Raw genomic sequence first — 125,024 nt, 5'->3', positions numbered from 1 at the left:
AAAGGGACAGTAATAACAGGGATTTTAATCTATATATAGATTGGAAAATACAAATGGGCAAAGGTATCCTAGATAAGAAGGTCGTAAAGTGTTCTTGAAATTGTTTCTCAGGAAGAGCCAAATAGAGAACAGGCTGTACCAGCCCTGGTATTGTGCAACAAGGTGCAATTAATCAACCATTTTGTGGCAAAGGTGTCTCTAGGCAGCAGCAATCATCATATGAGTGAATTTTCCTTCAATTTGAGGGAGAGAATTGGTCCAAGACAGTATTTTAAACAGAGTAAGGGCAATTCTGAGGGCAGAAAACCTTTTGAGAGTGAGCTAAAGTGAATTGGCAAAATAGGTTAAAGGATCAGACAAGTATGGCAACTGCTCTGCCCAGGACCGCAAGAAACCGCAGAGATTTGTGGACACAGCCCAGTGCATCACGGACACCAGCCTGCCCTCCTTGGACTCTGTCTTTACCTCTCACTGTCTTGGTGAAGCAGCCAGCATAATCAAAGACCCCACCCACCCAGGTCACTCTCTCTTCTCTCCTCTTCCATCAGGTAGAAGATACAGGAGCCTGAGGGCATGTACCACCAGACTTAAGGACAGCTTCTACCCCACTGTGATAAGACTAATGAATGGTTCCCTTATACAATGAGATGGACTATGACCTCATGATCTACCTTGTTGTGACGTTGCACCTTATTGCACTGCACTTTCTCTGTAGCTGTGACACTTTACTCTGTACTGTTATTCTTACATCAATGCACTCTGTACTAACCCAATGTAACCGCACTGTGTAATGAATTGACCTGTACGATCGGTATGCAAGACAAGTTTTTCACTGTACTTCAGTACAAGTGACAATAATAAACCAATACCAAATGATAAGCAGAGGCAAACATTTAAGGGAATTTTTCAGAATTCACAGAATAGATACATTACAATGAGAAAGAAAACAATTCAAGGGGATGACCTGTCCACCGTCCATGGTTGACTAAAACAGTGTCGGTCTTCATTATTGAGCATGCAAGTAACATCCCAGAAATGGTGTAAATCAGGAATTGGAAGGGAGGGAGGAACTCAGGAAAATTAAAATCACCAAGGAAGTGGTGCTGGGCAAATTGTTGGAGTTGCAAGTCTTTGAGTCCTGATGGAGTCCATCCTGGGGTCTTAAAAGTGAGTCGTGATAAATGATACGTTGATTCTAATTTTTCAAGAATTCCTTAAATTCAGGAAACTCTAGATTAGCAAATGTAACATTTATTCAAAAAGGAAGGAGATAGAAAGCAGGAAATACAGGTCAGTTATCACAGGAAAAAATGTGAGAAGCTACTGTGAAAGACATTAATGTAGGATACTTGAGAGAAATTCAAGATGATCAGGTGGTCAAAAATGGCTTTGTGAAGGGGCATGATATTGGACCAAATTATTGGAGTATTTTGAAGAAGGAACATACTGTAGATAAAGGGAAACAGTGGATGTACCATACATCGGTTTCTAAAAGGCATTTGATAAGGTGTCACATCAAAGGTTACTGTGGAGAATGAAAGTTCATGCTGCAGGAGGTAGCAAAACTGTGGTATGGAAAAAAGATTAGCTAGCTAACAGGAGACAGAGAGTAGGTATGAGTCTGTCCTTTTGGCGTTGGCAAGTAGAACAAGTGGTGTGCCACAGAAATCGGTGTGGGGCCTCAACTTTCTTTTTACAATTTATGTAATCGACTCGGATGAATACAACCGTTGTGTTTGCTCAATTTGGTGATGACACAAAGCTACATAGGAACATGAATAGTATTGAGGACATAAGGAGGTCACAGAGGGATCCAGAAGGGATAAGTGAGTGGGAAATGACCTGGCAAATGAAGTACAATGTGACAAATTTTTGGCAGGAAAAATAAAAATGAAGTATATAATTTAAACAGTGAGAGAGTGCAGAACCCTGAGAAGCAGAGGACCCTATAGTTGATATTCATGTTTTGCAAAATGCTAGCATGCATTTTCAGTAAGTAATTAGGAAAGCTAATAGATTATCATTTATTGCAAGGGAAATTGAATGTAAAAGTTGGGAGGTATGCCTCAGTTCTTTAGAGTTAATACAGTATGGAAACAGACACTTTGACCTAACTCCTCCATGCCGATCAAGGCATTGCTGATATCATGTTTAGAAAACTATGTACAGTACTGTATTAGAAGCAATTCAGAGAAACTTTTCTGGACTGATACCTGGAATTGGCAGGTTGCCATATTTGCCAGTTGCCACAATTGGCAGTTGGACAGGCTTGGTGTGTATCTACTGGAGCTTACAGGAGCAAGAGGTGACTTAATGGAAACATACAAGATCCCGAGGGCTCCTGATAGGGTCGATGTGGGGAGGATGTTTCTTCTTATGGGAAAAACTAGAATTAGGGGTTCATTGTTTATAAAATAAAGGGTCACCCACTTAAAACAGATGAGATTCATTTTTTTTCCCTCTGAGGGTAGAGTCTTTGAAACTTTGTTCCTCAAAGAATTTTGGAAGCAGAGTGTTCAAATATTTTAAGGCAGAGGTAGATAGATTTTTGGTAAGCAAGGGGCTGAAAGGTTACTGGAGCTGGGCAAGAATCTGGAGTTGAAGTTGTAATGTGGTCAGCCATCTTATTTAATGGTGGAATTGGCTTGAAGGACAGAGTGACCAACTCCTAACTTCATATGTTTGTAACCTTGTTGTAGTTAAATGTCCCAAGGTGTTTTGCACGAGTGCAGTTAGACAAAAAAGCCAAAGGAAGTGATAGTAAGGCAAATAACAAAGATTTGCTCAAAGAGGTAGGTTTTAAACTGCATTCTTTAGAAGGGCAAAGACACATAAAGTAAAAAGTTTTGAGTCTAAGATCTGAAATGCTGAAACAAACTGGTGGGTAAGAGTGGAGAAACACAAGTCACAGTTGGAGGAATGCAAAGGTGGTGGGTTGGGGAAGAAGTTTTGAGAGCTGGGGTTAAGGAGGGGTCTGATCCTTATAATCTTACATTCATCTTTGTACCCATCTATTCCATACATGTACCACCACATCTGATTTATTAAAAAAGGATTATTAACAAGATGAGAAAGTAAACCATAATTAAATAATATCTAGATGGTAATACATACAAATTATTTGCATTTGGTTATTTAAAATGTTCTAAAGGCTTAAATAAGTGCTTGCACTGATTATAAATAGCAGGCATTGGAAGATGAGATTATAGCTAACTTCTTATACCTGCTTTGTCGCCATATTCCTCTATAACTCAAAAAGCACCAAATCAAATGTTCCTAATTTCTACCAATCACTCCATGTGGAAATATTTCTTAACTTGACTCCCGAAAGCCCTGAAAATCTATTTTATTGTTATAGCACTTTCATGGATGTTCTGTCACTATCATTATCTCCTTTATTTTGAATACAGTAATGGTATTGGTAATAAGACAAAAAAGGTAGTGGTAAAATGGCACATCAAGGAATTTTATGTGGTAGTGTTACTCAGCATTTCCAAAAAGACTGTTGCAAATTCATAATCTGTAGTTTTTTTCTCATCTTTTCAATTGGTAATTTGCATTTTTTATTTCTGTTTTGACCCTAATTTTGTATTTTTATCTTCGTTTATTTCATTATTGTACACTAAGGGGCAACTTGCAGTCATAACCTACCAGCATGCATTTAGGGTGCGTGAGAAAACCTGAGCACTCAGTGGAAACCCACGTAGCCACAGGGAGAACATGCAAGCGCCACATGTAGACAGCACCAGAGATCAGGATTGAACCTAGGTCCTTGGAGCTGTGAGGCAGCAGCACTAAATAAAGTGCAGCTCAAATTCTTAAATTATAGTATGGAAAATTGAAACCGCAAGACACATTCTAACAGTGCCAATAACTTAAATAAAAATTTCCTTAGGAGGATTCATTAAAAAAATAATTTTAAACTGCATAGCAGCAAACAACAGCATTATGTAATGGGATTTCCTGCCATTTGAGGGTAATCCCTTTTTCTTTGTTCTTTTCAATTCTACCAAAACACAAATGGTCTCAAGGGTTCCGGGTGTCAGAGAAAGAGTGAACGTTCTAACCCTCACCCATTGCCAATGAGATTTCTAATCATATGGCAATAGTTTCCAATTTATTGCCATGATTTTTTGTGCATATTGTAAATAAAGTATTAGAGAAAGCTACAAGGCACTCTTCCAGCAATACTGCTGGCAAGCCCAGTATAGTATCCACAGTGCTGTGGGCTGCATCTCGTTGGCTTATGCTAAACTGAATCATTGGCATTTACTCATTTAAGTAGAATTGCCTCCCAGACTCAGAGTCTGGTTAGGTTGCCTTGTTTTTTTTAAATGGAAATTGCATGTCTGTGCATTCAGAGGCAAAGAAAAAGGTAAGTTAACTTTTAAAATGATTTTCCTTTAAGTTTAATGTTTTGAATTACTTATGTGTTTAAAGAATTTTAAAATAATTTTACATGTTTTTACATTTTAATTATTGACCCCAATTTTAATATTAAACTTGCAAAGCTGAGTCAGGGCTTTGCTACTGTAAAGGTGATCAAGGCTGTTTTGGAATCTGTGCTTCCTCACTGAGGTTCTGCAACATCTTGGCCATCGGAGATACCTCAGACCAGGAAATTAGGAACTCTGCAACTGGACCAAGTAAAAGAGGCATGAGGGGGACTGCAGGCAACGATTACAAATGGGAGGCCCAGGGCAGCTAGATCTAACCCAAAGGGTTAATGGGCATCTTTTTTTTAAAACCTTCTGGACTTTGCAATACAATCAGCTTATTCAATGCTTTCCATACCAGTAACAGAATATTCAAAAGACTGTTGTAAGAATTTCCCTTAATCCTATTTGCATTGGGAAGGTAAACCAGGGCAGGACTTAGACAGTAAATTACAAAACCCTGGAGAGTGCCGTAGAACAGAGAGACTTAGGGGTACAAGTCCATAGTTCTCTGAAAGTGGTGATACAGGTTAACAGGGTGAAGGCAGCATTTGGCACACTTGCCTTCATTTTGAATATAAGAGTTGGGACATCATGTTATAGCTGTGCAAGACGTTGGTGAGACTGCACCTGGAATATTGTGTGCAGTTCTGGTTGCCTAGTTATAGGAAGGATGTCATTATGCTGGAAAGGGTGCAAAAAAAAAGATTCATAGGTAGTGGGTATATGAAACAAGCTGTCAGTGTAAATGGTAGAGATGGGTACAATTACAACACTTAAAATACATTTAGACAGCTACATGGATAAGAAAGGTTTAGAGGGATATAGGCCAAATGCAGGCAAATGGGATTAGTTCAGGTAGGCAACTTGGTCAGGATGGATGAGTTGGGCCAAAGGGCCTGTTTTTGTGCTGAAAAACTCTATGACTTTATTTGTGGTAGATAATATAACATTAAATATAATAAGCCAGACCACTTGTTCTCTTACGTCATCACAAGTTAAACAATATTAGACCCATCTGACGCCACTATACCAAGAGATTAATTGAAAATGTCTAATAATGCTTGCTTTGATTTCTGGTAATGCTCAACTAGTTGATCTCAGCTAAGATAGCAGGAGTATTAGCTCTGTGTGTGCGTCTGTGTGCAAGCTGGGGGAAGGAGAACAGGTTAACTTGTTGTCATGTTTTCTCATTATCAATGTTCGCGCTTGAACATACGACACAGAGTCATAGAGAAATACAGCATGGAAACAGGTCTTTCAGTGAACCGAGTCCACGCTGACCATTCAGCGCCCACTTACACCAATCCTACTCCAGCCCATTTTATTCTCCCCACATTCCTATCAACTCCCACCTGCTCCAAATTCTACCACTTCCCTATGCCAGGGGCAATTTCCATTGGTTAATTAACTTACCAAGCTGCAATGACTTCAGGACGTGGGAGGAAACCAGAGCACCTGGGTAAGCCCACACAGTCACATGGAGAACGTATAAGCTCCATCCGACAGCACTGGAAGTCAGGATTGAACCCGCATCTCTGGCTCTGCAAGGTCATGACTCTTAACAGCTGCGCCATTGAGTTGCCACAGAGGTGCTTCACCTGCCGCAGAAGTGAGGTTATAGAAGATAGCTTGCATCTATAAATCACAAACCCAGCAAAGGAGAGAGTCAATGCCTTTAGGGGAGGATAAATTTGGCACAATGAGTATTTTTAAAATAGGCCTCCAAACTCCAATCATTCGGAAGCAGCAGACATTATTCCATGGCATATCAAGGAGGAAGAGTGCACGTTTTGGGGGCTCTAAACAGAACAAATGCAGAGTTATTTTCATTTCTTTCATGATTAACAACTCAAGTTTCTTCAATTATACAACAGGCTTAAATAATTTGATAGATTCTGAAACTTCAAGAACTCTTCAGAGATAAATCACCTCAAAGCATTTTGGTTTCTACTGCTAATCTATTTGGCTCAACCACATAATAAAATGCAATGATGCAAGGATTCTGATTTTAATCAAAAATCTGTGCATTTCCAGAATTTTCATTTGAAAAAGCCTTCACATTTCAACAGTAAAAATTCCCTGAAACTACTTGGAAGTTGTAGCTGTGGTATGACTGAATGGCATCGGGTTCCAAGGTAATTCCTTAAAGCACAGCGTGCAAGATGCTGAAGAGAACGTGGCTTGTTGGTCATTTGTATAATGGATTCATAGAAAGCCTCGTGTTTCTGGAAGAAAGCAAAAAAAATTGTATCATACCCAATTCAGTGAACCTTGAATGTTCAGCTAATTTGGGGATTTTGGAAACAATGGAATTATACAAAGGGAGGCGATTTAGCCCATTGTGCATGATCAGTGGTTTTGATTATCTGCAGTTTCTGTTTTAACTCCATTTACTGGTTTATACCTATGTTAATTTGTATTTTTTCTTTTCAAATATTTATCTAAATCCCTTTAAATGAGTAACACACAAGATGCTGGAGCAACTCAATGGGTCAGACAGCATCAATGGAGGGAAATGGACAGTCAATGTTTTGGGTTGAGACCCTTCATCTAGACTGAAGGAGTGTCTCGACCCAAAACATCAACTGTCCATTTTCCTCCATAGATGCTGCCTGACCCATTGAGTTGCTCCAGCGTCTTGTGTGTTCCTCCAGATTCCAGCATCTGCAGTCTCGTTTCTCCCTTTAAATGAGTTTCCCTCCAGTCATTTTAGCCAGTTGTGTTTAAAATAGTTCCAAGTTCTATTGTTTAAAAGCGAAAAAAACTGGAAATGCTGGAAATCTGAAATAAAAATGAAACTACTGGAAATATAAAGTCTCATACAAAAAATGTTCTTGATGCCTAAAAGGTACTCGAGGCAAGACTAGGATAATCAAACTCTTGTGCTACTCAGAAATTGACATCACACACAGCTTCCAAAAGAAGTTGAGAGATAAATTGAACACTTAATTCTTATGAAAGGTCTGAAAATCTCAACTTTCTCACTATCTAGATGCTGCCTGACTTGCTGCATATTCCCAGCATTTTCTGTTCTTATTCCAAATTCTATTAATCCTGCGGGTGTTGACATTATTTATAACCTCTGCTTTTGATTTCTAATAATTATCTTGCACCTACAGCCCAGAATTATGTATTTATTTTAGGGGCCTCTGGGGTGAAGTGCTTCCAAACTGAGGTTGGTGAACCTTGTGTTTGGTAGAAGCCTGTGGAGACGGGAGGATCAATTCTGTTTCTCCAGTGTACATATTTTGGGACCACTAGGTTTATCCACAAATTTGCTTGATTTTCCCCAAGTATCGACTGCTACAGTGCAAACAAATCCTTTAGTAGGATCCTCAAACATGTGCTAGGCACCTTATTTACACATGAAAAGGGCTAAAGCCTTAATCCTGGCATGGAGACTGAGCATCATTCTGTTTTAACTTTTGTCAATAAGAATGGCACACTGCTACCCATTTTTAGGACATACAAGACAATTTGACACCTGAAAAATGACCAGAATGCAGCTATAAGACCATAAGACATAGGAGCAGAATTAGGCCATTCAGCCCTTCAAGACTGTTCCACCAATCAATCGTGGCTGATTTATTTTTCCCTCTCAACCCCATTCTCCTGCCTTCTCCCCATAACCTTTGACACCCTTACTAATCAAGAACCTATCAACCTCTGCTTTTAATATACCCAGTGACTTGGTCTCCACAGCCATATGTGGCAATGATATCCACAGAATCATCACCCACTGGCTAAAGAAATTCTTCCTCATCTCTGTTCTAAAGAGATGTCCTTCTATTCTGAGGCTGTGCCCTCTGGTCCAAGACTCTCCCACCACTGGAAACACCCTCTCCACGTCCACTCTATCCAGGCCTTCCAATATTCAGTAAATTTCAATGAGATCCCCCCCCCTCATCCTTCTAAACTCCACCGAATACAGGCCCAGAACCATCAAATGCTCCTGATATGTTAACCCTTTCATTCCTGGGATCATTCTTATAAACCTCCTCTGGACAGTCTCCAATGCCAGCACACCCTTCCTTAGATACAGGGCCCAAAACTGCTCACAGTACTCCAAATGTGGTCTGACCAATGCCTTATAAAGCCTCAGCATTACATTCTTGCTTTTATATTCTGGTCCTCTTGAAAAGAATGCTAACATTGCATTTGCCTTCCTTACTACCAACTCAACCTGCAACTTAATCTGCATTCAGACTCCCAAGTCCCTTTGTACCTCCGATTTCTGAATTTGCTCCCCGTTCAGAAAATAATCTACGCCTTTATTCCTTCCACCAAAGTGCATGACCGTACACTTCCCTACACTGTATTCCATCTGCCATTTCTTTGCCCATTCTTCCAACCTGTCCAAGTCCTTCTGCAGACTCCCTGCTTCCTCAACACTACCTGCCCCTCTACCTATCTTTGTATCATCTGCAAACTTGTCTACAAAGCCCTCAATTTCGTCATCCAGATCATTAACGTGTAACGTGAAAAGTAACAGACCCAACACCAACCCCTGTGGAACACCACTAGTCACCAGCAGCCAACCAGAAAAAGCCCCCTTTATTCCCACTCTTTGCCTTCTGCCAGTCAGCCAATCTTCTATCCATTCTAGTACTTTTCCTGTAATACCATGGGCTCCTATCTTGTTCAGCAGCCTCATGTGCGGCACCTCAAAGGCCTTCTGAAAATCCAAGTAAACAACATCCACTGACTCTCCATTATCTATCCTGCCTGTTACTTCCTCAAAGAATTCCAACAGATTTGTCAGGCGAGATCTCCCCTTAAGGAAACCATGCTGACTTCAGCCTATTTTATCATGAGCTTCCAAGTACCCCAAAACCTCATCCTTAATAATGGACTGAAACATCTTACAAACTACTGAAGTCAGGCTAACTGGCCTATAATTTCCTACCTTTTGCCTCCCTCCCTTCTTAAAGAGTGGAGTGACATTTGCGATTTTCCAGTCCTCTGGAACCATTCCCGACTCTAGTGATTCTTGAATCTCCCCGTGTCTGCGTAGGTTTCCTCCAGGTGCTCCAGTTTCCTCCCACGTTCCAAAAAGATGTATGGGTTAGGAAGTTGTGGGCATGCTATGTTGGCGCCAGAAGCGTGGTGACACTTGCAGGCTGCCCTCAGAACACTACGCAAAAAGATGTATTTCACTGTGTGTTTCGATGTTCAGATCCCTGGGGTGTAGTCCATCTGGTCCAGGTGACTTATCCACCTTCAGACTTTTCAGCTTCCCAAGCACCTTCTCCTTAGTAATAGCGACTACACTCACTTCTGCCCCCAACTCTCTCAAATTTCTGGCACATTGCTGGTGTTTTCCACAGTGAAGACTGACGCAAAATACTTATTCAGTTCGTTCATCATTTCTTTGTTCCCCATTACTATCTCCAGCGTCATTTTCCAGCAGTCCGACATCCACTCTTGCCTCTCTTTTACTCTTTAAATATCGGAAAATCTTTTGGTATTCTCTTTTATATTATTGGCTAGCTTACCTTCATGTTTCATCTTTTCTCCCCTTATTGCCTTCTTAGTTGGTTCTGTTGGTTTTTAAAAGCTTCCCAACCCTCTAGCTTCCCACTAATTTTTGCAATATTTTATGCCCTCTCTTTTGCTTTTATGCTGTCTTTGACTTCCCTTAACAGCCACAGTTACCTCATCCTCCCTTTAGAATGCTCTAATTCTTTGGGATGAACTGATCCTGCATCTTCCGAATTACTCCCAGAAACTCCTGCCATTGCTGATCTACAGTCATCCCTGCTAGGGTCCCCTTCCAATCAACTCTGGCCAGATCCTCTCTCGTGCCTCTGTAGTTACTTTTACTCAACCGTAATACCAATATGTCTGATTTTAGCTTCTCCCTCTCAAACTGTGGGGTGAATTCTATCATATTATGATTACTGTCTCCTAAAGGTTCCTTTACCTTAAGCTCACTAATCAAATTTGGTTCATTGCACAACACCAAATCCAGAATTGCCTTTTCCCTAGTGGACTCAACCACAAGCTGCTCTAAAAAGCCATCTCGTAGGCATTCTACAAATTCCTCTTGGAATCCAGTACCAATCTGATTTTCCCAATCTACCTGCATATTGAAATCCCCCATGACCACCATAACATTGCACTTTCTACATGCCTTTTCTATCTCCTGTCTTTTTGATAGGATGTATATCCTTGGATGTTTAGCTCCCAACTGTGATTTTCTTTCAACCACGACTCTGTGATGCCCACAACATCATATCTGCCAAATTTCTAACTGCGCTTTGAGATCATATACCTTATTTCATATACTGCGTGCTTTCAAATACACCTTCAGTCCTGTATTCACCACCCTTCTTCTCAAATTTGTCTCCATGTTTCGTGAAGTTAAATTCTTATCCTTTTCTAAACTTTGTCCTATTCTTTATTCTGGAGACTTCAGTAACCTCTCCTGCACTCTCCTTCCCTTTTACTTTATCCATTCTTTTCCAATCTGTTGAACCCACCCCCTACTATTTAGTTTAAATCCCTATCTACAGCCCTAGTTATGAGATACGCCAGGACCCTGGTCCCAGCATGGTTCTGGTGGAGCCCATCCCATCAGAACAGCTCCCTCCTTCCCCAGTACTGGTGCCAATGTCCCACAAATTCAAGCCCACTTCTCCCACACCAATCTTTGAGTCATGCATTTAACTCTCTGATCTTATTTACCCTGTGCCAATTTGCATGTGGCTCAGGTAGCAATCCAGAGATTATTACCTTTTCTGGTTTTGCTTTTTAATTTAGTTCCTAGTTGCTCAAATTCCCTCAGCAGAACTTCTTTCCTTGTTCCAGCTATGTCATTGATACCCACATGGACCATGACAACTGGATCTTTCCCCTCCCATTCCAAATTCTTCTGCAGGTCAGATGAGATGTCCCAAACCTGGTAACCAGGCAGGAAACACAGCCTTTGGGGCTCTCGATCCTTGCGACAGAGAATTGTCTCTATTCCGCTGACTATACTATCCCCAATCACAACTACATTTCTCTGCCCCCTCTTGAATAGCTCCCTGAACCACAGTTCAGTTGCGCATCCTTCCTGCAGCCCCCACCTTCATCTGCACAGGGAGCAAGAATCTCAGACCTGTTCGGCAAGCTGAAGGGCTGACGCTCTTCCAGCACTACCTCCTGGATCCCCCTACCTGCCTCACTCACAGTCACAGCCTCTTATCCCTGACCACAGACAGAATTTGAAGTAGTTAATCTAATGGGTGTGACTGCCTCCTGAAACACAGCGTCCAGGTAACTCTTCCCCTCTCTGATGCGTCGCAGTGCTTGAAGATCATTTCCTAAGCCTTTCTGCTCTAGTTTGAAACCATTGTGCCAAACAGTTATCCTGAACTATCTCACCGAGTCCCAGGTTTTACCCCCAGTTCATGTGGAATTAGCTGATCTCAGTCAGAGCAATAACAGAGTTGTTGCAATTATGTTTAGGATGGCATATGGATGAGTTGTACATGGTTTATTGATAAATTGTAAGTTATGGATGAAATATGTATAACCTTATTGGGACTGACTGTATTGATAATTGTGGAAAGGCAATATGTAACACTAAATTAAGTGCAAATTAAACTCATCTTTATAAAAAAATATTAAAATGCATTACATGTGGTAACACCAGTGAGTTCAATCTGTTGAAAGGAAAAGTACTGAATCAACTAAGTATTGTATAATTGACTCTGTCCACTGATATCTCTCCATAAAGAAAGCAGAAATAAAAAATACTCCTTTATTCATCATTTAAAATATACTCATCCTAAAGGTGCAACAGAAGTCTTTAATACAGTGTTATTCAGAAACCAGAATCAATGATAGTCACCCATCTCTAATGTTGGGATACATTTTTAGTTGCCAAGATGAGACCATGTCTTCTATGTTGTGCATAGTATCAGAGTTATACACCATGAAAACATGCCTTTCGCCCACTGTCTATGCCGCCCATCAAGCCCCCATCTACGTGGCAAACCCATGTGATCAGAGAACTTAAACTCCACACTGAGGGAGCAGCTCTACCAGATATCCCACTGTGCCACCCTCACTGTGTTGCACTCCTACCAATTTTACTAGAGGCTAGAAACCTGAAATCCAATTGGTAAAAAAAGTGATAAGACTTTGGTTTGTGGTTTAGTATTGATGTACTGCCAGGCCCAGAAATATGGCCCTAATACCATTGCAGATTCAGAATTTCTGTATATTATATTAGCATGCACCAGGAAGAACCAAACATTTTCAGACATATGAAGTAGACCTGCACAAAGATGTCCCTTTATATTTGTGTTGGAAACACTGCTTTTTTCTTCAATAAAAGCATTAGCAAAGGACTGAATTGTTTGTTATAATGTTAGGCTCCATCTACTACTTATTAGGGAAAGACTAAATTAAGATTAATGCTGTTTTGGTATAATCACTTCAAACTCCCATTTTCAAACACAAGTGTGATGCATTAGTAGTACAGAATGAATTGCAAATTGAATTGACTGCTCTCAACATGAAACAAACCTATTATTATATAAGAAAATTAGCACTGTAAATTATGTGATATTTGATGTGGTATTTAGAACTTTCCAGTAAAGATCAGTGTTACGGTATTGGCAGTCCCCTGAACTGTCAAAGAAAATCAAGAATGATGCGGTGAGTTTACACAAGAATTTCACTGAAGTGCAATGATGTCTGCAGACACCTGCTGTCACCAGGAGTGAGAAGTACCTATCAGTTGACTTTAACATTGCTAGTTCATAAAAAAGTTTCAGATACATGGTGTTGCACATATGTTGATTTCTTGGAATACGCAGATTGTCACAGTGCTGCTGCCTCAACTCTAGGGACCTGTTTGTATCAGGACTGCCACTTTGGTCTGCCATCCCCCTCTTCTATTTTCTTTCATTTGTATATTCTGTCCCAGTAGGCCATACCATAAAACATTACCTAGAATTTACAACATTAGCAACATATTACATAGACAAGGGAGCTTAACTGCTCACTAAATTGCTACATTATTTCACCCTAACAGAGAAAATTCCTTTGTTTCACCCATTACCCTCCCCACCTTTTCTGTGACCCAGATGAAGTTGTTTTCTCGTTTTCTTGTTCTGATGAAGGGCCTCAGACCTATATTGTTAACTGTTATCTTTCCTTAGATGCTTCAAAGATTAGATTGTTTGTATGTTAATTAGCTGGACTAAATTCGTCCTGCTTTTGAGGACAGATAATAAATACCTCGGTGATTTTCCACATTGTCAAATAGATGCCAATATTGTAAATGTACCGGAGCAGTTCAGTTGAGGTGCACCTGTTTCTGGTATGTGTCTTTACTTTTTCCAAATGGCCCTATAGACTATGCTGTATCAATGTTCTCAGCCATTTCACAAGCTACATGGAGCGAATTGGACTGGCTTAAGCATGATTTCGGAATTGGTGGGAATTTTAGGAGGAAATTGAATTGAATCATTCGCCAGACTCTGGCTAAGTATTATTGCAAAAGCTTCATATCTATCTTTGGCACCTGCATGCTGAGGTCCACGATCATTGAGAATATTCTTGGATCTACAAACTCCTCTTATTAACTGTTTAATTGTTCACAAATGGACGGGGTAGGACTGCAGAGCTTTGATCTGATCTTTTGGTTGTGGGATCATTTAGTTGTCTATTTTGCTTTTATGGTTTAGTCTATATTGTAGCACATCCAGAGTTGGCCCTATTTTTAATATATCTGGTGCTGATCCTGACATGCCTTACTGCATTCTGGATTAAGGCAGGGTTGGCCTGATTGCAATGGATATGCCAGATCACATGGTTACAGACGGAGGTGGAATACTGTTCAGCTAATGCTGATGGTCCATGGGGCTTCAGTTTTGAGCTGCCAGATGTGTCTGGAATCTGTCCCACATAACATGATGGTAGTGCTACATAACACAATGGAGGGTTTCTCTTCATACCATGTTGCCACTGAATTTTAACCTTGTCCAAGTTTTTGATTGACTATTTAGCTGATTTCCTTGAATCTGATTACTTGCGTAAAGATTATCAGTAAAAAGACTTAGAAATTTTGTGAATCTGGCAGAATATCTATTTTGTTGAGATGGTTTTCTCCAACTACCGTTCTATAATTTTTATTTTAATATAATTTTGCAATTGATCATATTATGGTACAGGAGGCTGCTAGTCAGCCTTTCAACAGAACATTCTCACCCTCCATTCCCCCCAGTGATTCTGCAACTTACTCTCTCACATGCCCTTCAACTACAACAGTAAGGGTAATTTACAGGAGCCGATTCACCAACCAGCACATCCTTGGGACGTGGCAGGAAACCACAAGGGGACAGGGAGAAAGTGCAAGTTCCAAAAAAACAGCACCCAAGGTCAGGATCAAACCGGGTCTCCGGAGCTGTGAAGCAATGGCACTGGCCACCGTGCACCATCTGTTAAGATTTATTTGAATGCAATTATCCACAAATATAGGGCGTGGCTTTGAAAGAATTATTTAACATAACTTTTATATACTGCACATGTTGTATCAATTGGAATACCTATCTCTAGGATAAATTGGACCTCCAATTCTTTTTAGGAGTTTAACATGTAGAACAATTTAATGATTTGTTTTGAATTTATTAAAATGTTTCTCTTTGGTCATCCTTTACTTTCTAGGGATTGTATAGTGTACTATTCCCCTCCACATACCTGCCACACTTCCGGGGGAACTGCATCTATCCAAGAGTCACAAAATGGAATGCACTCATAAGTATTTAACACAACTTCCATTGTCTGTGGAGACATTGCACATTGCTTGAGTATCTGAAAGAGAGACAAACTTTGCAATAATCCATATTTTCCAAATTTGTTAAGCATGAATAATGAGCTGTATTGGATAATACACTTACATAATTGCTAGAGTGTTTTGTGTGAGGTCAAACTATTTAACTATTGTGGTCAGCACCTCTTAGAGTTATTCCTTGCACAGTACAATGGATTGGTCCAAAGAAAAAGATCCTCTAAAGACTAAACTTATTCAGTGAATAGCCAAACCACAAAGACCATGAAATACACAGATTGGTTCTCTGATTTGCTTGGAGGTAAATGAACACAGTCAGGGCACAGCCAGACTGTACCATTCCATTTGCTTATTTAAGAGAGAGGAAAAATCAGCGAGTGTTCTTTCCAGTACCTCTTACTGGAAATTTTTATGTCTGGCCAACAGGCAAGAACTGGCCTGGACTTGGCTGGGAGACTTTCATATCTTGGCAGGTTCAGACATCGCTAATAACAACTTTGTGAAGACACAATAATAATGGTGTGCATGTTACCACAGCTACCAAAAGAGCCTTTGGAAGAAAAGGTCATAAATAAAAGATTTGAAAGGGAAAATCTGCACTGTAGTGCATGACAATTACACCATCATTAAAAGCACCAGCCATACATACTAGGTAATTATGATTTAAGTTGCTTAGCAAAAAAAAAACCTTGGTATGAGGTGTATTGCCAGCTTCATATTTTGCTCATATTACTGTCCAACTACTTGAAGGCCACAAGTGAATGAGTGTAAAGTTAGTTTTGCACCCAATTTTGCCAATTTGGTGACAGCTGGATTAGGTTGAGATTTCTTTCCAGGTGGTGGAGGCGGATACAATAGGGTCTTTTAAGGGACTTTTGGATAGGTACATGCAGCTTAGAAAAATAGAGGGCTACGGGTAAGCCTAGTAATTTCTAAGGTAGGGACGTGCTCGGCATAACTTTGTGGGATGAAGGGCCTGTATATGCTGTTGGTTTTCTATGTTTCTATGTTGGTTCTCATTAGTCATTTTTTTTTTAAACAGCTCCATGACCCATTTCCATAATCACACATTGGCATCTATGTCAAATAATAATTGCAAAGTCTGAATACCTTGGGATCAATTGGAGCTGCTCCATGATTCAGTAGTGATGTGACAATTTGCTCTGGATGATATTCCAGGTGGTCTTCAACAGCCAGTAAAATGCAATCCATTGGTGTGTAGCCAGCACAGTTCTTAGCATTCACAGAAGCACCGTGCATTAGCAACAAATCCACAATGCCAGGATGAGCATTCCCACAGGCATTGTGGAGTGGGGTGTGGTTTTTCTTCCCAGCAGTTTTAACATCAGCTCCACTGTTGATCAGCATTTTACAGACTTTGTAATATCTACCAAAAGCCTCGCGTTTCTCCACATAAGAGCAGGCAGCATTGAGTGCAGTTTCTCCTTCACAATTCTTCTTGTGACTGTAGGCACAGTAGCTCAGGTAAAGGTCCACATGTTCGTCCAGACCATGCTTTGCAGCAACATGAAGTGGAGTGATCTGTCTGTCTCGGGTCTGCATATTAACTCTGGCATTATGTTCCAGCAAGAGTTTAGCACATCTGAAACAGCCATTAGAAGTAAAAGTAAGATGAGCCTTATCTAACATGTTTCCTCAATATCTGCCAACTACCAATGGTTGATATTTTTGTTAGTTCTGTCAGCCGAGAGGAACTGCTAGAGCACAGCAAGCTAATGCAATTCGTACAATAAATCTCCTGACTATTCACTGTTGGTACAGCATGTCATTTTATAGATGTATTTGGCAATTTAAATTCATTCACAGATAATCTAAAATTAGAACTATGATGTAGACCACTCAGAGTGAAATCTTAAATTTTCCTCAGCTGCCCAAGGTTTGAATGGGTCAGGCTGCATATCACGAGGCCAGGATTATACACGTTTCATTGATCAGGTATCATGTAGAGAATGGGATTACTGGTTTTCACTTGTGGCAATGTTACCATCCATTTTCACGCTTAAATTCAGATTTAGCTGACTGACTGCCAATGTCATCCTGGCTCAGCGCTAACTCCATTGCACCTTTAGTGGAGATTTACGGGGATGATTCCCGGAATGAAAGGGCTTACATATGATGAGCATTTGTCAGCTCTTGGACTGTACTCACTGGAGTACAGAAGAATGAGAGGGGACCTCGTAGAGACATTTAAAATGTTGAAAGGACTGGACAGAGTAGATGTGGTCAAGCTGTTTCCCTTGGTGGGTGAGTCCAGGACCAGAGGGAACAATCTTAGAATTAGAGGGTACAGGTTTAAAACAGAGATGAGGAGAAATTTCTTTAGCCAGAGGGTGGTGAATTTGTGGAATTCCTTGCCACGTACGGCAGTGGAGGCCAGATCATTGGAGGCATTTAAGGAAGAGATAGATAGATATCTAAATAGTCGGGGTATCAAGGGATATGGGGATAAGGCTGGAAATTGGGGTGAGAATAGTTTTTTTTTGTTCCCCCCCCCCCCAAATTTCTCATTCCTTTTTCTTTTTTCCCTTTTCTTTGGAGCAGACTCGATGGGCCAAATGGCCTACTTCTGCTCCCTTGTCTTGTGATCTTGGTGCAAGATTCACTACAGAACTCCTATGTATAATAATACCAAAGGTATATTGCATTATCGCTAATAGGTCCACCTACTGAAAATCCACCTGTCTTTGGATGAGAGGTCTATATCAAGACTGAAAAACTCTTCAATGAAAAGATGAGGAATTTTTTCCAGTGAAGTTGCCAACCCAACACCATCAAAACAGGTTCTGTGATTCTTTTCCTCATTTGTAAGCCCCCCCCCCCCTTTATATGAATTGGCTGATATATTTGAAAATCAAAAAAAACCACAGATGCTAGAAATCCAAAATAAAATCAGAAAATGATGGAAATGCTCTGTAGGTCAGGCAGCATCCGTGGAAAGAGAAACAGTTAACATTTGAGGATGCTTCATCAGAACTGTGAAAATGACAAGTTAGTTTTAAGTTGCAGAGAGGGCAGGGAAGCATTGAGTAGGGTTGAATATCACAAAAAGAATATCTTTGACAGCGCGAGGCCAAGTTTGCCAAGGTGATTCAAATGTTTACAAAGTCTACTGGTTAACAATTAAAGAGGGCAATTAGGAAAGAAAAAATAAAAAGGGACACATAAAATCTGTAAAATGCAGGTCAGAGCAATCATTGAACTAGAATCGAAAAGAATAATGCTGGAAATGCCCAGCATGTCAGACAGTGTCTGTGGAGAGACGCAAAAAATGAGCTAACATTACCTTACAGCAGAACTGGCCAGTTCCGATACAAAAGGAAAAAGTTATCTGAAAGTATTGAATCTGATATTGAATTCTAAATACTACCACCTGTCTAGATGAAAGCTGAGATGCTATTCCTCAAGCTTAAGTTGGACCTTGTTAGAACAGTGTAGGAGGTACTGTCATCTCAGAGTAGGAGTGGATGGAGAATTAAAGGGCCATCCCTGCAGGGTAAATGGAGATACTCCACAAAGCAGTAAGCCAATGTGCATTTGGTTTCTCCAAGGTAGAGGAGACCACATTGTGAGCACTGAGTGCAATATATTAGATTTGAGGATCATCAAGTGAACATGGCTTCAACTGGAAGGACTGTTTGGGTCCCTGGAAGGTACAAGGCAAAAGAGTAGATGTCGTACAGGATGACATTTATGGCTGATTTATTTGACCACTGAGTAAGGTCCACATTTCAAAATGCAACTTACTAGCTGTGAAGATATCCTTACAACGCAAGGCATAATTTTGGAAAGTAGTTTTTCTTCTTATTGGGTAGTTTTGGACATATATTGCAAAAGATGTGGTTGTACTGAAGTGGAGCATTTCAGTTATAAGGACAGATTAGATAGGCTTCTTTTTCCCTGGAGCAGAGGAAGCTGAAGGGTGAACTGATTGAGGTATACAAAATTATGAGGATAATAAGTAGGGTAGATATTAAGAATTTTTTCCCCATGGTGGAAGATTTAGAGGAGATCTTAGTGGGAATTTCTGGAATGTGATGCCTAAGGAGGTGGTGGAGGCAGATACTCTCAACATTCCAGAAGCATGTAGACAAGAACTTGAATCATTAAGGCATGGAAGGCTGTGGACCTAATATAGATACATGGCATTAGTATAGATAAGTGTAATGGTAGGCATGAACACAGTGGGCAGAAGAGCCCATTTCCGCACTCTGACAATAATTAAAAATAGCACAGATGACTTGCCCACCAGTGATCCCTCTCTCATTCTTTCCTGCCTAAAACTCAAGCTGCTCTGGTTAAAAGCAGAAAATGTGCTTCATTGGTAACAACAGTGTACCTCTGGTAATAATAACGAACCTTCTTGTAAATTACATTACTATTTTAATAACAAAAGCATGGACTTTTCTGTACATCAAGGTGCTAACAAAAATATAGTAATTAAAAGGTTAATAATGTGTCTACTATTTGGCTTATCAACAATGAATTGTATTTGTGTATAGCACATAATGCTGTGCATTTCCCTAAATTCCCTACTTGTAAGTTTATGTACTCAGTGAAAGAACAATTATTACGCTCAGGATAAGTGTAACATAACTGCACATAACCAAGAAATGAACTTACAAAATGGTCTGGGGGCTGGTGCACAGATGCAAGGGAGCATACCCTTCCTCAGAGATTGCATTGGGATCAGCTCCAATTCGAAGCAGAAGTTTGGCACATTCAGTGTGTCCATTGGCACAGGCAGCATGCAAAGCAGTTGCTCCTCCAGGCACAGCATTAATATCAGCGCCATGTCCCAGCAAGTGCTTCACACACTCTGTATGCCCTCGCTGTGCTGTGATATAGAGTGCTGTTGTTTGTTTCCGTTTGGAGGTAAGTGACCAGAGACCTGAAGCACAAAAATAGATCACACAATCCTTACAATGCTTTACACAGCTTTTCTGACTAGACCTCAAACTACCATACAATACAGCAAATCTTTTTTAATTCCCACCGACACAAGTGTGCCATTATCTTTGATTTGAACAGCACAAATCTGTAAAGATCCACTTTGAAAAAATGTTTCATTGATAATGGTAGAATGGCAGGATGTGATTAAATGTGTCAAAACTTATCAATAGAATAAATACAGAGCTGCATAATTAAAATACTACTTGGTAATGTCCCAGACAGTAATGTTCTAAGCATTGTAAATATAATGGAAATTATATAACCTATTTAAATTAAGAACGCCTGAAGAAATCTGGAAGAGGTTTGTAAAAGTTGTCACAGTTTTATAATTTCCAAATCTGCAACAGGTATGGAGACAGGAAAGACGGCAGATACTAGAATCAAGAGCAAAAAACAAACTGCTGGAGCAACTCAGCAGGTCATGCAGCATCTGTGGAGGTAAGGGGAAGTCTGTGTTTCTGGTCAAGACTCTGAAAAGGGAGGATGGCCAGTATGAAGAGATGAGAGGGAAGAGTGAACAGGCAGTTTCAGCCAGACAGTCTAATTCCTGCTCCCCAGAACACTTTCCCTTTTTATTCTAAAGAACAGGTGGAGTGCCAAATTATTAGGAATATCTTTTTGAAAATAATTGATTTTTATTGAAAAAAATTGCAAAAAGCAAATTAGAAGTGTATAGAATAAATTGGTTTATTATTGTCACATGTACTGAGGTACAGTGAAAAACTGTTTTGCATGCATTCCATACTGATCATTTCATTACAGCAGTACATTGAGGTAGTACAAAGGGAAAACAATAACATAATGCAGAATAATGTGTTACAGTTACAGAGAAATGTCAAATAGTCCAGAAAATCTGTAAAAAGGGTGCTGGATTATCAGAGTGTTACTGGGCTTAAAAATTATTTCCGATAAAATGGCTTTCCACAAATAATGAGAAGTCTGGAATTAAAATTGGCTTGGTGGAAATCCAAATCAATGCAGTGCCAGAATCTGCAGTCAGAAAGTAATTTGTGGCTTGAACATTTCCAACACTTTAAAAGCTTGCAATGTCTACACTTTCACCAGTAAACTTGTAATTTGGCTATTGAGCAAAGTAGATCTAGAATCTCAAACTCCTTTAAAGATCTATGGATGGGAAGAATATACCCATTTAAAATGGTAAGCCTCCCTCTTCAAATGTGGTACCAGTAAATGTTTTAAAACTTATTATTCACATTCACAAATGTAAACATGGATTAATTATTCAGGGTAATGAAAATCGATTCAGTCAGATACACATTTCCTCTGGTGTGTCAGTCTTAAAGTTTGAGGGTAATCTGGAAACAATCTTTGTAACGAAAATAAGAAATTTTGCCACTGCTCCTCACAAAGCCTATGTTAGCTGGAGGACAATCAAAATTTATAGTGAGGGTCAATGGATTATTTTTATTAGGCAAGGTCACCAAGGAACATGGAATGGAAATGGAGATCTAATTCGATGATGGAAGAGGCTTGAAGATGTAGGTGTCCTATCACTGTTCCTATTGTTGTTATGGGAATACAGCCAATAGCATCAATTGCAACACAATACTGTGACACGAAGAGCAAAATTTACAAGTAAAAGGAGTAGGCAATGTGGTTCTTCAAACCTGTTCAACCATTCAATAAGATTATGGCTGATCCTCCACTTTGTCCACTTTCCCACCTGATCCCCAGATACTTTGATTCCCTCAGTCACCAACAATTCAATCTCAACCTTGATCATATTCAATTATTGAGCACCAACACCCTTTTTGCAGTAAAGAATTCTAAAAGAGTTATGAGTGATAAATTGAATTTCTAAATTAAAATATTACAGATTCTCAAACTCAAAGAGCAGCTGGAAAACCAGGTTAACAAGCATCTACAGTATGTAGAGAACAATAGTCAATATAGTGGGTTAAGATCTTTCCTCTGAACTCTTCCAAATAAACAGAATAGAGTAGAATAAAAGAGAAATAGAAAAAGATCCATTACAACCATTCACTGAAGTAAATGAATAATATAAATGCTTATCTGGAGAACAGATCTGGCAGACGAGATAGACACTTGAAATAAAGGTTGGTATAATAAGAAATCAAAGCATATTTACAAGACTGTGAGTGTGTAGAGTCGAAGGGGGGGGGGGGGGATATCTAACCAGTGGTGGAAAAGAAGGCATGATTAGTTGGCAAGCTGAGCAGTTTTCAGTGGCTCAGTAATCTTGTGGGGGGAAAAAAAATAAGCAGGTTGACACAGGTGTTATTAAACTATTCATATTAAAATTAACAATTGAACTGAATTACAAACAGTTTTTATTTTAAAAAAAGTTTTGGGAACATGAAGAAACCAGCAACTCAATAATATATTACTTAACCAGTCTAAAGTCAATAAACAGCATTGGATCTTTCGAGGGCCGTTCCAATATCCTTCCAATGGATTCTATCACGAAATGATATACAGCCAGGTGACTCCACAGAAGTCATTTTGCTGTCCTAACATGGGAACCCAAACATACAAGAATATGCAATTCCCCCACCCCCATAGTATCAATAATTGATATGAATCAGGAAGTTGTACTATGAATTGTATTGGCCCATTAAGAAAATAAGATGTGAACAGCAAATACATAGTTATTTGTAAAGTCATTTAGGATATTTGGCAGATCTGAAATCAATCCAGATAGTTGAATTCAGTCATTTGCATTATCATGCATTAAGATTTCAAAACCATGATGAACGAGCTAAGTGACCTGCATAGATTAGTGTTCACTAAAATTAACACTTTAATTGGCTCCTTCTCTATGAAACTACCAAGACTCTCCAGGCACCTTTGTGTTTTGATCTTCTCTCCACCTCTACTATGACAAAAAAAGTCTGTTTCTCTGCTGATGTCACTGGAAAGCAGCACAGAAATGTCCTGTCTGACACAGTGCATCGATCACTCTCACAAATATTACATATTTTTGGTGGGATGAGAGAACATGTCATTCTAAAGTTCGTGTTCACGAAGATGCTTCTGAGTCTATCCAGGTTCCAATTGAACCAAGGGATATTTACAACAGCATCTTTTTGGGACCATGAATGGATATGTGAAATGGGTTCCCCGAGTTCAATGACAGAAATTCCTAAGCACTTTTTTTCTTTAAACAGGAAGGCGGCTGGACAAGATCCTCTCCTCTAGCCATCTGGGAGGCGAGGTTACCAAGGAAATTAGTACAACTGGGGACACTGGATCAGCTGAAATTAAAGGTATCTCCGTAACCAATAAGGGGAGAATTCGAGAGCATAGGAAAGATAGGGAAATGCAAAAATCAAGTCTCAGAGGCAATAGGAAAGGGATGGGTTCCAGTTTGAAGAGGAAAGCAGAGGAATATCTCACAGTCCTTCATCCCCCTTGGCTCCAGTTAATCATTATAGGGAGAAGCAAAATAAAATTACATACGTTCTGCAGTGGGGCACGGAACCACCTTAGTTTGACTCTGTCCTGAGAATGTTAGTGTGGACGATGGAATGATGTTCATACCTAGTTCTGCCGACCAGCTCAATTCATGACTGACCGTTTCTATGATCATGTTGACCGAATCCTTGCTCTGGAAGATGCTCCTGATCTTGTCCAAATCTCCACTCAACAGAGCATCGTGTACAGAAGTATCACTGGAGACCTGGGGCCGTGTTCTTGTTTCTCCGAATGTACTTTGACTGACAGCGGTTGTTTGCCTTGGCCTGAACAAACCTCTTCTTCGCTCCTCCAGATCCTGCAACTCTCTTCGTAACCTCAGCGACCGGAGTGTCGAGGAAGCAGCAAACGTATCCCTGAACATGGTGCAAGTGCGGTCACTGTGACAAATTTCATCAAATCTTGAAGCGGATTAGATTCAGATGATCCGCGCCGCCGCAGTTGGCGAAAGCCAATATTCAGTCATGATTTCAAATAATTTAAAAACATGATCACAAGACCAATCATTCAGCCACGCACTGAACTTTGCTAGTATGTGATGTGATAGTATGTGACACTGTGATATAAACAGACCATGAGCGTAGCTGTAAATACCGCAGTGTCATTTTATGCTTTTAGAATGGATAGAATAGTCTGAGGTACAGGCGCCAGTAAGTGTTCCTGAAAAAAAATCTGAAAGCGCATAATTCTTCCATTGAACAAATAAATGTTCACGTGCAGCTGGGCAATTAATTACTTTTCTATATGTATAATTAATAGCAATTTTACTCATTATCTAGATTAAATCACACTCTGAGACAAACGTTCAAAATTTCAGCTGTGTGTATCAATGATAGAAAGCTTAGTTTAAATGTATCTGTGAATTCCAGCTGTGGCTTTTCTCCTCCACTCGATGCCATTTGGCAGCAATGCGTGCCCGCCCTTCAACACAATACATTGTATTTGGCGTTTTGGGAGGTTTGACTGGTGCGATAACGCATTATGAAAATAAGCTACTTTCTACATAATCCAAAAATTGAAATTGCTGGAAATCATCGCCAGCTTGGTACTGAAATTATCTGCATTTAACAAGCTTTGATACATAGAACTTCAAAACAATATTGTGAAATAAGCTTCCATTATTTATCACAAGTGAATAAATTACACCTGAATGAAAAACACTGATGCTGGAGGAACTCAGCAGGCCAGGCAGCATCCATGGAGATGTTTTCAACACCTGCCCCTACACCACCTCCATCTAGGGACCCATACAGTCCTTTCAGGTGAGACAGATTCACCTGCACCTCCTTTAGTATCATCTACTGCATTCGATGCTCCAAGTGTGACCTCCTCTACATTGGTGAGACCAAACGCAGACTAGGTGACCGTTTCGCAGAACACCTGCGCTCTGTCCATAACCGCGACTTGCATCTTCCTGTTGTCAGTCACTTCAACTCCCTCTCCCACACTATCACTGATATATCAGTCTGATATGCCTGGCCTGCTGAGTTCCTCCAGCATCATAGTGTTTTTTGTCTAGATTACAGCATCTGCAATCCTTTCTTTCTCTAATAAATCACACCTTATTGATTTCATTACAATCTATTTTGTGAAGATATGAAACAGTTTGTGTTACAAACCATGACTTTTGTCAGATAAGCTGACTATCCCCTCTAAAGCCATAACATTTCAAAACGTGTTACTGATAGATCTGGCTTATAATAAATACTAATTATTAATATTTGCATTAAAAGAATGTGAAGCTAAACAATGCCAGTAATTACTCCCATGAAATGCAACCAGCAAGTCAACATCCCTAAGGCATCATCCAATTCAGTGATAAGACAACAGGCCAGAAGGTACCATGTTGATTGTCTGTACTGTCCTTGTGAAGATGGTATTTGAATTCAGGTCATTGTGCCTCTGGCTTAGGCATGACAAAAAGCAGTCAGGGCTCCTCCAAATTTTTACCTCCTTCCTGCAGAGTTTTTGTGTGTGGTTATTGGTTAAGAACAGGATGAGTTTCAACTGCGTAGCCCACCACAGTCAAATAGTTTGCAGCACTGACTATTGGTCCCTTGAGTGAGGTACTGAAGGCTGACAGCAGAAGTAGAATGACACTCGGGAATACCAATGTCATTAGGTTGGGAGACACAAGCACATTGAAATGGCATGGGAGAAGGAAAAGAAATAATTTTTAAAAAAGACTCAAAATCAAAACAATTACTTATACCTCCTTTAGCACACACCCAGTTCCTTGAGATTTCTATTTGCAGCAGCCTGTCAAAACATCCCACCACCATGACAGCAAGTAATTTGATTCTCAGTCTTGGCCTAATGCCTGCAACAAACCTCCAGGCAAGTAACACAAAACTAATAAAATGAAAAACCTTAAGGCAAGCTTACAATTTTAATTGATGAACAAGAGAGTTTCCTTTTTTTTTAAAAATAATTGGCTAGCCATCATAATTCCACAATATCATCGCAAGATCTCTTCAAAGAAGAGCTAACCACCCCTAGTTCCTTTGTCATTGAGTTCATAGTCTCCTTGTCCATTCCAATCTCTGCTGATAATGAAGCAGCCTGTGTTAGCCTACAGGAGAAGTGATGTATTCACACAAAAGAGCCAGGTCTCTTCACCTTTAATGGAACTGTTATAGTTGAGTTATCAACACCTTGGGGAAGAGTTACAGAAATTTAACTGAACCAATCATTTCAACATAGTGGCTGGACCAGCAAGCAGAACAAGCACCAGGTACTCTAAATGAATAGCTCATTTTCTAACTTCTCAGAGACTCCCCACCAGCACAAAGGCTCATCAGGAAAGTGATGGAAAAATATTTAAGAGGTTCAACACCATTCCATGAGGCATGATGGACCATCAGAATTGTACATTACTGCAATCTGTCGTGAATCAGCATATTCCTCACTACCACAACTACCAAGCAAGGAGATGAACCCTGATTAAATGAGAAGCGTATAAGGGCTGGCATTTTTTTTTTTAGGTATTACTAGGCATACCCAAAAATGAGATGCCAGCCTAGTAAAGCTGCAGCACAGGACTATTTGTATGCTAAACAACAAAAAAACATACAGTAGACAGTGCTAGGCTATCTCACAACCCACAGATGCAAGCTCTGCAGTCCTAACATATCTAGTTATGAATGGTGGTAGATAATTAAACAGTTAACAGGAGGCAGAGGCTCCAAGAACATTCCCATCCTCAGCGATGCTGTGGCCCAGCACGCGATGCTAAAGGTGAAAGCAGTCGGAGCCATGTTCAGCCAGAAGTGCCAAATAGATGATGCATCTCAGTTTTCCATTGAGATCCCCCAACATCACTGCAGCCAGTCTCCAGCCAATCAGATTTACTCCACATGATATCAGGAAACAGCAGAGAGCATTGTCTACAGCAAAGGCTAATGGATCAGACAGCATCTCAGCTGTAGTAAGGAAGACCTGCACTCCAGAACTAGCTGTGCCTTTTGTCAAGCTGTTCCAACATTAGCATCTATCAGACAAGGTGGAAAATTGCCCAGGCATGTCCTATTGACAAAAAGACAAATCCAAACTGTCTAATTTCTGTCCAATCAGATTACTCTCAATCAGCAGCAAAGTGATATAAGCCATTGTCGGCAGTGCTATCAAATGACAGTAACTCACCAACAATCTACTCAGTGATGCTCAGCTCCGGGCCTTGTTACAGCCTTAGTCCAAACATGGACTAAAGAGCTGGATTCTGGAAGTAAAGTGCCCTTGACATCAAAGCATTGATCGAGTGTGGCTTGGGTATGCTAGTAAAACTGGAACCAATGGGCATCAAAGGAAAAACATTCTTATGTTTGGAGGTAAACCTTACATAAAGTAAAATGATTGTGGTTGTTGGAGGTCAGTTGTCCTAGTCCCAGGACACCACTGCAGGAGTTCCTCAGGGCAGTGTCCTAGGCCCAACCATTTTCAGCTGCTTAACCAATGATCTTCCTTCTATTGTAAAGTCAGAAGTGGGGATGCTTGCTGATGAATGCATAATGTTCAGTTCCATTTGTAAGTGTTCAACAAATGAAGCAGCCTATGCTTACATGCAGCCAGACCTATACAACATACAGACATGCATTGATAAGTGCCAAGTAACGTTCACATCACTAAAGTGCCAGGCAACAGCTAACTAACCAACAACTCGATATTCAATGTCATAGGATCATAGAGTTATATAGCACAGAAACAGGCCATTTAGTCCAACTCATCCATGGTGACCAAGGTGCCTTCATGAACTAGTCCCATTTGCCTGCATTTGGTCCATATCCCTCTGAACCATTCTTATCCATGAACCTATCCAAAAAATTTTTTTAAACTTTGTAATTGTACCTGCCTCTACCACTTCCTATGGTAATTTGTTCCATATACCCACCACTCTGTGTGGAAAAACTTGCCCCCTCAGGTCCCTTCAAATCTTTCCCCTCTCAACTTCAACCTATTCCCTCCAGTTTTAGATTCCCCTACCCTGGGAAAAAGACTGTGACCATCTACCTTATCTCTTCCCTTCTATAAGATTACCCCTCAGCCTCCTTCACTCTAGTCCCAGCCTATCCAACTTTCCCTTACAACTCAAGCCCTCCAGTCCCAGCAACATCCCCGGCAATCTTTTCTGCACCCTCTCTAGCTTAATCACATCCTTGCAAGAACATGGTGACCAAAACTGCATACAATATTGCAAGTGCTGTCTCACCAACATATTGCACAGCTGTAACATGAAGTCCTGACTCTTGTACTCAGTGCCCTTCTTCACCACCTTGTCTACCCATGTCACCACCATGTATTGTACCCCTATGTATCTTTGTTCCGTGACACTCCTCAGGGCCCTGTCATTCACTGTGCACATCCTGCCCTGGTTTAACTTCCTACTTGGCCATGACATTATCACAGCAAAGTAAACCATCAATACACTGGGGAGGTGGTAGGGAGTCACCATCGACAGGAAGTGTAACTGGACTAGCCACCTAAAAACTACAGCTACAAAAGCAAGTCAGAAGCTGGGTATTTTGCAGCAAGTGACTCACCCTGACACCCCAGAGCCTTTCTACCATATACTCAGCAGAAATCAGGAATGTAATGGAATATTCTCCACTCGCCTGGATGAATGCAGTGCTAACAATCCTCAAGAAGCTTGAGATCTTCCAGGACAAAGCAGCCTGTTTGATTGGCACCCTAACAACCACCCCAAATATTCATTCCCTCCACAATGGTTACAGTGTGCATGACCTACAAACTGTACTGCAGTTATTTGTAAAGGCTACTCTGACAGCCTGCCAAACCTTTGATGTTTATCATCAAGGTGTACAAGGGCAGTAGGCACATCAGAACATCACCACCATCTTAGAACCATAGAACAATGCTGCACAATACAGGCCCTTCGGCCCACCATGTTGTGCTGCCCTTCAAACCACACCTAAGACTATCTAACCCCTTCCTCCCACACATCCCTCTATCTTAAATTCCACCATATGCTTATCTAACAATCTCTTGAACTTGACCAACGTATCAGCCTCCACCACCACCCCAGGCAGCGCATTCCATGCACCAACCACTCTCTAGGTGAAAAACATCCCTCTGACATCTCCCTTGAACTTCCCACCCATTACCTTAAAGCCATGCCCTCTTGTATTGAGCATTGGTGCCCTGGGAAAGAGGCGCTGGCTCTCCACTATCTATTCCTCTTAATATTTCGTATACTTCTATCATGTCTCCCCTCATCCTCCTTCTCTCCAATGAGTAAAGCCCTAGCTCCTTTAGTCTCTCCTCATAATCCATACTCTCCAATCCAGGCAGCATCCTAGTAAATCTCCTCTGCACCCTCTCCAACACTTCCACATCCTTCCTATAATGAGGCAACCAGAACTGGACACAGTATTCTAAGTGTGGTCTAACCAGAGTTTTGTAAAGCTGCAGCATTACTTCACAGCTCTTAAACTTGATCCCACAATTTATGAAAGCTAACATCCCATAAGCTTTCTTAACTACCCTATCCACCTGTGAGGCAACTTTCAGTGATCTGTGGATATGAATCCCCAGATCCCTCTGCTCCTCCACACTACCCAGAATCCTGCCATTAACCTTGTACTCCGCCTTGGAGTTTGTCCTTCCAAAGTGTACCACCTCACACTTCTCCGGATTGAACTCCATCTACCACTTGTCAGCCCAGCTCTGCATCCTATCAATATCCCTCTAAGCTTTGACAGCCCTCCACACTATCCACACCACCACCAATCTTTGTGTCATCCGCAAACTTGCTAACCCACCCATCCACCCCCTCATCTAAGTCATTAATAAATATCACAAAAAGTAGAGGTCCCAGAACCGATCCCTGTGGAACACCACTAGTCACAGCCCTCCAATCCAAATGCACTCCCTCCACCACAACCCTCTGCTTTCTACAGGCAAGCCAATTCTGAATCCAGATGGCCTCTGACCTTCTGAAGAAGCCTACCATGCAGAACCTTATCAAATGCCTTACTAAAATCCACGTAGACCACATCTACTGCACTACCCTCATCTTGAAAATATGTCACCAATCCTTTATGATTGCTGGGTCTAAATCCTGGATCTCTTTGCCCAACAGCACTGTGGGAGTAGGTGCATCAGCTGTTCAAGAAGGTGGCAGCTCACCACAAAGTTGTACAGCACAGAAATAGGGCCTTTAGCCCAGCACATCCATGCTGAACTTTTTGCCTATCTACACTAATCCTATTTTCAAGCATTAGGTCTGTATCCTCCTATGCCTTGCCTATTCAAGTGTCTGTCTAAATGTCTCTTAAACATTGTGATTGAATCTGATTCCACCACCTTCTCTGGCAGAGAGTTCCAGATATCAACCACTGCTTGTGTAAAACTGCAAACTCCGTCCTCTCACCTTAAATGTATGCCCCCTTGTTTTTGATACCCCCTACCATGGGTAAAAGATTCGACCATCTACCCTATTTATGCCTCTTACAGTTATATTCCTCTATCAGATCACTCCTCAGCTTCAGGCTCCATGGAAAACAAATCCAGTCCACCCAACCTCTTCTCATAGCTGAAGTCCTCCAATCCAATCAACAACCTGGTGAATCTCCACTGCACTCACTTCAGTGCCACCACATTCTTTCTATAGTGTCAACCAGAACTGCACATAATACTCCAAGTGCAGTCGAGCCAGTGTTTCGTAAAGTTGCAACATCACAACTCTTATATTCTATGCCCTGACCTATGAAGCCAAACATCCCATATGCTGCCTTCACCACCCTGTCTACCTATGTTGCCGCTATCAGGGAACTATGGATTTGAACCCCAAGGTCCCTCTGTTCATCAGCATTCCTTAGTGCCCTACCATTTACCATATGTGCCCTACTCCTAATTGACTTCCCTAAATGCATCACCTCACACTTGTTGGGCAAGTGCAATTTAGCATGAGCAATAAATGGTGGCCTTGTCAAAACTGAAAAAAGTTCGACAGAATTTCACATAACGTGCACCCTAACACTGGTATCAGCATCTACTTTCCCTAGCTCATTTTAACTGCAGTATGTACTACCTATAGGATATACTGCAACAACATCTTTTTTAACTTCAACATGAAGGAAGAATAACAAAGTCAAGGACCTTGGAAGTGAAGTCACACTCATTCTGAATTGAACCTGCACTGCAATCATTCATCATTGCCATTACATGAACACCATCACATTGACTCCAATACTTGAAGAAAGGATACTGTCACCAAATGAAATATGGATGGCAACTAATGCTGGCACTGGAGTTGCCCCACATCCCAGGAATAGAGCCCTAAAGTGAAAAATATTTTCTTTTAAAAAAACTGCAGATGCTGAAAACCAGATGCTGACACTGCCTCAAGTTTAATGTATCATCCCAAAGGCCACTTATCAACAATGTGGCCTAGGTTAAGTTTTCAAATCTCAGGAATGAGCCTTCATAGCACAAACAGAAGCAAGTGCTACCACTCAGCCAAGTCAGCCACTTTATGAAGTGTGGGCATTGAGGAACAAAAACAATTACAGGACATGGAAAGTAAACAGATTCAAAACTCTATTTTCAATTAGATAACTTTTGGAGGTAGATGCTTGAATAGAATTATACCTACTCTATCTTCCAATCTCTGAAAACAAAAATAATTCATTGAGATCTCACTAAGATAAAATGTCCATTTAAGAAGATGATTGCATTCACAATAAATAGATGTACCAAGCTTTGTAGATTGAACATGCTGTGTGCTTGAAGAACCATGACCTACAGGACTATGGCCTTCAGATTGGATGGTGGGATTAGAATGGGTACTTTTTTTGGCTGACAGACATGGGCCAAATGCCCTTCTTCCCTATTGTAAGTTTTCTTTGACTCTATGATACTTCACATCATGCTGTCTTTGTTGAGGATTCCTCCATGGATAGTATCTGAAATGGAACAGTATAGGCTTTAATATTTATTCTGAAGTTTTGCTGAATTACCTTTAGAGGACTGGGAAAATTCCTGAGTATTTTTCCCCCCACGATAATCTCATTTATGATTCTTCACTTCAAGCAGCAGTACAAATGAAAATTGCTCAAGAAAATAATGGGGTTATTGGCTTGGAATAATGGAAGACATTTGCTTAAACTGTCAATCCTCATTTGGAAATCAATATCAAATAATATTTATAGATATAAAGGAATCAAGGGATATACAGTTAATGGAGAAACATGACACTGTGACAAAAGATCAGCATGATCTTATTGAATAGCAGAGCAGGCATGAGGGATCAAATGGCCTACTCTTGCTCCCTTTTTTTTTGAAAAGAAATGTTCAACAGGCTCTAGGTACTGGTAAATTTTGCAATCCTGAGCAGTCTGCATAGTTCCTATAGAAAAGGCCAATGACACTCAGCTCTAATTATTCTGCAAAAGGTGATGGCGAAAACTTCCATTGTCATGCTTTAAGCTCCTTAAAGTATGGTGATATGTTGCTGGCTTCTGAGATTATTGACCTCTGCCATTTTCCCATCACTGGGTTGAGTTACTGCAGCTGAGGATATTTATAAATCCAAGCAAAAGAATCCTGAAATAGAACACAGATCACTCTGAAAACAACTTGCCTGGATTCATATACAATTAATATACTCATTTACTTAATCAAAATCAAACTCTTTAAAATTGATTCATATCTGGAATTGATTCAGAAAGTAATATTTGATAGTTATTAGAGATGGAAATAAACAAAGTCAGTCATCCTTGGGAGAGAGATTCTACAATAAGAGGTATCAGCAAGCAGAATTTTAGAAAGATGGAATTATATAGTGACTTTGTTATGGGTTATATTTCCGATTTTGTAACAATGGCCTTGCTAACCATATCCTTAAACAGTTTTAGTTTTCCTCCTCACAAGCATTTGGTTGAGAAAAGCAAGGTGTTTGAGAGACCCGGGAACAGGCTGTGCCAATATACAGTGAATTAGGTTTGAAGGCAGATGAAGTAAACTACAGCACAAGTATGAAAGTAATCCTGAAAATAACATGGCAAGCATCCTGCACCAGTATGTCAGGGAGAGATAACAGGCTATTTGTTCACATTATGAATACCAGTCTTTCCTTTTTTTGGCATCCATAAACTGCAGTCTTTCCTTTATTAACTGCACACACTCAGGTGTTAAATTTACAAGCAGTTTTAGAACTGTTTCCCAATTCAATTTAGTACCCAGATATGTTTGACACGCAACAAAAACAAGGCTGATCCTGGGTTCAGCACTGATGTTGTAAGTCAAAAATACTGGAAGCTGGAATGATGCATACTTTGACCACTAGCTAGTGCTGTTGCCTTTAATGTTGGTTTGTAAAGCATTATAAACACTTTTGCACTTGTGCAACACTCCCAAACACAAATCCCCCAAAGTGATTTCATGATCTGGAAACAGATATAACTATGACTATCACAAGTAGCTAGGGGAAACCAATGCAAATTGAAGTTCTGGCCTGATTATTGCTAGTGAAGAGCAACCAAAGCACCAGTTAGAGGAATGAGAATGCCCCTCAGTGGAACTTTACAAAGAACACTTCAATTAGAAAAGCTTCAGCTCACTGAAGCAAAAGTCAAATGGGTCTCTGGCTGAAAGAAAACAAATGGCACAAGTATATTGTAATGTTCCTTATAGACACTGAAAACTATGGAACTGGGAGACTGCAGGCAGAGGTACTTAACAGCAAAATTTGCTACGGGATCAATTAGTTTTCATCTTCTGTGATTCAGTACTTCCTTCTGATACAAGCTTATGAATAGTCTCCATTCAAGTTATCAACACAAAATCTATATTTCCAAAGATCAGCAATATCAATATACAGTGAGATTTAACAAAAACATCAAAACATGAATTACAAGTAAATTAACATTCCAGTTCATTTTAAATGGACCAAAAGTATATTTTACTGTAATGTAGGAAGGGTGCTTTGGTACACGTGAAAAATGGCCCCACATCTGAGGCGGATTTGGATTCCAGGAGAGGAGGTCTTCTTAATGACCATAATTTCAAGTCCTAACAGAAGCAATTCTGGATGATCTTATGTTAATCCAACATCCAGTGGATATTTTAACTCACAATTATCAGCTTGAGCAAAACAAGATAAATAAGTAGCTTTCCAGGATTAAATCCTGAACTTCACAGAAGGTTCTAAAGGGCAGTGAAATATTCCTCTGGCAGTTCAGCCATCAGGCAATCAAGATCATCTGCAAAGAAAAAGCAAAAATTAAATTGCAAATAGCTGGGTAAGAAAGTAATTAAGAGTTTAAATCCTACTCACAGGAAATATTTAAAATTACTGCAGTTTATTACATAGAATATAAATTTGAGCAAATTTATTTTTGGCAAGGCAAACTGAAACTTTTGATAAGATATCTTTATTAGTTACATGTACATCGAAACAGTGAAATACATCTTTTTTGTGTAGTGTTCTGGGGGCAGCCCACAAGTGTCGCCACATTTCCGGCGCCAACATAGCATGCCCACAACTTCCTAACCTGTAAGTCTTTGGAATGTGGGAGGAAACAGGAGCATCCAGAGGAAACCCACGCAGACACGGGGAGAACATACAAACTCCTTACAGACAGTGGCCGGATTTGAACCCAGGTCGCTGTAAAACATTATGCTAACCGCTACACTACCGTGCCAATTAATGCAATAATGGGTGTTAAATATTTAATGTTACATAGTTTTTGTAAATTTCTCAAACTCCTACCAGTAATCTCTTTGCAAAATTAACTTTGTCGTTGTGATAATCATTCTTATTCAAGACAAGCACTGGAGCTGGTTAACACACTGTCCCTATTGTTGCCATTTGTTTCTCCCACTGGAACTGTGGTTTGGACCATTAATACAAATTCACATGGTGACACTGAAATCCTAATTGCAACTTTAGACATCAACTCACATTTCTATCCCATTACTAAAACACAGCATGCTCCATCAAGCATTGATGAGATACTAGGAGAAATAACCAAAAGGTCGTTCAACGACAATGAATTTTGAGGTTTTAAAGAAGAGGAACATGGAAATGCAAGGATTTCTGGAGTTTAAACAGCTGAAGGCATAGCCACAAAAAGTTTATGAGAAGTGATGAGGGACAATATGTATAATGGAGAGAACATAGCAGGTAGACAATTGGCAGTATGGGGAAAAAAAAGACGGAGTGTACTTCCTTTCCAGCATAACAAGAGTATTCAGCAATTTTGGCAGAGGAATGCAAGATTAAATAGAACTTAATACTACTTGGTCAGGTCCAATAGTTGATGGCTAAACCAGCTCTGGATCACATACACTCAGTTTTAAATTCATTGAACTATAGGGCAAAAAGGACAGAAACTAAAATCAAAGAATCCATCAGACTGCAAGAGGATAAAGATTTCTGCAGGAGGCAAGGATTTTGAAAGGTGAAAAACTTAGGAGTAATTGAGCTGTTGTTTATATTCTTTATATTATAAACATTAATCTGCACAGATTAATGTGCCAACAACATCGTGGGCTGAAGGGCCTGTACTGTGCTGTAATGTTCTATGTCTATATACAATTGGAATATACTGTAACTGGTGCATTATCTATTTGAAATTTCAGTTTCAGAAACATTTAAAGGATAAAATGCCATCCTTGTGTTGATACCGAGATTTAGAGATCTAGAATTTTTATTGGTGCTTTGAAATTTGCAAATCCATCTACTTCTGTGCAGATTAATGTCTATAAAGAATACACTATATTGGTTACCCAACAATAAATACATGCAACTGCTAATCTTGTTAGAATTTTCCATAGTTTTAAAACTGCATGTTGGTCTCTGCTTTGTTTCTGTAAATTTAGACCTAATTTCATCTCTCTCCTTCATAACAAAAACCTCTTATTTTGGCATCATTCTAATATATTCTACTGATACAACTTTAGTTCTTTCAGTTGGTTTCCCAGAATTCATCCATTTCTTGAAATGCAGCCTAACCAACGCCCTGCAAAATCAATTTTTTCCCACTTTTATGCAATGGCTATTGAACCCCAAATACTACTACTTCAGTAGGAGTTTGAGGAGATTTGGTATGTCACCAAAGACTCTTGCAAATTTCTACAGATGTAGAGTGGAGAGCATTTTGACTGGTTGCATTACCACCTGGTATGGAGGCTCCAATGTGCAGGAGTAAAAGAGACTGCAGAGGGTTGTAGACTCAGCCAGCTCCATCACAGCACAACCCTCCCTGCCATCGAGGACATCTTCAAGAGGCAATGCCTCAAGAAGACAGTATCCATCATTAAGGACCCTCACACCCAGGACATGCCCTCTTCACGTTACTACCAATGGGGAGGAGGTACAAGAGCCTGAAGGCCCACAATCAATGTTTCAGGAACAGCTTCTTCCCCTCTGCCATCAGATTTCTGAACGGTCCATGAACATTACCTCATTATTCCTCTTTTGTGCTACTTATTTTTGTATCTTATAGTAATTTTTATGTCTTGCACTGTACTGCTGCTGCAAAACAACAAATTTCATGATGTGTCAGTAATAATAAATCTGATTCTGATGCAGTTTTTCCAGAAGATACATTTACATTTGCACTGGCACATTAAAGACTAATAATATACATCTGCATCTGTAGACATCTTGTAGCATACCCAATTTTCACTATTTTTTCCTCAATTGCACTATTTCGCATTTCTCTACTTTGAATGTCATCTACCCAATCACCATCTAACTTCCTTAGTTATTTTTCAGATTGCAATACAGGATATCATTCCAAGTAGAGAACCAAACCAGACCTACTTCTTACTGACAGCAGGAGATGCTGTTTCCCCATTAGTTAAAACCTGTAACAGAAACAGTATTCATGCAATGCTTAGTTGTCTCCTTTCATCCACTAACAAGGGAATAATCAGTCTTCTTCAGAGTCCTTTCTTTAATAAAAAAAAATCACAGAATGCAATACAAAAGGTTTTATTCACCCCATTATAGCAGTTTTATATGAGCAAGCGTGAACACATCAGAACTATTCTGGAGTCAGAGAGACATACAGCATGGAAACAGGCCTTTTAGCCCACTGAGTCTGTGCCAACCATCAACCACTTATTTACGCTTATCCAATATTCATCCATTTTTTAAAAATTTCCCATATTCTCATCAACTCCCCATTTCCCCCCCCCCCCCCACTTACCTACACACCAAGGTGGCTAATTAACCTACCAACTGCACGTCTTTGGGATGTGGGAGGAAATCGGAACACCCAGAGGAAACCCATACAGTCAAAGGGAGAAGATGAAAACACCACACAGACAGCAGAGGTCAGGACTGAACCTCTGGTACTGTGAGGCAGTAGCTTTACTGATTGTATCATTGAGCCAACCTGGATGAGGCATTATGGATAGCAGTCCCACACAGGAAATGGCTTAAGAAAACTGTCATCTGGTAAAGTTACATCCACAGGCTTTGACAACCTAAACAATTAAAGAATTTGAATTTTTCTTTTGAAACTCCCTGATGGCATTCAAAAACTAAAGATTAAAAAAAAACTACTTGACATTTTAAAACAAATTAAATTCAGAAAATTTAAGTTACTTTATACTTGCCCTTCCACCTCCCAAATCGGTTTCTCTTTGTGCAAATGAATGGGTTTGCTCTTTGGCACAACTTCAGCAACAGAATATCAAATGAATTTTTTCATGGCATTCACTAAGGTCAGGTTTCGCCATTGGACTCCAAGGAGAATCCAATTTCAGTGTCCAGTTTGGAAACTGCCAGAAGTCTGGCAGTGAGTTTGGTTCTTTGGCACTTATGTAGCACCGCCAAAATTCTTGATGTCTATGGTAAGTGTCTGTAGTTCAATACAGAACTGGAGAGGCTTATTTGAAGACATTAATTGCAAGGATTTTTAGGATATTCAGTATGTAGCTTGTACTTGGTCAAGATCTACATAGGTCAATACACAGTTTAGAAATTCACCCTGAACCAATAATAAATCTGTTGCCCATATACAAATGACTTAAATACTCATTTATTGTTAACAATTTTTGAACAGCTGATTTACCTGCTTCCCATTCTTCATCACATTGCCCATGTAATGCAGTGCTTTTACATTCAGATATTTCCAAGGCTTCATTTCTTGTACCGGAAGGTGTCTGAAAATCCCAAGATGTAGTGGCTGTGCAGGAGATTTTGTCTGTGGTTAAGGAATAACTACATCTTGATTCTAATAAGTCAACAGTGGATTGAAGTCCAATGTGGTTCTGAAAAAAAGGAAAATATTTTGGATGAACACAAGAAAATAGCAGGAGTAAGCTATTTGGCCCTTCAAGCCTACCTCACCATTTAATAAGATCATGGCTGATCCATGCTAGCCTCAACTTCTTTTCTGTGCCACTTCTCCATATTTCTCTATTCCTCGATCTATCAAATATTTATCCACCTCCATGTTAAATACTTCAAATAATGCAGCTTCCATCATGCACCGGGGCAGAGGATTCCAAAGATTCACCATACTATGCGAGAAGAAATTTCTGCATACCTGTTTTAAATGATCGGCCCATTATTGTGTAGTTATGTCCCCTTGTTCAAAACTCTCCAGCTAGTGAAAACATTCCAACATCTACCCATCAAGTCCCCTTGGAATCTTCTATGTCTGAACAACGTCACTCCTCATTCTTCTAAATTCCAAGGAACACAGGCCCAAACTATTTAGTATGTCTTGGTAGGACAACCCTCTTAGTGAAGGAATTAGTCTGGTGAATCTTCTTTGAAATTCCTCTGACGTTACTATATCTTTGTGTTTTAAGGTAAGGCGACCAAAACTGTGCACAGTATTCCAGGTGAGGCTTCACCACCACCCTGTACAAATGCAACAAAACCTCCCTATAAACTCCATCCTCTTTGTAATGAAGGCTGAAATGCTGCTTGCTTTCTTAACTACTTGCTGGACCCATCTACTAGCTTTTTGTGATTCATGCACTAAAATATCTCTTTGGAAACGTTTCACAGGTGGCAAAGCCCCACCCTCAGCTTTACCTTCTATCAAAACGGTCAAGGGTTTTCAACGTTTTTGAAGCTCCCAATTATCAGAAACAGTTAACAACAGTTTAAAGTGAAATAAATAAAAATGAATAAAAAATTAAGATAAACTAAAACGTAAATTTTTTTTTTAAAAAACTAATTGAAAACATTAAAACAAAACAAATACTTGAAGATAATTTAAGCTGTCTTATTCTCCCTTTTCTTACCTTCAGACTTACAATCACACTTCAAAAGGAATGGGCTCACTGATCCTGTGCCTTATCTAACAAAATTCTCCAGAATAAATCTTAGGGAATCTTGACAAGCTTCTGCTCCAGCCCTTGATTCCATGGGGAGTTTGGTAGCAAAGTGCAGCTGGAAAACATCACTGCCAGAGCTCCAAAGTTTGGGACTTCCTTGTTTGCACAGGAACCTCATATTGAGATATACAGTATAGACCTTTAAAAGATGAATGCAGTCATAGAAACTGCAAAAAAAAAACCCTAATGCTCCAATTTTAATGCATATTGACATAAAATATACAAGTGGTTAAAATGATTAAATTAAGTACTGCACAACCATGGGCAGTCCATTACAGGAAGGGCATCAGAGTAATGGCGTAATAAAGAATCAATGGGATATTTGCAAAGGACTTGTAGTTAAAACAAAAGGGTCAAAATATCATAACTTCTCACCCTGAACAAGAACTTTATCCATGCCTTCATTTAAAGTATTCAGAACTGAGTGGTTGAGAAAATAATCAATGAAAGGTTATTTCTCTTGGTTGTTGAATTAGTAACCAAGAACCACAGAACAATACAGCACAATATAGGCCCTTCAGCCCACCATGTTGTGCCGCCCTTCAAACCACACCTAAGACTATCTAACCCCTTCCTCCCATATATCCCTCTATCTTAAATTCCTCCATATGCTTATCTAACAATCTCTTGAACTTGTCCAATGTATCAGCCTCCACCACCACCCCAGGCAGCACATTCCACAGACCAACCACTCTCTGGGTAAAAAACCTCCCTCTGACATCTCCCTTGAACTTCCCACCTATTACCTTAAAGCCATGTCCTCTTGTTTTGAGCACTGGTGCCCTGGGAAAGAGGCGCTGGCTGTCCACTATCTATTCCTCTCAATATCTTGTATACCTCTATCATGTCTCCCCTCATCGTCCTCCTCTCCAATGAGAACAGCCCTAGCTCCTTTAGTCTCTCCTCATAATCCATACTCTCTAATCCAGGCAGCATCCTGGTAAATCTCCTCTTCACCCTTTCCAATGCTTCCACATCCTTCCTATAATGAGGCGACCAGAACTGGACACAGTAATCTAACTGTGGTCTAACCAGAGTTTTGTAAAGCTGCATCATTACTTCATAGCTCTTAAACTCGATCCCACGACTTATGAAAGTTAACATCCCATAAGCTTTCTTAACTACCCTATCTACCTGTGAGGCGAATTTCAGTGATCTGTGGATATGAACCCCCAGATCCCTCTGCTCCTCCACACTGCCCAGAATCCTGCCATTTACCTTGTACTCTGCCTTGGAGTTTGTCCTTTCAAAGTGTACTACCTCACACCTCTCTGGATTGAACACCACCTGCCACTTGTCAGCCCAGCTCTGCATCCTATCAATATCCCTCTGTAAGCTTTGACAGCCCTCCACACTATCCACACCACCACCGATCTTTGTGTCATCTGCAAATTTGCTAACCCACCCGTCCACCCCCTCATCTAAGTCATTAATAAATATCACAAAAAGTAGCAGGTCCCAGAACCGATCCCTGTGGGACACCACTAGTCACAGCCCTCCAATCCGAATGCACTCCCTCCACCACAACCCTCTGCTTTCTACAAGCAAGCCAATTCTGAATCCACACGGCCAAGCCTCCCTGGATCCCTTGGCCTCTGACCGTCTGAAGAAGCCTACCATGCAGAACCTTGTCACAGAGCAGTCACAGACTGATGATTAAAAGTAGAATAAAAGAGAAGCTAGAGGAACTGCTTCACTACGAAAGGTCATTAGGAAATGGAATTGCTTTGCCATAGGCAGCTTTTTCAAATTATATATATAATTGAAAAGAAAGAGTAGAAACAGCATATCGAGTAAGATCAAGGAAATTTGATAAAATGGCTTTGAAGAGCTAATAGTAGCACATGACCATAGACTGAATAGACTTGTACTGTGATGCAACTTTTATAGTTCTGGTCATTAAAATGCACTCAATGAGAGTCTAAAAAGAAAATCCAGATGTTAGCAAAGACAAACAATCCCACTATGCATGTACCTATAAACATTGGTTTCTAAACTACATGGAGGTGATTCATGAGAGCAAGTGTGAAATGCTAAAGTTGGATAGTTTCCTTGTCTTTAATTGATTTAAAAAAAAACATTTTAATGCTAGGTATACTTTATCAAATTTACTTTATTTCCAAAAACATATTTGGTTCTGTCATTTTATATTTTGTTTAAATATGCACACAAAGAATTTTCTTATGTAAACTGGTTTTAAATTGTCATCTTTTGGAAGACTTTGCTGTTTGACCATTATAGATTCTACAGAGAACTTAACACTCTTTGGGAGCAGTCAGGACAATAGTGTACAAAACTGTTTAATTGAGATTCTTAATTACTGGATCAAAGTGTTGGATACCACTAAATCTATAAAGAAAAGGAACTTTGATTTTAAAAGCTTTTAGCTTCTAGATGAAGGAAAGATGTAAAGGGCAGGGAGTTCCATAACAGAAGTTAAGGATAAGTAAGAGTTTGCCTACTTAGTACCACTGTCAATACAGATCCAGTTTTAGCTGCAGTGTGTGTACTGAGGTTACCTCTTACATTTGCCATTCTTACCTGAGAACTCTGGGCCACTTGGCTACGAATGCATTCAGTAGAACCTTGTGGATATATCTTAATCACATTACTTGGTGTTATATTCAAATAATGATTTCGAAGTGATGGAGAAAATACACCAACCTAAAAACAGAAATAAAAATACATGCTATCAGGAAGTGACAGTTTACCTATTATTTAAATTACAGATTGAAAATAGTGGAGGAATATTTACAGCCTTTTGATAGGCATGCCAACAAGTTACTGAAATATTTAGAAAAATCATAAAAAAAACATTGAGATTTGCATATGCCACAAATGTAACATTAAATTTTACCGTTGACTGCCTAAAGCAGCCAAAAATGGTCATTTTACATGGGTGTGTATGCTGTTACCCTCTACACAGGAGGCAATCACATTCAATTGGTGTTAAATGAGCAGTAAAGTTAATGACCGAAAGACTCTAATGTTTAAGCATCAAGCTCACAACCTGCTTCAGGAGGAGCACTGTTCCAACTTTTAAATCATTTGGTTGCTCAACCAGAAGTTGTCTGTGAATGGTACCTTGCATCTCGCCTGTGCGAAAAAAAAATAAAGAATTAAGCTTCAAGCAAATCAAATAGCAAGTACGATTCAGAATGCTTCATTTGCACGGAAGCTTTCTAATTATCTTTTGTTACAGAAAATAACCATTTCTTTTAAATAGCCCCATTAGAAGCAGGGGCGTCTGTGGGGAAGTACATATATGAATGAGGGGTAGAGAAGAAGATAGCAACCCAAGCACCACTCATGAAAAACACTTAGTTCTAACTTCAGAGAATTTCAGCACAGGTAATTAATTTAACACAACCTTCACTATCTAACTTCTAAGAAACTGAGGGGGGGATCAAATTGGTTTCTTGCCCTCAATGCTAATCCGAGTGCTGAATTTTGAATCCTGGCAAAATGTATATTCCATTTTTTGAAAAGGAAAAAGGAAAATTACGATACAGATGGTTTTCCAAGAATGCAATCATTCTGTAAAGTGGGAGTACACTGAATTAGGATTAAAGTAGTTATTGTACAGAGCTTTGTAAAAAAAATGCAGGCTGCAGTTATTAAGCTCATTTAAAAACTTGAAATTAATGTTTTTAAATCAAGGAATAACTGGCAATTTATATAATGCAAGTCTCTCAGATGAAACACTCCTTTTCAATTGAACTTTAACTGGTTTCAAAAGGGAGAGAGGTATTGTAATTTTTATAATTAAGAGTTTGTGGGCCTTCAGACAGTGACAATTGTCAGATACCAAGATCCCAATTTACTAGGCAAACAGAAAAATGCTACGTAAAGGATCCACATTAGCTGCCAAATGTTGCAATTAGGCAAACTACAAGCACTTTAAAGAGATTAGAAATGCTCGAGGTTACCAAAAAGACAGTTTAAGTAGATAAAGATAACCAACTGATATGTAGAACCATGTTAATTGCACTAATTGCATCAAATAAAATCCAATCATACCTGTTGGATTTTGTGCACAAGACAAAACAGATTAACAGTTCCCATTCAGCCTCACCTCCTTTTGGGGAGGTGAAGAACAGGAGAATTGAAGAACATGCACGAGACATGAATATTATGCTCTGAACACAGATGATCATTTTGTCCCATGGCAGAGAAAGCCATTCTCATGAGGATGCACAGATTACTGCCAGGAATAAAACTCAAGAAATGCTGGAAACATTCAGCAGGTCTGGCAGTATCTAGGGAAAGAGAAGCAGCCATGCAGAGTTGAAACATTGACTGTTTCTCTCTCTACAGATGCTACCCGAGCTACTGAGTTTTTCCAGCATTTTCTGTTTTCTAGTTCAAATTTCCAAAATTTGCAGTTTTTATTTGGTTTTTATTTGGAGCCAGAGGATGTGAGTGAGGCCATAAAGGAATACTTCTTGTATATTCACCAAGAAGAACATTGTAGTTTGAGAATTCAAGGATATTCTGGAACACACTATCATTAAGGAGGAGTATTAGATATATTAGTGGGTTAAAAGGTGGATAAATGCCTAAGGTGCATCCCAGGTTGCTTTGGGAGACAAGACAGGAGATTGCTGGGTCCTTGACAGAGATTTTTAAATCTTTGCTGGTCACAGGCGAGGACAGCAAATGAGGTACCTCTATTCAAGGTCAGCAAGGACAAGCCAGGTAATTACTGGCCTGTGTAGGGAAGTTATTGGAAAAAAAAATTGAAGGATGGGATTAACCTACATGTGGAAAGGCAGGGATTAAGCAAAAATAACCAGTTTGGCTTTGTTAAGGGAGATCCTGTCTGATCAATTTCATTGAATTTTTCCAAAGGGGTAAGAAAATGTATCAATGAGGATTGTGTGGTCGATGTTGTCTACATGGATCAGTATGGCCTTTGATGAGGTCCTACATTGCAAACAGGCATAAAAAGATTAGAGCCCACGGAATCATAGGCAAGTGGGCAAATTGGATCCAAAATTGTCTTTGTAATAGGAGGCAGAAGGTGATGGAAGTCTGTCACCAGTGATATAAGACAGGGATCAGTGCTGGGACTCTTGCTCTTTGTTATATACATTAACAATTTGGATGTGAATATAGGAGGAATGATTAGCAACCGCAGTTAACATGAAAATTGATGGTGTTGGTGATAATGAGGATATACGTAGGCTAGAGGATGTTATTAATCAATTGGTAAGATGAGCAGAGCAAATGGCAAGTGGAACTTAATCTTGATAAGTGCAAGGTGATCCACTTTGGGAGAACTAATAAGGGTTGGCTTACACAATGAACAATAGGGTCCTTGGAGTATTAAGGAACAGAGGGACCTTGGTGTACCAATCTAGGATTCTTGAAGATGGCAGCACAGGTAGATAAGGTGGTGAACACGACTCATGGAATACTTTCCTTCATTAGCTGGGACAAAGAGTAGGTTACGCTACAACTTTATAAGCAACTTTAGGCCACAGCTGGAGTACTGTGTACAGTTAAAGTTACCATATTATAGGAAGGATTATTTGTAAGTCAGTGACAATAAATCTGATTCTAAGAGTCCCAATAAATGTAAAGGAAGCTTTTAAATCAAAATCATAGTTATCAATGGCTATAACACATAGTGCCAACATGCAGATGACGACAAGCATAGGAGTGAGTATTTAGCACATGTAGGATCATCTATACCAGGTAATCAAAAGGAAGTGGGTTAATGGACTCAAATCTATATAGACTACACCCATGCAATAACTTTCAGGATAAAAATTTGGTTTTTGAAGACAAAATTTTTTGAATTCCACACAGATCTCAATGTTATCCCTCTGCACCACGTTAAGTTGTTCTGGTTATTCTAGCAATTTCAATTATTAAATCCATAGTGAAGTGTCAGAAGGAAAACCTTACCTGATGGATCTTTAAAAACAGCACTGGCATCCGTGTTTGTTCGTGTCAGTGACTTTACAAGCACAGCCATGTTGGGAACCTTGCCTTTAGGGAGCTGTTTTAAGGCTGCCTATAGAAACAGTTATGAGTCACTTAAAACTTTCATCTATTTTAGGAATACATTAGATCAAGTTGGATGAATAAAATTGAAACTCTAAACTACTTTACAGCAAATGAATTTTCAATGTCTAAGCAGTGTGTAATGCAAGTACAGCAGACAATGTGCAAAAAGTGACAAGTACCAGATAAACCACTTTAATTATGTAGGTTTAAGGCTAAATATTGCGCAAGTCGAGGAGGACTTCCCACGATAGAAATTTGGTTGCATATGCTAAATGAATAACACGACAGCTTATATGAACTTCTATTTCTGATACTAGTGTCTCTAAACAAATCTGGCAAAAGCCCAGCTAATTTTTAGGTTATTCCCACCCATTTTAGACTTTTTAACCAGCAGAAGCAGATATTTTCCAACCACTCTACCAGCTCTTCTTAATATATTCAAATCATCTTCAGTTGCATGGAATTCACTCAGTTTGTGCCAGTGGCTGACAATGTGGAAAATTGCCTGGTAAAGTCCTATTTGCAAAAAGTAGCACAAATCCAATCCAATTACCTAATCATTCTACTTTCAGTTGTCAATGTGAGGGAAGGTGTTGTCATCATTGCTATTAGTGGTACTTACTCACCAACAGACAGCTCACCTATGACGTGTTTGGTTTCACTTGAACTTCTCAGCTACAGACTTCAGAGCTTTAATTCAAAGGATGACAAGAGTTGATTTAGGGAGGAGTGACAAGGCTGACTGCTCTTAACATCAAGGGAGCATGTGACTGATTATCGCATCAAGTAGTTGTGGTAAAACTGAATTCAATGGGCATCAAGGAGAAAGCACTAATGATTACAATTATCTCTCACATAAAGGAAGACGTGGTTGAGAGAGGACATTATGACATCACTGCAGGACAATCTCCTTGGCCCAATCATCTTCTTTCCATAATAAGAGTCAGAAAAAGGGATGTTTGCTGATGACTGCGTGATGTTCAATTCCATTTACAACTCTTCATCAAATGAACCAGTCCATGCCTCAATGTAGCAAGACATTGACAATGTTCAGGAATGAGCTAAATTAGTGACAAGTAATATTCATGCCACAAAAGCAGCAATGACCATATCCAATAAGAGAATATAACCACCTACCCTCAAGATTGCTGCCAAATCTGCCATCGTTAACATCTTTGGGAGGGGTCATGGTAAACATTGACTTGGAACTCAACTGGACCAGTCATGCCAAAGTTGTGACTGCAAAAGTAGGTCAGACACAGAACCCTACATCCAGTGACTCACCTCCTGACACACTAAAGCCTATTTATCTATTTGGACCATGCTGGAATACTCTCTGCCAGCCTGGATGAGTGAAGCTCCAATAACACTAAATAAGCTCAGTTCTATTGAGGACAACATAGCCTGTTTGATTGGTAATCTGTCCATTACCCTAAACTTCATTCTATTCACCACTGGGGCATAGTAGTGCAGGGTGTACAATCTACAAAATGCATTGCAGTTACCGGCACTGTTTTTCCGACAAACCTCCATAATCCACTATTAGATCCAAGAGCTTCAGTCACAAGGTAATATCACCAGGTGCATGTTCCCCACCAAGTCTCACACCACCTTGAGTTGGTAATATATTGCTGCTCCTTCACTGGCACTTGGTCTAAATCCAATAATTCTAGGGCGCGGTCCAGGTTCAAATCCCGTAATCCAGGACTGCAGCAGCTCGATCACCTTTTCAGTGGCAGTTAAGGATGGGTAATAGACACAGCCCTTGCCAGTAATCCCAAGATCCTGACATTCTGGTAAAACTGCTCCACCAAGGCCAATATATTCTCCCTAATGTCTGGAATCCAAAACTGCTTAAACCTTTCTTGGTAATATTCCAATTTAGGCTTTGTAGCACATTAACCCAACTTCTATACCCTTGTACTTCATTCCTGTAGGTACAAGGACTGGCATTCCACTAGCATTTCTGACTACCTTCTGTATTTTCACCTGGAAAGCATATTTTCTGACCATCACATTTCACACTATCTTCTCTCTATGTGCTAAGTCCTCATCCCAGTTACTATCCTACTTATCCTATTGAAAAGAGCCTTGGTCCCAACCAGGCTTAGGTGAAGCTTATCTCCTTCAGCCAAGTCTTAACCTCCGTATGTAAGCCTCTGCTAATTTGCAAGTGTATTAGATGTGAATTATGCATGATTTAATGAGTCCTCCAGGAATATTGCTTTCAGCATGTTGAAAATCACCTCCTGTAAGTTTTATTTAGAAAAAATTAATTGCCAGCTGTTTGATAATTGTGGATAACTATTTGATATATGAGCCTGATGCTGCTGGCCATTTGGTGGGGAGGGGGGGGGGGGGTGGGGGGAGTGCTGCTGCTCAGGTTGAGACCACCCACACCTATGGGGTGCAATGCTCTGCTTGATGCTCAAAGTGCAGAGCAGCTTCTCCTTGGAGATCCATGGGCTGTTATTACCCTCTTGTTTTTTGTGATCTTCCCACTCCACTTCCCCATCTGACCTCATCTCTGCGATAGCACCAACTCATCTCCCATAGGTCAGTGCAGCAATGAATTTATGGCTGTTTGCCTAGAAATCAAAGTTTTAAAATCACATCTTAAAAGGGATTAAACCACAGTAACTATTTCTTAAAGCAAGGCTATCCTAATGTCATCATTTTTTTCTTTTGGCAACTTTCAATTTGCCATTAGTGCCACACACTTCTCTCCAAATACGGCAAAATAGTAGTGACTCACCGTCCGAGCAAGCAGACCGGCTTGGCGGTCAGGTCACGCGTCATCGGAGCGGTGAGGCCCAAGGTGGCGTTGGGCCTTCGTCTTCCCCGAGCGACAGGGAGAACCCGCGCGCGGGAAAAGTTTGATGACCTAGCGCATACTTTATTTCCGTTTTCGGTGGGCGGGAACCGTTCCTCTTAAAAGGCCAGCGCAAGGTGGGAAAATAAATCAGTTTTTGTTCTGCAGCCCACCGACTAGTGTCTTGCTTTCACATCACGGTACCAGCTACTACATTGGTGACCCCGACGGTCCAAATAGATTTTAGACCCGCACAATGGACGACAACGCAGCAGCCAACACAGTGGCACTCAAGCTGCCCACCTTTTGGACGCTTCGGCCCAGCGTCTGGTTCGACCAGGCTGAAGCACATTTCCAACTACGGCAGATCACTTCCAACTCCACAGAGTACTACCATGTGGTCAGCTCTCTGGACCAGGAGATAGCCACCCAGGTCAGAGACTTCATCCAGTCTCCTCTGGAGGAGGATAAGTACCCGGCTTTCAAAGACCTTCTTATTCGGACCTTCGGCCTCTCCTGTCGCGAGTGCGCCGCCCGCCTGCTTCATCTCGACGGCCTGGGGGGCAGATCCCCATCGGCCCTAATGTACGAGATGCGGGCCTTGGCTGAGGGACATAAGCTTTGCCTAATGTTCGAACAGGGCTTCCTCGAACAACTACCCGATGACATTCACCTGTTGTTGGCCGATGCCGATTTCAGCAACCCACGTGAGGTAGCTGCCTGGGCAGATGTCCTGTGGAAGGCCAAACACGAGAGCGGGTCATCCGTTGGCGAAATTGCCAGGCTGTGAGCCCAATGCCTACCTAAACCAGTCCCAGCAACCGAGCGACCACACCCCAGAAACACAAACGATGACACTGGCAACCAGCTGTTCCTCTACCATCAGAGGTGGGGCGCGGAGGCCCGATGCCACCCACCCTGCAAGTTTCAGGGAAACGCCAGGGCCAGCCACTGATGGCTACGGCGGCTGGCTGCCAATACAGCCTCCTATTCATTTGGGACAAGCAGTCCGGGCGTCATTTCCTTGTCGATACTGGAGCAGAGGTCAGTATTTTGCCCCTGACCGGCCACGACACTTATAACAGGCAACAAGGTTCTGTACTCAATGCCGCAAACGGCACAACGATACGGACTTTCGGTACTCATACAGTTCAATTACAATTCGGTGACAGCTGTTTTACCTGGAACTTTACCCTTGCCGTTGCCCGGCCACTCCTGGGAGCTGATTTCCTTCGCGCCCACAGGCTGTTAGTCGATCTGCGAGGGAAGCGGCTAGTGCACTCCAGAACTTTCCAAACCTACCCCCTGGGAGAAGCCAGACTACCAGCCCCGCGCCTGGACTCAGTTTCCCTGTCCGGCATCGGGTTCACCAAGCTCCTAGCTGAGTTCCCATTGGTTTTGGCACTTCAGTTTATAAATTCGATGCCCAAACACAGGGTGCAGCACATCATTACCACAGGGCCACCCCTTCATGCCCGAGCACGACGACTACCTCCAGACAAGCTCCACCTGGCAAAGGAAGAGTTCCACCGCATGGAGGAGCTGGGGATCATTCGCAGGTCAGACAGCCCCTGGGCCTCCCCCCTCCACATGGTCCCCAAAGCCACCAGCAGGTGGAGGCCCTGCAGCAACTACCACAGGCTGAATGACGCCACCACCACCCCATCCCTCACATCCAGGACTTTGCGGCAAACCTAAATGGGGCCCACATCTTCTCCAAGGTGGACCTCGTCCAGGGATACCACCAAATCATGGTCCACCCTGACAACGTCCCCAAAACTGCACTTATCACTCCATTCGGCCTTAAGAACGCCGCGCAGACTTTCCAGTGGCTGATGGATGCAGTAGGCTGAGACCTGGACTTAGCGTTCATTTACTTAGATGACGCACTAATCGCCAGTCGTGACCACCAAGAACACCTTTCCCACCTCCGCCAACTGTACTCCCGTCTCCGTGATTTTGGCCTCACTATCAACCCAGCCAAGTGCCAATTCGGACCTGACTCTATTGATTTCCTCGGCCACAGAAGCACCAGTGAAGGAGCAACACCCCTACCCGCCAAGGTAGACACTATCCGCCATTTTGCCCGTCCCAACACGGTCAAAGGCCTGCAGGAATTCCTGGGGATGGTCAACTTTTACCATCAGTTCATCCCTGCTGCAGCCTGTATCATGCGCCCTTCGTTCTCACTGATGTCTGGCAAGGGCAAGGACATCGCCTGGGACAATGAGGCTGCGGCTGCCTTCGTTAAGGCCAAGGATGCCCTGGCAGATGCTGCGATGCTGGTACACCCTAGGACAGACGTCCCATCTGCCCTCATGGTGGACACATCCAACACTGCAGTTGGTGGAGTACTGGAACAACTAATCGAAGGCCATTGGTAACCCTTGGCATTTTTCAGCAGGCACCTTAGACCACCCGAACTGAAATACAGCGCTTTTGATCGGGAACTTCTAGTGCTGTATCTGGCGGTCTGGCATTTCCGGTACTTTTTTTTAAGAAGGCAGGCCTTTCACTGCTTTCACTGACCATAAGCCTGTCCTTCGCCTTCCCCAAGGTCTCTGATCCCTGGTCAGCTTGTCAGCAGCGACATTTGTCCTACACTTCTGAATTCACAACGGATATCCAACATGTCTCCGGAAAGGACAATGTCGTTGCTGACGCACTTTCCAGATCCACCATCCACAGCCTGTCCCTGGGTGTCAACTACACGGCCCTGGCTGACGCACAGCAAGCCTACGACGAGCTGCCCAGCTACAGAACCGCAATCTCGGGCCTGCAGCTCCAAGATTTCTTAGTCGGTCCAGGTCAGCGGACCCTCCTTTCCGGCATCGCAATAGGTCAACCCCGCCCTATAGTTCCTGCAGCCTGGCGGAGACGCGTTTTCGACTCAGTACATGGGTTGGCGCACCCGTCCATCGGATCAACTGTTTGACTGGTCACCAGCAAGTTCGTCTGGCATGGCCTGCGCAAACAGGTCAGTGAGTGGGCCAGGACTTGTCCGCACTGCCAGACATCAAAAATCCAACAGCACACCAAGGTCCCGCCACAGCAGTTCGAGCCTACCCATAGAAGGTTCGACCACACCCACGTCAACCTCGTTGGTCCTCTGCCAGTTTCAAGGGGAGCCCAGTACCTCCTTAGCATCGTGGACCGGTTCTCGAGGTGGCCAGAGGCAACCCCTGTTCGACATCACGACTGATTCCCGCGCCCGGGCGCTGCTCACAACTTGGATCTCACGTTTTGGTGTTCCGGCCCACATCACTTCAGACAGGGGCACCCAGTTTACCTCCAGCCTCTGGTCTGCATTAGCGAACATGCTAGGGACACAGCTGCACACCACCACGACCTACCACCCTCAATTAAACGGGTTGGTGGAACGTTTCCACCGCCATCTAAAATCAGCCCTGATGACCTGCCTGAAGGGTCCTAACTGGGTCGACAAACTGCCTTGGGTCCTGCTCGACAGACGCACTGCCCCCAAGGAAGATCTCCACGCTTCGTCAGCTGAACTTGTGTACGGGGTGCCCCTGGTCGTCCCAAGGGATTTCATACCCGCCCTTCGGGGCCAAGAGGAACAACCCACGGTGGTCCTGGAAAGACTGCGCGAGAGGCTTGGCAGCTTGGCACCGATTCCCACTTTGCGGCATGGTCAAGCCCCATCCTGTGAGCCCAAGGAACTACGAGACTGTAAGTTCGTTTTTGTTCGCAGGGGTACACCCCGGGCACCATTGCAACGACCATAAGAGGGGCCGTTCCGGGTCATCAGGAATAATGGTTCCACCTTTAGTTTGGACATTGGGGGCAAGGAAGAGGTCTTCACGACAGACCACCTCAAACCGGCCCATTTAGATCTACAACAACCAGTCAAGGTCCCAACACTGCGACACAGAGGCCGACCTCCTAAGCAACAGCTAGCACAGCCCACGAACCTTGGGGACCGTATTGCCGGTTCTGGGGGTGGGGGTTGTGTAGTGACTCACCGTCCGAGCAAGTGAACCGGCTTGGTGGTCGGGTCGCACGTCATCGGAGCGGCAAACCCCAAGATGGTGTTGGGCCTTCGTCTTCCGAGTGACGGGGAGAACCCGTGCGCGGGAAAAGTTTGATGACGTAGCGCATGCATCATTTCTGTTTTCGGTGGGCGGGAACCGTTCCTCTTAAAAGGCCCGCGCAAGGCGGGAAAATAAATCAGTTTTTGTTCTGCAGCCCACCGACTAGTGTCTTGCTTTCACATCACGGTAGCAGCCGCTACAAAAATCATATTTCTATGCAATAATTTCTGACCTTATAGTTTCCTGCAACTACAGCACAATGCTTTCCTTCCTTCCCATCAACTCCCTTCCCTTCTACTCCAAGATGTTGTGGTCAGCATTATTTATCCTCAAATTGTACTTGTTTAATAGGATCAGTTAGAGTACATGACTGTTAAACATACCTTTCGTAGAACCATGACAATGCTATAGTTTCGAAGGAAACAGCTTGTGTCCCCTTCATCCAACCTTAACTCTTCTTTCATGGTAGCCCATGGGCCTCTCCCAAAGTCATCTTCAATGGATTGTTGAGAACTCAGAACTTCCTTTAATGCAAATTGTAAAAATTATACAGGAAATATGAAACAGCAAATAGGATTTTGTATCTTCAATGTTATTAACCTATATTTCAGAAGAATCAAAACATTATTCTAATCCCTAGTTCTGCTTCCAACAGACCAGCTTGGCACTTTGTACTTCCTTGCTCACTCATCAATCTTTGACATTACACCGAAAATTCACACTCCCTTAACCTGTAGGATACATACCTTAAGGGAAGGGTGTAGTTGAGAAAGAGATGAAGGAAAATAAATCAATAATTAATGCAGTAACTCAGTAAAACTGACTTTTTTTTTTAATAACTACAATCAAATTATTACCAGTGGATTACCCGTACAGCAGTCAACTCCTTTCCTGTGAACAATTTTCAGCAAGAAAGAAAAAGGGGGAAACTTCCACACTTCGCAGCTTTGAGTGCTCTCAACTCATTGCATCTACAAGTGAATCATGCTGTGGTCTACAACCTTTGGTGGCACAGACCTGAGTTTTACAGAAGTGATCTGTAAATATTCATTTGAATAGGCTAAGTACTGAAACTGATGAAAAATGCTATGATGCTGGAGGAACTGAGCAGGCCAGGCAGCATCTGTGAAGAAACACAGGTGGTCAACATTTTCTCGGGGTCTTGACCCAAAACATTGACCACCTGCTTTTCTCCACGGATGCTGCCTGACCTGTTCAGTTCCTCCAGCATCTGCAGTCCTTTGTTTCTCTAAGTAATGAAATTGTCTATCGCAGAATATTTAGCTGCAGCCTTTCTAGTTTGGTTGGCCATTTGATGTTTTAAATTATCTGCAACTGCAGCTTGCTTATAATCTACATAAGCTCTATAAGTAGAATACTTCAAAAGTGATAATCTAATATCATCAAAAATCAAAGCACAAAGTCCACTAAGTATAGTGTGATCTGAGGTATTGAGATGTTGATGGAACTTGACTTGTACTGCAGTTTGCATGTTACCTAGATTTCTTGATTGCTCAAGTTCAGGTTGAAATCTCCTGAACATCAATTCATATCTAATGTATCCATTCAAGGTGAAAAATGTCTATTTCCTTTATTTGGTTGTTCCCAGTTAGAAAGATAGTAATTTGGTAATTTTGGTTTATTATTGTCACACCTACTGAGGGAGTGAGAAACTTTTGTCTTGCATGCCATCCATACAGATCATTTCATCAGTACATTGAGGTAGTACAAGGGAAAAGCAATAACATATTGCAGAATAAAGTGTTACAGAGAAAGTGCAGTACAAGCAGACACCCATCTCTTCTTTCTCCTTCCCCCTGTGGCAGCAAGGGGGAAGGAGAAAGAAGAGATGGGTGTCCGCATATTCCCTTTAGTATGTGCTCAAAGTATTGGTGACTACATTTCAGAAATAATTCATTGTGTCCAAGACATCTTGGGAAGTTTTTTCTCTTCTTATTGACAGATAAATCTTGACCCAACCCCCACTTTCTCATCACATATTTCAGTCTTTACCCCAACTTTTTTCTTAAATCCATTTATTATATTCCTTAAGACTTCTTATACAACTTCTAATTTTACTTGAGGGCTGACTTCATATTTATGAATTCCCAACTTGTGTCTGCCTACTATTGGGTCCTTCATCATAGTAGCCAAAAAAATCTTTTTTGGAAGAAATAATTACAACACCCTTAACCTTTCATACATTTAAATAAGAATTTCAATACCAAGAATCTTTTAATCTTCACTTCTGCACTTTGTGCACCCCGATCACCATTTCTGCACCATATTATGTTCTGTAGGAACATAATTTTTTGTTTGAAACTCAGTAACAATGACTATGATCAGTACTCCTAATGGTGCCGGAGTAATACATCAATGCAACTTACTTTTGGTTTTGTACACGAACTCTATTAATGTTACGGATAATCTTCTCTTTTCTTCAGCTACCTGTAGAACTGCTACATTTTTCTTTTACTTCCCTTTAGTTTGTATTTCCCCCTTTGATTTCTGTTGACCAATTATTTTTCAATTCTCCACAACAGACTAGGTTCAGTTATTCAATAAATGTAAATAACAAATCTGTTTGCTCATTACATTCCTTGCTCTACTTTGGCATGTTTTGCAAATCTGGAGATCTTGCTTGTAATTTATGCTGTTAATTCAAATGAAAACAGCAAGAATCCAAGTACTGACTTTTAAGAACATATGAAAATAACAGGGGAAGACTATATAATCCTTTGAGCCTACACTGTCATTCATCAAGTTCATGGACTCTGTCAGCTTGCAGATGCTACAATTAGCCAATAATTTGTGATTTTTTTCCACCTAAAACAGTAATGGTATAATGACTTCATGGTGCAATTAGAAGGTGAACTACCTTTCACCAAGTAGAATCGAATATAGTCATACAATTTTAAAAGTTTAACTTGCCAACTATGTTCGCCCAAGTGAAAGATTTGTACAATCCTAATCCACATACTTGAACAGCTCAAAATTCAGGACTAATTTGTACATGTTAAGATGTAACAACTTTTTTGATAGAAAATCTGCTAGTTTACCTGAGGGCGTAGTTTTGGCACTGCACCATGTGCCGGTGTCTGTGGGGCTGAAATCAAGACTTCATCCAGGTTTTTACCATGATGCTAGAAGGAAAGCAGGATTCACAGTAAACATTTGGATTAAAAAGGATGCTCTGATAGAAAGAGTTAGAACATCAATCTGCAATTTAGGTCTCAAAGCAATAATACCATATGAACTACTGTGCTAGGCAAATGCTGGTTCAGCACGTCAAATTTTACTTTTGGAATTCATGTCTATTTACTCTAACAAATCAAGTTCACAGATCTAGCAGAGGGAATTTAAGAGACTTCCTCACACTAGATGATGTACTCAGTTTATAACAGGAGTACTTTAGCAGTCCCTAGGATATAGCTTTATGAATAGTCAATTTTGTCATTAATTGCTTTAGAAAAAGCATAGACCTCATAAATACTAAAAATCAATGACATTTCCAAATTCTGGCTTTTCAAGTGCTGTCAAAATAAAACCTTTACAAATCATGAAACTACAAGCATTCTGAACAAATTTCAATGCCTCTCTAAAGCAACGCAGGAAAGCATTAAGTGAGATGTTGGCATACACCATCAGGTATTTCCACGTAGCAATAACTCCGACAGGATGTTTTGTATTTTTTTTATTTTCTTTGCACCACATTTATGACGTCCAAGATGTTGCAAAACTACTATCAACATTCTCCTGCCTTATCCTTTCTGTTCAAATATTAATACATCTTATTTTAAAATGTCTTTCTTCTATCATTTTCAGGCAGTATATTTCATGCTTCTATTTATAAAAACCTTTCAGTCTCTTCTCCCATCATCCTTTTGGTGATAATAAACATGCACCCTTGGAGTATTTACATCACCAAAATCTCTATATTTTTACTTTCTTTACCAGATTCCCTCTTAACTTGGTGGTTCACATAATTAAAACCTTTTACCTTAGCAAACTTTCTGTTCCTGTCAATAGCTTTGATATGCTTCCTAAACTCTTTCTTCTCTAATCCTATTGGCAGTCCATTGAGTACTTCGGAACTTTTAGTCTTGAAGTCTGGCATTCACAACTGTTTACACACACCAATTTGAAAAACATTTAACCACTCTCTCTGGTTTTCTCTTCTCACACCACTTTCAATAACCATGCTGCTACTTTCCCAATTAATACCATACACAGCATCTCGAACTTTATTAATACCATCTGTTATTTTTCCAAACTTTACAGTTACTGTGTGCAGTTACTTATTGGTTGTTATAAGGAAATGAAATTCTAAACGAATCCAAACACCAAATCATTGAAATTCTGCCTTCCCATCACTCCTGCCAATGACGTTGTTGACATGCTCAGTAAAAGTTCTGCAGACCAGTGTAACTGAAAATTTACAGATAATACTAAATAGCTTTTTCAAATGAAATTACTAAGATCATACAGTAGCAAAATGGTTAAATTATTGGGTTAGCAATTCAGAGGTGATTAAATATCCAGACAAGTTCAAACCCTTAAAACAGCTAAAGAATTTAAACTCAGTTAAAGATGAGTTAAAAAGAACATTAGTATCAGTTACAGTGACTATGCATTTACTGCATTGTTGGAAAAAAAACAAGCATGTTCACCAACTTCCTTTTGGAAATCTGCTGCCCTAACCTGATCTGATCTGTACTGTACATGACTCAATGCAATGAAATGGCCTGGCAAACCCCACATCTGAAGGGCAATATCACCCATATCTCATTAAAAAGGTAAATAAAAGACAATATACCTAGCTAGTCCCAAATCAGAAATATGATGATCCTCTCATGCCTTTCCAGGCAGCTATTAATTTTAATCCATATTATGGTATTTAAAAGTTTATCTTTCATTTATAATATGACATCCAGTCAACATTTACCTTGTCTGGGCCTTTTATTTTTGAGCAGAGATCTATTTTGGCATTCCTCCCATTTATGGGAGCTTAATTGTAGTCAAGGGCTCTAATATACCCTCTGACTTCCAGAATTCTTGAGAGCACATCTTCAGTGATCAGTGACTTTTCCTACTTTGAAACTATTGTAGTCTCTTGAAGTATTCATCTTCTGTATTCATAGTAATCCAATCTAATTTTGACCATTTTCTTTACTACACTCATCATTCAAAAAAATTAAGATATACTACTTCCACAACTAGGCTTAGAGACTGAATTTAGAGTCACATCAGCCCGAACTTGTTTAAATTTTAAATCTCCAATTAAGCAGCACAATATCCAGAAATATTACTTGTTTGAGAGAGAAAAAGGAACACACTTTCCTTTGAGATTATTTTGTTGTTTTCTTCTTATTCATGGAACTTAATCACAGTAGATTACAACAGAAGAGTTTCTATTCACACTGACTAGCTACTGAATATGACAGAACTAACTTTAGAACCTACTTAAACAGAGTCTGTCATCATACCTGTTGTGGAAGAATTCCTGCAGGTCCAGGGAAGCGTCTTTTTGCTCGAGGTCTGTTGACCTTCAGAATTTCTGGTGTCCGATTAGCAGCTGATACCAGCTGAATCAGGCGATTGGTTACAGGAGTTCCCACACAACTTGAATTTGCTGCAGGCGAACACTGAGCTCCTGCAGTAACTGAAGGGCTTTCTATAGTACACATCAGTGTTCGAGATTCACTTGTGGACATAATTGGTCGTCTGAGGCCTCCATCTGAAAATGTGGGGGTTGAAGTATTATTAAGAGGAGTTCTTGGTCTCAATGGTGTTGAATTTGGACAGTTTCTCAAGGCAGTAGAGCTCATTTTCTGGTGTTGTGCAGACTGCAAACTTGGGGAGTCAATTTTACCTGGCCCATTAGTATTATCTGTTGTATGTTTTCCTAAAGAATTTTGTGGTACTGGTGTTAATAATTCTTTTGTTGTTGAGACTGTGCTAGATGGGCTAGGATTACATAATTTACTCCCAGACACAGTGTTAGACAGTTCAGCTGTGCAACTATGATTATCAATTATCTGACCAGACAACTTCTTGGTTCCTCCCATTGCAACAGCATCAGTCTTGGCATTGCTTAAACTAATTGGACACTTGTTGAATCTATATGATGGTTGATTAAGATCCTTGTAGGTTTTACTTGCATCCTCAAAATTATTCATCACAAGCTTCTGAGAAATTTGACTCTTGACATTATCAGCTTCTGCATGGCCTCCTGGCAACCGTGGAAATTTGGCTGGTGGTAGAGCACGATCACCTCTTGAATATATTTGAGAAGAAGCACTTCCAGGAGTTGAAAGACTCTTTTCATTAGAAGTTGAAGTCCTGGTTTTCCCCAACGTGGAATTTTGTGTATTCCCAGCTTCCGTCAGCTCTTCACAACCAGCCCACAATAAATCATCACCTTCTTTGCCAGCATCCGTGATTGGCTTTATAGTGATGTTCTGCCAAGCATTGCTAACAAAATTGAAGTTAGGGGTTAAATGCTGTTTGTTTGGCCACGACGGTGATTTCAAAGAGACATCAAAAGATGCTGTCAATGTTTTCTTTGCAAGAGTTTCATCACTGGTTATATTATTTGATACAGAATCAGGTTCTGACTGAGAATCTTTCTGACCTGCAATGCTGCATGCCAATTTTACAGGTTTGTAACATGAATGAGCTGGTGTCCTAAGGGCTGAAGTAATAGGCCTCAGTCCAACACTAGGGGTTGTTCCAGATGGACTGATGGCTGTGCTTTCAGCATCCAATGCTGCTGATAATAAATCCTGTCGACAGCAGATTATAAAATTAGTTGCACAACACTGGAAAAGCTAACAGTTGCATTTTCAAAGTATGAGAAATTTTATTAATACTTGTTAAAATTATAACTAAAGTGTAAAATATGCCAAAATGTAACCATTTATCTACATAAACATACAATTAATTCTGAATTAGTTATTAATGAGCATTCTCATCAAAAGATATTTAATGAAAACAAAAGTTTAATGAAAGATCAAAAACTGATCGTAACTATTTAGGTTACACAGAGAATCAAACCAAACTGGCAAAGTAAAACCAGACTGAGGCGAAAGTGAGGAGAACACATCAAGTTCAGGGATGTCCTTATTTTTTTTTAAAAATTAGAACAGTCTGTTGGCCTTCTCAACCAATAAAGGGAAATCCTACAAAGAAAATGTCAATCGTGTTTTATCTTTTTTTCAAAAATTAACTTACTGAACAATAAGAATATATACTTCTCACCCTCAATTACCATTTGCAATATCATGATATTACAAGTAATAACAAGATATTACAACATAGGAATAGACATATAGCAAAATAGATCCAAGCTAATTTCATATTCCAGAGAAAAATCTTGCTTTTAGATTCTTTTCTTCCACTTTTATTTATTTAACTTACCTTTAAATACATTCATGCTAATCACTGCAATAACTCTTTGTTACCACTCTATAGGGAAACTAATTTTTCTTGAATTCCGTATTGGTGTTACTAATCATCATCTTATATTTAATGATGTCAACATCTATTTTTACCCACAAACAGAAATAGTTTGTCTACACATCCCCGTAGAAGCTCTTTCATAACCTTGAAGGCCTTCTTAAGAAAAGAGCTCCAGTGTGTCCAGCCCAAGTAAGGCTTCATACAAATTTAACACAACATCTCAGCTTTTCAGTTCTTTCCTTCCAAAAAGGAACTCTTCGTTTAGCTTTTTTAAATGACCTTATTATTGCATCAGTACTTCAACTGATTGGCACATCTGCAGCCCCAGATCCCATACTTTCCAATATGTTTGATCTCATTTTCTCTATGAGATACACAATTTTACAGTTACACATTCATTTGGTGAGTTTATTACTAAAGCAGATCTTATGTTGTTCTGAGAACCCAGTTAGTTCCAGAATAGCCCCATTGCAGTCTTTGGAATTGAACACAAGGGCAGTCCAGAGCAGGCATCCTGCTGTACTCACAATTAAAAAAGAATTAATACACTAACTCATAAAAACAACGAAAACAACTTAAATAAGTAACAAAATAAGCTCTACTTAACTTACTCCCAGCAGCCAATGTTTCCCATTCATTTAGTGGGGACAGCTGTGCTCGCACCAAGTTTAACCTGAGACAGCAGGCAGCTCAGATGGCAGGGCAGAAGATGCCATAGCAGCTTGAGCCCTCACCAATGCTTGAAAGCTCCATGGGAAAAATGGGACAACTCCTGGCATTAGTACTGACATGAGAATAGAAGTTCCAGGCCAATGTGCTCCTATATCTTGTTGCAAACCTCTCCTACATTTCTCTTAAATTTTGAGAAAGAACCTAGTGAATACCAAGTTCCATATTCAGTGAAATCCATAGCTAAACTTGCAGGACAATATAGATTTTTTTTTTTATTTTCCTTGCTAACAAAACAATTTTTCATCAAAAATGGGTTCTATGTGCATATTTTAGTCTCCAGACAAATCTGTGGAGTGATCAGCAGGAACCTTACAAAGTCAATGAATAAACACTCCAATACTTCCACAGGTGCTACACTGACAAAATTCCCACAGTTGTAACTCAATCTGAAGAATAAAGAAAATATACAACCTATGGTCTACAGCTGCACCTCACACTATTAATCACTGTGCAAAGAACGGCTGGAGGTTAGCAGTATGCTGAAATAGTCAATAGATGACATAGGTTTAAAATTGCTTTGGACAATCAATCACAAAAATGCATCACACAACTTGCAGATAATCCCATGATTTTTCTTTTAGTCCCTCGGAACATATCCTGCACCAAATTATGTTGCGAAGCAGACCTTCAAAACAACTGAAAGGCCTACTTCAATACGATTTATTCTCAAGTTGCTCCCTCTTTGGTTTCTGGGAAAAGACCTCAAGCAAGTCCCCTTAAGTAAATGTATTTACCTTTCATTCATCCACCTGATGAAAGAATGGGTTTACATTGTGCAAGACCTGCACAGAAGCAAACAATACCTTGGACCTTCAGAGTTAAGACATTTCCTAGCAGCTGCAAAAAAATTGTTTATCCATCGCAAACTGATCATTTACCACCACTTAAGGGGTACCTTTTGATTTCTAAGAAAGGAAGCTCAGCATGTATTGTAACTACCCAAAGAAAAAAAGCTGTATTTTAAAATAGTAAAAGGTTAGTTTTCCTTTATCTGCCAATATAAAGAAACAGAATCGAGGGGTATTTTCAGCAATCAACGTGCTGTATCACTGCAATGGAGATTGGAAATTATAAATGAAAATGAGTTTAAGGTTGCATATTGTATTAAACATCACTTACATCATCGTCATCATCAAACTCTTCTCCAACAGAAAACAGCTTCTGGAAACTACAAGCCTTGAAGGAGAGAAAGGAAGGGAATTCAAAAATGAGCCCATAAAAGTGAAACACCATGGTCATAATAAAATCTTGATTCTGTACAACCCCTTATTGCTGTAAGAAATAATTAACTTCCAAAAAAGAAGTTTCAAAATAAACTTTGCATGGATTTTTAAAAGTTTTGTATTTGCATTTTATTAACAGGCCTAATGAAAGTGCCCTGCAAAAAGCCAGGATTGACATCTTTAACTAATTATTTTCAACCATCAGAGGAAAAACCCAAATGTTTTTTTAAATCCTAAAAGCTACCCACGTGTAAAAATTCATAATTTTGCATGTTCACATAGCACCAATAATTTTTAATTAGACTATATGCTTACTTCAGACAGGACAAACAAATAATTTTAATTTAAATAATGCATGATTCAACATGTATAGAATGTTTACAGAGGCATGTTCGTTGTCAAAAAATATCTACTATGAACATAATCTAAAGAATGTTACAATTGAGGCAGGGGGAACACTTCACAGTAACACAGTTACGTGAAATTAGAAATTTCTGCAGAATGCTTTCCATGACATACCACCTGAAAGGAAGCTCAGCATGTATTGTAACTACCCAAAGAAAAAAAGCTGTATTTTAAAATAGTAAAGGCTAGCTTTCTGTTATTATTTAAGATAATAACAGAAAAATATTAGTTGGATGACAACCCCTGGCAAAGATGATGCACATATTCCCCCAGATTAAGGCTACTGAAAAAAAAACTGCAGATGCTGAGAATCTGAAATAAGAACAGGATGCTGGAAATTCTCATGCCAGGCAGCACCTATGGAGAGACAAACAGACCATCAACCATAAAATCTCATCAGAATTGATGAATAGGCAGCTCATCAACCTGAATCACCACCTCAGATTCTCTCCAAAAATTTTGTCTGACTTGTTGAGAATTTTCAGCATTCATTTATGGCAGAGGCCTAGATGCTTTGATCTTTACACAGTAGTGGAGAGCCCTTTCTAGTCATTATTATTTTCTAAACTAGGTAGTAATGTCATCAACACCAGCAGAGCATCAGAAAAGATCCGATTAAAATATAAATAGGACTGAAAAATTCTGCACTGTGAAAGTAGTCAGCAATAACTGGGTCAAGCAAGTAAGGGCCAAAAACACGGTACCAAGGTGATTTATCTCCATTTTCTCCTGAATTGTCACCATCCCAGATCTTCAGCCAATTCCATTCACTCTGTGTGATATAAAGAAATGGCTGAGAGTAAAAGCTGTGCTACTGAAAACCACAGCTCCAGAACTAGTTGTGCCTCAAGTTAAGTTGTTCCAGCAGAATTACAACATAGGCACCTACCTGCCAAAGGTATGCCATATCCAGAGAAGGAGGACACAGCACACCTGAGCAATAAATCTGCTCTCAAACATCACAGGAAGGTACTGGAAGGTGTCATTCAGCAGCTGATGAAGCTCTGGTGACTTAAAACAGTGTTAAATGTTTCTCTTTCCACAGATGTTTCCTGACAAGCTAAGCATTTCTGTTTTTTTATCATTTCATATTTCTTACATCTGTATTGTTTCCTATTTCCACCTACTTACATTTACCCAATTTGGGTTTTGCCAGGACAAGTTGACCCCAGAACTCATCATGGCCAATTCTTCATCAGTGCCAGGTTTATGTCCTGAAACTCCCTATCCAATAACATAAAGGGAAATACTTTCATCAGAAGGACTGCAGAGATTTAAGCCAGTTGCTCACCACCACCTTCTTAATGAAAATTTGAAACGGGTAATAAACAGCATTGACAGATTCTAAAATAATTGAATAAAAATAATCATAGTTTAATAACAAAATTGTAGTTCATAATCAAATGATTTACAATACAAGGAGAGACCTTGGAGGTCAAGTGCTGTGAAATTGAAGGTTAGAAATCAAGCCACATAAATATAATTTAACAATGTTTCTCATGATGATTTAGTATTAAAACATCTCATTTAATAATATAACATTAATTGAACCTTGTACTATGCAGGTTTTCTATCATGGAGGTGGCTATGATCAAACTATCCTACTAGTACAACTAGAACACAGATATATAATGAATTGACACTAATGAGTAATCTGCTCCAACATATTATGAATCATAAAAAAATTACAACACATTTATTTACAACACAAAATTTACAATGGGTTACCTGGCCCATTGGGGCTGTGATGTTTGAAAATGAGCTACCCAACCTAATTCCATCTTCCAGCACTTGGCCAGTATCCTGCAGGTCATGGCTCTTCACTTACACATCCATGGAACTTTTCACTGTGATGAGAGCTTCTACTTTCTCCACCATTTTCAGCAGCAAGTTCCAGACCACTTTTCACTTTTACTAATTGGGTGTGAAACTCTACCCTCATCTCTACTGTTGACCTTCTCTCAATTACTTTAAATCTATACCATCCGTTTATTGACGTCTCTGAGAAATATTTCCTTGTCATTTACTCTACTAATGCACCTTACTTTTATACTTAGTAGTGTCTCAACCTCCTCTGTTCTAATCTTTCGTCAGATCCAATTTCCATTCATGATAACTTCCTGTCCAGCACAATTGCATCTTTCCTGTAATGTGGTGACCAGAGCCTTGCACATTTCTCAAGCTGTGGCCCAAGTAGTGTGTTTACTATAAGCCTCAACTAAAAAAAAATGAAAGCACCCTCTTTAACCTTCTTAATGAACTTCTTGCCTGCTTTTAAGGATCTGTGGACATACACTCCAGGGTGTTTTGCCACTCAATTTCCCCCCCATTTGTTGTGCAATGAAGTTAAGAGAGTGGAGTTTTGTAACAAGTACACAGACCGGTGTCACTTACAAATGCTCTTGTTCTTCACAAGGCCGATGATCATAACAGAACAATCTTTGATGGACCAAAACCAGAGGTTTCAGCTGGGAACATTTTTTGAAACTTGGCAAAGATTTGTAAATGCATACTTGATAACCTTTGCAATTTTTGTTTTATGTTTCAAGGGCATATTAGAATAAATGTTTACATAAAATTCCAAGATATCATAAAACTGGGTCTTTATAATTCTTGCCTTGCAGCAATTTAATCATAAAACCTTTATGTTGCAAACAGAAAACTGGCAAACCAAAAGAGACCATTCCAATCCTATGTCCACTACAGTCATACATCAAATACTCTATAAAAAGAATTGAAAAGAGAACTTAAAGGTAAGAGAATGTGTATAAAGATGATGGATGGTATGACAAGAAACAACAATTTCATTACTGCTGGGACTTGGGAGTTTACATCCATGGAATGCATCAAAGGAATGCATAACATGTTGTGACAGTGTAGAAATCCCTGAGAGCTTTTGCTCAATTACCTTTGAGAGCTTTTGCTCAATTACCTTTGAGAAAAAGAGAAAATTTTACCTGTGATCATTTACAACTCAAGATTAAATAAACTGAAGGACAAATGATGAATATCATGCTTATAACAGTTTGAATGATTGGCCTTCATGTAAATAAAAACCAGTAACCCATACTTCACTTCTTTTTAAATAAAAGAAAAAATGTCCTAATCAACACAAAAGATGTTAATGCTGAGAAAATGATACAGCTTACATTTTCGATGCTTCCAGGAACAGCACAACTAGATTAAAGGTCCCTCCTCCATACCCCAAAATATATCCTTGCACACAGAACACCTGAACCTTCCCCACCCCACCCCCACTTCTCACTGCAGCCATCCTGTGATTTCTCTGAATGAGAATGCTTATTAGCATTTAATTAAAAACAATTTTACACTTATAGGTACATGCCAATAAGTTGATTGAATGCACTCAAACCCAATTCACACCACATCTTGTTCCCAGCAAAGAAATTCTGTGGGCAAAATTTGAAACCAGGTTCCCAAGATAAAAAGACCACCAACCTGTACAATTCCCTTCAATGACTGATAATAAATTGATATGAATAGCAAGGCTACCAATTTGCCTGCCCTGATTATTACTGATGTGATAATACTGAATTTGTACAAAAAGATGCTCTAAGCTCCAGAAAAATTACCAACATTTGAGAGACTGATTTCTTGATAATGGGCTGGATTGCATTGTTCACAAGCCAGGAGTTCCATAGAGAATAGTTAGCTAGCTGCAGCGTGCTAGTCAGCTTATTCTTGACTTCCGCAGCTGAGGAAATCGACAACTAGGTGCCAGTGCATCTGACCTCTAGCTCCAATACAGGACTCAGCAGTGAGTTCAGAGCAGAGATTAGATGCTACACGCTTTGGGCTCCTCAGTTTTATTCCAGCTGTTTGAATGGGGTCGCCAGCTTGCACTGAAAAGGTAAATGCAGGTACTGTAAAAGCTCTCTTTTTAAAATTTTATTTAACCTTAATATTCTGAAGTTTCAAATTAAAAAGGCCTTTTTACAAGCAAGCTATCTAAAAACCATCAGGGCATTTTAGAGGTAAGGTCTCCGCACCCCCCCCCATACTTAATGGGACAAATGGTTGTGTAAGCGAGCTCTCAGAGTAATCCCATCAATTCCATCCCCTTACCCCCAAGTCCGAATAACCTTATACATGCCCATTAATATCACCTTGATTTTCCTACTACTCACCCACACTAGGACAATTTACAGGAGCCAAATAACCTAACAACAAGCATGTCTTTGGGATGCAGGAGGAGGAGGATGGTGAAACCCAGGCAGTCACAGAACAAATGTGCAAACACCACACGAGCAGCACTGCAGATCATAATTAAATCCAAGTCTCAGGAGCCATGAGATAGCTGCTATACCTACAGTGCCACTGTACCACCCCATGGACTTCTCCAGTTCAGAGCACACCAATGACAAAAGCCCAAGCTTCATTATACATACAGGGATTGCAAAAAGCAAGTGGCCACAGGAATAAAGTTTGAGGAAGGCAAGGGGCAATGGTGACCATGCGAGTGAATTAAATGTAGCATGATCCATAAACATGAGATGAAATTATAGCCTCAACTCATTCCCATTTGTCAATTTCTAATATAAATGCATATTCAAAATATTATAGGACTAGTCATCGTCAAATTAAAATTCATGAAATTGAAAAGTTTTAGATATTATTTAGTACATGTATTTTTGGAGCCTTGAAAAATTATGGTATAGTTGTTTTACTTTGAGAACTGAAGAAATCAATGAGTGAATGGTATTCGTTTTTTGGTCAATATAATTTATAGGAAGTTGGCAAGCCCTTTTGCATTTTGATGGCTGTAAAACCAAAAATATACAATAGTTATCAACAATATGACAGAAAATACTTATTAATTCCCAGATGAATGGTGTTTTGATATTGAAGTAAAAACAAAACCTCCTTCAAATAAATAACAAATCTCTCACAAGTCTCTCTGGAAATTAAAAGTGCATTTCCCACTACTAAGTAGGCTATTAATGCTCACCTTAACTGGAACATTGATCATAAAGGCAATTAGGCAAAAAATTATTTAATTAAAGACAATCTGCATCTTGGCTTTTATATAAGATTTGGCAAAAAAATAAAATTTTTAGTTTCAAGATATAAATTGGAGAAAAACTGCAGATATTTTGCCATTTATATTCAAAAATATTGAAAGCCAACTATGACCAATTTAATCACCATTGCCTGCATGGGTGTTAAAATGTGTTATCCAAGCTATGCCACACTGTCCACTTAAACCAATATGTTTTGGGCACTGAAGTACAAACGTACAAGTCTGAAGACAACATCTCAAATGCCATGCAACTTTTACATAGCCTTTTGCATTCAGTCCCTTGTGCTCATTATTGAGAGAAAAAAAAAGCCTTAATTTGACTCGTAGCAGAAAATTATGGGTTCCATGCCCTCATTCCAGAACCTCCCAAGGCCCTTGCTGCTGCTAATTCTTGGGGCTCTTCAACTTAAAAAATTTATACCACAACACTGGATTTGCTTCTTACCATCCCAAACTCGATGCTGACCATATCTTTATCGATCAAGAACTTAAGCGTTGGAAGTCTCAAAGCTTCTCTAATCTCATTTCCTTTGTACCCAACTTTTTGGGCATTGTTCTAATATATCCTTAATGAGATAAATATTATTTTTTGTCTGATTATATACTCCTGTAAAGTACTTTGGGACATTCAGAGCACTATAAATATTGTCATTGTTTTACAGATGGATGGAGCAACTCACTATAACAATCCAGTTAGTATATTCAATATACCATACACTGTAAATTACTTAAGTGAACAGAATTTCTGCACTCAATTTTCATTAGAACATTTGATTTCAAAAGGGTCTAAGTGCATTTCTCTGAAAGTAGACACTATTTGACTTTGCAAATTTGTGCTCCTTTGGTCTGGCATACTCAATCACACTGAATATGAAAAATTAAGCCTGGACAGCTCAGCTACTTCTGATTAACCATGCCTGGCCAACAGTGTATACAGTAATTAGCCTTAATGAAGAAATAAAAGGCACAGTTGTAACTTTTCAGCTCTAACAGGCTTGAAAGAATCCTCAGGGCATATTTGTGGAAATCCCAGGAAATAGTGGCAGACTTTAAATCGTTATCAATAGTTTTTACTTCAGGTTGTAGGAAAGGGTCATAAGGATATACTGACTAGAATGACAAATTTTTAAAGACTTTCAATAGGGCTTCCAGAAATAAAATCACATTTCAATAACCTGATTGAACTAAGTTATTAGACTGCAGTATATAGGCAGCTCAGTTGTAAATCCTAATCTTCAAATTTCTTTTGACAAAACACCATACGGTAGGGTAGAAAGGAAAACAATTGGTGGGCAGATTTGTCTGAGATCTATGTAATTCATCATGTTGTACATAAGATTACTAACTACAACTATTCTACAGTTTCACAAAGATCCATGCCCCTGTTAAGTCACAGCTATCTAGCTTGTACATTGAGTAATAAAGCCTACTACAGAAGGTGGATTTGGATCTATCAATTCACTCCTAAGGATCTAATATTAGTCATATGGTTCCAATGATATCGCAGCTTGCTTGAGACCTTCTTAATCACAGGCCTATAATTAGATAGCTGTCAAATTGGTGCTCAATAATCAACAGGCACCATCTGATGAAGTGATGCAGGGTTTTGCCCTAAAATGTCAACAAATCCTTTCTGTCCCACAGATATCGCATGACCTACCGAGTTCCTCCAGCAGATTGCTTGTTGTTCCAGATTCCAACATCTGCAGTCTTTTACATCGCCCCCCTGACGACCTTGTTATTCTAGAAGGAGATTAGGCTCGCTGTTTATGCGACTGCACAACCCTTCTACGTGCACAACGTTGACCGTGTTTATAAACAGTTTCCGAAATACCCTTTTCCTTTACTGGAGTTTAATTTACTCGCACTACTTAGCCCAGCAGCACGTACTGCCGACAAATTACTGCATCTCAGTACATGTGACAATAATAATCCAATTCCTGCTGCTGGTCCGACCGGAACACCCTACTTGGGACTCCCAGGGTCGAGCGCCGAGAACCCCACGTCCACATTCCTACCGCCCCCATCTTGCACGGGGCCCACTGCTTCTTACCATCTTCCTCTCTCTCTCTCTCTCTCTCTCCACGACGCGCAAAAACAACTACCTACCATCTTCCCCTCGCTCTCCACGACGGCAACGACCGGAAATCCCAGGCCCACACTCGCCTTCCAGCTGCCTCGTCGTTGAAAATTGCCGCCGCTCTGACGTCACCCGCTCCCACAATCCCACCGCGATTGAAGCGTCTCGTAGCAACCGGGCGCAGCTGCCCTGACAACCGCGCAGCAGTGAGATGAGTGGAGGCCACGCTCCTGTTCTAGACAGGGATAATGAAAGACTTTTCTAACCATTCATTCAAAAGGCAACTGTAGCACAGTAGTATGTGAGTGCATCTTAAGCCCTTTAAGATATATTTAATTTGCTCTTTCCACCTTGTCGTGCATATTATCCGTTGGTTATAGGACCTAAATTATAGGACCTAAATGGGAGGCTGCTGGAAAACAGACATTGGGATCATGATTCACAGTTAACCCTTTTCCATTTGCTCGAAGTAGGCCTTGCACCAAGTTTGTGTTCATCATTTCAGTGCACAACAAATGATAACGTGGCATTTGTTGTGGGCACGTTGACCTCATGTGCTTAAGCTGCATAACAGAGAAGCAAAGATAATCCTAGTTGATGTGTAAACACCCTGTGGTATGCTTTAAAGGCTTAGACATGGCTGGTATAAGAGACTGGCACAGAATGAATGCATCAGTGTTGCTTTCAGGATACTAAGCAATGGCCATCATGTGACCATAATACTGTATATTTAGCCCGACCAGTTGTATTCTCAGAGTGGTATCCCTTCTGATCACAGCACATTTTGGAATTGATGTGTTGCACAAAAAGTACTGTGATTGTATTCAAATGCACCCAGAGCTATTGGGAGCCAGAATTTCTCTTGCTGCCTTCTGGTCTCTGCCAAAGGAGATTGAGATTAATTCTTCTCATCTGCAGTAGAAAACGGTGTCCTGCAAACTGGGAGGTGTTGAAGAAATCTCCTGCTGCAAACTGGAAAGGGTCAGAAGTTTAAAATGTCATAGCCACTGTAATCTTAAGAGCCACTGGCAAAATTTATACTATTATTGCTTTGTGGTTGAGGCTTGTAGAATATTTCAGTGAGGACCTCTTTACTGAAGTTGAATCAGTTCACTTCTTGATTCTTGTTGAGGTGAGCATAGAAGAAAGGCTTCTGTTAAGCCCCTGCTGGATAGGATATGCTGATGAATGTCATCTGTCCATCTTTCTTCCTCCTCTTTTAGCAGGTTGTTCATGATCTCTTCACTTTCTTTTTATTATACTGTACTCCTGAGAGGAATGATAACAACAGCACTCGTTCTGTTGTTATCACTCCATTCAAGCTTTGGAATGAAGACAAAATTCTTTTTTTAAACATCACACCCTATTGACTTCACAAATAGCAATAAGGTATGGAAATACCAAACAGTGCTTTATTTTAACCAGCATTTGGTACAAATTTAATGAGCAACTAACCCACAAATAATTGATAATCCCTACCAATGGAACAGGAGACCTTATCTAAATGCTGGATCATCTGAGTTGATTATGTTAACACGTCTATTGAATTTTACTTTCACAGCACTGGTATCAAGTAAGATTTGCGCAATACTTAACATCACAATCTTTCCTTGCAAGTGCCGTGTGATGGCATTGCAGTGCTAGCATGCTTCACAATGTGGCACTGGTGTGATTGCAATGACACATGCACAAATTGCACACTGAAACAATGTGTGTTACGCAAGTAAGATTTAGTCGTCATTATTGCATCTAGCCTGGCTTAGAGTGAGCATTGCCAGAGCAGTGCCTATTATTAATTCTATTCAATTAATCTGCTCTCTTATATTGGAGGCTGATTCACAAGGGATAGTCCCAATCTTTCTTGGGCTTTCCATTTTTAATTTTTCTCTGCAGGATGTTTCTTCATTCTTATTTTTGGAGCTCTTTAAAAAGATAACTATAGTTAGAAAAGTTGATCCACTTCAGGCCTTATGTACAAGGTCATGTATTTTCAAGATTTTTCATTTTAATAAAATCAAGCTGATATAATAAATCAATTTAACAATAGTTGCATTAACTCTTGTGCCTTCAACACCGGAAAATATCTCAAGGCACTTACATGAGAATTATCAGTCTAAATTGATTAAGTGCATTTAGCAGTGTATTTCCAACATCTTATGGCAAATTATGAGACTCACAACAAAGTATACCTATTCTGCTGAAGGATGGTATGTTATGTGGTTTATGTTCCCAGAGATTCTTTATGTAGAGAATAATGAGAATGTTGAACTAATTCCTATATAGAGTGGAATTGCCAACTATCGTGGGATTTATCACATGTCCTTCTATTTCCAAACATCCCACCCCATCCCTGGGTCATTGGTCAGTCAGCAGAGCCACTTTAGGAATACATTGGCTTTCCATGCCAATTAGAGGGTGAACAGATGATTCAATCTAGTCACTGATTCTTTGCTGTCTTTTTTCCCCAATATTTGTGAAAACTGCTGTGGAAGTGTGGAGAGAAAAAAACTCAAAAGGAAACTATTTTTCAATATCATTATGATATGCCCTCAAGAATACTCAAGTTCTTTCTGGATGCATCCAGTTGAATAGAAGGGGGAGAACTGGTGGATGTGATGTATTTGGATTTTTGATAAGCTCTCTCCTGAGAGGTTGGTCAACAAACTTGGAGCACACAGAGTTGGGAGTACTATACAATATGGATTGAAAATTGGTTAACAGACAGAAAGCAAAGAGTGGGAATAAATGGATCTTTCTCAGGTTGATGTGATGTTACTAGTAGGCATTTATACGAATGAGTACTTGGGACCCAGCTATTCACAAGCTATATCGATGATTTGGCTGAGGGGATAGAGTGTCTTATTTCGAGATATGCTGATGATACAGAATGAGGTGGGATTGTGAGTCAGGAGAAGGATCTAATGATGCTTCAAGTGCATATAGACAAGCTTAGTGAATGAGCAGGAGCAGATGCAATATAATGTGGAGTTATTCATTTTGCTGCACAAAACAGAGTAGCAAAGTATTTTTTCCTTGGTGAAAAATGTATAATGTTGATGCCAAAGGGACTTGGGCATCCTTGTACACAAGTCATTGAAAACCAAGTTGCAGTAATTAGAAAGGAAAATGGCCTTTATTATGGGAGAATTTGAGTACAGATGTTCAATTAATGTAGGACCTTGGTGAGATCACATGTGGAGGACTGTGTATAGTTTTGGTCACCTTACATATAGAAAGAATATACTTGCCAGAGACAAAGCACAGCAAAGATTCACTTGACTGATTGGATGTTTGGTTGCCATATGGAGAGAAATTGAGTGGAATATGCTAGTATTCCATCAAGTTTAGAATGATGAGAGATATCACTGAAATTGAAGGACTCTGCAGGCTGGATGCAAAGAGGATGCTTTCCCTGGCAGAATCTTAGAACAGGGAGTCACAGTCTCAAAATAAGGGGTAGGCCATTTAGGCCTTTCCTCATGGAAAGGGTGATGAATCTTTGGAATTCTCTGCACTGGAAGGCTGTGGAGGTTCAGTCATTGAGTTCATTCAAAACAGTTATTGATAACTTTCTGGAAATTAAGGGCATCATGGAAAATGGCTTTGAGATGGAAGAGCCAAATAGTCTTCCCATGCTCTGATTCTATTGTCATGTCTGAGAGAGAAATCTTTAATTTTAAAGGCTTTGAGATAACGCAACAGAATTGATAATTCCAGCAGAGCAATGGAAGCAGATTGACACTGAAGCACTTAAGAGGAAGCTTGAGGAATAGAATAGGTGGATACAGGGAATTGTTGGGATGAGTTACTTACTAGTTTGTGTACAGTGTGAATACCAGAGTGGATCAGTTTGGCCAAGTAAGCAACTTCTGCAGATTGTATGTAATTCACACGAAAAGCATTTTAAAACTTGTGATGAATGCATGAAATGCAGTTAAGTTGGAGATTCAGAAACTATATCTTAGCACTGTTTGACCTTGTTACGTACAAATCATTTGCAAGGAAAGCTCCTTCATTTTGTATATACATTTTATTAAAGGGCATTGGAATTATTTTGGTCCCTTTAATTACACAGTTAATTTCTATTAATTTCCTGTTGTAGCCAACACTAGGGTAGTTTACTGAGCTCTGTTTAGATATTTTTCTGCATTAAACTAATCAAGTAATTATTCAGGGCACTATTAAAAATATATACGAGATGAAAAAATTGTGATAGCTAAACACAACAAAAGACAAGACATTGGCCCAACGATTAGAAAGATCACTGCAATTGAGATCATCTGGGATTTTCAAATGTGACTCATAGTCTCTGGTAATTTATGAAAATCTGTATCTCTCTGGGACCTGCGATCTGTCTGATCTTGGGTCTGAGTGTGCGTGCCCAGGATTGTGAGTGGGCACCCTATCTCATGTCTGCACATTTTGCATATCAGATGTCAGTTTTTATCCATTTTGATGTTAAACAGCTTTGATGTGAAACGTCAACTCTGCTTCTCTTTCCACCGATGCTGCCTGATTGCCGAGTGCTTCCAGCAATTTTCATTCTTATTTCAGATCTCCAACCCTTCAGCTTTTGATTTCCATTTTGATGTATCTGGCTCTGAAATAAGAAGGCTTCATATTTTTAAACACCATTCTTCATTTCAGCTCTTTTGATCACACAATTCATTTCTAATATTTTCCTGCTGTTGTTATCCTATCAGTGACAACCACTTCCCCAAGAGTGAATAAGAATTGAAATATTCCTTATTTTCCCAGTGTTCCAATGTTGCTTTTGGTCTTTTGTGGATCATGTCTGTGTCTGGTTGACTTTGTTCTTCAATCATGAGAAGAGACTAAACAAGTTCCTTGTGTGCTGCAGTGCAGAGATTATCCAAGATAATGCTGTGATTATATTTAATTCATTATTTTTACATCCCATTTCCTCTAATCCCACAATCTCTTCTAATTTGTCAGATGCATTTAGTGGAGGCATGCAATTCTCATGTGAACCTACCTTAACCATGACCCCACTTTCTGCTTTTCTTCTTTCCTTTGGCCAAGAACATCAAACTGTACCTTTTGATGGGAAGATATTAATTATTAATCTCACTAAAGTTTCCTGTTAGTTTTCATAATGAACAAAGCAATTATTAAAATTCAGGCTTCAATCCCACTGCTTATTTTGCCCACTCGTCTGATTCTTGTCAAAAAGCACAAATCTAGATTTTCACTGTTGACGCTAAATTTACTTTCGGTACCACTTGAGATGTGGTTGTCACTGGTAGACAAATCCCATACTCCCCCGCCCCCCCAACTCTATTGTGCATAATTAACTTAGCAGAATCACAAAATAATGTAACTCATTCATCATTGCAAGCTTGGTATACCATCTAATTGAATAGCCCCCAGTCATGCCATTAGGCGTATTAAGCATTGTAGCTGCACTTGAACGGTAATCATAAATTGCTTATCCTCACTACAAACCACTCATAGGCTCTTACAGCTACTTAAAAACAGCTATTAATAACTGCTCTTTGTTGCTCCTATGTGTTTAACTGCTTTAAACCAGTATTGACAGCTTTGGATATACGCAAGTAATTAAAACCTGCTAAAGATTAGCTGGATTATGAATGAAAGTTTGGGCTATTCAGGCAAAAATATGAGTTATTGCAATTAATTACCACCTATTTACTGACACATGATTTTCCATTTTAAAACCTAAATTTACTGGCGGTGTTGTGTTAAATTGTTCCATGGGACAGTTGGTGTAATCATGGAAATGGAAAAAAAAAGACTTTAAAAATCAGATTTGGTAATTGTGAAACAGTTAGAAACATCACTTGCATGTGTAAGACACCTCTTAGGAAGCACGATAGTCCAGTAATTAAAGGCAGTTGGTAAGTTTATACCAAAATCATAAATACAGACTTATACAAAGAAGTGGCTTGACTGATAAGAGACAGGCTGGAACGAAAATCTGTGGATGGGGACAAATGTGGGGAAATAGCTGAATCCTTCATCATTTGTCACCTGAATGTGAAGATAATTAATACGGTAATGGATGTTCCCACCCAGGATTCAGATTTTGAATAGTTTTCTACTTTACATACCATTTTTTATTATATTTCTATTGTCTTGTGAGAATGTCAATTTATAGTAGACCACAGGCACAGGTAGTATTCTATACTTCACTGAAGTGGTCTTTATTCATTCTCTGTGGTGAATAAATTGGAAGGAGCACATCATAGCTCACCATTCCGAACAACCCTCCAGTACTTGCAGAGAGCTACAATGCTGCACTGTAATTCAGAATAAGATCCCTAATTAATCATTCCCTCCCACCCCACCCCGAGCTTCAGGGTATTACATTAAACTTTAACATCCTTATTTTTCTACATGTGAAAATTCAAACTTTCACTAGCAGAACAACATAGTAGTTTCAACAAGGTTGAATAGAGCACCTGAGCTATGCACTTTTTTTTCTCTGTTCACTAATCAGGTTGAAAATACCAAAAATACCACTACAGAAGTTACATGACAAAAATTGTTCAACTGTAGGATAATAAACACCTTGAAAAATCAACCTGGAGTTTATATGATATAAACAGATCAAACAAAGTGACAATAAAAAAATAATTTAGTCAACATGGATAAAACCTGTCGGATCCGGTTATTTTCAAATCCACAGGTTCTTTCAGGAGTCCAGGAATGAGTTGAAAACAACTTGGTGCTTCACAAAGTTTTATTGGAAAGTTTAAAACAAAGTAACAGTCACAGAGCACATGGCACTAGCTTTGATGAGCCAAGACAAAGGGAACAAAAGAAAGCTTGGGACAGGAAGAGCAAGAGAGAGAGATCAACAAAAAGACGACACCTTTTATACCTGAGATAAGAGATGCTCTTTAGCTAACAATAGTCCAATCAGGAAACCTATTAGATAGTTGTGGCCAAACCGACCAATGAAAAAAACCACATATGCACCTGATGGACGAACCAATAAGCTAGTAAGCGGCCATTCCTTGTGCAGCCACTGGAGGTGTATTAAACACTATACATGTTAAAAAGCTAATTAAAACAGTCGAATCCAACAAACCCTAGGCAATTTTATAAAGTATCTAAGGAAGAGATAGCAAAGACTCTTCTACATATATTTAATAATTTGTCAGAAGTAGGTGAAGTTCCAGAGGATTAATAAACACCTAAAATTAACCTAGGTTTAGGAGGGAGGTACAACATGTCCTGAGTACTGTGGACCATTCAACTTAACACGAGTTGCAGCAAAAGTAATGGAATCCCTACTAAAGGAAAAATTGGAAGATCTATAGAGAATAAAAAAACATTGATTAATATGCATTTTGAAAATGGATACATTATTTTACCAACTACAGTGAATGTTTGAAGAGAGAGAGTGTCATCAAGGGACATGTGAAGAAACTCTTGGTTTCTTCACATGTCCCAGAACAGGATTGGTATGATGAAGATTACCAGGAGATGTTGGAGCTAACGACTCACAAATGCAAGGTGTTCCTAGATTGGAAGTTCCAGTGTATCTCAAGGGAGGAGAACTGCTCTAGAGGCAAGTGAAGACTGAAGTCCAGCAGAATACCTGTGAGCTAAAGAACAGGAGGTCCTGCAACCTGCTGACAGCCATGACATGCACAGGTTCTTCAGCACTGTTAAGGGCTTATGTGGCCCAAACACGCAAAGCCCTGCCCCATTGTGAGCTTAGAATGAACGTGAACAGAGAAACATTCAGCACTCACTGATATTATTATTTCAAAGATCTCCTCAACCACAACCCTGTGCTTGATGTGAACAGTTTTGACACCATCTCACAATAAGCTATTTGCTCTAGCTTTTCTGCCACTCCTGACAAGAAGCCAGAAACATTTCAGGGAAGAGGATGATATGCATGGGAACTTAGAGGTACCACAACCATCGTCAAGAAAGCAGACTAATCAACTCTGGTAATTATAAAGGGATTTCTCTACTGTCTGCCACAAGGAAAATCATCCCTTGGCTCCTCCTAATCCCTTCATAATTATTGCTGTAAAGCACAGAAAACGGTCCTTGGCCCAATTGGCCCATACCGACCAAGATTACCATCGAAGCTAGTCCCATTTGTCCATCACTAATTGCCCCTGAGAAGGTGATGTTGAACTACCATTTTGATCTACTTGAGTACCTACTTTAATTTTGCCTGGTAAATTACAAATTATATTCAGTCCATTCAGTGCTTGTGAAAGGATTTTCCTTTACATGTGAACACACAAACTTATGTATGTCATGTCCTGCCACAGTAGGTGCTCTTATAGTGGCAGATCTCAGTAGGATGAATTAGATGACTAATATTGGTAGTTGCTATCTGAACATGAGAGCAGGATCTCCACTTCTTGGACAGATAAGTGGATGTTATGGTGGCAGCACACAGGTCAGGAATGGGGGATGTCTGGTCTCCCTACAAAGATCCAAAGCCATCTGGAATTTGGAGAAGATTACGTTGTTTTGTTTGATAACTTGGTTGCTCAGTACGTTTTACACTTGTTTGTTTACAAATGCTTGCTATTAGCCTCCAAGGCTGTTAGGCTGCTAAATTTTCATTTGCTGGAGTGCTGTATCAAATACTCACCATTTACATCTTTGATATTCATGTGCATATATTGTTAAAAGCAGGTAGTCAAGTTTCAAGAGTAATCTTCTGGAAGAAGGAGGAATCTCAAAATTAGAGCTATCTATTTAAGAGTGAAAGTTTGAGGCATGTTCCTTTAAATGATGCTGGATGCAAGATCAATTGAAATTTTCAAGGCTAAGGTTGATCTTTGTTAGATTGTGGTATCAAAAGATGGAACAAAGTAGGAGATGAGGTACAATTTTTGAAAGTCTAACCAAGTGGAAGAGACTTGAATGATTGAATGGACTGGATATAATTTATTGTACAAGGTAAAATTAAAGTAAATACTCTTTGGAAAGTCGTCTTTGAACAATTAATTTTCTTTTGGTATTAAAAAAATCACCAAAGGAAGATAAAACAACCAAAGACTGTTTTTCTAATGAGCACATACTGAATTGTAGATAGACTGGTTGTCTATTAAAAATGGCTTGCCAAATGCCTGAGAATGTCATAGAAATTTTTCAAAATGTTTGAAGTAAAATGCTAAGAATTCATTTTATCCATGCGTTTTGATGTAAAGGAAAGACATTTGAAATGATTGCGGGTCCATTTCTAAGCAGTTATAGAGCTGCTGAAACAACTTTGCAAATCTGGACTACACTAAAGTGTAAGGACTCTTTGAAAGAGCAATATGATAACAATTCATGTAGGAACAAGATTACAAAGGCAACTTCTTTCCTGAAACTAGAATGCGAATAATCATAAGGTGAATCTAGACAAGATTTTAGATTATTTTGGTTCTTTTGACCCTTGTTGGATAGCTATTTTCCTTAAAGCCATGCTATGTGTCCCAGGCTGTGAGCTCAGCTGCACATATAAAATATGCAATCAAAGAATAATGTCCAACAATCAACCAAAACCATTTTCTCCACAAGATTTCACATTTCAATAAATAAATTATAACTCCCACCTTTGTCCCTATGCATTATTCATGCCTTTAAAATGTAACATGTGGAACCAATAACTGATTCATCTGTACTCAGAATGTTAATAACCATCACACAAAGTACTGTTCTGGATAAATATTTCTAAAATAAATTCCAGATACCTTTCAGAATTTGGATTACAGAGACTGGTTCAGGTTGCTCTTTCAACATAATTCAGTTATATTTTCATTGAAATTGTAAACATAAGGCTCAGACAAGCAGTCTGAACAAATCAACCATTTTTATAAAGTCACACATTAATAAGAACTACTTCATTTCATATTTTTCTCCTTCCTCAGACTGTCCTTTGGGATTGATTTGCTTTCACTTCAGTTCTGTGGTGACTGATGGGGATTGTAGAGTCTGCCACATCTGAGGCAGGAGCACTTGATATGGCGGGCAGGTGGGTAGTTTGGAAGGTATTTATGCTGGACTTGTCTGTGGTTCCAATACATGGACTTGAGGTTCTCAGTGCCATTGGTCTTGACCCAGGGATTCCTGAGAGCCGATGGGGATAGTACACTTGTTCAATGATCATTTCAAAATATCCTTGACCCACTTTCATTGTACACTTGATAATGTCTTGCTGTGGCAGAACTTGGAGTAATGATGTCCATTTTGGGAGTCTGGAATTGGGCATGCGAATTATGTGGCCTGCTCATCAGTTAACTGGATGTACTTAGATCCTTGATACTGGAAATGTTGCTCTGGGAGAGAACCCAAGAACCCTAATGTTGATAGGATTTGGAGGATTTTGCAGAGACACTGTCTTTGATATCTCTCCGGTAATTTGATGTGCCTGCTGGAGTAGTTCATGTTTCAGAAGCATTGACAACAGAGTTAACTGCTGTCTGATAGATACTATGAGCTCTATACCAGATAAGAGCTTTGATCTTTTCCTCAGATGGCCACATAGAGGGCGATAGACTGGGTTTACGACCTTCTGTAAATTCAGCTGAAAGAAATTTCATCCAAATGAAGATTTTTGGGATTGTATACGCACTGGTTTCCTTTAAGGTTCAAGCTCTGGGTATGCAACTTTTTCAAATTTTGGGGAAAATCTTGATTCGTCACCATGCCCCATGGATGGTTCTCCTCCAGAGTCTTCAGCTGATCTTGCTGATTGTTTCAGGTGAAACTATGGATACTACTATCCAATTATTTTGGTTAGTGGTCATTATAAGTCCTCTTTGTTTGTTGGACCAGGTTCGGATAGCTTTTCTCCATAATGACATGAAAATATCTGTAGTGTTTGAAAATTGTGAACAATGTAACAAAAATTGAGGGCTTTTAATTTCTTGGAGATTAAAATATGCTATTATTTTAAGGTTGCTTATATTAATGTCACCCTACCCACCCCTAAATGAGTTTGGATAACCACTCTTTGTCCTCATTCAGGCTGATACTGTTCTCATAATGCAAGTGCAAGTAACTTTTCTGGCACAAAGATGCTGGGTAATTGTGAGGCAATCCTGAGCATTACCATTTCTGAGTCCATCACTGTCAACAACCTGACTCAACTGGACCAGCCACATAAATACTGTGACTACAAGAGCAGGTCAGAGGTTGGGTCTCCTGGTAAATTACTTGCCTCCTACCATGACAGAGTCTTTCTACCATCTCCAAGACCAAGTCAGACCATGATGATATATTCTCCACTTGATAGATAAGAGTATTTCCAAAAACACTCAAGAAGGTAAACATCATCCAAGTCTACACAGCCTGCCCAAGTAGCGCCCTATCCACCATGAAAATATTAATTGAGCCCATCATTGGTGTATGGTGACTGAGTGTACACCATCTATATTGCACTGCACTTAGTCACTTTAGCAACTTTCACAGCACTTCCCAAATTGGCAGCCTCAAAAAGGACAAGGGTAACAGGCACATGCAAACACCAACACCCATTGTTCCACTGATACCATAGAAAGCATCCTATCTGGATGTATCATGGCTTGGTACAGCAACTGCTCTGCCCAGGACCACAAGAAACTGCAGAGAGTTGTGGACACAGACCAGCGCATCACGGACACCAGCCTGCCCTCCTTGGACTCTGTCTTTACCTCTCGTTGTCTTGGTGAAGCAGCTAGCATAATCAAAGACCCCACCCACCCGGGACATTCTCTCTTCTCTCCTCTTCCATCAGGTAGAAGATACAGGAGCCTGAGGGCATGTACCACCAGACTTAAGGACAGCTTCTACCCCACTGTGATAAGACTATTGAACGGTTCCCTTATACAATGAGATGGACTATGACCTCATGATCTACCTTGCTGTGACCTTGCACCTTATTGCACTGCACTTTCTCTGTAGCTGTGACACTTTACTCTGTACTGTTATTGTTTTCACCTGTACTACATCAATGGACTCTGTACTAACTCAATGTAACTGCACTGTGTAATGAACTGACCTGTATGATTGGTTTACAAGACAAGTTTTTCACTGTACCTCAGTACAAGTGATAATAAAAAACCAATACCAATACCAATTTGGAAATATATCCCCATTCATTTATCATTGCTGGGTCTATTTCAGGTGTTCCTGGAACACCTCACTCAGTAATATTGCAGGAGCACCTTCACCACAGAGACTGCAGGAGTTCAAGAAGGCATATTACCATCATCTAAAAGGCAGTTTAGGATGGGCAAAAATTGCTGCTCTTGCCAGTGATACCTGCAAAATGAATAAATAAAACTAAAATAATTTGCAATCTATTCCTTATGGCCACTTCACCTCCATCTGTACTTCTGCAGCAGTAAATTATCCATGACACTTTCTGGCTTCAGGTTAATTACTTCAGTGAAGTGACTGATGAACAAATTAGGTGTAACATCTGCCTTTTAAGAAAGCTAATATCCTTTGTGGAAAATGATCTTTAATTCTTTAATGTTTTAAATATGCTGAATAATAACACTTACATCAGTTCCTGGGCATTATGGTATAACATATTTCATGAACATTGATATAAATTCATATCCTGCATTCACAGGGCACTTAATATATTCATATCAACTGCTTTTGTCGACTATAACAGTGGGTATTCATTCATTTCTTTCACAGTTGTAATGTTATCAGCGTCCCTTTTTTAAGCTGGCAGTGGACAATAATAAGTGTGTGCTGGAATGGGTGAACAAGCTGGGTTGAACACTTGAAGAAGGCAGGCAGTGTAGCAGGGAAATGGGGAAAGTAGAATAGAATTTAAAAATTGATATCAGTCACTGAGTGTTGAGTGGCTTGGTTGATAAATAACCCTGGAAATGTGATGGTATGATATAAAGGAAAAAAGAGCAAATATTTTTGTCTGCATGAAATTTCAGATCTGAAGATTGTATGTGGGAGAAGACATTTCTCTCTGATCAGAAAATTGTGCTGTTTTCAAAATTCACAATAAAATGTTATTTAATAGATCCACTACCTGATCTCCCTGATATGCAGAGGATGTCACTGGTAGAAGTTAGAAGTCTGCTACCTAACTGTGTTACATACTTTAAGCAAGGCTTCAGTATATATTGCAGGCGAGGGAATAAAACATAATTGAAGATCCAAGCAAAGAAAGAGATTTACGAGCAAAACTTATGATGTAATTTCTAACAAATATTGGCTGGGTAGAATTTCTTCCTTCCCAGAAAATGTTTATTTATCGGGGGTGTGTGTGGAGGGACCACACATGCTTTGAGGGAGGGCCGATTGCTGAAAAATTCTACTGTGTTTGAGCCTAGCAGGTGGAATGTACACATAGATCTTTTCCTTCAGTCATTCCACCATTGTGTAGCAAATGGGGGCCCGATAGGTTGCAGGTCATAGAATGGCCATGATGGCGAGGGCCTGGGGGAATGTTGAATGTTGGAGGATAGTTAGTCAGTGGGTTGGGGGGAGTTGGGACTTTGAGAGACAAGTTAGAACATCATAATTGACAGGGGTGTTGTTGCAATTGGTTGCTTGGCTAAATCAGGGTCAAGATTGATTGGGAGAGTGTGAGATCAAGGAATGGTGGCAGGGAGAGTTTATTAGGTTATGGTCAGGACAGGATGCAGGGAGAATGAAGGAAACTATAAATGAGGAGTGCATTCTTAACTTAAAGAGCAGTCATGTACAAGCAGTGGACGACATGGCCTTGGACCTGCTCTGGTAGGGTCCCTTATTTAGTTCTACTCGGGAGGGTTTAAACTAGTGTGGCAAGGGAGTGAGAAGCAGAGCAGTAGGTCAGCAAGTGGAGAAATTGAGGAGAAGGTATAAGTTAAGTCAAGTAAGTCTAAGAAGAACTGGCAGGGCCAGGTTAATGGACATTACAGGACTGATGGTCTGAAGTGTATTTATTTTAATGCAAGGAATGTAACCAGTAAGAGAGATGAGTTAGAGCCGGGATTATTACATGAACTACAATGTTGTAGCCATTACAGAAACCTGGTTAAAAGATGAGCAGGATGTTCCAGGGTTTAGATGTTTCTGACATGATAGAGAGGAATGCAAAAGAAGTGAGGAAGTTGCATCACTGATAAGAGAGAATGCCATGTCTGCACTTAGAGAGGACATCTTGGAGAGCTCATCCAGTGAGGTCATATGGGTGGAGCTAAGGGATAAATAAAGTGCATTCACTATGGGATTCACTATACTATCGACCTCTTAATAGCCAGCAGGAGATAGATATGTAGGCAGATGATGGAAAGATGTAAAGACAAGAGGGTTGGTGTAGTGGGTGGTTTTAACTTAGAACCATAGAACAATACAGCACAATACAGGCCCATCGGCCCACCATGTTGTGCTGACCTTTAAACCAAGCCTAAGACTATCTAACCCCTTCCTCCCACATATCCCCCTATATTGAATTCCTCTATATGCTTATCTAGCAACCTCTTGAACTCGACCAATGTACCTGCCTCCACCACTACCCCAGGCAGCGCACTCCATGCACCAGCCACTCTCTGGGTGAAAAACCTTCCTCTGATATCTCCCTTGAACTTCCCACCCATTACTTTAAAGCCATGCCCTCTTGTATTGAGCATTGGTGCCCTGGGAAAGAGGCACTGGCTGTCTACTCTATCTATTCCTCTTAATATTTTGTATACCTCTATCATGTCTCCCCTCATCCTCCTCCTCTCCAAAGAGTAAAGCCCTAGCTCCCTTAGTCTCTCCTCATAATCCATACACTCCAATCCAGGCAGCATCCTGGTAAATCTCCTCTGCACCCTTTCCAACGCTTCCACATCCTTCCTATAATGAGGCGATCAGAACTGGACACAGTACTCCAAGTGTGGTCTAACCAGAGTTTTGTAAAGCTGCATCATTACGTCGCAGCTCTTAAACTCGATCCCACGACTTATGAAAGCTAACATCCCATAAGCTTTCTTAACTACCCTATCCACCTGTGAGGCAACTTTCAGTGATCTGTGGATATGAATCCCCAGATCCCTCTGCTCCTCCACACTACCCAGAATCCTGCCATTAACCTTGTACTCCGCCTTAGAATTTGTCCTTCCAAAGTGTACCACCTCACACTTCTCCGGATTGAGCTTCATCTGCCACTTCTCAGCCCAGCTCTGCATCCTATCAATATCCCTCTACAATCTTCGACAGTCCTCCACACTATCCACAACACCACCAACCTTTGTGTCGTCTGCAAACTTGCTAACCCCCCCTTCTACCCTCTCATCCAAGTCATTAACAAATATCATGAAAAGTAGAGGTCCCAGAAATGATCCTCCAATCTGAATGCACTCCCTCCACCACAACCCTCTGCTTTCTACAGGCAAGCCAATTCTGAATCCACATGGCCAAGTCTTCCTGGATCCCATGCCCTCTGACCTTCTGAACAAGCCTACCATGTGGAACCTTGTCAAACGCCTTACTAAAATCCATGTAGACCACATCTACTGCACTACCCTCATCAATCTTCCTGCTCACCTCCTCAAAGAACTTCCCCAATATTAACTGGGACTCCCTCAGTGCCAGAGGCTTAGATGGGGCAGAATTTATTAGGTGCATCCAGGAGGGTTTCTCAAAACAATATGTGAGTAATTCAGTCAGGGAAGGTTGTACCAGACTTTGCACTGGGAAATTATACTGTCCATGTGATTAAAATTTCAGTGGGGAAGCATCTTGGGAATAGTAATCATAATTCTGTAAGTTTTAAGCTAGTTATGGATAAGAATAAGATTAGTCCTTGGGTGAAAATGCTAAATTGGGGGAAGGCTAATTACATCAGCATTGGGCAGGAACTGGGGAAAGTAGATTTGGAGCAGCTGTTTGGGTGTAAATACATAGCTGATACGTTGGAGTATTTCAAAGGCCAGTTGGTTAGAGTTCAGGACAAGTATGTTCCTGTGAAGATGCAAGGTAAAGATGGCATGCTTCAGGAGCCTTGGATGACAAGGGATATTGCACTCTGTACTAACTCAGTGTAACTGCACTGTGTAATGAATTGACCTGTACGATCGGTATGCAAGACAAGTTTTTCACTGTACCTTGGTACAAGTGACAATAATAAACCAATACCAAATATTGTAAGTTTAGTCAAAAAGAAAAAAGAAGCATAGGTGAGGGTTAGGAAGCTGAAATTGGACAATGGCCTTGAGGAATATAAAGGAATCAGGAAAAAACCTTAGGAGGGCTAAAAGGGGCCATGAAATGTCCTCAGTAAGTAGGAATAAGGAGAATCCCAAAGCATGTTATACATATATTAGGTGCAAGAGGGTAGCTTGGAAAAAGGTAGGTCCACTCTTGGACAAAGGAGGGAATTTATGTGTGGAGCCAGAGGAAGTGGGTGAGGTCCTTAATGGGTACTTCACATCTGTAATCATCAAGAGAAGGACATGGATGGTGGTGAAATCAGTGAAGGCTGTGTTAATATTCTAGGGCATGTCAATATTAAGAAGGAGGTATTGTTTCTCTTGATAAACATTAAGGTGGATAAGTCCCCAGGACCTGTTGGGATCTATCCCAGGATTCTGAGGGAGGCAAGGGAACAGATTGCTGAGGCCTTGACAGAGATCTTTGTATCCTCTTTAGCCATGGGCGAGGTGCCAGAAGATTGGAGAATAGCCAATGTTGTTCCTTTGTTTGAGAAGGGCAATAGGGATAATCCAGGAAATTAAAGTCTGGTTAGCCTTACATCAGTAGTAAGGAAATTATTTGAGAAGATTCTTGGGGACAGGATTTACCCTCATTTGGGAAAAACATGGACTTACTAGGGATAGTCAGCATGGTTTTGTGCGGGGGAAGTCCTATTTCACAAATTTGATTGAGTTTTTTGAAGAGATGACGAAGATGATTGATGAGGGTAGGTCAGTGGATGTTGTCTACATGGACTTTAGTAAAGCATTCGACAAGGTCTCTCATGGTAGGCTGGTCCAGAAGATTAAGTCACATGGGATCCACAGTAAGTTGCATCTAAAATTGGCTTGGTCATGGATGACAAAGGGTAGTGGTAAAGGGGTGGTTTTCTGACTGGAGGTCTGTGACCAATGATGTCGCACCAGGATCGGCGCTGTAACTTCAGTTGTTTGATATATAAATGATTTGGCAGGTGGTCCGATTAGTAAGTTTGCAGACAACACAAAAATTGGTGGAATTGTGTATAACTGAGGAAGGTTGTCAAAGGATACAGCAGGATATAGATAAGTAGGAAATTCGGGTGGAGAAATAGCAGACAAGTAATCAAATAATCTGGACAAGTGTGAGGTGATACATTTTGGGAGGTTAAGTACAAGAGGAAAGTATACAGTAAATGCAGGACCCTAAGGATCATTGATATACAGAGGGATCTTGGGTTCAAGATGAAAGTTTGCTGAAAGTGGCAACACAAGTGGATAGGGTGGTAAAGAAGGCGTACGGCATGCTTGCCTTCATCAATCAGGGCATTGAGTGTAAAAGTTGGCAAGTCATGTTGCAGTTGTATAAAACCTTGGTTAGGCCACCTTTGGAGTATTGTGTGCAATCTGGTTGCACACTATAGGGAGGATATGGAGGCTTCAGACAACATGCAGCAGGGGTTCACGAAGATTTTACCTGGATTGGAGTGTATTAACTATAAGGAGAGTTTGGAGTCTGGAGTGTCAGAGACTGGAGAGACCCAATAGAAGTATATAAAATTATGAGAGGTGTAGAAAGGGTAGATAGTCAGACTCTTTGTCTCAGGGTGGAAATGTCAAATACTAGAGGGCATAGGGTTGAGGTGAGAGAGGGAAAGTTTAAAGGAGACGTGCAAGGCAAGTTTTTATGTAGAGAGTAGTAGGTGCCTAGAATGTGTTGCTGTGGGGAGGGGGGGTTATAGAAATAGGTATGATAGCAACCTTTAAGAGGCATTTAGACTGACATATGAACAAACAGGAAATTGAGGGGTACAGATAATGTGCAGACACATGGGATAAGTTAGATTGGCATCAAGGTCGGTGCAGATATGGTGGGCCGAAAGGCCTGTTCCTGTGCTGTGTTGTATGTTTTGGGGTTTTGTTTAGAATTGTTTATTCTTTTAGCTGTTTAAATTGCATGCTTTTTAGTTACATGAAAACGGCTTTGGAAATATTGGAAGCATCTGAAGAATTTTTTTTGGGCTTTTGTTTTATTTGTTTTTGAAATTTGGCAGTGGTAATGAGACAGTAATTACTCTTCATCATGTGTTTTCCTGATAAGGTATTGGTGGGCTTTTTCATTTGATTGGTATCATGTTGTATGGATGCTGGTCAAATAATGGTTTTTGGTAGAACTATGCTATTTGTTGCATAAGTCCAAAGCAGAAACATGTGTAACGTAGAGGGGAAATACCTGAGCAAAGATATTCTTGTTCTCATTTGGAGTTGCAGGAGAAGGAGGTGCATTGAAGTAATCTTGGTGCATTGGTACACTTCATTCCCTATGGACTACTTATCTGGAGCAGGTCTGGAATGATGTCTGAAACGGAATAAACAGGTTTAGTGAATAGATGTTCATCAGCCACTTCCTCAATGACATCTTCCATCACCTTACTGTTATTTGAGAGGAACCTGATAGTCTGGTAATGGGTCTTTTTACAGTAAAAGATCAAAGGCATGAAGAATGAAGACTGAAGTAGGTTATATAGCCCAACACTGATGACTGTGGCAACCACCTGTAGCGGTCTGTCCTTCTGAACAAGCCCTATTATCTCCTACTGTTTGTTTATCCAATCCTTCTATCCATATCCATATGTTAACCCCTACCATCCGCCCCACAAAATTCTTGTTTAATGGATCAACTTTACACAGTATCTTATCAAAAGCATTTTGAAAATTCACATGTACCACATTCACTGGTTCCTTCTCATCTGTCTTGGTAGTAACATATTAAAAGCCTCCATGAAATTTGTTAAATTTGATCTTTCCCCTTTCCCTTAATACAATATGGTTTATATATATTTTTTAAAAATATATATTTAATATATTTTATATATATTTATATATATTTTTTTCTAATTTTCTCACCACATCAGTTTTCAGCATTTTTCCAAACAGCTGATGTTGAACTAATTGGTCTGTATAGTTCCCTATTTTGTCTGTCTCTTTTTTTTCAAAAAAAAGAATATTACTATCTTCCAACTTAGTGGAATCCAAAGAATTTTGGAAAATTATGACTTTCACTTTCTGTATAGCTATATGTTTTAAAATGATGGCTGTCAGCCTAAGGTTTTGCTAGGTTTCCATTCCATTACTTTCTCAAACACATTATTTTTAATAAAATTAAGTTCATCATGGTTATTAGACCATTGCCCCCCCTCATTTCAGCTCCATTTATTATTTTTTTTCACAGTGTAGATGCTAAATATGTGCATAATGGCTCAGCTATTTTTTCATTCCCCATAATAATTTCACCTGCCCTTGTTTCCAAGGGACCTATTGTTATCATAGGATTTATTGTTACTTATGCTGCTCTTTTTCCTTTTATATAGTTTGTAGCAGTTCCTGCATTTTTAAAAAATATTTCTTGCTAATTGGCTCTCATAATTTATCTTCTCTTTCTTTATTACTTTGTTTTTGGTTAATTGCTGCTACTTCCTTTTACTCCTGAATCCCCTGGCTTCCTACTTTTGTGGATAGGACATATCGAGCAATCTCCCACATTGTCATGGATTGTCAGTCTCATTTCTCTTAACTGAATAAGTTGGCTTGGCTTGGAAAACTTTTAACATACAAGTCTGCAGTACTACAACCAGACTTGTTAGAGCTCCATTGTATTTGTGGCATGCAGTGCTCTTAATCACACCATTTTGTCAACTGGACCAGCCGTGTGGGTACAAGAATAGGTCAGAGGTTGGGTATCCTGTCGCATCTGATTCAGACAACCTAAAGGCTTTTCACCATCTTTGAGGCATTTCAGGAATGTGATAGTATTTTCTTCAACAACATTCAGAAAGCTGACTAGAATAAAGCAGCCTACTTGATTGGCACTCCATCCACAACTTTAAGCACTCAAATATAATCAAGAGGGACAAGGGAAGCAGATGCATGGCATCATTGCCCTTGCAGATTCTCCACCATGTCAAACATCATTCTGGTTTGGCACAAGGTCAAAATCCTAGAACTGCCTACATTATCCAACAACACTACTGGAGTAACTTCACAAAAAGGACTGCAACTGTTCAGAAAGTCAGTTCACCATCACCTTCTCAAGGGCATTTAGGGATGGGCAATAATTGCTAGCAGGAATTATTAGAATTATTAAATAACTAGAATTATTGAATTTTTGACCCTATGTGATATGATTAGCTAGGAAGAAACCAGTAAGCAATACTCACAAATATGGTTCCTTTTTGTCACACATGTTGAAAGCAATTATTTACATTCTTGTGCAGCAGGTCTTTACATTGTCCTGTTGTCTATTTAAATATCATCATTTGACCTCTCACTTCCACAGTTTTGTGTCTTTTTGGCCATTGGATTATTAAACATTGTTGTACAATAACTACAATTAATTTTCACTTTTTTTCTATTTTTATGTCCTTTTCTATCATCAGCTTTGGTTTTGATTATCATATTGTCAAGTTATACAATATTGGTTGGAACTCTGTTTTCATGTTATCACTCAAGATTGATGATTTGCTAAATAATCATCTATGTATTATTAGATATATAACCTCCGATTGAAGTCCCATGCAGGTGATGTGTTAAATAGCAGTCATCTCACGTTTGATCTCTGTTGCTAATGTCCACTCTGTCCCTTGATGCAAATCTAAGACTCACATCTTCCTTCTTTTTCACTTTTATGATCTTGCCTCACTTTGCCTCCCTCAGCCTATAGTCTAGCTTTGCCCTTCAGTTTTCAGGCCAACCACAGTTTTGATTCAGCTTCTTCCAAGTCTCCCATTATTTCTGAGCATCTATTTTTCCACACTGTGAAGCTGTTATGATTATCTTAATATGTTAAGGTAAGTTTGTAAATGCAAGCTGTTTCTAATTTTCAGTTTTGCTCCTAGTTTCTACACATTTGTGGCTTATATTGATTCTGCACTTTTGAACTTACTCTGATTATAATATAATATTTCTTGCATCTTCTTTCACTTGCCTAAATTATTCAGCTTGAGCTGCCACTCGATAGGTCTGCTTGTTACTTTTTTACCTTCATTATTTAATTCCCTATATATCAATCAATGAAATATGTGTGGTGCAGGTAATACCAAATGTCCTTTAATCTGCTTTGTGTCTCTTTGGTACAGACTTAATTCCTGAATTGCCTTGTAATGCTATGATTATCTTTAAGTGTCCTCTTAGTTCTTTAAACCTTATTTTGCATTTCTCATATTGCCCTGGGAAACAGTTTCTTCTATCTTTTAATTAGCAAGATCTTGCTTCAGTGAAGTGTGAACCTTTAACCACTTCTAGATCAGTTTGAGTGTCTAATCATTCTTGTTGTATGGCAGATAGGGAGATTATCACCATGGAGCAATTCTATCCATCTTCAGCAGTTTTCACTTACCATGCAGGATTTTGTTGACCATGCCACATTTAATAAGATCTTTGAATACATGCCAAAGTCTTATTTCTCTGGCTGTTATATAATTTTATGACAGCTTCACATGCAGTGATTTCTGTCTTACCTTTTGACCATTGGTCCACCTTTGGTTAACTTGACTGACTTCATCAACAATTTTCATATGATTTGATGCATGCAATATTGATGATTTGCAGATAAAATCTGTAGAAATTCAGAATCTCATCACTATAAGTATTCTGGTTGCTTTCATAGTTTGTCTCTAGGCACAATATTCCATCTATATTAATATAAACTGTCTGTTAAATTATTTCAAAGAAAGAAAATGCAAGGCAAAGTCATTTCATGCTTAGAGAAAGGTCAATGTTGTATAAAGTATCAACCAATCATAACTGAATATTTTCCAGTACACAAGAGAAAGGATGCAATTTATTTGGAATGTTACTTATAGCATCTCATATATTGAGAATATTCATGCTGCATAAGGGACAGACTAGGTAATAAAGCTCTGTCTTAGTTGGAGAATAACACAGTTCTTACCTTGGTGTGAGATTTTAAAATCGCAGCCCATTTTACATCTGTCTTCATTTATAATACTTCTGATTCTGTTGGAAATATATATTTGATTGTGAAAGAGAAGGCAAATTACATATTTTCAATTATTTGTTTGCTTCAATATTTTAAAATAAAATTATTTTGTTCTTTGTAATTGCTTATTTCATTGTTAATACTTAAATGCTTTTGAAAATAAGGGACAATGTCTTTGACAGATGGAAAAATATGGGGGGAGGGGGGTGGGAGGTGAGAATTTGTCATTTTCTCAAAAGGTTTCCAGGTTTTAGTTACCATATTATTAATACACTTGAAAATGGGTTACAGGCTAACTAACATTGAAATAGTATTTGGATAGATCACAAAAGGGGAAAGAGCCTTCCTTATAAGAGAAAAAGAACAAAGAAATAGTCTTTTTTAACTAGAAGACTCCAAAAGATGTTGTGCAGCTGATGGTCACAGAGCTGTGACCAGAGCTGGCCACATTCCTCTACAGAGATAAAGATGTGAAGGAAATGGGAAGAATGTGGGCACCAGGCAGCTGAGAAGACCATGTCTTAGGGAAGTGGCTAAACACAACATAGTATGGCAAACTGAACAACGCCATAGTTGGGGAAAGGCATGTTAAAGACATATGAAAATTAATTTCATCAAGGAGGAGCTCTCTAGAGCACCAGTAATTCTGTGGTCTGTTTATTCGTGGTTATCAAACACCGTGAGTGACTATCAAACTCCTTATTTTGGGGAATATGGAAATAAATTGGAGAGAAATTAAACAAATATTTTCTATAGTCTTCATAGAAGAAGACATTGAAAACCTCCTAGAAATAGTAGAAACCCATAGGCCTAGAGTGAATGATAAGCTTAAAGAAATTAGCATAGATTAAAAAAGAAATCAATGGGACCGAGGCAATAAATCCTGATGATCTGAATCCTGGAGTTTTGAAGAAAGTGGCTGTGGAAATAGTGAATGCAAGTAATAATCTTCTAAAATTCTGTTAATTCTGGAATGGTTCCCACAAATTCGAAGCTGCAAATGTAACCTTATCATTGAAAAAAGAACGGGGGGGGGGGGGGGAGGGGGGACTGTAGACTAGAAGAAGTCTGATATCAGTAGTAGGGATAGTGCTGAAATCAATTATTAAGTAGTCACAGTGCACTTAAAAATAATTATAGGATTGGGCAGAGTTAACATGAATTTATGAAAGAGAACTCTTATTTGAGAAATCTGAGAGATGTTTGATGTTGTAACTAGCAGAACAGGTAAGGACAAACCAGCCAATATGGTATATTTGGACTTTCAGAAGTCCTTTAATGCCATCCGAGAGATTATTAAACAAAATTGGAGAGCATGGTATTGAGGGGAGTTGGGGGGGGTGGTGTGGTAATATACTTGGGTGGATTGATTAATGGACAGAAACATTGAGAATAGGAACAGGTGGATATTTTTTGGGTTGGAGGCTGTGAACAGTGGGATGTTGTAGGGATTGTTACTGGGTGCACAGCTGTTCACAATCTATATCAATGATTTGGTTGAGGGTATCATGTAATATATCCCAGTTTGCTGTTGTCACAAAGCTAGGTGGTACCATAGGCTGGGAGGATGTAGAGACACTTTGGGAAATATAGACAGGTTAAGTGAATGAGCAAGGACATGGCAAATGGAATATGTTGTGGAAAATATGAGGTCATCCACAATGATAGAAGATATAAGAAGGCAGGTTATTTTGTAAGTCATGAGAATTTGAAAGGTATCGATTATCAGATGGACTTGGGTGTCCTTGTGCACAAATCACCGAAAATTAACAAAAAGGTTCAGCAATTAGGAAGGCAAGTGGCATGTTTGCAAGAGGATTTTTGTACAAGAATAGAGACACCTTGCCCCAATTATATAGGGCCATGGTGAGAGAGCATTTGGAATATTGTACACCGACCTGGCTTTCAATCTAAGGAAGCGTGCAGAAAAGGTCACTAGATTGATTTCTGAGATGGCAGATTTGTCATTAGAAGAGCAGACTGGCCCTACATTGTTTGAATTTAGAAGAATGAAACTTCATCTCATTGAACATACAAAATTCTTGTAGGGTTTGACAGGTGGTTGCAGAGCTGATGCTTCCCCTGACTGGGGTGTCTAGAACCAGGGATCACAATCTCAAAACAAGCGACTGGCCATTCAGATTAGATATGAGAAGAATTTTTTTTTCATCCAGTTATGTTAGTTATCTGGAATCTTAGAATGTAAAGCGAGAATGTTTTTGATACTGCTGGTGTAACCATTATAACAAATCATTTCCTCCAAGAATGGAGGAAAGGGTGTTGCTCAAAAGCTCCTGACAGGGGAGGCGGATCCTGAGAAAGGAGGTGAATGCATTCTAGTTAAGTAGGGTTCCTGAGAGGATAGTATTTCTCCTGAGATGGGAGGCTTTAGCTTAGAATTGCTCCTGATAGGGAGGTGTAAAGTGAAAGTGAAAACAGAAATAATGGCATTGGTATCATAATGCATGTAAATAGACATCTGGAAAAAAATTGAAGGAAATGGACATTTTTGAGCTTGTAGTAAAATGTGACATACATGAAAGCTTGTGAAAAAGTATTATGGACAGTTTCAGTAGTTAAAACTTAATTTGAAAATTGGTCAATTTGAGGGATGGCATTTGGAGCCTTTGGGAGTGCTCGCTATCAAAATGGTAAAGCTAAAAAAATACAAAAGCAAAGAGAGAAACCATAGCAGGGATGTGCAAATGGGCAGGAGTAGGTAGACAGTTCATATGACCAGTTGTGTTGGGAGCAGGTGGTTATCAGTGAGCGGATATCTGCTGAATGAAGTAAGAACAGATAGTGAGATACAAACAAAATTTCATGCTATGGAGTCAGTTTGAAGATGTAAGAGCAGCCTTGAGAAAAATGATCTGGCAATGAACTAATGAACTGCCTAAGCTAGATCACATCCCATGCCTGGCAAAAATCCAACAGCTTCAAAAACATGTATGTTGACAGCAAGCAATCATAGATGCTGTTTCCAGAATTGGAGCAGGATAACACAGCCCTTGCTGGAACAAGATGAATGAGAGTCTTTGAATGAGAGTAGAAGATGAATAAGAGTAAAAACTAGACAAGTGGCAATCCTAGAGAAATGTAAATGGTGATTGTGGGCAAATGAGCCCAGTCAGCAAAATCTGAGCCATTGGTTATTCAAATTCAATGGAAGGTGTTTGTGTTTCTGCAGCATTGGTGAGAACCACAACTGATCATGATCACTATAACAGAAACTGAGATCAAAATACTAAACACTCCATTCAAGGACATTGCAGACACTTCCTTTGATCATGGAGGAAGAAAAAGTGGCATGTCACTGCATGCTGATTGGAGTTAATTAGAATCAGGAACTGGAGGGGGAAAGGTGAACCAGTATATCCTAATCCCCATGTAGGAGGTAATATTTGCATATTATGGAGGGGCCGAGGCCAACTAAGAGTGTGCCATCTTTATATTAATCCTCTGCATTTTGTCATCTGCTCAGCCAAATCACACTTCTAATTCAAAAACTGCAAGTGATATAAAAATGCACCTCTTTCTTTCCCTTGGTCTCTGCACCACAACTTTATATTTGTCCCTTTTTCATTTCAGATTCTCAAGAAGGACCACCTGCTTTTGTTTCTTATACTTTACTTTCTTTGACATTCACTACCCAACTACTTGGAGGCTCATACACTGATACTTAGAACAAAGATTGCTAGATTTCTAGATCTTAGTCAAATCAAGGGATAGGGGGTTAGTGCAGGTAAGTAGCACTGAAATGAAGTATCAGTCACTTTCTTATTGAATAGTAAAGAAGGCATAAGGTGCTAAACAGGCTGCTTCTATTTTTATTTCTTATAGATGTTATTGGTCTATGGATATGCTGACCGGAGCTCTTCTACCTTGTATGAAACTTGATTGCATTAGAACAACTTCCACGTACCATTCCCTTCCAAAGCACTTACTCAGCTTAAAATGCTTTTCAGCAATGAGTTTATTCTTAACATTTTCAGATACCATTTTAAATCTTAATTCTCTGTACAAGTTGGTATCAACTTGTTGGAGTTGGAGATGTGGTCGATGTTCAGGGATCTTATGCAGGATGTTAGGGATAAATATGTCCCGGTGAGGCAGAGAAGGAATGGCAGGGTGAAGGAACCGTGGGTGATGAGAGAGGTGGAACGACTTGTTAGGGAGAAGAAGGTAGCGTACGTAAGGTGTAAGCAGCAAGGTTCAGACAGGGCCCGTGAGGAATATAGGGTAGCGAGGAAGGAACTTAAGAAAGGGCTGAGGAGAGCTAGAAGGGGACATGAAAAGGCTTTGGCTAGTAGGGTTAAGGAAAATCCCAAGGCCTTTTTCAAGTACGTGAAGGGTAGGAGGATGGCTAGGGTAAAGGTAGGTCCGATTAAGGACAAAGGTGGGAGAATTTGCCTGGAGGTGGCGGAAGTGGGAGAAGTTCTCAATGAGTACTTCTCTTCGGTATTCACCAGGGAGAGGGGTCTTGATGATGCGGAAGGGAGTGCTGGTAGGGGTAATGTTCTCGAGGTTGTAGATATCAAGAGAGAGGATGTGTTGAAGTTGTTAAATAATATTGACAGATAAATCTCTGGGGCCTGACGGGATTTTCCCCAGGCTGCTTCGAGAGGATAGGGAGGAGATTGTTGAACCGCTGGTAAGGATCTTTGAGTCCTCGTTGTCCACGGGGATGGTGCCAGAGGATTGGAGGGTTGCGAATGTTGTCCCCTTGTTCAAAAAAGGTAATAGGGATAGGCCAGGGAATTATAGACCGGTGAGTCTCACGTTTGTGGTGGGTAAGCTGTTAGAAAGGATTCTAAGAGATAGGATTTATGAACACCTTGAGAATCATGGACTGATTAGGGACAGCCAGCATGGCTTTGTGAAGGGAAGATCTTGCCTCACAAGCCTGATAGAGTTCTTTGAGGAGGTGACCAGGAAGATTGATGAGGGCAGTGCGGTGGATGTGGTTTACATGGATTTTAGTAAGGCGTTTGATAAGGTTCCTCATGGTAGGCTTCTTCAGAAGGTCAGAGGCCAAGGGATCCAAGGAAGCTTGGCTGTGTGGATTAGGAATTGGCTTGCATGTAGAAAGCAGAGGGTTGTGGTAGAAGGAATGCCCTTGGATTGGAAGGCAGTGACTAGTGGTGTCCCTCAGGGATCGGTTCTGGGACCTCTACTTTTTGTGATATTTATAGATGACTTAGATGAGGGGGTGGAGGGCTGGGTTAGTAAGTTTGCGGACGACACTAAGGTAGGCAGTGTTGTGGATAGTGTGGAGGGCTGTCGGAGCTTACAGAGGGATATTGATAGGATGCAGAGCTGGGCTGACAAGTGGCAGATGGAGTTCAATCCGGAGAAGTGTGAGGTGGTACACTTTGGAAGGACAAACTCCAGGGCAGAGTACTGGGTGAATGGCAAGGTACTTGGCAGTGTGGAGGAGCAGAGGGATCTGGGGGTTCATATTCCCAGTTCATTTAAAGTTGCCTCACAGGTGGAAAGAGCAGTTAAGAAGGCCAATGGGATGTTGGCTTTCATAAATCGCGGGATTGAGTTTAAGAGCCGTGAGGTGATGATGCAGCTTTACAAAACTCTAGTTCGGCCACACTTAGAGTACTGTGTTCAGTTCTGGTCGCCTCATTATAGGAAGGATGTGGAGGCGTTGGAGAGGGTGCAGAGGAGATTTACCAGGATGCTGCCTGGATTGGAGACTATTGAATATGAGGAGAGGCTTAAGGTGCTAGGGCTTTATTCACTGGAAAGGAGGAGGATGAGAGGAGACATGATAGAGGTATATAAAATACTGAGTGGAATAGATAGAGTAGACAGTCAGCGCCTCCTTCCCAGGGCACCAATGCTCAAGACGAGAGGGCATGGCTTTAAGGTTATGGGTGGGAGGTTCAGGGGAGATGTCAGGGGGAGGTTTTTCACCCAGAGAGTGGTTGGTGCATGGAATGCACTGCTTGGGGTGGTGGTGGAGGCAGATACATTGAACAGGTTCAAGACCTTGTTGGATAGGCATATGGAGGAGTGTGGGATGGGGGGATATGCGGGAGGAAGGGGTTAGGTAGTGTGAGGGTGGTTTGATGGACGGCACAACATGGTGGGCCGAAGGGCCTGTTTTGTGCTGTATGGTTCTATGGTTCTATGGTTTAACTCCTCCCTGTCCAATGCATCATTGGAGCAGCAGGAACCTGCATTATTCTTATGGAGCCTGGAGGAGCACTCCCAGCCCACAAAAAAATAATTTTATACATATCATTGGTTCTACCACAGAGTAAAGCTAGGCAGAGTGTACATTCTGTAAAATTGTGCATCAGCATATTTAACTGTAATATTGTATCACAGGACCCTACCTGGATCTAGACGATATCCAACTGCAGGATGGAAGACACCTTTCAGGACAACACAAGTGTAAATAATACACTGAGCCATTTTCAGGGCTTTACTGCCAGTTAGTCCATGTTTAAAACTTGTCCTTGTATTCTTTATTTCAGAAATTAATGCCTTCGTAGGCAAACTCCATTTCTTCATCTGAGCTATTATACTTATTTTTGCGCTTCTTTCCTCTTGAGGTCTGATAATTTATCTCTTGGGAAGAGGGTTGAGGGAGGTGGATAGTGATCAACAAACATGAAAGGTACTTCAGGGAAGACTAATCCCTATTGCAATCCAGCTGACACTCATCTAGGTATAGGTTTTTTTATTTATTCTGAAGTATTGATTGATGGTGCATTTTGTATTATTTTCATTGGTGAATATTTAGCCCAAACCAGAATTTATATAATGCTACCTCCTCACAGTTGACCGACTACGTTTTAATATAAGCTATGAACTATAATAAAACTTGTGTGTGCCACATTAGATAATATAAACTTAACTCTGATCTTTTCTGTCTACTTTTTATTAATATTTTAAGGATTTAAAAAAAACCAAAAAATGTTGCTGGAAATCTGAAATAAAAACGGAAAATACTGGAGTTACTCAGGGGCAGGCAGCATCTGTGGAAAGAGAAACAGTTAACATTTCAGGTTGATGACTTTTCATCAGAGATCTTAATAGCTCCAGCATTTCTCTTTTTCTTATTTTGAAAGACTTGGTGTAAAAGTTGAATTGAGTCTTTTGGGTAACGTTTTTGAAAGATGTCTTGAATGCAAAGATGGCACTTACATAGCTGTTTCAAACAACATCTCAAACCCTGCTGTTTCCTCCACAGCATTACCAGATTCTCATTACACAAACCTTTGCCATTTTCACAAGCTGAATTATCATTCCCAAGAATCCCAAATGGAAAGATTCTCTCCAATGCTATCACCCAGAGATAACCCTCAGAGATTTCCAGTTTCTCAATGTCCCCAAACACCCCTCATTGATTCAAGATTTGGTGCTCTCCATATTCTTTCAGACCTTACAATCTAAGCCAATTCCATTTTGTAGTATAGACCACTTGTAATTTTTTCAATCACATTTCTTTTGACCATTGTCAAAAAGAGTACAGAATAAGTTGAATAATATATGTTAATAGGACCATTAATTTGCAATTTTAAAAAGACAAAGTTGACATAACTGTAACTTTTGATAAAACTCAAGAAGTTAAAAGAAAATACATTTTGACTGTTCAGATGACAGGACTCTTAGCTTTTATTTAGAGGACTACAAATTTATATCTCTTTGGATCTCAAGCATAAAATGTAGGCTAATACCTCTGCCGTAATCAGGGAATGCTGCATTGGATATGAGAGCGTGAGTTCCCCAGAATCTTTCTAAACCAATGGTCAATCCTGCTACTGCTGATTATACAAGCCAATACCTGCAGTTGACTTTCCTCTAAACTTCAGGGCATAGGATTGTACCCATTTTGTGCCAGTGTACAGTGAGTATCAAGCATGTGCAGTTGACCTGAACAGGTAAGGTGGAGCATGCCTGGATTGAGGGGCAAGGAAGGATAGTGGGGTTTTCAGTTATGAAGGGGTGAGATAAAACATGGGGTTCTAATTATTCTTTCAAATGAAACATTTTCTTAACAGTGTCACTGGATTGATGGAAACATTATTAAAACAGTTTGAACCTGCTGAAATTAATTTATGTGAATCCTAGTGCATTCCACTGCACAAAATGTGATTTAATTATTTTTTCTTTTATTATTGAAAAGTATATATTTGCATGCAATGATAACTTAATTTGAAGTTCTCTAGTACAAACAATAAGATGAAAGGGAGTGATTGCCTCTGTTCAATAATTTTTTCTGAGATCATATCAAAATTTGTCCTCTGAATTAATTTTGATTCAATGCAAGAGCAATGTATTTAAAACAGATTTCTTTTTGCATAAAATAGCCAATTGGAGTATTTTTCCTGTAAACAAAAACAGATATAAAATACTAACCAAATGAATGAGGGACTAATTGCAACACACTAATGAGTGGAAGAAATGAGATGGCATCATCCATAAGATAAACTGCTTAAAACACAGTCTGAGGAAAACTGATATTCATTTTCTGCATTTTCACTGTAATCTTTGTATTGCACCCTTTGTATTAATTAAAAAAAATGATTATTTTGAGATTGGGTTGCATACCTCTGTGTTTTTCAATGTAATGTGATAGCGTTTCAGTATTTTATGTGTAAATTTCAAAATTGCGTCATTTTGTGCAGTTCTGAAACTTAACCATCATTTTTGCATGTGTAAAACATATTTGGCACATAGAATGGGCAGGTGTGGTGTCATCTGTCTCATTTGGAACATTGGCAATTGAAATTGGGATATATTTTCCATGTCAGTAAAATCATTGTCTTTTATAAGAAAAGTTTCCTGAGTGCTCCATTCATTGCATCTGCACTATTTAAAGGGCTCACAGCCAATGTGATGCCTCTGTAGCCTACTGCTGAGAGTGGAAGCCCTCTGGACAGTCAGGAAAGTTCAAGCTGCAAGTTGATGGGTGGGATGCACTGCTATTTCTCTCCTTATACCTCTTGTTCTAAGTTTTCTTTGATGGACCCACTTCAGGAACTGAAGCTATATGACAGGTAGTGAAAGCAGGGCAGACATGTCAGTGAACTGTGTGAGGAAGAAGAGCATAAGTCCTTAGACCCTAACCCCCAAGAAGGTTCAGATATCCATGTTCCATACCCAGTTGTTTGAAGGGCAATGACTCCATTGGTTAAGGTTAGTGATGGCAAATCTATGGCCTTTTTCAGGCAGAGTTAGTGTCATATGTCTGTGCCTAGAGTGTTCTGTCATGGAAGCCAAAATTACGGTCATCTGAGCTTCCTAGACTTTAAATCATTCTAGGCTGTGTTGTTGTAGCTGATCTACGCCATATTTTCCCAGTCTGTTGTGCATTGCAGTAATCATGAGGACACTGATGCTCTATACTTGAGAAAAAGGGATTTTGCCTCTATTTTGTTGAGCAGAGACTGTCCAACTCAGCAGGCTTCTGGATTTGCAAGGCTTGTGGATTTTACAAAGATTCTGTGAGTGATTGATTGTACAGATATGGTGCTTTGGGAGTCCCCTTGAGAGCCCAGAGGTGTGCATAAATGACAATTTGTGTGTGATCATAAACAAAAAACATCTCATGATAAAAGTATCAGATGAGTTTGCATGGCTCTTTTATCCTAAGCAGTCTACAGTGCTTTTCATATTTTAGCTGCCAGCACAAAGAAGGCTGTATCTTAGAGTTAAGGAGTTTCCCTGACTTCATTGGCTTCTGACCTTTGTGAACCAGCTGGAATAGCTGTGTGCTTTTTCAGTATTGCCATTGGGCCATTAAGAGCCTGTTGGAGAATACCCTTGCGACCCTTGGGATAGAGTATCATATTGCTCTGGGGCACCTTGCTATACTCTGCAAGGAAGGTTGAATGCTTTCTCACCATCTACTGCATCTTCCATAAAATTGGTAACAAGATGGCTTAGCCTTTGCCTGTGACAATCCAGCAAGAGGAGGAAGTGGAAGCAGAAGTTAGGGACAAGCAAAAAAGACAGAGCTGGTAGCAGAGGAGTAGAATATCAACAGTTAGCAATAAAAGGAGCATTTTCCTGGATGTGCTGTCAAGGCCAATCTTATAATGTGGACATTCTTCAGCTCAATGCCCAGGCTAGGAGATAATGTAGGAAAATAAAAAGCTGCCATCATAACCACTTGGCTTTGATATGCAATTGTCAAATTCACATGCCGAAGGGTTACTGCAGTAGATCTAATCTTGAGTTACCAGGGATAACTAGTGTCTACATTCAAAGTTGGAACAAGCTTGCACAATAGTGAGCATGACAACTGACTAGTTTCTACTATCCTGGAGAGAGCCTTCTACCTTAAACAGCCAGTCAATCCTGATGGTTCTGACTTTATGAAAGATGTTACTTAGACAACTTATTCTCATGAAGATTTCTCAGCATGCTTAGAGGAATCATTCAGTTTAACCACGTGGTTTTGTAAAGAAACTTGACAGGGAAGTATATAGATTAGAGTTTTCACACTTTATTACCATCCACATGTTTTCCATGCTGGTCAAGGCAGGAAAGTGTTTAAATCTGTGATACTCTCAGTTAAATCAAAACAGACTTGGCAGATGTGTTGTCATGTTATTTGCCTAGCAAATAAGGTGCAGTATTGAGTTCAGAGGAACCTCTTAAGAGAAGGACCAACAAAATAAGTTTGTGCTAATCCTTTATCTTGACAAATCATTGTTGCATTGGACATTGTGACACAAAGGCAGTGCTAGATAGACCTGGTGACCAAAATCTTGAGCTTCATTCATGGAAGAAATGGTGTTAAAGAAGACTGCAAGATATCAAATACCTTCAGGCAGAGTCTACCTTCCAAATGCAAAGCAGCGTCCAGAACCTGCCTCTGTCTGCATTGTTATGTGCTAAAGGTCCAAAGATAGAATCAGGCTGCACATTCCACTGAAATGTTTTGATTCCCAGTTGAGGGATAAGGTATTGTGCCATTTACACCAGGCCTACTTCAAGAGAGGAAAGGCTGTACTAGCCTGATTGTAGAGGGACTCCCACATACACCAGGATATCTCTGCATTTTGTCATGAAAGCCAAACAATGCACCAACCATTTCCAAATGCATCCATGCAATTGTATTCCTCATCCAGGTTACTGGGATAGGACCAGCTAGGGACAACCATCTCCACGTGAAATGTGCTCTTCTGGTTTAACCCTTGTGGTGTCAGTATCTGAGCTGGTGCTTGGTGGTGTCAGGCACACAATACAGTATCTTTCTCTTTCTTTTTCTCCTCCTGCTCTTTTTCTTTGTCTTTATCATTGCATATCACTTATCCAACTTCTACCTTGGTAGGAGCACCATGTTTAATCCTTGACTACCTGTTTCATCCTGCCCATAAAGGGGAAGAAACTATCCTCTAGCTGGTGAACCTTTGGAACCAAGAAGCTCCTGTGAGCAGCCTTATCCCAAGACATTAAGGGAATGTTAATATCAAAGCGATGCAGTAACATGATTGTCAGTATTTGAGGTTGTTTGTCCCACAATGGCTACTCATCAGAGTAAAGTGATAAAATTTCCCCTACAAGGAGCATTACTTGATTCAAGTGTAGGAAAGTTAAAGCAAAAGCAGCGAAGGCTAAGGAAAGCTGGAGAATTGCTGTGTGTGTTTTGATTTCTGAGGTCTGTAAATATTCCAGCTGACTCTGATTCAAGGCTACATTTTGGAACATAGCATAAGAAATACTGACAGGAATAGGCCATGCAAGCCAAACCTTCTCTACCATTGACCTTTAATATAATCACGACTATACCTCAAATCCCCACTAATCTTGCCCTCTAAACACTAACCCCCTTATTAACCTTCACATTTTGAATTGGTTCCCATACTGACTAAGGCCTTCATTTTCCCACACTTGCATCAAATGATGCCATTCCCTATGTAATACACTTTGTGGGGGAAATTAGACCACTTTATTCTGACGATTAGCCATTGGGAGAGATATCCAGAATGACTGTTTCAAAGCACTGCACCAGATAGGATCCCTATAAACTGAATTCCAAATCTTACTTTGACTCCTTAGGGTAACACCATTCAAGGTGTGAATTTCTCTGAACTCCCTCAACCTTGCAATCCCTTTACCCAACAGTCATGGATAACCTGTGGGGCAATTCCTGCAATTGCACCCCTATTGCAAGAGACCTCTCAAGTTGCCCTTTGGCCCTGACCCTTGGTGGATGCTCTGCTTGTCCAGATTATGCTTGCCTTGGCCCTCTGATCCGCTGTCCAAATTGTCTGATCATCCCTGGTCCAAATTTTCCATTTGCCTCCTTGCCTGATCCTCAAAATACCACTAGTCCTGACTCTCTGATCTCCCCTTAACCAACCCCCCTCCCTCGAAAGCCATCATTATCTGGCCTTTCAAACCCTGGCATTTCCCACTCAGGACTTCGATAAATCTGTTGGATAAAACTATCCCCAGGATCTGATCCTGTGATAGGTGAAACCCCTACTTAGTTCTGAATCCACTGATGGCTGAAGCCACCCTTCTAACCAGGCCTTGGTTCCTGACCCCACTCTCAGGTCCCTGACTTGGTCTCTGATGGCTGAACTTCCTGTGCCCCTCCAATCCACATTAGGCCTCTGACCCCGTCCCTGCATTGTGGTGGTGGCCCTTGTTGGGAAAGGTTGTTTTAAGAGATGTTGTTATTCTATTGTTAGCAACTCCCTCTTGTGGATGATGACACAAAATAAAATGGTTTCATACATGGAGAAGCTCATGATGAAAACTTCTGAACCATGGGTGTTGTTTTTATGTCTGCCTATAGATGGTGCCATAATGATAATTGATGATGAGGATGAAAGGAGATTGACCAGGATGATTACAAGCTTGAAGTGTGGCTTGTCTTTAGTGAGATTTTATTTCTTTCTCTAAGGGGCTAGGGAGCAGCATGGTTCACTGAAACCAAATGGGATTTCAGTAACTAAGTTGTGTCATGGGATAATCCAAGTCCAGATGAACATATTTGACACTTAAGATTCTTTTAATAATTCAATCAAATCATGGACTGAATGGAAATCATGGAAAAGATGAAACACATCCTTGCTGCAAATGACGTTGCAGGAGGGTAGAAGTTGTTCATTTTGCTGGCATCTTTAGGTGCTAAAATATGCAAGTTGACAAAAACTTTACTGGAACCAGCCAAACCAAAAATGTTGGTTGAACTCCCAGCCTTAACTGCAGTGGTATAAGTCTAACAGCCAGAAATAACATCCAAATGAAACTTCTGCAGACTTTATGGTGCAGTCTTCAGACAGATTGCTGAACGATGAGAGTATGGTACAAGGTCAGAGAAGATGTTTGGGGATTTTTGAAAATTTTTTGTGCACTCAAAGGAGGCTGAGTGGGGAGAAACTGAATTTCAACAGGCATTTGATATTGCCCAGACAACAAATGGAAGTGTTAACTTTTCAAGCTGTAGGTAGGGTGTGAAGTGCTTAATTACTAAGTTGTGGAGTTTTGATGTGCATAAATTTGTAAAACTAAAACAATAGTATTGCTAAAATAATAGTGTGGTAATACATTTTCTATTAGAGTGAAGACTCAGTTAAAAACCTAAAAGGAAATGTAATTCTTGTGCCATAACTATGGGATAAACTTTGGTGCATTACAGGCACAACCATTATTTTTGAATTCAACACATTTTACCTTGCATAATAAGACATAAAAAATAATTTGCCATCGAAACCTGATGTGTTTTTTTTAAGTCTTTTGTAAGCTACCATTCCTTTTATTTTTTTCATGTTTGCAAATTTGGTAGCAACGTTTTCAAACTCAAACTTTTTGACAATTTTCCTTTGATATGTAAAACTGCTAAAGCAGAAAGTCTTTCTTCATGCATTGGTGATTACGAGTAGTTTTTAATTAGTTTTAAACAGCTGAAGCTTCATTCTACTTGAGCATGCCTATTGGTGTTGACATATAAATTTGATATAGCGTATTCAAATTAGGAAATGCACATTGCATGTTACTAGCAATGAGAAAAGGAAGGATCTGATTTGTGGAAAGTTATGCAGCATCTTGACATACAAAGAAATCCTTGTAGATTCTTCAAGAGTTCATCAGCCACATCATCAACTAGCAAATCATCACTATAAAGATATGTTAACTTGTTCATGTTGTCCAATGAGTTCAAGTAAAAAATTGTTTTGGCATGAGCACCAGGAATTCTTCTGTATTCACTTCGAAGACATAAAATCTTTCATCAAAATGCTTCAAAAATATGCTTTTGTAGCGGTTGCTACCGCGGAATAAAACAAGACTCTACTCGGAGGATTGCCAAACAGAACTGGTTTATTTTCCCGCCTTGCGCGGGCCCTTTAAGGGAGAATGTTCCCGCCCAAAACAACCGGCAATGACATAAGTCCTACGTCATCAGGACTTTCCCGCGCGTGGGTTCTCCCCGTCGCTCGGAAAGATGAGGCCCGCTGCCATCTTGGGCCTCGTTGCTCCAACGCCGCGCGACCCGACTGCCGAGCCGGTTCGCCCGACTAGACGGTGAGTCGCCACACAACCCCCCCCCAGAACCGGCGATACAGTCCCCAAGGTCCGTGGGCTGTGCCAGCTGCCGCTTAGGGGGGCGGCCTCTGCGTCGCGGCGTGGCGACCTCGACAGGCTGTTGCAGATCCAAATGGGCTGGTTTGAGGCGGTCCGCCGTGAAAACCTGTTCCCTGCCTCCAATGTCCAAAATAAAAGTGGATCCGTTATTCCGTATGACTTGGAACGGTCCCTCATATGGTCGTTGCAATGGCGCCCGAGGTGTGCCCCTGCGAACGAAAACAAACTTACAGTCCCGTAGTTCCTTGGGCTGGCAGGATGGGGCTTGACCGTGCCGTGAGGTGGGAATCGGGGCCAAGGCGCCAAGCTTCTCGCGCAGTCTTTGTAGGACTGCTGGGGGTTGTTCCCCTTGGTCCCGAAGGGCAGGTATGAAATCCCCGGGGACAACTAGTGGCGCCCCGTATACAAGCTCAGCTGACGAAGTGCGGAGGTCTTCTTTGGGGGCAGTGCGTATGCCGAGCAGGACCCAAGGCAGCTCGTCAACCCAGTTAGGACCCTTCAGGCGGGCCATCAAGGCCGATTTCAGATGGCGGTGAAAACGTTCCACCAACCCGTTTGATTGAGGATGGTAGGCCGTGGTGGTGTGCAGCTGCGTCCCTAGCAGGTTCGCTAATGCAGCCCAGAGACTGGAAGTGAATTGGGTGCCTCTGTCTGAAGTGATGTGGGCCGGAACGCCAAAACGTGAGACCCAAGTTGTGAGCAGCGCCCGGGCGCAGGAATCAGTTGTGATGTCAGTCAGGGGGGTTGCCTCAGGCCACCTCGTGAACCGGTCCACGATGGTAAGGAGGTACCGGGCTCCTCTTGAAACCGGCAGAGGGCCCACGAGGTCGACGTGTATGTGGTCGAACCTCCTACGGGTAGGCTCGAACTGCTGTGGTGGGACCTTGGTGTGTCGCTGGATTTTTGACGTCTGGCAGTGCGGACAAGTCCTGGCCCACTCACTGACCTGTTTGCGCAGGCCATGCCAGACAAACTTGCTGGCGACCAGTCGGACAGTAGATCTGATGGACGGGTGCGCCAACCCATGTACCGAGTCAAAAACACGTCTCCGCCAGGCTGCAGGGACTATAGGGCGGGGCTGACCAGTCGCAAGATCGCAAAGTAGGGTCCACTGACCTGGACCAACCAAGAAATCTCGGAGCTGCAGACCCGAGACTGAGGTTCTGTAGCTGGGCAGTTTGTCGTCGGCTTGCTGTGCGTCAGCTAGGGCCGTGTAGTCGACACCCAAGGATAGGTTATGGATGGTTGGTCTGGAAAGTGCATCAGCAACGACATTATCCTTTCCGGAGACATGTTGGATGTCAGTTGTGAACTTGGAAATGTAGGATAAATGTCTCTGCTGACGAGCTGACCAGGGATCGGAGACTTTGGAGAAGGCAAAGGACAGAGGCTTATGATCGGTGAAAGCGGTGAAAGGCCTGCCTTCTAGAAAGTATCGGAAATGCCGGACCGCCAGATACAGCGCTAGAAGTTCCCGATCAAAAGCGCTGTACTTCAGTTCGGGCGGTCTAAGGTGCTTGCTGAAAAATGCCAAAGGTCGCCAGCGGCCTTCGAGTAGCTGTTCCAGTACCCCACCCACCGCGGTGTTGGACGCGTCTACCGTGAGGGCAGTCGGGACGTCAGTCCTGGGGTGTACCAGCATCGTGGCGTCTGCCAGGGCGTCTTTGGCCTTAAGGAAAGCAGCCGCAGCCTCATCAGTCCAGGTGATGTCCTTGCCCTTACCAGCCAGCAGCGAGAACAGAGGGCACATGATACGGGCTGCTGCAGGGATGAAACGATGGTAAAAGTTGACCATCCCAAGGAATTCCTGTAGGCCTTTGACTGTGTCGGGGCGGGCAAAATGGCGGATAGCATCCACCTTGGCGGGTAGGGGTGTCGCCCCGTCGCTGGTGATTTTGTGGCTGAGGAAATCGATAGAGTCAAGTCCGAATTGGCACTTGGACGGGTTGATCGTGAGGCCGAAATCGCGGAGGCGGGAATACAGCTGGCAGAGGTGGGAAAGGTGTTCCTGGCGGTTACGGCTGGTGATCAGTATGTCGTCCAAGTAAATGAACACGAAGTCCAGGTCTCGGCCTACCGCGTCCATCAGCCGCTGGAAGGTCTGCGCGGCGTTCTTAAGGCTGAACGGCATCCGAAGGAATTCGAACAGGCCGAATGGGGTGATAATCGCAGTTTTGGGGACGTCATCCGGATGGACCGGGATTTGGTGGTATCCCCTAACGAGGTCCACTTTGGAAAAGATGCGGGCCCCGTGTAAGTTCGCTGCGAAGTCCTGGATGTGAGGGATGGGATAGCGGTCCGGGGTGGTGGCGTCATTCAGCCTGTGGTAGTTGCCGCAGGGCCTCCACCCTCCGGTGGCTTTGGGGACCATGTGCAGGGGGGAGGCCCAGGGGCTGTCTGACCTGCGAACAATCCCCAGCTCCTCCATGTGACGGAACTCTTCCTTTGCCAGGCGGAGCTTGTCTGGAGGTAATCGTCGTGCTTGGGCATGAAGGGGTGGCCCTGTGGTAATGATGTGGTGTCGTACCCCGTGTGTGGGCCTAGGATTTGTAAACGAAGGTGCCAAAATCGACGGGAATTCGGCTAGGAGCTTGGCGAAATTGTCGCCAGAAAGGGAAATGGAGTCCAGGCGCGGGGCTGGTGGGCTGATTTCTCCCAGGGGATAGGTCCGGAGAGTGCTAGAGTGGACTAACTGCTTCCTTCGCAGGTCGACTAACAGGTTGTGGGCCCGAAGGAAATCGGCTCCTAGGAGTGGTCGGGCGATGGTGGCAAGGGTAAAGGTCCAGGTAAAACGGCTGCCGCCAAAGTGTAATTGAAGTGTACGGGTGCCGAAAGACCGTATCGTTGTACCGTTGGCGGCATTGAGTAGAGGACCTGGTGGCCTGTCACGAGTGTCGCGGCCTGTCGGGGGCAAAATACTGACCTCCGCTCCAGTATCAACGAGGAAACGCCGTCCAGATTTCTTGTCCTGAACGAAGAGGAGGCTCTGTCGGCGGCCAGCCGCCATAGCCATCAGTGGCAGCTGGCCCTGGCGTTTCCCTGAAACTTGCAGGGTGGGCGGCATCGACGGGCCTCCGCACCCCACCTCTGATGGTAGAAGCACAGCTGGTCACCCGTGTAGTCGTCTGCGTTCCTGGGGCGTGGCTGCTCGGTTGCTGGGGCCGGGCGAGGCGGGCGTTGGGCTCGCGGCCTGGTGATTTGACTGACGGACGAACCACTCTCGCGCTTGGCCCTCCACAGGACATCTGCCCGGGCGGCCACCTCACGGGGGTTGCTGAAGTCGGCGTCAGCTAACAACAAGTGGATGTCATCGGGGAGCTGTTCGAGGAAGGCCTGTTCGAACATCAGGCATGGCTTGTGTCCCTCGGCCAATGCCAGCATCTCATTCATTAGGGCGGATGGGGATCTGTCCCCCAGGCCATCCAGATGAAGCAGGCGGGCGGCGCGCTCACGACGGGAGAGGCCGAAGGTCCGGATCAAAAGGTCTTTGAAAGCCGGGTACTTATCTCCCTCCGGAGGCGACTGGATGAGGTCTCCAACCTGGGCGGCTGTCTCCTGGTCCAGAGAGCTAACCACATGGTAGTACTCCGTGGAGTCGGAGGTGATCTGCCGAAGGTGGAATTGCGCTTCGGCCTGGTCAAACCAGACGCTGGGCCGAAGTGTCCAAAAGGTGGGCAGCTTGAGGGCCACTGCGTTGGCTGCTGCGCTGTCGTCCATTTCGCGGGTCCAAAAGCCGTTTGGACCGTCGGGGTCACCAATGTAGCGGTTGCTACCGCGGAATAAAACAAGACTCTACTCGGAGGATTGCCAAACAGAACTGGTTTATTTTCCCGCCTTGCGCGGGCCCTTTAAGGGAGAATGTTCCCGCCCAAAACAACCGGCAATGACGTAAGTCCTACGTCATCAGGACTTTCCCGCGTGCGGGTTCTCCCCGTCGCTCAGAAAGATGAGGCCCGCTGCCATCTTGGGCCTCGTTGCTCCGACGCCGCGCGACCCGACTGCCGAGCCGGTTCGCCCGACTAGACGGTGAGTCGCCACACTTTACACCGAATAAAATGTATTCACTTTCTGATATATGTAATCAGTTTATTTGAGCCATTTTATCAAAACATCTTAACCTTTTATATGCCCTTACTTGCTGAAACAATGTTGCTGTGTTGCACATTTTGGCTGATTTTTCATTATTTTTGGTGTGGTGGATTTGATATACATTTCTATGAAGGACATCAGTAAATGTGACCTGCTCTGTGACACAACCTCAGTAATTTTCTTGATGCTCACCTTGTGTCATAAAGCTTTTTAAGCATAAGAAAAGCACTATTTATTGCTTTTATGTTCTGTTTTTCCCAAATATGTTTTTGGAACTCAGTGTCAGAGAGGAGCGTTATCTGGAGTCTGAAGAAAAAATTGGGACCTGTGGAGGAAGAGGCTGCAATGAAGAGTTTTATTCAAGCTGTGCAATTCTTGACTCTTCCTTGGATTCCTCAAAGGCACATAGACATAATCCTAGCTTTGTCATAAGCTTGATCACATATAAAACAAACAGTAAGGCTGAGTTCATTAGTGTGTGTGCACACCAGTAAATCAAAATTCCTCAACACTGCTGTTTGGTAACTCACTGAATTTCAAAAAGTGTTCAGCATTTGGGCAAGCTTTAGTAACATAATTGAGTGATAAGGAAAATTAATTCACTGTGATAATATCAAATGTAGAATCCATAATAACCAAAAAACCTTTGCAAGTTCAGTTGCTACTTTTGACAGTTCCTGTCCTGAAGATTATATTAACTCATTTTGCATGTGGTGACTTTTAAACATTTATTTCCAGTTAGAAGTATTCAAGTATTGGTTCCAGAAAATTTCCTGTTAATGGCTAGGGTCCCTAATCTTACATATTCTCCGTGGTCTCTAAACTCTGTTTGGTGAAGAACAGCATAACATCTACACACCATTTAAGTATTTACCAGTTTGGCAAAAATTAGAAAATCCACGATTAAGAATAACCCAAATGTCAGAATAACGTTCGTCTTTAATGCCAGCTAGAAAAAACAGTAACAGAAGCAATTGCCTGACTTTATTAAGTAAGCTAGTGTCTGCCTATACATGTACAATTGGCCAACACTTGTATAAGAAACATTGGATTGTTAATGATCAGCATCAGGTGTGAATAGTTGTCCTTAAGGCCATATTAACATGGACCAAATTGGTGTAGAGATTGCACAATAGTATGCACCAGACGTTGATCTTTAAAAAAAGGAGGAATCTCTTGGATATTCAGTGTAAATGAGATGTATGTGCCATTTGGCTGACAATTATCCCAAAATTTCTCTCCAGGCCCACAATCATTATCAGATATTTCTGAATCTGAATCACTTCCAGAAGATGTTGCATGCATAGTGAGGAAGCTGTGAGCTACTGAAGTTCCACTCACTGATTTTTCATTAGCAGCTTTATTGGCCACACTCACAGCAGGCATTTCATTCTGAGATGCTGATGCATTCGAGAAGAAGTTGATTAAGGAAACTGAAGCCAACAGTTTTATTGCTTTATTTTCTTGGTGCTTTCCAGCATCTGATGTGCATTACTTTCCTTCCATATGGTGAAATACAACAGGTGGATGGATGAAAGCAGCTGAATCCATATGTTCCCTTCTACAGAGGAGAAACCAAATGCATATTGGGTTATAGCTTTACAGAACGCCCCTCGGTTCGGGCTGCAAGGATGATCCTGAGCTTCCCATTGTCTATCCTTTTAATTTGACACTCCAAATAGGTTGTCCTGGTGGTGCAGTGGGTGGTGCCATTGCCTCACAGCTTCAGTGATCCCAAGTTCAATCCTAACCTCTGGTGCTGTCCACGTGGAGCTTGCACAGACTCTCTGTGACAGTGTGTGCTTCCGTCAGGTGCTCCAGTTTCCTCTAATAATCCAAAAATGTACTGGTTGGTAGGCCAACTAGCTACTGCAAATTATCCCTGGTATTGGTTGGTGGAAGGAGAACCAATGTGAAATTGATGGGCATGGGAATGAGGATAAATTGGCAGGAAATAAGTGGGTGAGTCGGATTAATGGGAATGCCTGAAGTCTGGCATAGACTCAATGGGCCGAATTGCCTCTTCCTATGTTGCAAGGAAGTATGAGCACCTCATCTTCTGACTAGGTAAGTTGTAGCCTTTGAAGTTCAATATTGAATTCAGTAATTTCAGTTGTCACTTTTGTTGTTTGTATCAGAAGTAGCCAGTTTTGCAGCAGGTTTATCCATCTATAATCTTAGGTCAGATTTTCTCTCTCTGCGGTCACTGCCTGATTTACTGATCATTTCCAGCACTTTACTTTTGGCTTCAGGTCTCAGCAACTGACTTGCATTTCACAGCTTTACATATCCTTTTTGTCTGTTTTCTGCCTTTCAATCTACCCTGATTTATTTATTAACCAGACAGCTCTGTAAACCGAACGACATCATATCTGATGCATCCCCTTTGTTGTATGTACCCCTCCCCTCCCCTCTTTGCGACTCAAAACTAACTTATTTTCTCTCTTTCCCAGTTTTGATGGCCATTGAACTGAAATGTTAACTCTGTTTCTCTTTCCACACATGCTGTCTGACCGGCTGAGTGTTTCTAACATTTTCTGTTTCTGTTTCAGATTTTTGGCAGCTGCAGATAAGCAATTCCTTTGCAGTCAAGGAGGAGCCAAAATGTCTTCCTGAAGTCTATCTGTTCCCTCATTTATGAGTTGACAGCCTTTTGCTTACAATCAAACCCTTCCTCAGTCACCACATCTTATCCCATGATCCCTAGTCTGAAGGTAGATATTCTCCTTTACACCTACAAAATCAGTGATATCTTGCTGCTACACAAAAATATCCATTTAATACTAAGGGGTGGCACGGTAGCATAGTGGTTAGCATGACGCTGTTACAGCGCCAGCGATCAGGGTTCGATTCCCATCGCTGTCTGTAAGGAGTTTGTACGTTCTCCCGTGTCTGCGTGGGTTTCCTCCAGGTGCTCCAGTTTCCTCCTGCATTGCAAAGACGTACGGGTAGGTTAATTTGGATTTAAATGGGCGGTGCGGACTCGTTGGGCCGGAAGGGCCTGTTACCACGCTGTAAATAAAATTTTAAAAAAATTTAGGTAAAATGAAGTTGAATAATAAGCATTAGCACTTAGATGTGAAAATAAAAGAAAACTGTGGCTGCTGGAAATCTAAAATAAAAATAGAAAATGCAGGAAATACTCAGCACTGAAACTAATGTAATGAAGGGGACACACCTCGAAAAGAAAGTTACCATCCACTGGTAATATTCCATTGTAAACTGAACTGCATAATTCACAACAAGCAAAGAAACTACCAGATAGAATCTGTAAAAGTGGAAGTGTTTGAGTTTTATTGTAATATTGTATGTTATTGACTATTTTTTCATCCAGAATAAAGAGGTATGGTAATTCTTGTGAGAGACTTCCTTTAAATAATGTTGTGATTCTATTAATTTCTACTAATGATTGGATAAAAACACAAAATAATATGACTTCTCACATAGAAAACACATGGTGCAAGTGCTGAACTGTGTTGGCATTTACTTGATGATTGCTTACAATGAAGGCTGTCATCATGGTAATTACTCCCAACCTCAGTAGAATATTTATAAGAAATAGGAGCAGGAGTAGGTCATCTGGTCAGTCAAGCCTGCTCCACCATTCAATAAGATCATGGCTGATCTGGCCGTGGACTCAGATCCACCTACATGCCTTTTCCCCATAACCCTTAGTTCCTCTACTATGCAAAAATCTTTCTAACCCTGTCTTAAATATACTTAATGAGGTAGCCTCTACTGCTTCCCTAGGCAGAGAATTCCACAGATTCACCACTCTCTGGGAAAAGCAGTTCCTCCTCATCTCCATCCTAAATCTACTCCCCTGAATCTTGAGGCCATGTCCTCTAGTTCTAGTCTCACCTACCTGTGGAAACAACTTTCCTGCCTCTATCTTATCTGTCCCTTTCATAATTTCATATGTTTCTATAAGATCCCCTCTCATTCTTCTGAATTCCAATGAGTATAGTCCCAGGCGACTCAATCTCTCCTCATTGGCTAACCCCCTCATCTCCAGAATTAACCTGGTGAATCTCCACTGCACCACCTCCAAAGTCAGTATATCTCTTCTCAAGTAAGGAGACTAGAACTGCATGCAGTACTCTAGGTGTGGCCTCACCAGTACCCTGTACGGTTGTAGCATAACCTCCCTGCTCTTAAATTCAATCCCTCAAGCAATGAAGGTCAATGTTCCATTTACCTTCTTGATAACCTGTTGCACCTACAAACAGATTTTTTGCGATTCATGCACAAGCACTCTCAAGTCCCTCTGCACAACAGCACACTGCAATCTTTCACCATTTAAATAATAATCTGATCTTCTATTTTTCATTCCAAAGTGGATAACCTCGCATTTACCAACATTGTACTCCATCTGCCAGAACCTTGCCCACTCACTTAACTTATCTATATCTCTCTGCAGACTCTCCACATCTTCTGTACAATTTGCTTTTCCATCCAATTTAGTGTCATTAGCAAACTTAGATGTGCTACACTCGGTCCTCTCTTCCAAATCGTTAATGTATATCGTGAACAGTTGTGGGCCCAGCACCAACCCCTGCGGCATCCCACTCACCACTCATTGCCAACCAGAGAAACACCCATTTATCCCAACTCTCTGCCTCTCTGCTTTCTATTGGTTAACCAATCCTCTAACCATGTTAATACATTACCCCCAACTCCATGCATCTTTATTTTATGGATAAGTCTTTTATGCGGCACCTTATCGAATGCCTTCTGGAAATCCAAGTATACAACATCCACCTGTTCCCTTCTATCCACTGCACTTATTATATCCTCAAAGAATTCCAGTAAGTTCGTCAAACAGCATGTACCCTTCCTGAATCCATGTTGTGTCTGCCTGCTGGAAACACTTCTATCCACTTCTATCGCTATTTCTTCTTTAATGATAGCTTCAAGCATTTTCCAGACCACAGACGTTAAGCTAACAGGTCTATAGTTACCTGCCTTTTGCTTACATCCTTTTTTAAAACAGTGGTATGACATTCGCTGTCTTCCAATCCGCTGGGACCTGCCCAGAGTCCAGAGAATTTTGGTAAATTATCACAAACGCCTCTACTATAACTTCCACCACTTCTTTCAGTACCCTGGGGTGCATCCCATCAGGACCAGGGGACTTGTCTACCTGTAGACCCACTAGTTTGCTCATCACTACCTCTTTAGTGACAGTGATTGTATTGAGGTCCTCACCTCCCATCGCATCCATAACATCTCTCTTTGGCATGTTAGACGTGTCCTCTACCATGAAGACCAACACAAAATAGTCATTCAAGGCCTTGGCCATTTCCACGTTACCCAATATTAATTCTCCCTTCTCATCTTCCAAGGGATCTACGTTCACTTTAGCCACCCTTTTCTGCTTTATATAATTATAAAATATTTTACTATCTGTTTTAATATTTTGTGCTAGTTTACTTTCAATCTATCTTCCCTTTCCTTATTGTTTGCTTAGTGGTTCTTTGTTGTTTTTTAAAGTTTTCCCAATATTCCAGTTACCCACTACTCTAGGCGACTTTGTGTGCAGTATACATCTATATTCAGTTTAACACTCCTGTTGTTGTGAAACAATCTACCCTTGAAGTCAGCTTGAAAATACCGCTGAGTGTTTATTTAATTGTCAATAAGAATTGAAAGCAGGAGAGAAGGTACTTTAAAGAGTTTTCAATGAATAATCATGTAAACTCCACTTCTATGAATTGTCATTGCCTTGCACACAGTTAGGGAAGACCTTGATGTTGAGAATCTAGACTTGCAATATCTAAAATGATTTTATAGGTGTTAAATCCCACACATAAAATTCCTTCGCTGTGAAAGGATAAATGTCAAAGAGTAACATCGAACTTCAACCACTATGGTTTCACCCACTTGTGGAAGTTTCTGAATAGACTTTATGCTTTTGGCTGCTGCTGTGTGGCTCAAACCATTGTTGTTACTGTAACATATCATTGAAAATATATGCAAAGTCTGTGAATGCAAATATGTAAGCATAAAATTCTCATCATTTAGCTGTCCCATAAATATTTAATGAACCATGAGTTAGTTACAATGATCAGTTTAATTGAAATTTCTAGCATGCTTTCAACTACTAAGGAGAATCAGTATAAAAATATCATTTGAGGAATTGTTTTAAGCTATGCTTTGATTTAAAGTTATAAGTCAGTAATTGTAAATTTTGCTTTTAATTGTCCGAGATGAGTTATGGAATATTTATGTTATCATAAATATTTTAGTGCAAAGAAAAGTTATCTTGTATATTGACTGACAAAATTTTGCAGAAATGCATCTAGTTGAATCACATTCTGTTAATATGCTTAATAAAAATGAAAATGAGCCATTGAATTTCAGATATAAATAGGCTGAAAAACAATGAAGATAAATGATTACAATATAAATGAGGCAGATCATTCATTGTAGATAAGACTTTCTGGACTAATTCCATGTCCCATGGGAGAATATTAACTGAAGATAGTTTTGAGCTGTAAGATCAAAATGAGGCATGTAATAAAATACCCAAGAAATATGTATGATATCAGACCTAACACATAGACCATATCCAATGTGAGACGTGATTAAGTCGGTACCTAATTTGAAGACTGTATCTAAACCTGAATTAAAATTTGATATTTCACTTGCATGGAATAATAAATACTCTGCCTCGTCTAGGAGATTTGGCAAAGGCAGTGTTACTTGAAGATAAGAGCACAGTTTATATCAGTTTCATTGCCCTGTTTTACTCAATTTCTGGGCATCATCAAGATATTGTTATTTGATCAATATACAGATACCTATCTTAAACTAAGTTGCACTTGGTGAAATCTGCAATTTTTTAGCCTCTGACACTACATTGCCTCTTTTCGTCTCGTAAACTCAATTTAAAAACCTTGTTTCGATCCTCAAGCCTCTCCATTTCATCGCTGCGACTTAACTCTGACCTGTTTCCTATTCTTTAGAGCTCAGCTTAACTACTTTTCCATTCATTCTCTCCTTTCATCATCACTGACAGAACTTTCAGACATTTGGATTCTTTTCTTAGAACTTAAAATCCATCTTTCTTTTCTCTCACTTTTAAAAACCATGTTGAAGCTTATCACTTTGCATTTCTTTTTGACATCCCTATTAAACTTTCCCCTTTCCACTAAATATTATTCTGTAATGTGGTTGTTGTTGAGCTTGAAACAAATAATGCTGTAAGATGTTCATTGATTCCTGCAGGAAGCTCTGTGAGCTGACTGACAAACTTGGTCTTAATTGCAAAGCCAATATCATGGTTGCAGGTTTTCCTTTCCTGAAAATTTCCAGCTTTTCCTTTTCCTTGACCTTCACCCAAATGACCTCTCTCACTCAGGGCAAGTCAGCTGTTCTTGCTGCAAGTACTTGGCAATCCCAGAAGTACTTCTCTCCACTTATACAATATCTCTTTTATCTATCAGAGTACAAACATTTAATGTTGCCACAGTCACTATGTTTTTATTGTTTCAAATGCAGAGTGATATCACTGAATGCAAGAACCCTATCATGAGTGGGTGAGCAGCTTAGGTTTTGTACAAATTTTCAAGCCACTTTATCAAGTAGGCTGAGCGCTAAAGACCCTCAATAAAAGCTGCCAAATTGATTAGTCCTATCCCTGTCACAACTAGTCTGTCACTGTAGGGCTTGGAAGTTTTCATTGATCATAACCAATGAAAGGCACTAATATCCAGCTCCATAATGTGGTTGCCTTCCAATCAATCCTCTGTCAATGTGAAACTTGAGTGACCTACCAACAACCTCCAAAGTGTCCAAAGCAGTACCATCAATGATGTCTCTGGAAGAACTTGTACATCTAATGGGAACGTCACTTCAATGAAACCAACAAGTTTGAGGCAATGATCCTCATGTACCATTTCTGCAGGACTGGACATTGAGGCTTGGACGCCAGATTCACATCTCCCCAAGCAAGCCATCTGTTCCCAACTGACCTATGGACATAGATCCTTTGGTGGTCAGAAGATTTGCTACAGGAACACAGGTGTAGATATCACAAGCTGCGTGATGCAATTGGTTAATTGGCCTCATTGGTAATGCATCCTCCATCAGGTAGCAGCCTATGTTAAGAAGCCCTCGGTCTTGTGGAGCGAGAGAGGGAAAGAGAGACCTTTTGTGTCCTTCCACAGAGCTGGCACAAATGTTATTAGTAAGCCTGAAAGCAGCTCACTTGTCTGCCTTGAGCCGATGAGTAATAGTAAATGCTGAAAGGAAGAACAATATTTAAAAAAAACAGGGAAATAAAAAGAGATAAATTTGAATTAAGCGAGCTTTCTCATGAATGATGGTGTTTCATTGTCCATTTATTTCTGTGAGCAGGCTTTGAGATAACTTGCAGAACTATGATCATGGTTGAGGTGAATCATTAGTTTTGTCCCTCCATTTTGAGCGGTTGCTGTTCTACAGGTTTTTTTGGCTTATTGCAAATCATCAAAGAAAAAGTCTTCCAGATAATTCATAATGACAGTACCATATATATTTCATGTTTAATAAAAGACATCAATGAGAATTGAAATAATTGAAAGCCCTCTAGGCTCCCTGAAAGCTTATTCTGGAAAAAAAATGACAACAATTTTGTTAATTAATTCAAACAGGTCAAAGGAGAAATACTAAGGTTCAACTGAAATATATATTGCTCAGGACAATACAATCTCTGCAATGTGTAAACATATTGTGTCATTTATAAAATATTGGTCTTAGAAATAATACATTGTGGGCATTACTTTGTGGGCATCCTCTCTCCCCAGAATGTTGATAGTTGATAGTAAAGGTATCTGAAGTCCTTCACACAGTTGACATTCCAACATTATGTTCTTTTTCTTTTTCAAAGTTGAGCTAGGCTGTAAGGTTGGATTTGGGATGGGGTATGATGAGGTGATTTTGGGGAGGCATAGCAAGAGAGGATGTTTAACTTGGACAACTCTGAGCAGGAGAATATTTAGAGTTCAGGAGGATCACACCTACTTTGCCTGTTTCGTGAACATCCTTAGGTAGATTGTTCAATGGCTGGTAGAAATGGGCCAAGTTAGATATGGTGCATGATCTGTACCTGAGAATTGGCTATTTCTAATCCATTGGCTGGCCACCCAGCTATGGTGGCATTTGAAAATTTCATCAGGTGGGCCTTGGGCAAAATGGACTGCTTTTGGTTCCTCCCTCTGATTTTCAATTGCTGTATACCAATTTTTTAGAAAAGGATTAGGTGACCAGACGTTGAATATTGCACCCTAATTTTCTCAGGATGAACTATTTTAGCTTTATTTAATTTTAAACATACAATTAAAACTGTAGTCAAGGCTTTAATTTCTACAACTCTTTGAAGTGCTCAACAGAAAAGATGGATCTAGGAATTCAATTACTAAAGCTGTTGATTTCAGTTCAACTGAAGAAGCACAGGGGGCAGAATAAAACATGATGATCGTTCCTGTGTCTGTGTCACTCTGGAAATTTGACCAGGAACTTTCATAACGCAAATTGCCCTTGTCCATTTAAAGTGATTTCAGTGTTAGGTGCAGCCCAAGTGATGTAATTTTCTGTGCAGTGCTCCTTTTGGTGCATTGCAGTGGGAATTACAGCTTGTTGTTCTGGGAGCAACCATCATTCATCACTTTTGGGACAATCACATTTTCATAGCATTGCACCACCAAGGTAAGTTCTATTAAAAACCTTATATTCTCTTCAGTCCCCACTGCACATTAGTAATCTTCCCCTCTCCTACAATCCAGTGTTGGCCCCACAGAACAGCCCTGGACCTGACCCTGACAACCCCCTCCCCGCCACTCTCAATGACCTTTATCCCCATATTCCTCCTTGACAATGCACCAATCCTCCAAATGAGGTCCCAACCCTCCGATTCCCCTGCCCCTGTTGGGGAGCCTGATTGCTGGTCTTCTCACTCCCATAACCTGACTCAGTGCTGAATGGTGCATTTTTCTTGTTTGCTGTGGTTGTGGGTGTGCTATGCAATGACTGTATAGCATGCCAACATTGATGTTTGCAATATTTCCACAGCTACCTTTTGAGTAGCTGTTGCACAGTGGAATCCAGATTTCAATGAATTCAATATTTATATGAATTCAGATATAGGAATGAATTTATAGTTTAGAATTCAGATTTCTTAGTATCTGATTTAAATTTGTATTTGGACTCTTGAGATTGGTTTCAAATTCATTGAGTTCAACACTTAAAAAACAGATCCAAAATGTGAATTTCAAGCCAAGAAATACATGCTATTTTTAAATCTGCCATCTGCTGGGTTATGGATGATTGGGCAATTATCAACCAAGCATGTTTTGATGTAACAGTCCTCTTCCTCATAGCTGCTTAGATTGATTTCTGAGATAGGAAAGATGTTCGGATTTGTTCTCAGTGCAAGTTTGAGTGGTGATAGCAGAAAATTGGCCATCACATAGTATTTGTTTGTATTTTTCAGTTTATTGCAGATCATTGCTAGTGTCTGGACTGCTTTTTGAATGAAGGCTCTGCATCTGTTGGATCAAGATCTATTGTGATAAATGTAACTGGTAAAACTGAACTCATCTCCAGCAATTTTTAAGTTTTTTTTGTTAACTAAATAAATTGTTGGCTTATGTAAGCTTTATTCTGAAGTATCTGCTGCTGTACAGTACTGTTCTAGTACTGAATACCTCCATCATTAATGGAAATCTTCCTTCATTCTAATTACTAAACTGGCTGTTCAATTGCCTGCAAGGGGCCAAACCCATTTTCGTCATACTCTATCCAACGACCACTGTCCCCTTGGACTCTGCCAATAGATTCACAAATACAACTCCTCTCTCCAGAATATTTACTCACTCATGAATGATGGCTTAGCTATTCACAGCTTTCATGTGAATGATGCCTTGAATAATGCCTCTGGTGGTGACACTTACCTTGGCATCTTTGTTTATATTGGGCTATACTCAAACCACCGTGGCAGTATTGCAGTCCTTATTACCTTGCCTCTCATACTTCAATGGTATCTTTTCCTCACTGAATACTTCACCTTGGTCTACTAATTTGCCACCTTCAAACCATATATTTGATGCCAAGCTAGCCCCCCTTCCATTCCTTCCTTGGCTCAGTACTGAACTCTCTGAATTGCACCATTATTTTATATGGAACCTCCGCAAACATTGCAGGCACAGAATTGGTATTGTGTTTCCACAGGGACTATGGTCATGCTCCCTCGACAAAGTTTTGATGTAATTTTCATTTAAAAATGTGTTCTGGCAAATGAAAATGATTTTATATTTTGCAGATTTTTTATACAATAAAAGCAAGGCGTCATTTGGAGTTCTGCATGTTCCTCAAATATGACTGCATTACTCATGCTCCCAACTAATGATAATTTGGTCAAATCATGTCTATATTTTCTAATGATAAATTAGGGTATGTAATTGGCATATAAATGCAGACTTGCAAAACTTTAGGTAGTAAAATAGGTTAGCTCTCCCTGGGTTAGAGATTAAAAGGAACTAGGTTACACTTTGATATGAATTGCTACAGGCTACAGAGATAAGCAGGGCACAGACGGTCTGTGATCTGCTGAAACAAATGAAGCCCAGAGATCATGACTTTGTGACTTTGTAATTAGTTTACTGTAAGTTCATTTGCACAACAAATGACTCTCTGTGAGGATCACACTTCTGCTGAGAATATGTTTCTGTTTAGAATATGTTTACATTACAAAAACTCAAGTAGTTAGTGTTTAGGAAAAACTGGACAATTTAGATTAAGGATGCGGTCAATGTGAGTTTCTGTTGGGAATCATGCTAGTCAGGGGACTTAACAGCACATAATACAATTATAATATCCAAAGGATGCAATAACTCTTGAGATCAGTTACTATTTTCTCCTTCTAGATTATAAACTAATGCTTTGTAACAATTGTCTTGCTGCTGTGCATGTAATAAAGTCTAATAGTCCTTAACTGATACAACACCACTTGAAGCCAGGTTGTTGCTTCTGTGCATTTACTCTGGTCCTTCATTTCTGCACTTCTCTTCAGTAGAGCCAGCATTGTCTTTTCTTTCTTTGTTTTTCTCGTTCTTATCCTCTTTATTTCTTCATCTCATTATGATATGGTTTATTACTCTCCCATTCCTCCATCATTGCCACCTATAGTCCATTTCATTGGCATCCATTGCCTCCCCATATTGCTCTTAGTGTACTGGATGAAAGGCCATTTTTCTTCAGCGCAGTAAAAGGCATGATCATTGTTATTGTGGAGTACACGAGGGAACATTTGTTTCTTAATCGATTCCTGTCTACAGTATCAGGTGACAAAGGGTACTCATATTAGTAGCATTGACCAGAGAGAATGCCCAGCTGCCCCTGAGGTGAGATCCAGGAGAGAGATGTGAGAAGGAAGAAAGGAGGACATGGTTTACAGTGGTTATTGTTAGCAAATGTTGACATTCTGCTTGAGCCTTAGAATGCTGACCGTGAGTGTGAAATGCTAGTGTTTGATGTGTACAATATCTTCAATAATAAACAAGCTTGGCACTCTTTAGACTAAGGCTTGAATTCAGAACCAGCAGCTTTTTCTCAATCCCACAGCATTATTATTCAACATTATAACAAGAAATTGCCTTAAGTACATCTCTAATATAGGTGATTTATTCTTCAGACATCCCTTCTATTAAAATGATGTTGATTATAAAGACTTAATTTAACCTGTTAACTGCATCAAAAGCTAGTAGGACAGGCATGGTAAATCCCTCTGCATTTCATTTCAGCGTTGAAGCATTGAGTCACACCATAATAATGTTTAATGTAAAAATCACATAGAAGGCCATAAACTATTAATTTTTTATGCTTTTTGTAATCACAAGGAGTATGAAACAACTAACGATATTTGATGATGAAGTAAACCACATTGGTTTTCTGAAATTTTGATCTGGAGGAGGAGTGTGTAATGGAGACCATGCTTAGCAATTCAATCATTTAGTATTTTTCTTTTAAGTAATACAGGAATGATTTGTAGCTAAAATTTATACCCTATGGCATACATGGCTCACATATAAATTCTGTAGTTCCATGTGTACATAATATATCTGCTCAAGGTATACTGGCATATATGAGTGATGTTACTTATCACATAAGGTATAGTTGACACCACTGCTGCTGCTGTCCTATTGGTGTGGTGGATTCTTGGGTGAGGCCCCATGCCTGGGAAAGAAAGACCAAGACACTTGCTTTCTCTGTTTGTTTGTATCACAGTTGGTCATTTCTGTTGTAGGTGATTCATCTGTAATATTGTCTCGGTTTTCCCTCTCTCCACTGGCATGGCTAACCTGCTAGGCATTTCCCTCAACTCTGAATTCATAGCTTTTATGGTTTTTTTTGTGTTTTCTCAACTTAATTAATTTATCAATCGGATAACTTCATCAACTGTTTATTCCCTCAGCAACCCTGGCCTCATGCTTTCAGATGTTCCCTTTGTCCTTCCTATCTTTCCATCACAGTGAATTAAAGGATTGACATTTTTGTACCTTAAATTTCTTTGACAAGCTCTGGGAACAACAACTCTCCTATAAATTTGAGACACAAGAGACTGCAGATGCTGGAATCTGTAGCAACACACACTCCGGATGAAAGTCTCAAACTGAAACATCAACTGTCCATTTCCCTCCATAGATGCTGCCTGACCCGCTAAATTCCTCTAGTGCTTTGTATATTTCTCCTCAAAATTCTTTCATGTTGTACTGCCTTTTTCAACAATACAGGATTGAAAATTGATCTTTTCTAGAAAGGGTAGCAATAGGATGTTTTTTCTCTGTGAATTGCACCAGACAGTCGCTTCTAGTAGCAAAGTTTCCTTGAGCATGTCACCTGGAATTGTAGTGTGATGTTATTCTATGAGCCTCGCATTTTCATTGTGTTGCTGAAGAAATTAGGCCACAATTTTCTGCAGGAAAAGTATGTTTTCTGTGCTGCAGTTTTGGAAGCAATGCAATTTAATAGCAACTCAGATAATTTGCAGTAATTTCTGTTATTTTCTGAAGAACATTCTGAAGATCGCCTGCTGAGTTTGAACCCTGCTCTTCTTAGCTGCAGTAACTATGTGATTATTTTCCTCAGACAAAGCATTCTAGCCATCCGTGCTTCTATGTGGTCCCGTTGGATGTGTTGTATGAGCTGGATCCAGAAGGTAGAGGGTTTGAAAACTAACACACATCCCATGCTCCTATTTTCACCTCTCCAATGAGCAAAGTTCCTGGAGCTAAGTCAGTGGTGACTCAGATCCATGACATTATGTGGGTCCAACTCTATTTACACACCTGTGCAACAAGATTACCTTGACTTTCTCAGCCACATGACTCTCTGATCCCTGAACGAATCAGTGTTCTCCTGAGGAGTCCAGGCCTCTCCCCACCATAATTATCCACCCACCTCCATAACATATAGTCTATAATATACTCTGATCACTCTGCAAGGGTAGAGAAAAAGTAAGAAGAGGTGTATCTGTGTTCTATTGTGTTGTCATATTGCGCCCATTTGCAATAGGATTTGGAAGCTTTGGGGACTGTAATTTCTTGGGGACTGTGATGTAGTGGCTACATTTGCGCACTAGGTGGTGTACATTCTGTTCTGATCATTTGATTTTCTTAATGCTCATCAAGGAGTAATTGACGTTAAGTTTTCTAGTTATATGTTGTATTAATTTAGGCCACAGCCATATCTGGAACCTTCCAGGCAGCCATAGGTATATTCAATTGAAAAGGGCTTTAGTTTCAACTTGGTTAATAACTGAATGCTGCATGCTAAAAAGTATTGAAATAATAGTTATATAAGCTGAGTTACTGGGTCACTTTTGGGCTTTGTGTAATGTTGGCAAACTGCAGCTTTTGTGCAAGCTGAATTGTTCCAAGGAGAAGTGGATATTTTGATTACTTACAACCAAATGATTTACTAGATCATT

General features: G+C 40.4%; 2 protein-coding genes and 1 long non-coding RNA gene across 4 annotated transcripts; 1 reads left to right on the top strand and 2 right to left on the bottom strand.

Moving 5' to 3' along the window:
- Positions 1 to 4,234: 4,234 nt before the first annotated feature.
- asb16 (ankyrin repeat and SOCS box containing 16) lies at positions 4,235 to 24,016 on the bottom strand. Of its 2 annotated transcripts, none has more exons than XM_052038738.1 (5): positions 23,638 to 24,016; positions 19,867 to 20,134; positions 16,336 to 16,828; positions 15,135 to 15,248; positions 4,235 to 6,664 (listed from the first exon to the last, which is right to left on the bottom strand). In XM_052038738.1, exons 1-5 carry the CDS (start codon positions 24,014 to 24,016, stop codon positions 6,479 to 6,481), a joined length of 1,440 nt encoding a protein of 479 aa, XP_051894698.1. In that variant the 3' UTR covers positions 4,235 to 6,478. The 2 variants fall into 2 exon arrangements, with proteins under 2 accessions (XP_051894698.1, XP_051894699.1); XM_052038739.1 differs by having other exon boundaries at positions 23,719 to 24,016.
- LOC127583036 (uncharacterized) lies at positions 20,051 to 24,084 on the top strand. The gene is made up of 4 exons (XR_007958195.1): positions 20,051 to 20,118; positions 20,544 to 20,634; positions 23,346 to 23,444; positions 23,948 to 24,084. It is a non-coding gene; the product is annotated as an uncharacterized LOC127583036 (long non-coding RNA).
- A 9,299-nt stretch (positions 24,085 to 33,383) lies between these two features.
- On the bottom strand, positions 33,384 to 69,373 carry hrob (homologous recombination factor with OB-fold). Its single transcript, XM_052038737.1, has 11 exons — positions 69,325 to 69,373; positions 63,306 to 63,398; positions 61,666 to 61,722; positions 57,840 to 59,138; positions 55,413 to 55,496; positions 52,737 to 52,877; positions 45,388 to 45,496; positions 42,485 to 42,570; positions 42,016 to 42,138; positions 38,196 to 38,394; positions 33,384 to 34,370 (listed from the first exon to the last, which is right to left on the bottom strand). The coding sequence occupies exons 1-11, from the start codon at positions 69,325 to 69,327 to the stop codon at positions 34,315 to 34,317; spliced, it is 2,250 nt and encodes a 749-aa protein (XP_051894697.1). The 5' UTR covers positions 69,328 to 69,373; the 3' UTR covers positions 33,384 to 34,314.
- Between the last annotated feature and the right edge of the window lie 55,651 nt (positions 69,374 to 125,024).

The sequence above is a fragment of the Pristis pectinata genome, chromosome 25 (genome assembly GCF_009764475.1).
Source record: "Pristis pectinata isolate sPriPec2 chromosome 25, sPriPec2.1.pri, whole genome shotgun sequence".
NCBI lineage: Eukaryota > Metazoa > Chordata > Chondrichthyes > Rhinopristiformes > Pristidae > Pristis > Pristis pectinata.
Note: the sequence above shows the minus strand (reverse complement) of the source record. Positions and strands in the feature narration are given on the sequence as shown.

Coding starts and splice junctions, on each gene's coding strand:
- hrob (XM_052038737.1), bottom strand. Junction 42,139..42,484: donor CAGTGCTCCTCCTGAAGCAG/GTTGTGAGCTTG, acceptor TTCTGTTTTTAG/GTTGGTGTATTTTCTCCATC. Junction 34,371..38,195: donor TGATGAAGAATGGGAAGCAG/GTAAATCAGCTG, acceptor TTTTCTTTGCAG/ATGATCTTGATTGCCTGATG.
- asb16 (XM_052038738.1), bottom strand. CDS start 24,016: ATGTTCAGGGATACGTTTGCTGCTTCCTCGACACTCCGGTCGCTGAGG. Junction 20,135..23,637: donor TCCGTGCCCCACTGCAGAAC/GTATGTAATTTT, acceptor TTTGTGCTTCAG/GTCTCTGGTCACTTACCTCC. Junction 16,829..19,866: donor ACCAGCCCCCAGACCATTTT/GTAAGTTCATTT, acceptor TGGCTGTTTCAG/ATGTGCTAAACTCTTGCTGG.